This window comes from Parasteatoda tepidariorum, chromosome 3 (assembly GCF_982258835.1).
Source record: "Parasteatoda tepidariorum strain Cologne lab strain chromosome 3, Ptep-v5.0, whole genome shotgun sequence".
Taxonomy (NCBI): Eukaryota; Metazoa; Arthropoda; class Arachnida; order Araneae; family Theridiidae; genus Parasteatoda; species Parasteatoda tepidariorum.
Window position 1 is genome coordinate 13295214 of NC_141757.1, and position 112748 is coordinate 13407961.

The window sequence follows — 112748 nt, forward strand, 5'->3', positions numbered from 1 at the left end:
TCCCCTGAGCCATCACGGTTCAAACCTTATTAATTATAAACTTTAAATTACACAGTATAATATTATTATCTTGCTGACATCCATTTTCGGGTCAATCCAAGGTAACTCAAAAGTGAAAAGCGCTTCAGAACTGCAGTGAGAACGTGCCATAAAAGATTCCTCTATTTATGCTTCTAACTCTAATTGCGCTTCTGTTTTCGTATTTTGTAATCTGACAATCTTACTACGGAAATATTTCAAATCATTCTTAAACGAAGTTCATTTGAATTCGCTACTCACTTTATAGATTTCGTTTTCCGTTTTGTTCTGTATTTTCCTAGCAATTTATTTTTTGTTTTTTGCCTGATATGTTTATTTCGTTTATATAATTTTTACTTAATGTGTTCTACTTTCTTTTCAATTTTTTCTTCGAGTGCTCCTCACACTATTGTATTGATATATTTTGCTTTGGCTATATTGATACAATATTAGAAAGCACTCTTTTTTTGCGGATATATTCGTGTGAGCTGATGAGGAGATTATAGCTTTCATTATTTTGTTTTCATTATTTTGCTTTACTTTTTAAAATATATATATTAATAGTTTTATATACAATATTCAGATTTATTCATGATCCTTTGGTTATTCATTTTAACGATTTTAATATTTTAACTAAACATATTTATCCAAGTGAATTAATTCTTAACAAAAGTAATATTTGAAATTCTACAGCAAATTTTCAAGATTTACCTCTTATTATTAATGAAGATAGGAAAATTACATTTTAACTTTTTGACAAAAGAAATTATTTTAACTTTCCAATTCAAAAGAGAAATAAACTTAGCCAATAAGATTTTTTCTAATATTATTACCAATCAGATTCTTACGTTTTGCCGAAATAATTCAAACTATAAGAAGTTTTTAAGAAAAGCTGATAAATTTAAAACAGATTTAATTAATAGCCATTTTCCTTATTCATTTCTTCAATTTCATTTTAAAAATATTTTAAACCACGTAGAATATTAAACATTTTTTTTATTAAATATCTTTTTTCTGCTTTTAGAATTAGCTCTAATTTATTTATAAGGTAGGAACTAATTATGATATGGTATTCTTAAAGCCACTAGACTGAATAGTTAGGATGTAACCTTTTATGCTGGATTAATTCATTTTTCAAATAAACTTCGAAATAAATTGTAGCTTAATAACTTTAGTTAATTAATTTTAATTGTTCAGTGTGAAAGACAGTTTATTTCTACTGTTATTACTATTTTTTTTATTTATTTATTTTGTAAGTATGGAATGGGCTCTAGTTGATGACCAGCCACTGCCGATGAATGCAGGTAATGCGTGTAGACTTTACTGTTATGATATAATGTATGAATGAAGGATAAGGTCTATGAACGGCTTGCTATCCATGTATGCAGGCTCTGATTTATGAGCAGTCACCCTATAAAAGAAGGAGTGCCAACTAAATGGTTTATTCCAAATTTAATTTGAACTAAAATTTTATAAATTTAACTTCCTAATTAAGTCTGCAATTAAACTTTTTTCAGCAATTTAATTTAACCTTTTAATTAATTTTAAGTCTTTATTTATTAAATTAATTAATTTTCTTCTATTATTAATAAAAAAAATTTCCTATTAAGTGTTTTGTTACTTAAATTTTCCAAAAATGTTTTTATTAACTGGATTTTCTCACAAATGGCAGCCCTGAAATGTAATTTGCTTCATATTTTTTTACCAAATATATTTTTTTAAATTATTTTGTGTAGATTTAAGCTATAAGCAGTACTTTTTATTCTTTCCTTCTTAGCGAATTTTTGTTAACTGTTAAATTAGTATATGTATTTGTAAGGCTTTTTCTACTTTTGCTCCACGTCGGTAAGTTTGTTTTCTGCTTACTTTTATTTCAAACTCATTTTCAACTGGATTTTTATTTTTAGCGATATAGATGCATTATAAAGAGTAATTTTTATCTTAGGAAAATTATATCTTCATTTGGAAATATCGCATTTATATCGTCCTAAGGGAATGCGTCCTGATGGAAACCTTTACGTTTTCCCATTAAAAAGTTTCTCTATTTTATTTTATTTTATTATCCTTCGTTGTGTTTATATATATATATATATATATATATATATATATATATATATATATATATATATATATATATATATATATATATATATATATATATATATATATATATATATATATATGCGCTTTTCTGACAGAAAAAAGTAAAGTTTTGGGTGCATTTAGCTGATACAAAGTCATAACCCTTAAAAATATTGCAGCCATAGAAAATTTGCATAAACCAACTAATGTTATTGAATTACGCCTATTTCTTGGAGTACTAAATTTTTATTAATGGTTTATACACAAAGCAGCAAAAAAATAATTTCCTTTACATAGCATGCTGGGTCCTGGAATGAAAAACAATAAAGCTCAATTAATTTGGACTACCTAAACGAAAGAAGCATTTGAGAATCGCAAGCCGCCATTGTCACGCATTTAGCCCATCCATATCCTAAAGTATCATTAGCATTAAAAACTAATGCCTTCAATTCGATTTAAGGAGCATGTGTTCATCAACGTACAATTAACAGCTGTCAATCTTTAGACTTCTTCTCAAGAACACTCAGTCCAGCCGAATAGAAATATAGCGTATTTGATCACTCTGTTGGCGATTTTCTCAGCTATTAAATATTTTCCCTACACCTTTAGAGGGTAGTGATTTCATGATTTACCCAGATTGAAAACCGCTAATACATACTTTTGTTCACAATCTCTCACCCAGACCAATTAATCAGCTAAATTTCACAGCGCAATTTTCAAGTAACATGCACACCACGTCAGTGACTCAGAAAATATTGCGGCCGATGTCCTTCCTTGCTACAGAATCTTTCTACATAAAATGGTTCAATTATTCTGATATAGCTGATGTTCAAACAAATAATCCTGAATTAAAAGAATCGTTGCATTCTAGTATCAGCTTAAAACTTCAAATGCCAGAGAGAGCAACCTATCTTTATCGTGAGATTTCAACAAATGTTATTCACCCTTACACACCAAAAAAAATCACAGCATTCTGAGCAGCCTGGAGTTAAAGCTACAATTAAATTAGCAATTAGCAAACAAAAACTCCCCTATCTGGTTCCTTTTTTCTCTTGATGGCGATTGGAGCTGCCATAATAGCATTCGGTGTAAAATGTCCCTTTAATGCGGTTCATGTACTTTCACTCGCCGTCAAGGTAGAATGAAAGCCTGATGACCAAAAAGCATTTTCCCGCTAAAAACTCACTCATATTTTTCTCCATTTTTTTCAGCTGTGATCGGGTATGCAATTTTTTTACGTCCAGGGAAACTGATCCCTTAGAAACCGTATTCCTCATTGCACGTGATTCTCGCACCTCCGATCACCGTCAAGAGAAAAATTAGAGCCTGATTGGAACAGGTTTTTACTCTTTTAAGACAGAGGAGATATGAGAATTTCTTGCAGTGAGAATTGACCCTTAAGTAGTGTGTGATTACTTGGCTAAAAACATTTGTATTACAGAAGGTTCACAATTTACGCAAAAACACGCCCTTGCAAAATTAGGAAGAAACTGCATACTTTCGAATTTTCGATACATTTTTTTTTCTTCATACAGCGTGAATGGCTCTTTAACAGAAATGACCCTTTTACCAACCAAACGGTAATAAACTAAAACATTCTACGTAAGTTTTGTGGCAATGGGTTTAACGATTTTCGGGATTGCTAAAATTTATTGCATCACTAATTTTGACGTTTGGAAAGTTGATTAAAGCAGTAAGAAAAGGTATATATGAAGAATTTAATCTTCAGTTATTGAACAGTATTCGAATAGTGCTATGATAAATACGACCAGATTTCATAATTGCATTGTTTATTAAGGGCGAATTCTATCTTAGTTTCGTTCTTAATAGGTCCGCTATAATTAATTCTTAATTTCTAATTTATTTTTATTTCAAGATTAAATGAGTCTTTTTTATAACAAAAATATATCTAACATTCTTAGCTTTTTGGAACATTGCATCAGTGTTAAACATGCTAGTCGATTTGATGCGTTAAACAGTTTGACAACAATTACGCAATAGCAACTCTGTTTACTATAATCGTATGTATGTGGAACTTATTGAACTAATGACAGAAGTCATGTTTTCATGGCCGCCTGTTCACAATAAACAACAATACTTCTAAAACAATACTTTAAAGTATTTATAAATTCAATTTGATTGAAAATATGTTAAATTACACTTGGGGGCCCTGTTTGGGGATAGGTGGATTTAGCTTGTCAATGCAAGCCTGTAAATGTCGGTTAAATATTCGCGATGACATTAAATTTTAAGAAAAACAAAATAAATTTAAAGAAACCTTATCAGGGTACCTTTTATTATAACAATTTAACTTCTTAATTCAATTTATTTAATTTCAATGAAATGAAAAACAAAATTTTAAAAGGAATTTATTGTTCATAAAAAATATCATTTTTACTAGGCCATGATTTTTTTAAGATTTAAATTCAACATTTATGCGTTATTTATGTTTGAAATGATCACAGAAGAAATTGTAGTGGAGACTGTATTTACATTGAATTCAGTTTTAAAGTATTAACTCTTACTTTATTAAAAATGAATGGATACTATAATGTTCAAAATATTTGTCTGAATTTAGTTGGATATCAATATAGAAATTGTTAAAGCTAATCTTATTATATTATTGGATGATATCGAAGGTTTCTACTAAATGTATTTGTTGGCATTAGTCTCTAATAATTAAAGTCTTGTGCTTTAATTATTGTTCATTCCACTAATTTACTAATAGTAAATAAAATTAAAAGTAGCAATGTTTTGCGTGAATCCATTTTAGAAATACACCAACACATTAACTTTTTAAGATAAGTTGATAATTGTGTCTCAATTGCGAATGATTTATAAAAAAAGTCGGGATTTTTAAAAGCAAGTTGTGATAGCCAGTACAAGAAACAACAATTTACTATTAAATATCTAATTACAATTCCTTATTTTTTTTTTATATCTAGTGTAAGTAAAAATAATATATAACACACAAATGATTGAAAACTAAAATAAAGTTTGAAATAAACAAGTTTCTTATATTCTTAAACTTTTTCTTTTGCTTTAAAATTCTTTTGTCTTACTGATTTCAAATTAATTTTAACATAAATTAATTTTTTGTTTCACTGTATTACTATTACTAGGTCCTTGAAGGATGGAGGTAATAAAAAAGCCTTTCGAGTGTCCAAATGAAGATTGTTCGATGGTTAGTGGCAATTGGTTTTACTTTGTTCATTTATAAATTCCTTTTTGATTTTGCTGCCTTATACAAGTTTATTTTGATGTTATTGCAGTATTAATAATTATAATAAATAATAGGTTCGATGGTTAGTGGCAATTGGTTTACTTTGTTCATTTATAAATTCCTTTTTGATTTTGCTGCCTTATACAAGTTTATTTTGATGTTATTGCAGTATTAATAATTATAATAAATAATAGGTTCGATGGTTAGTGGCAATTGGTTTACTTTGTTCATTTATAAATTCCTTTTTGATTTTGCTGCCTTATACAAGTTTATTTTGATGTTATTGCAGTATTAATAATTATAATAAATAATAGGTTCGATGGTTAGTGGCAATTGGTTTACTTTGTTCATTTATAAATTCCTTTTTGATTTTGCTGCCTTATACAAGTTTATTTTGATGTTATTGCAGTATTAATAATTATAATAAATAATAGGTTCGATGGTTAGTGGCAATTGGTTTACTTTGTTCATTTATAAATTCCTTTTTGATTTTGCTGCCTTATACAAGTTTATTTTGATGTTATTGCAGTATTAATAATTATAATATATAATAGTTAATGATATAAAGTATTAACTAAAACAATATTATACAGCAATATTAATAGATTTCAATCTGAAGTTCTAGCCATATTAAATTTGTACCAAATTCTAACATTGCTCTTATAATGTATCTAAATTATAAACGAATATGTTCTAGCTTGCTTGTAATAAAATACTATCTTTTAATAAAAATTGAAAGATTTTTGTTTTTAATTATGTTAACTGTTTTGTGTCATAAAAATTTCTAGTTTTATATATTTGTAGAATTAAAATTTTTCTTTTTTTTTCTTTTCTCCAGAGTTTTACAAATGAAGATCATTTGTCGGTTCACAAGAAAAAGCACATTCTATCTTTATCACTCACACCTACGACTCCTTATAAGACTTTATATGGTAAGTCGTATACATTATATGGTAAGTCATATTCTTTCTGTACATAAATCATTGTTTATCTTAATATTTATTTATTTTATTATTATGGAAAGCTCATTTAAAAAAATTGGAATCATTTTCATGTTTCTTTAAATTTTATTTTAATTCATATATAAATTAAATAACCAGACAATTTAAGACTCATATTTAGTGTTTCTTTAATTGTTTATCATTATTTCTATTTTAATTAATGATCAATCTCAGTTTATGACGGCAGCCAAATATAGTTCAGAAACATACTTAAATACTAAATTGATCATTACAATTTTGTTTTGTCAAGTCAATGAGCAATGTTCCCTAACTTTTAAATATTAAATGATATTGTATGAAGGAAATAATGTTTTTAAAAGTAATACTTCTCTAAATATTTCCAATATTTTTTTCGATTTTTCCCCCTAATTCTGTTCTTAAACTGCTATCTTTCATAAATTTAGTATATGGTTATTTGACTACTTAAAGAGTTCTTTATTTATTAAATTCATAAATTGCACAATAATTTCCTTGTTTGTTAACCAAGCATTATTATGAAATTATTTTTGATGCTGTTTTTTGTTATAGTACTTACACATGCTAATACAGAGATCTGTCCAGGTTAAATTTACTACCGTTTAGCGGTACCCAGGGTTGGGTTTTTGCCGTCAAAAAGTGTTTTTTTTTTACATGACAGTGGTAAAAACCGTGTTTTTACCAGTAAAAACTGTCAAAAACCTACTGTTTTCTTTAATTTATTGCATATAGCGGACAATATATTATTTTCACTTAATTGCCTTTATAAATAAATGTTGTAAACAATTGCCATTGATTTTGCAACTATATACATGTATTCTTATAGAAGGATATACATTCATACAGAAATATTGTAATATACTTATTGAAAATAGTGATACTTAACTTTTATCATTATAGCTTGATTTGCAAAGGATTAAAAATTTTGCACTTCTTAATTGTTAGAAATAAACAAACAAAAAAACTTGGAACTATTAATAAATTCAAGAACTAAAGAGAAGAATTTAAAATTTGGCATTTCTTAAATATTAGAAATAAGCTAAACAAAACTTTCAAAACTTGTAACTACTAACAAACTCTAAGTCAGGAATGACTTGACATTCTTCAGTAATGTAATATGCCAAACAAAATGATGCTTGGAAATGCTGAAAATTTTGTTTAGTATCCTAATATTTTACTTCAAATAATATGATTTGATTAATCATGTTGGGAAAATGCAAAAATCTGTTCTTAAATATCTTTTAGCAACTTTTTTTCTAATTTTATTGCCCAAAAATGAATTAATTTTAAATCATAAGCAGTTAAACTCAAATTAAAATACAGTTTTCTCAAAACTATGGGTTTTTGACATTTTTGACAGAGGGGTTTTTGACATGACGGTAAAAACCATGGTATAAACCGGTAAAAACCGTCATGTGTCAAAAACTTGCCTACCCTGGCGGTACCTTCACAAATTTAACTTTAGGAAAAACGGTAGTTTCACAAAATACTTTTTCCTAAAATTTTATTTTGTATCCCTTAAGAAACGATAAATCCATATTTTTACCATATTTTTGTGTTGATTTTTTAATATAACTTTTATATTTCACAAATTGATGTCTTTCACGAAATGGGTACCTCTCAGAAAAACCTAGACAGACCCCTGTAATAGTACTTACCATCTTGCCCTTCATCAAATTATGATAGAAAGTGCAGCAGTTTCTCTGGTTTTTTTCTTTTGTCTAATCATTGATATTACATGAAGTGAAATAATTGCAGATGCTTTTTAAATAAAATTTTTTTTGTTATTCACATTATTAATTACACATTATTAAGTTTTTTTTTTAAAAGAAATGCTAATTGCTTTTTATTTGCAAATCGAGTAATTATTTGCTAAATTGAAAAGCACTGTGTTATGTGTGTGCATTGCTTAGTTATTTTCTTACTTTTTTTTCTGGCCTTAGCATGAAATATTAGTGATGGTTTTATAATAATTAATAATTTTTTTTTTTTACTTTCATTAACTGAATAATTCCTTATTTTCCATATATTAATATAATTTAGGCCTAGTGCTATAGTTTATTTTTTTTCAAAAAGGTTTAAATGAAATATTTGAATTTGTTTTAAAAACTATTTAAGTAACAAATAGCTTTTTCTTTCTTATTCCCTGTAAGTTGTAAGTCATTCATTAATCAAAGTGAGAATTATTTAAATTTCAGGATAGGTTAACAGCTGGATTTTTTTTTTCTCCACATTTTTATCATGTGTGAATAGTTTATTATTTATTCAGTAAATTCATAACTTTCATCCGTACTGGAAAATTGATTGGAATACTGGTTTTTGTGAATTTCTTTCTATTTCAAATATAATTAAGAGCTCTCCTGGTTTTCATACATTTAAATTATTATCGAAGAATTTCTATTTGAGAATTTTAACAATTCATATTACTTAATTTATTCATCATTTAAGAAAATGGGTATTTACTTTATGACATTTTATTTTTGATAATACTTGCAGAGGAATTTTTGTGGTTTTCACAAGTCTGGTTGCAGAAATGTTTGATATAAGTTCTGTAACTTATATCTAATGAATTACAGCAAGAGCTTATATCTGCAACAAGTCTTTTCTGGGAGTGTTTGGTTTCTGTCTTTACTGGTTTTAAAAATTTTTGGCAATTATTATACATAAATCTGCATAAAATATTTATTTTCTTGTTGCACTCTGCTTATGGTAATTGTTTCCGTAATTATGCTTCTTAACGGAGAAGTTTCAAAATTTTGTTGATCCTCATTTTTACTAATGTTTATTTGTGCTGTAAGTAAATTCAATATTTTGATCAAAATCTTAAACTATGTTTAAAGTTTTCTAATTGCAATTAAAAGTTTAAATCATTTCAACGTTATAAATATCTGAAAAGATAGTACAGTACAGAACACGTTATCCGGAAATCAGAAAACCAAAAAACCGGAAAGAAATTCAATAAATTTTCTCGAAATTTTTTTTTTTTTTAAATTTTTTTTTCCTCATACAATTTTACGATTTTTCTTTCTTTTTTTCAAGATGTTTACCTTACCATCATTTTGGAAATAATCATTAGTGTATTACTTAATCGTTTTTTCTTATTTTTAAGATTATTTCCAATTTTTTTTTTTTTAGTTGGGTTTAACAATAAAAAAAACGGCTTTTTGTAGCGATTCAGAAAACCGGAAAAATCACTTATCCGGAATAGCGATTGTCCCGACTGTTCCGGATAATCGGTTTCCTACTGTAGTAGGTAACTCTTTTTTTCTATGCATTACACAGTAAAACCTTCGAATGACGTCCCTCGCAGGACTGTGACCAGTGTTAAGAGATGGCCGCCACTTGAAGTTGTAACTGAATTGGATGTTTTTTTTTTTTTTTAAATGCATTATCAAACAACAGAAATGTAAAAAAAGAAGTGCATAATTACAAAAAATATGACTCAAGTAACATACCTAATATTTACTATCATTATTATACTTTAACATTATGATCACTTTTTTTTTAAAGATATCGTTGATTCTCATTTTTCAGCAGTGAAGCTAATTTATGGCTTTTTTACTATTTGAACTAACTTTTATTTTGTTCTCCAATGTAAGGAATTTTTGATTGTCGTAATCACTCATATTTCGATTATTCATTTACTAAAGTTTGTATTTAGACATCCTCTCTTCTAGTGTCTAAAATATGAAAGGTAAAAATTGCTCGACAAATACTAGTCAAGCGCATTCACATATTATTTATTTAGTACGCGCACTGGCTATTTCTTTACAGGGTTGGGATTTTGGACCGGACACGAGGATTTTATTGTCTTAAAGTGTCCAAAACCTTGAACTTTGGTAAAAATTCTACAAGTGTTACCATTGCACACATAACAATTTCCTGTATTAATAAATATTTGATTTATTTTTTATACAATATTCTTTAACTTATGAAAGAAAAATAGTATAATATAATAGGAAAAAATTAATAACTTTTGAAGCTACATAACAAAAGTGAATACCTTATCCTTTAAATATAAATAAGGCTGAGAGCTGGAAGCTTTTGCTTTCCTCTATGAAATAGATATCCCATGAAAACAAATTGATAATTTGTAAGCTACAAATTGTTTGTGGTCGCCCCCCTTTTACATGGTGGACGCTAGAGGACCATTCGTCTGGTCAGCAGAAGAGGAGAAAAGGAGTGATAGATTTATGAGGAATTAGAATGTAGAACGCCTTATCTTAACAATTTGTTCTTGTGGAATATAACATTACTTTCAATTTGTTTTTGTGGGATATCTATTTCAATGAGGAAAACAAAAGCTTCTAGCTCTCAACCTAAATGTGCTTTTAATGCTGGTAAATTATGTTTTTGCATAATGATAAATAATGTAATATTAAGAATGATGATAAACTTTTTTAATAAAAGAAAAACTTGTCTTCTTTTTATTTCTTGTTCAAAAATTAAACTTTTATTTTTACAATATTTTTTTTAAATTGTGATATAATTTCAATAAAAGGGTTTTGGACAGGACAGTTTAAACCCCGGTTTAAACAGTGGGTTAATCCATTCTGTCCTGAACATGCCAACTCTGTTTCTAAGAACTGCTTAAATTAAAAGCTGGCCAATGATGATGCAATTACTGCTCATTGTCTATGTTAAAAGATTCCTGAGCCGGCACATTAAAGATGCATGTAAATTGAACTGTCAAAACTATGGTTGACTTCTGTATGAATGAATGCTTAACTATTTAAATTGAACAAGATTCCTGTTATTTTTGCTGACCACCCTATATAGATGCAGCTTATCTATAGAAACTGAACTGCCAGATCTAAAATTTGACTATTTTGTGAATGTTTGCCATTAAAAATTGTGAATGATTTTAAATGGCAATGACCGGCCATCTGTTAAAATAATGCAGACAAGTGTTAAAAATTGGTAAAAGTTGACTAAGATACAAAATTCATACGATTAACGAGTGCTCGTTCAGTAGTAGCTGTTCAGAGGTTCCCCGTAATGTAAACAGAGGATGCGTAGAGTTTTAAAAAAGTGCGTAAAGGTGCTTATTTTTGATTTACATTTTTTAAAAGCCTTTAAAGGTGTTTTCTTTTTAAAATTCGGTGCTTGTAAAAAGTGCTTAATTTTCTATCATTTAAAAAGAGTTTTTTTCTTTGCCCTGTCAATTGTTGTTCTAAATTACAAAAAAAAGCATGATTTTCACAATTTTCTCAGCACTATTTATCAGAACCTAGTTATTCTCTCATGATTATGTAAAGTTTTTGAAAATAGTTTTGAAATGTATTGATTTATAAATTAAGAACTTTTAACGATAGAAATTTTTTTTTTTATATTACTGCACGAATCCTAATTATGATTTTGATTAAAAATATTTTTTGGATGCTTTAAAAATACTTAAAAGGTGCTTATTTTTTGTTGAAAAATCTGACTACGCACCCTGGTAAATCCTATGGAAGCCATTCAGTACCATAATCGTTCTTCAGTAGTTACCATTGCTTAGAGGAGGTCATTAATGGAGGTTTTACTGTATATTGATACATTTTGGTCAAAATATAATTATACATTTTATCACTGATAATAATATGTAATATAATAATATATAATGATAATAATGTATAAATTTTTTTTAAGATCAAACTCCAACACCTACCAGATTCTTGAATGCATTAGATTCAGCTGAATTATTCCAAGATTTCCATGCTGAGAATCCATTTGATGCTACTTTTCGAAGAGCAAATTCCACTGGTTCTGGCACACCTAATTTCAATATCCCTGAGGTAGTTAATTTTATTTGCTCACTTTTTTAGTTCGGGTTGCAAAAAACCCAACCCGGGTTAGTTTTATTGGGCTTTTCTGGATTTTTTATATTTTATTGGGTTTTTTTTTTTCAAAAGAGAGGGCAGGAATAAGTTCCTTATTTTAAAAAAGCTTATTTTAATATTAATAGTTAAGTTTAATTTTATGAATTGACTTAACATATAGGTAATTAAAGCATAATTAATAATTAATACAAATTAATTGGTGCAAAAGTCTGAAAAAAGTTTGTTCTGACATCGCGATAAAAAATTTTCTATGTATTCACATATGTCACGCATTTGAAACTTATTTTAACACGGAATTACATTTAACTTAATATCTAATCTTAAAAAATATATGTGGAATTTTTTTTTTTTTACATAGAAAGGAAATCAAGGGCAATGACTAATCAATGGTCATACAGTCAAATCTATCCAGCAAGGGGACTCTCCAGACTACATATATATTTCAATAAAATAGCTCTTTAGTATAACAGAGGATAAAAAAAAAATCAATTTTAGAAAAACCCAGTAAAACCCATTTTAGGGTGGGTTTTACTGTGTAGGTGGGATTTTTGCAACCCTGCACTTAGCATATTAAACAAAACTATGGATAAAAAAAATATTTATAAAATTTTATCTGCTAATTTTTTCTTTCAAATATTTTTTCCCTCTAATATGTTCTTGAGCTGTGAAGCAAGCATAAATAGATGTGTTCGACTCTTGGAGAGCTCACAATCTTTTCTATTGAGATTGAGCATTTTGAACCAAAGTTCAATTGTTATGTCAGGTCTGCTGAATATTATAAGAATAAAAATCATAAATTATGTCAATATATTTCATGCTTATTCTTTAGCTGTTTTAATAAGTTTACACATAAAATTATTTTCCTTGGATATTTTCAAATTCAGTTTATAAGTAAGTTGAAAATTCAAAGTAAGCCTGAGCCTGCCATTGATCTAAATCTAATTTAAAGTCTATGCCAGGCTGCGTTGAAGTCTCTTTAATTTATTTTAAATACTGAAATTAATTATTATTTTTTAAATGCAGAAGTGTGTGGCTCTGATGAGTACTCCACCAGACCAAAAGTCTGGGACTGTCTGCTGCCATGGTAACAAGTAAGAGCACATTTCTTATAGGGGTGCAATGGAGGAATGAAAGTGTTGATTGGTTTACTCATGCTGACCTATGCAAAGATCAAGACAAAACTATTCAAAGTGACTTTTCCTCGTAACCATGGTAGCCGCCACGACACGAGGCTGGTGTCTGGTGGAGTTCTCCCGAAAGCCGGACTATATAGGGGTTTTGTTTACTTTTAAAATCTAGCTGAATTTATGTATATTTTCTATACGAAATCAAAATTAACTATGCCGAATTTTTTATATATATTTCCTTCCTTTTTAAAATTTAGTTCATAAAATTAGTTAAGAATTTTTTTTCTTCTCATTTCTTATTTTATTCCTTAAAATTAAAATAATAACTGAAGTATGCATAATCATTTGTGTTATCTTTGACATCTTTTGTAAATAGTGATTAAATATTAACCAAATATATTTACATAAAATTTTTATGTACCTACTTTATTTCTCATTACAGTATGTAGTACAATTGATACTTATGGCATTGAAAATTTAAACTGTTTTATTTTTCTACATTAATTTCTCCTGTTTTAAACAGATCTGTTGGAAATAGTGTAGCATTTGTATAACCAGTTCATCTGAGCATTTAATATTTATAGGTTTTAACATGCAAGTGAATAATTGAATTTTGGATATAGTTAATATGGCTTTTCTTTATTTTGCTGAGGAGTATTGTCTCTATGGGGAGGAGGGGGACAGTTATTTTTAGTAATGGCAAGAACAAAAAAAATGTGTTATTAAGATTTCATTGTCAAGATTTAAATAAAAAACAAAATTGATTTAATAGAAACAAAAAAATTTAGGAAATCTCATCTTTCCCCGTTTCATCAAGCTATTCTGAAACTTAACTTTCTATTCTTCTGCGAAAGAACATAACTTAAAAGCCGAAGCGTTGTGAAAAATGTTTTTAGCGGTTCAGATGCAGAATGATAAAAGGTCAATAAGAGCTAGTTCTAATTTAGCTAAAAACTAGAACATAGATTCCAAGTAATCAATTTTATCATTTTACACTAAATATAAAATTTCAAATTTAGTATTATATTACTTTTTCTTTTTAATTGTAAAGCCATCAACAATTATGATTCGTCCATAATTATTAAGATTTCATTGTCAAGATTAAAATAAAAAACAAAATTGATTTAATAAAAACAAAAAAAGAATTAAAGAAATCTGTTTTTATCAAAGCTATTCTGAAACTTTCACTTCTGCTTAAGAACATAAAATAAAAATTTGAAAACCATGAAAAAATTTTTTAGTGGTTCAAATGTAGGATGATTAAAAGTCAATAAGAGCTAGTTCTTATTTAATCAAAAACTAGAACATAGATTCCGAGTAATGGATTTCATCATTTTACATTAAGTATAAAATTTCAGTGTTGTATTTCAAATTTTGTATTATATTACTTTTTCTGTAAAGTCATGTATAATTTTATTAATATTACATATCTATTTAGAATTAAGTTGTATGTACACCTTAAAATAGAACTAATTTGTTTTTCATCATTGCTATATTTCTACGTTATTCTACTATTTATTACTGCTAGCTAGTTCGGAAAGTTGGCAATAGATGAATATCATTATTGCATTTATTTTTTTGTAATAACAGATTAATTTAAGGAATGTTGAAAATTGTTTTATTTTAGTCCTCATCATTAATTGCAAGCCTGCCTGATACTTCTGAAGTTCTAAACACTCCATCAATCACATTACCTTCAGAACCTGCAACACCCATTATTTTAAAGTCAGAATTTTTAAGGAGGCAAAAATCGAAGGATGTCATTCACACTGAAAATGCAGATTCCTTACCTTTCTCTCCAAATGACCAACAGAGCTTAGACCAAACATCAAATGAAGACGCTTCTGCTGCGATCGTAGAAAGTACTTCAATTGTTGCAACAGAATTAAATACAATTTGTGAGGACATTCCTGTTGTTCACAAAGTTGTTGCTACCAAGTCAAGTGTGGTACAAACTCCTGTGATCACATCTGTGTGAGTGCTTTTATTTTATTGAATTTGATCTGAAGAAAAAAGTTTTTTTTTCTTCACCTTGAGTTTCTTTGTTCTAGTATTTTCTTTTAGTAGTTCATCACTTAACCGGTCCTTTACGCCACATCAAAGCTAGCTTTTTTTCCCCACTGAGTTTTATTATTTTAAATAAACGGACGAGGCTCTCCCTCTATAACTTTAGAGGAAGTAAATAATTGTAATATTTACTATTGTAATATTTACTTGAGGAAGTAATAATTTAGAGGAAGTAACTAATTGTAACTTTAGAGGAAATCAAAATTCGAACATTATTCTAAACATCCGAACATTTTCTTAAACACTATTGTAAATTTATTCTAACAGACCTTTATTTTTTTGACAAAATGTTTTTCTCTATGAAACTTTTTTCTGTATGACCTAGTCAAAAATGTTCTCATACTGAAAATAACTTTTATTGTTAGTACTGTTACATGCATGTTTTTATTAAATTGAAATTTAACCGTGGACAATGTTTTTTATGAATTTATAAATTTGGATACAATTTTAATCCCAAAATTTTACAATAGCAAAATTAGTTTTGAATATGTGTTGAAAAATGTATAAAAATGTATGCCATAAATTATTTTTATTTCTAGTGACAATTTTTTAAAATAATTTCTAACTTTACCATATTTTTGTGTTGATTTTTTAATATAATTTTTAATTTTCACAAGTTATGTCTAAATTTTTCGCAAAATTGGTACCTCTTAAAAAACACCTGGACAGACTCCTGATATACCTTTAGTACGTTTTATTCTAATTATCAGATTTTCACATACTAAGAGCCAGTTTTAATGATTCTAAAGCTTTAAATGTGCTAATTATAATTAGTTAGTGCCAACTATTAATTTAGTTAATCAGAAACACAGCATACTTTCTCTGGATAAATATAGTTATTATTATTTTTTTTTTTTTTTTAACCATTGAAATTTGGGTTAGCCTCAATCTGGAAGCTATAATCTCAATAGTTTAGCTCAGAAAGCAGCCTTAAGTTTGAGCATTTTAATTTTCCTCCTTGTATTTTTTCCATCATTATGAAACTTTTTGTGTAAATGGACAGCTTTTTGTGAACAGTTATAAAACTTGTTTATCCAAACATAATTTTAAGCAGAGGATATTTTTTAATATTTTTTTTAAATTTTATTTAATAATGATCAAAAAAGTTTATAATGATGTAAGAATTTGTATGCCAAAAATTTTATCTAAAATAAAAATTTGTTAAAAAAAAGGTATTTTTGTTGAGAGAAAGTATATTTCCACTTGTGATTTTATAATTTGATTATTGGGTGATATAAATTAATAAGCATATTTGAGGTTAAGGCTTTGAAACATTTTTATTGGCACTTAATACTTGAAGATCTGATCATTAGAACATAAGTGAAGATTATTTTTGTTCAAAATTCAATGGAAATATATTCTTCTTAGTGGGAACAATACTGCCTCAAAATCAAGTGCCACATGTGTTCCAACTGCTGTTGTCACCAGACAAGTGACAAATGTTGTACCTGCTCCTACGCAAGTGTCTGTAGTAACTGAAAAACCCAACGAAGTGAAAGTGGTTCAACAACCTCAAGCTGCTGTGGTGCAAGTATGTGTAGTTTTAAAAATCAAGAAACCTGTGGACAATATTTCTTTAACTTATTTTATTTATTTGGCTGCATTGCTATAACTTAATATATTAAAAGTAAAATTATATCAATTCTTTAAACAAAATTTTGACTCGTGTTCGAGAGGAAATATATGCTTAGTTTTGTAGACAACTTCTGATATGATTAGATTAAAAAAAAGTTGCTACATCTAGGTATAAAACATGTTTTAATTTTTTTTTCCCTTCACACATTTACATTTTCTTTTTTTAAATGGCCATTTTTGCCGATATATTTATGCAGTGAATCATAAGTTTATAGATGTTTTGAATTCAAAAATTGAATCTAAAGAAGTTTAAATGGTTGCTAAAGGTGTTTGTTTTCCAAGCAAAATATGTTATAATTTTAAAAAAAGAAATTAATTTTCATTTTTATAAATGTAATCTTTTTAGTGCTTTCATGGATCAGGGAGAATAGGACAAACTTGAAATTGCCTGGGAATTTTATTTTAACTGTAAAAAGTAGGGAATATTCAGGGAAAGTTGCAACTTTTTAAAAAAGAAAAAAAAAAACATGGAAAATTCCTATATGATACCTGGAAAATAACTAATCTTAGAATTGTCAGTAACATTAAGTTATTGAGATTAAAGTTAAAATAATTCTAACATCTATTACAATTATTTTATTAAATTCCACTTTTTAAGGAAACTTTTCCTTGTGTCGATTCTCATTTTATTATGTGTTTTTGATCACAAAATTTAATATTTGACATAACAAATAAGAAGGTAATCAAAGTTTTCTAATGAAAAATTGCATGGTATAGATAAAATATGGATTTTCATAGAAATTTACCTGATATACTTGTTAGGGGATTTTTTTTCTTCTGAAATAGAGTGGGAACCCTGTCTTGTCTTACTCAAAAGAGTTTCTTTGAAAGAATTAATAATGAAAGTAATTCATGTACTTGAGGTAAAATATTTTCTTTATGTAATCCAACATTACTTTATCATTGTCAAATAAAAGAATCTCTATTAAAAATAGATGTTTTAAGAATAAATAGATAAAAATGCATAAAATTTATAAAAATTCTAATGATTCTGCACTCAACTGAAATAAATTAGGAATTAGATGTTTTCTGTTTTCAAAGAGTTAAATTTACTGTATTTCCTGAAAATAACCATTTTTTTAAATTATTATTTTAAGTATGTTTGGCTTAACTTAGTTGCTACTACAAAACAATTTTGGTTCTTTTTTAAAACTTGTATTGAATATGCATAATGTTATATGAAAATGCTAAATCTATACATCAGGAGAATCACCATTTTTTTCTATCCAATTATAAGAAAGCTTATTTTTGCCACAAATGATGTGGTTTTAATTAACTGATTGTTTTTTTTCTAGTCTGTCTGTGTTACACCTATGTTGCAGTTGATGATTAGGCTTCCTGATGGCCAAACCATGCCTGTTCAGTTTCCTGTCATGTCTGCAGCTCCCACCGTTGCTACAGTAACACAGTCTGTTCAACCATCTCAGTCTGTTCAACAGCCTCAAACTGTTCAACAACTGAAGCCTGTCCAACCAGTTCAATCTTCTGCTGCAGAATCTTCAGATTCTGAAATTCCAGCTGCTAATATCTTAACAAAAATGGTCTGTATTTATACTTAATCTATTTATACTTAATCTATTTATACTTAATTGAAATACGATATTCGTTTATCTCTATTCTTAATCAAAATGGTTTATTCTATTTCTATAATTACTATTTTTTAAATAATATTTGTTCAACACGTAATCAAATATTTTAGATCCAATTATAAATTTTATTTTGGAAAATTCTACTTTTTCTATTTAAATGTCACAATGAAATTAAAAATATTAAAATTGTTCATAAAAAAGAATTAATAAGAATATTTTTATGGAATTTTGAAAATTTTTTCCTAAATTAAAAAATATTACTTTTTTTAAAAAAATTATTCCATTTATTTATTGTTTGCCCCCGCTGATTTTGTGAGATATGATGATTAAATTAAGCTCATGATTACTGTGATGATATGTGTGCCTGAAACTGCAAAAAAATGGCAATCAGTTGAAAACAAATTTATAAAAAGAAATTTAACTTAGCAGCGCTCTTTTAGTTTATTAAAAGTGAATGTGGTGAAGATTATTTTAAATATATGTCAATGATGTAATGTAATGCGTTGTGGTAATTACGAATGAATAATTAGTTAGAAAAAATGAATTAAGTTCTTACCATTTCTTACATTTTTACCCACGTATCATCACTGTTTTTGAAAATACAATTAAACTGCTATTGTTCTAAAAAGTTATTGTTCTAAAAGAATTTTACTTATCTATGAATTATTCTGTTCCATTCCAGTTAGCTTCCCTTTTATATGATGAATCTCTTTAAAATATTCTTTTTTAAAAAGGAACTGATTTTCGGAATCATTTATATTTTAATTTTTTAAAGATTAAGTATTTTAATATTTAAATTATTTTCTTTTTGTTTGATGTTTTGAATTATTAATTTTTTTTTAATAATTTGTTTTTATCTCTGTTATTGAGTAAATTATTTCCTTTATTTCTCTGTTTTACTATAATGTCCATAATCTCATATTTATAGTAATTTCTCCTTACGAAATTCTTTATTATTTTTAGTGAATCATAATATATTATTTTCTTTTGAACAACTTATTAGTGTTGAACAGCAATAGGAATTTTTTTGATAGCAAGCGCTAGACAAAACAATTTCCATGACAGTAAAAAATCATGAACTTAGATTTTTTTCTGAATTCGGATGGGTAGGAATGATACAATTATAGGTTTTGTGTGCCTCAAAATTCATGTTTGTATGAAAGCACCAATCATTCTACAAAAAGGCTTGCGTTTGATGAAATACTTGTGGGTCCGCATGTGCATATATAGAGCTGGATTCAGTGGAAATTATTCTTGCACGTTCATGTATAACTGGGCTGCATTTTGCAAAATATTCTCAATTTCCCTCTTCATTTTCCTCCCTCTGAAATCAAACCAAAAAATATCTATCTCTCGATCTTTTTATGGTGGCTAGTGTAATCGAATAAAAGAGTTCTTTGTCAGAAACTAGTTTTATCATGATCATGTAAAGTCTTTGAAAATTATTTTGCATTTTGTTAATGTATAAATTGCTTTATAGGTACTTATTTTGTGTTGAAAGATTTGGCTTGATATATATATACATATATTTGTTTCTTATCATTTTAGAGATTGAAAGACATGCTAAAATTGAACAAGAAATCTCTACCGATTGCAAGGAAGAGTCCTCCAAGCATTGTTAAAACAAAACTTACAGCAATGACAGCCAGTGAACTTATAAATGAATATGGTCTTTCTCCTCCTCCCTCACCCGTGGGTACACAAAAATCTGGACACACAGGGTACTTGACATTTTTCTATCAAGTTTACTATGTTTGTTGTTCCATGTTTATTGGCCAAATTGTGCTGATCCAAAAAGTATTAAAATCTCAAAATTTGTCAAAACACAACTAAAGTTAGCTTTAAACTTGTGCATATTGACTACAAGCGAACTAATTATTTTTTCAATTACTCTATGCGCTGAATCAAGGTGTTAAACTGCGTGCATCATTGACGAGGTATCTCAATGAAGAATCACGATAACTTAAAAAGTACATTTAATAAACCAACAAAATAACATGTTAGCAATTAGATAACAGAAGATTAGCAATAAACATCAAAAAGTCCTTTTATACTTTCTGGATTGTACTAATAAATGAATATTCCTTTTTTATTTTATTTTTAATGTCTCTCTATTTGCAATAGCTCTAAATCACATCTTTCATTTAATCATTGGTGATTCTATTCATCTAGACCCAGAGTGTTTGTCCAAATTCCTGACACCAATCATAAGTGGAGAATTCTGATAGATTTAAATTTCTAATTGTTATTGTAGAAAAGTTATTATTTTTTGATTTAATGTTACAAATTAATTACAACTGTCTGAAATCCCTATGTGTGCAGTATTCTATTGAACGTCTGATTGAATGAACCTGTATTTACAAAGTTTTGTGTCTTTAAATTTTTTTTTTAATATATAATGATTTATATGATGTAGGTAAAAACCCTTATTTAAAAAAAGAAATCCCTATTTCAATAGCCAAAAGCATTATTAGTTTGGGTTAGAAAAATATTAGATTGCTGCATCACATGTGGTTCCAGATTGTCTCAACTAAAGTAAGTTAACAGAATCAAAGAATAGCGTATTTGATGCAAATTTTGATAATGAAACTCTTTTTAAAACTGTTAACTTTTTCTAATGCTGTATATTATTCGGAAACTGTGAAGCAGTATGCAGATGACACAAAATTTTTTCTTCCACAAAATTAAAAAAGATCTTTTTTGATTTACTCAAGTCAACAACCTAGGAAATTGTCACAGAGCGTATATTTAAATATCAAATTAATTACTGCATAATTAATCCATTTTTTTGTTGTTGCTGGAAGATAAGAAAGGTGTACAGTTTTTAATAGGAATATTTTTGAATAGTTGCTTATTAGGGCTTTTAAACAAATTCAGTGGAGACTTTTTAGTTCCTGATATTACGGATAACCATCAATTCAAAATAAAATTTCAGGCCTGATTAATTTGTTGAACCAGAATCCAACTATTCTGTGTGATAGTTACATAAAGTTTTTACTTTGCTATTTTGTTTGATTTTTTTTAACCTTTTGTTGTGGTAAAAAGTCTGACATCAATGTTCCATTTGCTTTTACTCTCAGTTTAATTAAAGGAGACAGATTGTTGATTGCTAAAATTAAGATAAGTGGCTTTTTGGGGCAGTGTTGTATTAATCTTCCATTTCTGCATGATAGAAATCTGTTAATATTTTTAATTAAAATTCTATTATGTTATTGAGCTTGATTTAATTCTGACAAAATGTACACCTTTTCGTTGAAGATGCTTTACCTTAACACACATTGATGGATAGTCTATTATTCTTTCTTTTCGTTGCCAACACCTATTTACCAATAGTCTTTTAATTGGCTATTGGTTGATTAATAAATATAATTTTGAATTAGGGCCAAGGAAATACAATGTTTTGTTCTAATTTTCCTATTATAACAGAAAGTAGGCAATTTTATTTCTTCATACAAAAAGCACCGATTCTCTCGTGTGTCCATCTAAACTGGAACAATTCCAGGGCAAAGGAGAAAGAGCATTCGGTGTGCTGTTAAACTGCTAACAAACAATCCTTCAAAGAGATCTATGAGTTGATCCCAAGGGAGGACACAATTTCATGAATAATTTACTATATTTTTCTTGGGGAAAATATGTAAAAAAAATTACCTAAAATCTAGAATGATACTTCATCAAAATAATAATAAAATAAAAAAAATAATAGTAAGTAAATAAATAATAAATTTAAATAAAACAAATAAAAAAAAATTAAAAGTAAATATTGCTGTAAAAGGCAAAGATTAAATGTTAGTGAAAGATTATTTTTTAAAATTCCATGCATAATTTTAAATTAATATTAATGTAGACTAATTGTAAAAACTTCTGGGGGAAAAATTACTTTTTCTCTATTTTCCCTACAATGCATATTAAAGTTTTCCAGACATTAAATACTACATCTGTTTTATTTTTGGTAAGTTCACAGTAAAATTTTTAATATTTTTTTGTTGAAAAAATTAATTTTAGATAGTTGTGGTTAAATTTTATATAGTTTTAAGTTTTATTTAAAGTATTTTAACATAAGTTTACAATTTAAATTTTTTTTAAATTTTCTTTTTCTTGTGGAAATAGGATTTTTTAAAATACAGAAATATGTAATTATTGTTTAATAATTATTTCCCCTTTTTTATGATGAAAACATTTTTAAAGTATTTTTATTGAAATGAATAAATATTGAACTAAGTTTAAAAAATGTATATTTGTTTAAAATTTTCTGTAATATTTCAATTTTCAGAAGAAAGCGTCGAGATACAATTGATGATGTAGATGAAAAACGTAAAAGATCTCTTGAACGAAACAGGTACAGTTACAAATTATTTATTTATTTTTTAATTATTTATTTTTGCTTACTTATTTCTGACAATTTTTGTTTGTTCACTTTAGAGCTGCTGCAACTAGATGCAGAGAAAAGAGAAAACAATGGATAACAGCTTTAGAAAGGAAAGCAGAAGAACTTTCAGCTACAAATACAAATTTACAAGTATTTATTATTCCTTTGCATACTTTGTCGTTGTCAGACCTCCATTTAACGAAGTCGCTAAATCCCGATAGAAAAGTTCATTATATGGAGAGAAAAATTTAAATACAAAATTACCATTTGAAATATTTATACAATACAAAACATGTTTTGAATTCATATAACCTAGACATAATTAAAATAGCAATTCATATGCCTTTATCGTGTAAATTATTATTTATTATCGAATTGTTTTAAATGATGTTAATCTTTCATCATATGAAGGTTTCGTGATTTCTTCATTATTTCAGTCTTCAAATTCTTCGTCTTCCTCACAATTTATTCCTGTATTGTTTTTATTTTTCACATTGTCCAAGATATCAGATTCAGTAAATATTTCTGTGGTTGCAGCTTCAGAATCAATAAAAAAGAAAATTATTAATTAGTATATAATCATAAATTTCGTGTTTCTCTCTTAGCTGTACCCATATTTTTTTAAGTTCTTCCAAAAGAATATCACCCTCGTCCTCCGCAATTTCCAAAATCTCCGCTCTGACTAAGAAACCAGCTTTGGAAAAACTGTTACGAATAGTATGATCTCTAACATCATAGTTTCATACTTTAGAAATTTCTGTTATGCTTCCTCGTAAATTGATTTTTGGCATTGATTCCTGTATGAAATGTAAACAAAAAGGGAAAGGGATTCTACCGCCTTCTCTAAAAGTTAAGTGGCTGCGAAAATCAATTCAAGATCATTTCCCCCATAAAATACGTTAACAAGTTCGAAATGTTCTGAAATATTTTGGGAAATGGGGAAAGTGAATCTCAAAGAAAAGTTCATTAAATAGAAAATTCACTTCGCTGTTTGGAAGTTATTTTCAGAAGAAAGTTCCAAAATGTTCTTGGTTCCTTTGAAATAAATCGCAAAATTGAGAAATTCACAAAATGGAAGTTCATTAAACTCCAACTGTATTTACTTGATTTGAAATGATATGGTATCATTTAAAATCATTCATTGGGACAGTTCTTAGTTTTATTCATATAAATTTTAAACAAAATATCTCTTGTAAAGGTATATATTAGGTATATATTAATATTAAATATTGGTATGTTTAGTGTTAAACAAACTGTTACCACAAATACTATTGTTTTAGTATCCAATGTTATGAACTTTTTTGCAGCACGAAGTTGCCTCACTAAGGAAAGAGGTTTCAGACTTGAAGACACTTTTACTGTTACACAAAGATTGTCCTGTTACTCAGCAGCAGAAAGCTACAAATTTTGATGTTGATCAGGAAACATGTAAGTTTTGATTGACCAGATTATGTAGTTTAAGTTTATTTTATTATGATCTTTACTTTTGAGACATATTTTATCGTTCTATTTTCAAGATGTTATTGCTCTACTTTTTCTACTCACAAATTACTAAATTTTTCAACGATCCATAATTTTGCTTTTAGTTTCTTTCAAGTGAAACACGGGGGCCACATCCGGCCCGCGAAGCCTATTTTTTGCGGCCCGCAAACTAAAATATATTAGTTGTCCTTTTTTGCGGACAATTTTCGTAAAAAGTAAAAAATCTATGTGGGTTTAAAATATTTTTCGCGTTAATAAAAACCTAATTTCTTCGTTTCTGTGAAATTTATCATACCAACGGTGCAAAAAAAATTATTTCTCAGGTTTTGCACCCAATAAAATATTTATTCAAATACAAAAATAATCGTGTATGATGCTGTTTTTTATTTCATTTTCTTTGTATTTTGTGAATATAATTTAGCATGTGTGTATCAGAAATTTTCTCGAAGAAATTCTCCGATTCAACTTTTTGAAACTACTCATTTTGCACGAAAATATTTACACACACATTTGTAAATTTTAAATTTAAATGTAAATATCTATTCTCTGGTGGTTGCAGCAGACAAACCTCAATTTTGTCAGTGAACATTTTGTGTGCTACTATCTAAGTTTTAATACCAACCTTTTTAAAGTTTTATATCTTAACAGTTAGATATGTGTTGCACATTAATTGTTTAATACATGGGTGCACATTAAAGTTATTGTAGCCCAAATTTTTTAATATGCAATAAAATATTTTTCAAAATCTGCTTCTAATTTTAATTTATAAATAAATACTTTTGTTTTGTACAACTTGATAAAAATCTGACAGTAATATTTTATGTGCCTTCAAACATAAAAGAATCCTACATAAAAGTTTGATTAGGTTGCGGCCCGCCATTTGATTTGTGTTTTTAATTGTGGCCCCCGGCCTCATGTAAGTTGGAAACCCCTGGTCTAGAAGTTTCAAGAAATCATCGATCACAATTATGTCTAAAAATTCTTGTATATTTTATTTAGAAATATTAGAACTAGAATTTATACTTGGCATCTCTTTCATTATTAAATATTTTTTTCTTTAATAATAATTGTGATTAGACATAAAAGTAAACCTATACATAATTATTAATTTAAATTATGCTGCATATAATTTATTTAGAATTTCATGTTTTGAAAATATCAATGATTTAAATTTATGAAGACATAAATTTTTTAAAATGTGTCATTAATGACTTTACTCGAGAAATACAATATACTCACAATTACCCCTGATAACATAAATAATTTGAATATTTTATTTAACTTCTATTTCAATGAAATATTTAAATAATTAATTTTGTTTTAGGTTCTTTGTTATTTAAATTTTATTTAATTAAAATATTTATGCAATTGGTTTTGTTCAAGGGGCTATACTAGTTTTGCTCTAAATTATCTACAGATTTCTAATTCTAGCTGTCTGCAAACTACAGAACTTATCACATTTAAAAATGCTGGAATATATATTGTCTTAAACAAAAAATTTTAAATGTAATATTTATTTGTTTATTAAATTTTAAAAATTAAATTATTAATTAACATATTTTATTAACGTGCATCCTCTTATAATTTACTCTCTCTTCTGTGTGTCTTTAATTACACAGGTTCAAAAGTTGACTAAGTAGGTGATTCCTCTACTGTAGTCTGTAACTTTTATAAAAATAATAATTTGTGTTCATTTATTTTTGAGGAAAACTTTCTTCTTTAATATCGTTAAGAAATACTTTTATTTGCACACACAGGAATGCATTGTAGTTAATGACACATTATAAAAAAAAATTTCTAAAAAAACACAGAAAATTCACATAATTATTATTTTTTTTAATTCTAGTGACTGCTTCCTTGAAAATTAATAAATATTACTTACAAATGGAGTATCATCATAGTAATAATTTTTAAAAATTTTCTTAAATTTATAAATTTTATGTTGAAACATTTTCAAATTCTATAAAATATTTATTACTTATCATAGTAGTTTTTAATATGTTCTGAGTAAGTAACAACAATTTGAAGAGAATTTATTTTGAATGACTGGAGCACTTTTCTTTATATAACATAAAATCATAGAAGTATGACTCTGTTGTCGGCACATTTTTATTGGCCGGAAAATCACGTGGTAAGATCCAGTTTTCCCTCATTCATTTCCATATTGTTTTGGTTGTCATCAGCACAAAATTAACAATAGTCGTAAATTATAGTAAAATTAACAAAAGTCGTGAAGGTATTGTTTTCCTTTAAATATTTTTGTATCCCTAATTTAAACTTATTTTCCAGTACTGCTATTATTAGCGAGAGTATTAAATTATGGTTGTGAACTCATCAAATTTGTTTGAACAATACAATGCTATAAGATATAAATGCTATTTTAAAAAATTATTACTTCGAAAAACCACTTCCGTTCACCAAGAGATCTAATATTTGGATAAAGTAATATTTGAGAGTAATATTTAGACGTGGGAAGTAGAGGCACAAGAGTAAGTAAACAGAATTCCTTTTAGTACATATATGATAAGTGAATAGAAAAATTGTTTTCTGCCAAGAAAAGACAATTATTGCGAAGCAATATTGCAAAGCAATAATCGGGGTTGGTGAGCGGCAGCGAACAGGGGGCTTAGCCCCCTAGTAGAATATATATATATATATATATATATATATATATATATATATATATATATATATATATATATATATATATATATATATATGTATGTATGTATGATGGTAGCAATTGTCACAATTTATATGCATTTCAGTTTTTACTACAAAATAGCCATTTCTCTTTGTACAGATTTTATGCCTGTTGCTTTTTTTCAATTTGATTTGCGTGTGAAGTACTGTAAATTATTATTTGTTACAATTTAGAGAGAAACTTTTGTTTATCGGGGTACTACTATCAATTATTCAGAATTAAAATCCTAACAAAATTTACATTGTTTATTATAAATTCTGATTTATAGTTTTTATTTAATTGGAAAAATTTAACATGTGAAAAATAGATTATCTGGTTTGATTTGTATTTTTATATAACTACGAAAATAATCACAGTAATTTAACTAAACTTACTGCAAAAATACAGCTTTGCGACTGCTAAAAAACATTGCTCAGATCTCTGAGTGCAATGTTTCTCTTAAGCTGTCATATTGGCTTAAAATTGCTGAGTTAAAATGAATATTTTAAATTGCTAGGATAAAAATGTTTTTTTCTGAGATTGTGAAAATTCCCTAGCTCAGTTTATGGACCTTAGATAATAAAAAATATGTTACATACCTGCCAACTTATACGCATTTGGCGTAAAATTTTATTTCTACATTTAAAGTGGTTGTAAAATATATGCTTTCTATATATTCCTTTCAATTATAAACTTAATTTATAATCTTTTTGATCACCACTATTTTTAAAAAAAACTAAGCATACTTATTAATATGTAATATGGCCATGGTAGTCCGCTTAAGCATTTTCAAATTACAGCTTATGTTTCTGCCTAAAATTGTAATTTAAATTCCATTTTACTACCACTGGAGAAAATCATCATTGAAGGTTGGCAGGTATGATGTTAATTTTACCTATTCATATGTTAACCAATTTTTATATCCTCTCAATAGATGCTTCTATTCAGTATGTGACATCTGAGGAATATCAGTGTGTGCCAAATAGTTCAAATGTTTCCCCAATAGAACATGCAGAGTACATGGAAGTTGAAGCTAACTCAGTGCAAAGCAGCAGTGACTTGTCCCTCACATCGGATGGCAGTGAGGTCTCTTTTAAAGAGCGGTAGCATTTGACCTTCACAGTTCATTCAGTTTTTAACTTTTTTCCCTAGTTGTGCAACAAAATATTTTGATATAATTTTATTACCTCTGAAGTGTAATTTTTTTTTTTTACTTGATTTTTTTAAATAGTATTTTGTCATGCAGTAACAAAGAACATAAACTGTTTTTTTTTTAAGGTGCATGGCAGAATAATCTGAACAAGATGTTATTGGGTTACTTATATATTTTTTCTTATTTGAATTTGCTGTTCAATGATACACTGTTTGTAAAGAAGCAGTCTGTGAAACTGTCTAACAAATAATATTTTTTAAAAATTTATTCATTTACAGATATTTTATGTATTATGGAATTCTTAATTACCCTTGAATTAAGTTCCTTAAAAGTGTTAGTTTAAGAAAGTACACCTAGATTTTAAGACACTTTTTCTGTTTTAGTATTTGGCTTCATAAAGTATGAGTCTTCTGTTGATATGCCACGTCCAACTTTTGGCAATTTAATGCAAGTGTATTAGGTTATTTGTTTTTTATTTTCATCTTTTTAGAATATGTGTCCTTGTAATTGTCAACTCTTCAAGGAGGCTATAGTTTATATTTAAACCGATAACAAGATTTCTGCTTGCAATACATTTAGTTTATCATTATATTGACTTCCACTTAATGCAAATGAATTGTTATATATTGTATCATAATGACTTGAAATATGACTGATAGATACGTCTGTTCAAACACTCGTGATTTATTACTATTTATCCCTCCTTATTAGTGCCTACACTCTATGGGCCCTTTTTAGATATTTTTTGTAAAAATGCATCAAATAGCTGTATGAATTATTTTTTAACCTACTTTGTGTTTCCATTGAATCAATAGCTGATAATATTTTTTTTGTTTGTTTTTAAATCCAACTCCAGAAAAGTGTGCTACGTGTTTTTAAATTTTTATTAATTTTAATACCTCTGCATTTTATGTTTAATGATTTTTTAAAATCCAACTCAAAAGGAGCTGGAGATTGTTGTTCTGAATTTGACTAAATATTTTAACGCCTTTCAGTTGAATGTCTTTTAAAAAAAAGATAGTGAACTACAAATTGTAATTTGCAGACTTTTAATTAATTTAGCCAATTTTTTTTAAAAGGCTCAACGTGACTTAACTGTAACAAAGTAGCATATCACATAAGTCTTCGAAATTATTTAGAAGTAGTGGTGAGTAAAAAACCTAAAAATCGGATTTACTAAACCAAGAGCCATTCCAAGAGTTTAAATTTCACGGTTTCAACTAAGTGGGTTTCATATTTTTGAAGCAAATAAAGTTTTACTAACAGTCATACTTTTTTTTCGACAGTTTCAAAACATAATTTTCAAGAAGTGTGTGAAAAATTTCGTGTAGAATCCTAATTACGTGATCGTGCTAATACAAATAGAATTTTTGACATTACAATCATTTTTTTTAAAAGGTTCTACATTAAAAATAAATTCTTGTTTATGTAGGGTTCACTATAAATGTGTTTGGCTGTACTTCATTATTTTCATTTCAAATAAATGATAAGTCTCCAGTTTTTGTAAATCATGTTCTTATACTTTTCATGGTTAAAAAACAGGGTTGGGGTTTTGGACGTCCTAAACTGGTTTTGGACATGACACGTGGGTTTTACTGTTTTTAAACTGCCCTAAACGGACTGAAACTGTCTTAAAGTGTCCTAAAACTTGGACATTGGCAAAAGGTACAAAATTCTATTTGTGTAACCACTGTATGTATAATAATTACATATATTAATACATATTTGATACTTTTCATACAATTTGTTTTAACTTTTGAAGCACCATAATTCATTGAACAACGAAAGTGAATACCTTTTAATATGAATAAACATGCTTTTAATACTAATAAATTAAGTTTTTGCATAAGGATAAATAAATGCAGTATTAAAAGGGATAATAAACTTTTTTAATAAAACAAAAATCTTATCTGTTTCTTGTTCAAAAATTAACCTTTTATATTTCACAATATTTTTTTACAATTATGACATTATATGAATAAAATGGTTTCAGATAGTTTAAGACAGTTTTAGACAAAAAGGGGTTTTGGACAGGACGGTTTTGAACCGTGAATTAATTCTTTCTGTCCTAAACCATGCCAACTCTGTTAAAAAGATATTATTAGAAATAGGAACTTATAGATTGTTTTACTTAATGGCCATAAGGCGATATTTTATATCACAATCAAGTTGTACTTAAACTGCAACTGTAAAAATTGTTAAATTTTGGCCGCATGTTTATAATATGTATAAGAAATGGCTTGTAGTGTTGTTGCTTTTAGCTTGAAATGTTCATACGATGAACTTTTTTTTAATTTTAATCAATCATATTCTTCTCATTTTGTACATTGATCTTCATTAGTAGCATTCATTAAAACACTTAGGAAGTTTTTAAAACACTTTTCAAGTTTTGGCAGCAGCTAAAATAAAAACCTGTACATGATTGTAAATATTGTTGTTCTGTAAATTTCACTTTGTTTACTATTATTTGATATTTATGTAATTGTGTCAGATTGCTGTATGCATTTTCATATTTTCTAATTATTCATGTTGCTTTTTTTCTTGTCTTTTTTTAGAAACTATGATAATATAGATTTTTAAATGTTTTAAATTTGCTATAATATTTTATCATTAAATACTGAAGTAATATTTATTGACATAGTAAGCAACATTTTATTCAAGTGAAAACGAGAATGAATTTATAATGTTTCATTTTGTTTTAACTTATTTTTTGATACACAAGAAATGTAAATAATAGGGTCATGTGATGTATAAACTTGATTAAAAGCTGTACATTTTTGATAAATATTGAAATAAATGTCTGCAAAATTATAATATAGATTATTAAATGTTTTAAATTTACTATAATATTTATCATTAAAGACTGAAGTAATATTTATTTACATAATAAGTAACATTTTATTCAAGTAAAAACAAGTGGAAAATTTCATTTTGAATTTTTAATGTTACATTTTGTTTTAACTTATTCTTCGATACGCAAGAAATGTAAATGATAGTGTCATGTGACATATAAACTAAATTAAAAACTGTACATTTTTGATGAATATTAAAATGCAAAATTAGGTAAAGTGGTTATAATGTTCGACGTACTTTATTTTCAAGTATGATTTGACTTATATATTAATTTGTGATAGTTAGATATCGTATTTAACTAAAGATACATACAAAAATTAACTTATAAAAAACTTGCAGAATTGAAAAAAATTTTAATATTGGACAATCTTTTTTTTAACTCAAATGTTTTTGTTCAAGTTATATTTAAATTACACAGTTTCTAAATTTAAAAAAAGTTTATTCTCAAAGCAGAATTAAACTTGAATATTGTATTCAGATCTAATTCAGCCTCTGATGAAAGAAATTCACCCTTTTCAAAGAATTAACATCTTGAGACAGTAGAAACTTGATCGATCGTTTCTCGAGTGAAAATTTATTATGAATCGTAGATATGGGAAAACGACGAATGTGGGTCAATAGATAATTAATTAATAATTTGAAATTAATGACATATATAAACAATTAATGATTTGAAAATTAATAAAAAAATAATGAATAGACTTGAGAATGTATAAATTTACAATAAGTGTGAAAAATTTTCATGGAAAAAACTATGTACTTACTGCAAATTATTTTTAATGCAAAAGAAAGACTAATGCATTTATTTATTTAAACTACATAGAAATTTTAATTTGAACACATTCTTTTCTTAATGCAAACTATAAATTTTTGGCATTTGTAACAGATTTAAAAAAAAAAAAAAATCATTGTGAATTAAAAAATTTATTGTGAAATTGCAAAATATGTTGTTTCAAATCTTTGCACTGGTTGTGGTTCCCTATCATGCCTTCATTTGTATCATTTGCATTTCTTCAGTTTCTACAACCATTTTGGCAATCAATATCACACCACATGATTCATAATTTTTATTTACTGGTGTAAAAATATCAGATGTTATGCTTGCAGTATTTTTTCACAAGCTGTAACAATTCTAATTTTCTTCAACATTAGCATCATGAGTTGCACTCTTTTTTTTTTTTTCCAAGCCAAATAATTATTTTTATAAATCCCCCCCCCCTCAAATTCCAATTAAATTTGTGATCGATAGATGCGAAAAAAATTTCTAAATTACTAATCTATCTAAACTGGTATTATTAACAGTCTAGAAACACTTAAAATATTTTGACAAGACCGTTAAAATAAGGGAAAACAAAAAATTCAGGAACGATGGATCGAGATTTGACTGTAATTTTTTAAATCAATTTCGTTTTTTATAAAAGATGTAATAACTATTTCTGGAACCAGTTAAGTATGTAAGAGAAACTACAAGCTATTTAACTTTTGTTTTTAAAAATTATATGATGTATTAAGGAGTCAATTATTCAGTAAGAATTATATTTATTTATCAACCAAAGCTGCTCTAAAAATTTTTAACACAGAAAAATATTCTTTTGTAATAAAATAACACAAATTTTTTGTCTATTTTTGTTATTATGACCACTTTACCCAACTCTCATTGTTTAAGAATTCATAAAACATTCTTAAAATAAAATAACAAAATGGTGATTTATCAAAAAGAAAAAAGTTTTGAAATTGTGTGTGATGCGTTCTTTTTAGAACACATTCGGTTCAATTTAAATTCTTATTACATTTTTAAAGGTAATGTAAAATTTAACAATTTCATATAGTAGTTACAAGTCTAGTAAAAGTGTAAAAAGGGTGTATTACAACCTAATTATGCAAATCTGTCCAAAACACATTGAAAAACATATTGAAAATGTGATAAATATTATAAAAATATGATGAAATTTTTCCTAAGCCAATGTAAAAGTATAAGTGTTTCAAATTTTTTAAACTTGTCATTACAAATCTATTAAAATGTTACATGAACAACTGATTTGTAAGAAAACAAATATCAGTAGATCTAAATAAATGTACATACGTAGCTTGTTGGTGCTATTTAGTGTCACAATGTTCCTTACCTTAGTTAAATTGTGTTGCTCAGAATAAAAATGGCTGATCTCAACTAATCTTTAATTTTGTGATAAATGTATGACCGAAGGCATAAAAATAGCTGGTTTTGGCATGTTTTATACTACCATAGTCTGTTATTTGAAATAATAGGTAGTAGTTTTCAAAACATGTTCCGTGCAGGGTATTAGTGTCACCTGGAAAGTCATGGATTTTGGTATTGAACACAATTTGTCATGATTTTAACTATTTTTTTTTAAAAAATCATTGGAAGTCATGGATTTAGGTCACTGAAAAATCTAATTTTTCAAAATGGAATTTAACCTCCTAATTTCACAGTGTTCCGATGTTCAGAATAACTGAAAATTTGTAACAAAAATCCTACTCAGTCATATTTTATTAAAATATAACATGTTTTTATAATGTTCTTTAAAAATTATGGTGTTCTTTCAAAAATGAAAGAAAGAACATCTTTCTAGAGCGAATTTTCTTTTAAACTTCTGTGATTACCAAATTTTTTTTTATTTCATCAATTTAAAATTCTTGCTGAAGTAAGGCAGTCATTGATGAATTTTTTTTTAAATTCGGAAATGGGAACAGAAAAATCAGGAGTATTTCTTTCCTTCTGGATGAACCGGAAAATTATGTTTTGAATATAATTCTGCAGAAAAAAAAGATTATTTGCTTTTGTATTTTTTCAGCTATTTTAGTGCTTCAACTCTTTCTTTACTCTGTTTTTAAAATCTATAAACATGAAGATGCAGAGTATAACAGTTTTGGTTATACCTATCATTTCAATTAATGTTATTATAATGCTTTTTTAAATTAATAATTGTATTTTTGTCCGAGAAAATAGCAACTTCGTTAAGTCATGAAAAAGTCTTGGAATTAGTTATGAAAAGTCATGAATTTGAAAATCTAAAGTGTAGCAGATAAAATTCACTAAAATTCCGAGAGTTGGGCCTTTTTTTTTTTACATAATAATTTTTTTTAAAATTATTTTTGAAATCTGTATTGAAAAAAGTTAATAACGAAATTTTTTCAGTATTTCGATTATTTTTCACCAATTATAATTGCCTGTTAAAAAATTACAGAATTTAAAAAAAAAATATTTATTGTAACGATATATCAAATAAATTATGAAAAAATATGCATTTAGAAAGAAATTACATTTGTATTCTCTATCAAACTTTTCAATTCAAAATAATATTAGTGAATTTAGTAATAAAAAAAAACTAAACACAAAGCTCATTTTTTTTTGGTGTTATTTCAACGAAAACTATCGGTTATTGGCTGGTTTTTATTCATTTTCAGCTTATGCATGCAACAAAAACTTAATTCACAGCTAGACTAGATGCCGCTGCAGTCCTACTAATTTAACTGTCCGACATACTTCACATTGAATATTTTCAAAATAATTTGTAGTCTTATCTTCGATTAACGGCTGAACTATTAATGAATTTTATATATTAAGTCAATGTTCCACTAAAATAAGGTCGATCATGTGGGGTTCCATACCTGAATGTAGCTGATGGGAATGGTTAATTTAGGGGCACCGCCAACTGCTACAATTATATTTTGTTTCTTGGTTATAAACAGATTGTTACATCTAAGTCAACAATTATTCAGGCGAAAGATCTTAAGATGATGTTTTGTATTTACGCAGATGGATTACCCTTTCCATGGATTTCGCATTAGAATAAATCTAATCAATTCACTCGGTTACCTTTTCAACTTCTGCCACAAACTTATTGTTTTAACTAAATTGATTTGTTCATTTACGTCGCACTAGAGCTGCACAATGGGCTATTGGCGACGGTCTGGGAAGCATCCCTGAGAATGATCCTAAGACATGCCATCACAATTTTGATCCTCAGCAGAAGGGATGGCACCCCCGCTTCGGTAGCCCGACGACCTGCGCGCGAAGTCGAGCACTTTACGGTAGAACAGTTTAACGAGGACCCATACCGCACACCCTCGGTCCCTACTGCAGACTGATCCAAGTAATCACCCACTGACCGCAGCCAGTGATGCTTGACTTCGGTGATTTGCTGGGAACCGTATCTTAACGATCAGTCCACTGCGGGACTGTTTTAACTAAAGAAAGAGATTATTTAGCAATAGTGCAAATAAGAATTTTTTTTTTTTTTAAATATTGCTTTGGAGTTTTAAATAGTAATTTTGCGTTTTGAAGAGTGGCCACAGAACAGGGAAAAGTCGAGGAAATTTTATCAATCGGCAAAAATTAGGGAATTTAACTAATATACCCACTAAATCAATGTAAAGAAATCGAATTGAATTTGGGGTACCTCAAAAGTTCAATTTATTTTTTGCTAAAAAATTAAGCCTTGTAATAATTTTTTTTGAAAAATTTTTTTATTTACAACTTTTATGGCAAATATAAATATTTTGTAATATATTATGAATAAAAACAAGGCATAACTTAAAAATTAAAACAAAACGAAAAATCTTGGCCTTATTTTTTTTCTGAGTATTTGATTTTGCATTTTAACTCCACATGTTCACTGAAAACAGTTTTACACAAAATTTATTATAAAACTAAATTTAACTGATTTTCCATTGAGTAATTCTAAAACAGTAACTAAATATTTTTTTACTCAAAATATTGCATTGTAATATCATATTTAATATTCTGGAGAAAGCTAAGAGTCCACCCCCGGCTACTATGCCATTTATGATGATGAAATATGATTGAATAAAACCTGAAAAAAAACACGAATTATGCTGAGATATTTGGATCTTATTAGTTTATTAATGGTCTTATCTAATAAAGAAATAATATGCCACTCTGCTTTAATGATTTATATTCGTTGCTGCGATACGATCAAACTTTTTCATCAAAAGATGGTTATGCATTATAAAAGTGGCCATAGTATATTGTCATACATAGATCTCAAAATTATGTCAGTTTTATTTTGAACTTCTCAATTGGATTTTTTTACCGTTGATGATCAGCCGACCCAAATTTGAGTTTACAACTACCCATGTGCAACTCCGTAGCCTTGTAATCTTGAACCCAATTCAGAAGACAAGGGAACTCTTGGATCAGTTCCCCCAGAGGCATTGATTTGTTATGGGAACTTGGAGGACTTTGTGCCCTACCAATCAGTCTATCTCCGCCTTCTCAATTGGGTTGCTAAACATTGTTTCTTTAACATGATAGAATATATAATGTAATGGCTGTAAATATTTATCTTCATGTAATTTTTTAAAATATTTTTTGCCATTGTTTAACAAAATCACCTTTTCCTAGATGTATATCTATGCAATTATTAGACTATATATATTTCTAAATAAATGTAATGAGAGATTTTTTAGAGTTTCTAAACAAAGATAAAAGAAATCAAAGTTTTTCATCTTCTTATATCTGTGTTGTATGAAATGTGTTTTGTAGTTGTGGTGTTTTATGATCTGATGTTAAGTTTTAATATTATTTTCATATTTTTTTTTGTAAAATATTTGAATAATCTGTTTTAAGCAATAAATTTTTCTATTATGAATTTATCTTTGGGCTTTATTTTTAATAGTAGTACGTTTTTCATGCTTTTGGACTGTTTAAATGTTACGAAATCAGAATACCCCTTAAAATGTTCTAAAATATCCCCTAACAAGTTTCGAAAGCCTGGAAATCTGAACCATTTAAAAAATATCACTTAACCTTTTTCAAATTAATTATTAGACTATTATTTAAAAGTTTTTTACCAATAAGTATCCTTAATGAAGTTTTCAAAACATTAAAAGACCCAGTGTAGAGTAAAACAGGAAACTAACAGAATCAATTGTAAAATGATCTTTTATTGATACATACAAAACATTATCACTAACCATTGCTATCATTGAGCCTGTTTACTAATGAATCACTTAACCAATATAATTAATAAAGATCACTTAACCTTTTTCAAATTATTACTTAATGCGTTCTTTCACTAAGTACTTTAATTGCAGGTTAATTTTCTTACTTATTAAGTGTTTTTTACCCATAAGAATGTCGATCTTCATATATGTAAAGGTACCCCTCTATACAATCTAGTTAACATGCCTCAAATACTAGTGAATTGGAGTTATATTTTTGTAGTGGTAGATAGATACACTAGAGTACTCCCCCACCAGTATTATATTCGTGATAGAATTCGATGAACGGATACCACTAGTCAATTCATTGCTGTTTTGTGAGTAGCCGGGAGAGCTGTATTAAGATAACCGTTCATTTTTTATTGCTGATTGTAAGAGCTGTATTAAGTTAACTGTCGTGGTCGCTCCTATGTTTCCTTTAGCAGTCGAGTGTATACGTTGTACGTTAAGTGCGATCTAGACTGAGAAGCAACAGAGTGAGGAGGACGCATTCACAAGTCAACTTTTCGATGTGAACCATCCATCAAAGTTCGCATCATGTCCGGGTCACCAATGTTGGGAGAGTCACATCGACAATGTCAACCTTCATCTATGGTAAGGTACTCCAACTTAGAATCGAGTTAACATGTGTTATATACTAGTGGATTGGAATTATATTTTCGTAGTGGTAGATACACTACAATAAGTATCCTTAATGAAGTTTCCAAAGCATTAAAAAGGATCTAGTGTAAAGTAAAACAGGAAACTAACGGCATCAATTGTAAAATGATATTTTATTGATACATACAAAACATTATCACTAACCATTGCTATCATCGAGTCTGTTTACTAATGAGTCGTACATCAAACAAATATGAATCACTTTTACGTGAAATTTATTCAAAACATACATCATTACAAAATAAACAAATCATTTTAGTTTCAATATAGAAACTAATGGAGAGAAATGACATGATTCGATTAAAGAAAAAAATATGTGTTTCAATTGGCACAAAATGTGTTTTCTTATACTCGATGCACAATTTCAATGGGCCCTGATGAACGCTGTATTAAACAACAGAAGAAAACCATTCGACAAAATTTTCTGCTACAAAAGTTGAGGTTATATTGCTATATTATGCTCAATTTAATGAGTTAAAATTGTGAGAAGACGATACAAAAATGTCTATTTTATTTGCATCAAGTACAGTTTGTGGCCAAATTATTAGACGCACTGTAAGATTCTATGTAAAATCTTAATTATTAGGTGATACTATACAGCATTATTGTTTTTACGCTACTGAAACCGGTTTGCACTTGTTTACGTTCGTGTATCAATGGGTTAAACTAGACAATTTATAATATAAATTCGACGACTAGATAAATTAGACGATATAAATATAGGATATTTATGACATCAGGTATTATATTAGTATATTGTAATAATTAGATCAAATTATTAGACGCACTGTAGTGTTTTAATAATGACGTGTTTTGTACGAGTTTATATGCAATAATTTTATATTTTAACATACATGTAATGGGTTTTTAATCAGGAGATTTTTTATATACTTCCTCTTGCATTTATTTTTAACGTATTGATTACAATGTTAACCAATTGATACTTGAACATAAACAAGTCCAAACCAGTTTCAGCTGCGTAAAAACAATAATGCGACATAGAATCTTATAGTGCGTCTAATAATTTGGCCAGGGGACTGTATATTGCAGTATTTTAATTCGGTATAATTGATGTGCTTTTAGTACGTTTTGAAACAATACTGTATTAATATAGCTCGGTATAATACGGATAATAGTTAGGCAAAAAGAATATTCCGATGATTTTAAAAACCAATCAGTAGTTTTTGTAAATGGATTCAACTTGTTTGGTTTGTATCAATGAATATAAACCAGTCTTCAGTTAAACTTGATTCAAATATATAAACAGGATGATTAGTTGATATTGATTCAGTTGTAACCAAAATAATAGTTCACTGGGACGAAATGGATTCTAAACTTATTCGATTGAAATGATCAAGTTTCAAAAGAAGGATTTAAGGTGCTGTGGAAACGTGGCAGAAACCATTTGCTTTGATCCTCTCTCGAAGTATTTCATTTCAGAGCACTGAAAACAAAATGTTTCTTAAACTTCAGCTCCGAACTCAAATATTAATTGACACCTCATTAAAGAAGGCAGATTAGTGTCTTTCCTTCCAGAATTTCGTCTTGAACTTTGTCAGTCGATGTTGAAACTTCTGCTTGCACAGATAATACAGAACAGATGAAGGTAACAATGGTGCTCCCTATGGCAAGGTAGAAGGCTAGACCTGGAAAAAAAATTAGAGTTTTTAAGAAAGTGCCTATTTTCGTCTTTTAAATGCCCTTAAAACTGCTTTCTTTTATTGAGTGTTTTTTTAAAAAGTGCTTAATTTTTTCTTATCGAAAATGATATTTTTTTATTTTACCATGTCGATTTTCGCCACGTATTATTAGCGATCGAAATGGGCTACAGGTGGCCGTAGAGCAGAACTCTCTACCTATGGGAATACTTTGCCTGATTTCACCATTAGCGTGTGCAGAGTCATAGAAGAAGGAAATACGTTAGTTTTCGTACGTTGTTTCATTAATATGTTGATTTTCAAATAGAGATTGAAATCTTTAAAGGTAGGAAACTATATGGAACTCAAAACTACGTTAAACATAGTTCTAAAAGAAAGCGTCATGGAAATTTGAAAAAATATTTTTAACAATTAAATACGAAAAATATTAAGAGAAGGAAAAATATCCTAGTACATTCCTATACAACTGAAAAGAGGAGGAGAGGGGGATGACCAAAAGGCATGTAACCGGTCGTCTCCCCAGATGGCGTATTCAAGCGTTGCGATCGCCTATGCAAAAAGTGCTTTTCATATTGTTCTATTCAACGTTTTCACAATTCATTCAACCAGAATCTATGTATTTCGGCGTACCGTCTGTCCATAGCGTATGCAAGCACCAATCATTTTACATGTTTGATGAAATTACTTGGGAGTCTCCTGAACTAGGTTCGGAGAGATTATTGCACTCTCCTGTGCAACTCTGCTGCATTTTTCAAGATATTCTGAATTTCAAGCTTCATTTTCCACCCTCTGATATCGAACCGAATAATGGGTAATACAATGAAGAAAAAGAGTTCTTTATCAGAAACTAGTTATTTTGTCGTGATCATGTATTATTTTGCATTTTGTTTATGTTTATAGGGCTTAAAAAGTATTTAAAAGATGCTTATTTTTTGGTGAAAGATTTGGCTATTCACCCTGTTGAAAATTTGAATTTCTCAGTTTTATGGAAGTTCTGCTTACCTAATGTGCAGTCTCCAGGCCAGAAAGGTTCAGATTTATCACCACAGATCAAATGTACTCTCCTGCTACTCCAGCCAGCTGGATACAGAATCAGACCAAGAATATAAAACAGCCCTACAAATATACAAATCATTAATAAAAGTATTTCGGAACATATAAAAACTTAGGAACAGTATTACTGTTGTCGTTAAAATAATGTTACTTTTTCTACTTTTCCTGCAGAGGAATGACTGATTTCAGTATTAAAAAAATCTTGGAAACAAAAAGTGACACCAACGGTATTTCTATGTATTATAAAAGATATAAAATGTTCATTCCGAAATTTTGGAATTTCGTTACAATCCTAGAAAGCATGCAACCTTGTCGGAATTTTCTTTTTATGATCACGAAAATGTTAAAAATATATTGCAATAAAAGCAAAAATATTGCAGTTTCAAACCTTTTATCCTAAAAGGATTAAAAATTATTTTTTAAAGCTTTTTTTTAAAAAAAGAATTGTCCCTTAGGTCCATAATGACGTCACACTAGCGATAGGATCAAATGGCATCGTCCATTAAAATTTCATGACAAGGTGGATTTTAGCTGAGCATACAAGACGTTGCGAAAATAAACCTGATAATCACCTAGATTTAAGATTATTTTCACCTTGAGACTAACTTTATTAAAGGATTTTTTCTCGCTTTTATTTAATTTATTGCGACTATCAATAAAATATTAATAAAAAGGAAATAAATATCCTTAAGAATGTTTTTGCGTCTGATTTCATAACTTAAATAACACATTAAATAATATTATTTTATAAAAGGTGTGCAACTGCTGGCCCAATTTTGAGTTTACGGCTATCAATGTTCAACTCCGTAGCTTTGAACATAACCCAGAAAACAAGGTAACAATTGGATCAATCCTTGTGACAAACTAGCCTTTTGATTGAACTAACCAACATTGCACCCAAAAGCCTCCCATGGTTTGGTTTACGGTAGAATCCATGATCAACTACTGAGGATATTTTATGACAACACTGAGGTCGTTTGAGCAGAATTCACATTAACCAGTGACTGCTAGGATTCGAATCTGGATCATCTCATCGCGAGGTAAATGCTTCTATCCCCTGAGCCAAAACAGTTCTGAATCAATCATTTTATTTCATGAGGGGGCGTTGAACAGCAGATCCAATTTTGGGTTACGACTGAACGTTCCACAGACAAGGGAACTCCTGGATGAAGTATTGGGAGAAATTAGCCTTAGTGGAGGACTTTTTTGTGGAACTAACCCGCATTTGCGTTACACGGAGAGGAAAAACACGAAAACATCCTACAGTTAACCCGACGGCAAGGGGACTCTAACCCTTGATCCTTCTACCACTGAGGATATTTCACGTCAGCACTGTGGTCTGCTTATCGGCCAGCCATCGCTGGGATTCGAACCTAGTTCACCTCATTAGAAGGCGAACACTCTATTCCATGAGCCATCACGGCTAAAATTATAATAAACTGTTTGACGGAACTAACCGACATTACTTGGAGAAAAAAAACCACGGTTTGGCCGACGATTATGGGATTCCAACCCATGGTCCACCTTCCACTGAGTTTTATGTTCGTCCGGCCATTGCTGGGATTCGAACTTAGTCACTTCATTGGGAGGTGAGCGCTCTATTTCCTAATGGTACTAATGCTGATGCTGGACTTGTACTAAATAACTAGCATTTTTTACATGCATTTTCCCCAATCATTTTTAAACTAAGTTTATTATTACTGCGTTAAGTTCTTATCTAGATCACAAATTATTCAATGGTTTTATTTTCCCCTATCACTTATCGATGTTTTTTTAATGATTACCTGCAATGGCTTGTATGGTGCCTGATATGGTGAAGATGCTCTTCTTCATGATGCTCCTGAAACAGCATCCCATGATGGAGGTGAGGAGTGTGAAGATCATGAGGGAGAGACCGCACCCGAAGAAGATGAGGGAGGCTTTCCAGAAATTTGGAAACTGCTCCGAGGGCATACCGAAACTTGTGACGAAAGGGGCACAGTTGTCTGTGTACATGCGATTGATCTCGTGGATTTTGATACATCGATTATAAATACCTGAAAAACGTTAAATAGATAAATACATAAAAATGTTAAATAAATAAATACATACTTTTTTTAAAAAAAAACTTTTATTAGAAACAAGTTTAAGAGTTATTTGAAAAAAAAAAAATTCTCAGCAACTTCTCCCCATTTGTTTATTTGCTTTGAATTTCTACCACCGAGGGCCTCTAATGAAGATCTGAATTGATGAAAGGTTGAAGTCAGCCTGAAGTTGGCTTCGTAACCACATTCTTCAGAATGCAACCGGAAAAAAGAAAGGAATAAAAAAATTAATGAGAAACTTACATTACGATATGAGTCATAACTTTTGTTACTTAGAAAAAAAAATAGAGATGACGCTTATACGACATAACAACAGTTGTCGCTACGCTAACCGATAGCAATAAAACTTTTGATTTCAAAATAACTTACTTGGTAACAGCAGCGTTGCGTACTGTGAGGATAAAACCAACAGATGCCTGTGCAAATATTTCAGTTGAAATGATTTGAACCATCTGTTGACTAACCTTACAACAAAATTAGAAAAATTAATGAGAATAAAACATCTTGTTTCCGAAGGAGAATGCAGCAAACCGTATGTTTCTTTATCCTCACTATTTTTTTTTTTCTTTCAGAAATTTATTTTTAAATTCATTGGTCATTTTTGGGTAACTATAAGTGTCTAGTAAACTGAAAATGTAGGGGAAGAATCAGTTTTTTCTATTGTTGGAAATTTTAAAGTGTTTTAAAGCGTAATAGTTCGTATTCGCTGCAACCATAATATAATCGTCGGAGAGCTTTTTTATTCTGGACAGTGTTCAAAATGTGAGTGCATTTATTTCGAAATTCATCGTTCATTTTTGGAAAGCAATAAGTGCCCAGTAAACTGGAAATGTAGCCGGAAAAAATCAGTTTCTTCTATTGTTAATTTTTCTTAAAGTGTTTTCGTAATAGTTCCAATTCGCTGCAACCATAATATAATTTTCGGGGAGCTTTTTATTCTGGACAGCGCTCAAAATGCGTGTTTAAGAAAACAGACACAGTTCAATATAAGTATTTAAGAAAACAGACACAGTTCAAATGCGTGTTTAAGAAAACAGACACAGTTCAATATGGCGTGTTTAAGAAAACAGACTCAGTTCAATATGCATTTGTGAAATGCGTGTTTGAGAGTATAGACATAGAACTATTTAAGAAAATGAACACATCATTTGATTTTGTTTTTATATATTCTCTTTTGAAGACTGTTCTTTTTTTAAAGAATAAAACTAATGGAACTTAATAATTGTAACTAATGGAGAAAATATTACCTAGAGATGGTGAATAAATTTCTCTCTCTGCTGTTTCTACTCTAGCCTTCAGTCCCGGCCTCCTCGGAGCTCCTATCAGCCATGTTGGTGTAACTACGGCGGCCAACATGGCTAATGTTGTAGCTATCGTCAAGAGCGTCCATAGAAGTGTCCTTGACGTCACGATGACATAACACATTTCGAACACCCTGTAAAGAATAAAAAAAAAAACTAATGACTAGTGTTTCATATTTAGCATCGATTTTTACATTTCTGAAATAACTTTTAGAAATATTTTTTTAGTACAAGTCGTGAGATATTTTCTTGAATTGTAATATATATATATATATATATATATACAAATAAAAAAATAAAATAATATAAAGAGAAAACTATAAATGGGAAAAAAACCAATAGTCTTCTTCACGACACATCTATTGGTATAATTGAATGCGATATTTCTGAATAAAGAATAATTATCCTAAGATAAAAATTATTCTTTAAATGTGTCGATATCACAGTATATATATATATATATATATATATATATATATATATATATATATATATATATATATATGAACTGTAATAATTGGAGAAGCAATATCATATAATTACGTGCGTAATAAATGCTTAAAAAAACTGCATTTTTTAAAATGAAAACTTCAAAATAAAAAAAAGAAAACAAATGAATCTCAAATCAAGATTAATTTGAGTTGGAATAAGAAAAAAACATTTTATAGCAAGAAATTAACCCGAGATTTTAATAATAAAACTAGATTAAGAAGAAAAGCAGCCCTGAAATTAATTAAAACGCAACGAAAATTCAAAGACAAATATTGTAAAATAGATTAAGGACGCGATGAAAATATAACATTCTAATCAACAAACAAAAGACAAAGAACTTTGCACTTTTAATTAATGAATACTCTATTGTCTTTCTCTAATGAATTCTCATACGAAAGGTTCTTATAACAATGAACTGTTCTCGGAACATGACGGCAGACAACACTTTACTTGTATAATAGAATAAGGGGAAAATTATCATGGAAATTTTTTTTCCTTCTAAAAAGACATCAGTTAATTAATTTTGAAAAAAAGAAAGGGATCAAGCTTGTTTCGAAAAGATTTTAAAATTACCTTTCTACGAGTATATTTATAAATCGTAGGCTCCGTTCTTTTGGGTGTTCAACTTTATGTTACATTTTATTTGGCTGCGCGAAGACAATTAGGCTTAGAAACTTAATTCGAGGTTGTGTGGAATAATGTATAGGGAGTGCAAAGGAATAAATAAAAATAAAAAAACTCTCGCTAAATAGTTCGATAATTATTAACTGTTTTAAACTTTTAAGAAAATGGAAAGCGGTCGTTCTTCAAACCGAAACGCAAATGAAGAATTGAAATTTGGCGTAGTGGAATGGCCATGTTTGTTGATGAACTTCAGACGATTTTTTTTTCTTCAAAATTGCAATTTGTTCGAAAGTCGCTGCAATTTTTAAGTGCTGTTTTGCAGTGGGCATGACGTCCTAGAGACAAAAACAAACGTAATAGTAAAATAAAATAAAAACTTAAAATGAAATTCTATAAATAAAACAAAAATTAAAATAAAATTCGAATAGACTGAAAATAAAGAAGAAAATAATGCTATTTTGCCACACCTAAACCGCTAGTATAATATATAGCAAAATATATAAAATATTTACCTAGTTAAATATTATAGTTTGTCTAAAGTAAGAACTTCCCTAGCCATTCGTCTAGACCCGTGGCGGTGACTATGGTAACGAGATATAACTATTTTAAGTAGGGGTTACTGTTTAGGGCGGTTTTGGATCGGCTCTGCGAAAGAAAGGGAATCTCTTTTTTCGGTTTACTGTGTTACCTCAAGAGTGAAGAAAAGCTACCCTCTCTGAAATGAGATATTCTTGTTTCCATATCAGCAGACGGTCTAAGACTTTGTGGCGGGGGGAGTTCTTACTTTAGACAAACTATACATGACGTTTGCAAGCACTTTTATATTTTTCTCATAGACACCCATTCGTAAATAAGGAACTATGATGCGAATTTTTTGACGATGCAATATAAGAAGTCAGTAAGAAGGCACAGTGTGTCTCCAATTTTTGCCAAACCAAGTTTTTCTTTCTATTAGGTTACTAAAACTTATTATACGTATTACGGAAATAAAAAGATGTAAATGCTCTCCCCTTTGTCTTGTAGACTTTTCGAACTGCAGGAACTTAAATTGTTATTGAATATTCCTAAGTTAGAAGGCAGTAAGAATTTTTTTACAATATTTGTAAGGATATAGTCATTTTTAGAACACTATAATATTGATCAGAAAATTCAAAGAAACTTTAAACGATCGCCTTCTCCCATTCTGAATGAAAATAAACTCTAAAATATCGCCTTCCCCCGTTTCGATTAAAAAGTTACTCTAAAATATTGCCTTCTCCCATTCTGATTGAAACGTACCTCTAAAATATCGAACTGGACCCGAATCAAATCTTCATAATCACTGATTTGAATCAGTGATTATCAAGGTTTCAAGTTGTTGATTCAAATCAACTTATTCGAATTTAGTTTCAAGTTGGCAACTCGAATCATCGAATCAACACTAAACACTCTTTTGAGTTTTATTTTAACACAGGATAGTGTTTTTACTAAACATCGTATTTCAATTATTTTTTTAACAAAATTTTCAATTAATACGTTTTTAAATTAATTTACGATTTTTTTTTCCTTAATGAATGAACACTAGGTATAAATAACATTGCATGAAAAAAAAAACGTACATAACATATACAGAAATTTACTTGTTTGTAGAAACATAGATAAGGATTTGGCTAGCTTGGAATATTTCTGCAAGGGTATAAAAACCCGGACACTTAATCTTGTAAGGGTGGCACAGGGGATTTAGTACACAGTATTTGGTGTGACAGATGACTCCTTAAGTCAGTAGGAGGGGGGAAAGAAGATAGATAAACATAGAGAGTACCCCGAAAAAGATTTCCTAGGAAGTACTCAACTGCCTGATTCCCTTTTGCCCTCGACCCAATCAATCAGTGAATATATAAAAATGACACCCCCTCTTCTAAGAACAGCCTTTCTCTCCGCGAGTACTTCATGTGGAATAAAACAAACAAAAAAAAAGACTCAAGCTATATTTTAAAAAAGCAATTCAAATCTTTCAACAAAAAAAAGTATACCTTTTAAGCAGTCAAACAATATTTTAAAGCACTATATACTTTAACAAAATTCAAAATAATTTTCATGATCATGATAAAATAACTAGTTTCCGGCAAAGAACTCTTTTCTTAATCATGTTAGCCATTATAAAATGATAGAGATTTTTCCATTCGATATCAGAGGGTGAAAAAGGAAGCCTGAAATAGAGAATATCTTGCAAAATGAAGCAGTTGCACATGAGAATGTAATAATTTTACCGAGCCAGCTCAGTAGACGCACATGCGGACTCGCAAGTATTTCATCAAACACGTAAAATGATTGACGCTTTCATACTTTATGAACCAACGGTACACTGAAATAAATTGTGGTTGAATGAATTGTGAAAACGTAGAACAACGTGAAAAGCACGCTTTTGCGACATGGTAAAGCAAAAAAAATCTCGTTTTGGAAAAGGTAAAATTAAGCACTTTTTAAAAACACTCAATGAAAAAAGCACATTTGAGGGCTTTTAAAAATAAAAATTGAAAATAAGCACCTTTAAGTACTTTTTAAAAACGCTACGCACTATGGTGTAATTTGATATTATGTCGAAAATTCAATTTGTCTCAAAGTTCATAAATTAGTTAAATCTATTTAAACGAACAGCTTTGAAAAAAGCAGTCGTTTAAACCTTAATTAAAGATAGTTTAAGTTTTTATTTTTTGATTATTTCATTTTAAAAATTAATTGAAAATCCCCATTAATATTTATAAATAACCTACTAAGACGTAAGGTTTATAAATGCTACATTTTTAGTATAACCATCTTTCAGAAAAAGTTTATGAGTTTTCAGCTATGCTAGAATTTAAAATTGTTATATAGTTACTAACGTTTTTGAACAAATATATACACATGTTTTGAATAATTGATTTGTCATATTAGGTGCAGGGCAAAAATAAAATAATTACTATAGGCCAGTTATAGCACATTTAACAGTGGTTACTTCAACAAAAATTAATTTTAAACAAATAAAAAAATACTCTTGATGATAATAACAGAAGAGATTTTTTTAAAATCATTTCTCACAATTTGGTAAACATTTCTATTAAGAAATATTTTAAGAAACAAGTCTGAAATAAAGTTATTTCCTGAATATTTTAACACATTTATAATCCATATTTATTTTAATGAAAATAACAATAATAAGTACATGGAGTATTTTCGACCAAAAAATATATATAGTTATTCAACCTGTGTTAATTTTGCAATATAATAGTAGATAAATTTTTGTTATAGTAGATATTAGATTAAATTTTAGAATTTTTTTTTCTTTTTTGAAGATATATATGTTACCTGCAAAGTTTGAAATCCAGCATTCCATAGAATGCCTAGGTATTGTATATAATACCGGATGTTTTTAGGCAAGGTATGAAATATGATACATATTTTCCCTAGGCATTGTATATAATACCTAGGCGTTGTATAGAATGACTACTACTATTTAGGCAAAATATGAAGAAAAAAAATATCCTGGTGAGGTTATTATGTAAGTAAATGATGCGCATTTCTCAAAAATAAAAATGTTATTCCCCCCCCCCCCAAAAAAATGAAAGTTGTACAAAACATAATTTATGCCTTCCTTATTAAGGGAAACAAAATTTTCATATATAAAAAAAATAAGAAATTAACCCACTTGTTGCAACATAGCAGGCTTGAATAACATTTTGAATTGCATTTCATTACATTACGAAACGAATCGGAGATGTATTTATACTTCGCCAATTTCTCATTTGACATGAAAATGAAAAAAAAAAAATGAAAGTTGTACAAAACATAATTTATGCCTTTCTTATTAAGGGAAACAAAATTTTCATACATAAAAAAAAAAAGAAAGTAACCCACTTGTTGCAACATAGCAGGCTTGAATAACATTTTGAATTGCATTTCATTACATTACGGACGAATCGGAGATGTATTTATACTTCGCCAATTTCTCATTTGACATGAAAATGAAAAAAAAATGAAAGTTGTACAAAACATAATTTATGCCTTTCTTATTAAGGGAAACAAAATTTTCATACATAAAAAAAAAAAGAAATTAACCCACTTGTTGCAACATAGCAGGCTTGAATGACATCTTGAATTGCATTTCATTACATTACGAAACGAATCGGAGATGTATTTTATACTTCGCAGGTTTCTCATTTGACATTCTATAGAATGCCGAGGTAATGTGGGAAATATAAATCGCTTCATGCATTGCCGTCTAGTTTTAGACATTATATACAATGCCTAGGCATTCTGTAGAATGCCGGATTTCAAACTTCGTCGGTAACATTAGATAAAACAAAGCTTTGTTCATTAAAAGAAATATTGCCACCATGAAGAAAAAGTGTTTCCTCAATCACCATAAAAGTTAGCAGCTCTGTTGTAATAATAATGCATCAAAAATTAAGTATAGTTTTGTGAAAATTCATGCGATGGTGCAGATTTGGAAAAGTTTTTTGAAAAATGTTTATTTCAAAGCTAGATCTAGTTTAGAACAATTTATTGGGACAAGTCGAGAGCAGCAATCAACACAGCTGAGCGATTTAAATTTAGGTAAACTCTAACGCAGAACTGCCAACTCAGTAGTTCTAGTTTTCAACGATATTTAAAGTGGTAGTCAGATAAAAATTAAGTAAGCAGAAGTTTTCATAATTTCGTTATCTCTTTTTCGTCATTTTATGCATATCCATTAATTATTTATAAATAGTGGTGGTCGAAATCCTTTGACATCAAATGTAAAAACAGGAACTCTACTGACACATTAAATAATTTATTTCATAACCAGTGTTGAACAGTCAAACCATTTCTGGGTTTACGTCTGTCATTGTCGAACTGCATTGCCTTGTAATTTTGAACCCAATCCAGAAGACAAGGGGACTCCTGGATCGACATTGATAATGAAATAGTTTGGCTACCGATTTTTTTCTTTTTACCCCTATTGTTCCCAACTTGATTGACAAATATCATTAGAATTAATTTATTTCAGTTAGCTCCTCATTCGAAATAAGTAAATGAACGGCGATAAAATTTTAAATTTACAAAACATGATATCAAAGTAAGTTCTTAAAGAAAAATAACATGAGATTATACAATCCTGTTATTTGAAAGCTTTAAAATGGTGTGTGGAAAAAAAAAATTTAAATTTAAAGGAAGAAAAAAAACTTGATGCACAAGATTACATGCTTCTGTTTGATTTGTATTAAAATTTGAAATAAAAGAAAAAGGGTAATTTTTTTTTTCATTCCAGAAAATGAACTAAATTCTATAGAATTGAATGTTTCTTACTAAACATTTGAACAATTCAAACATTTGAATAATTCAAAGTGTAGAAAGAAAGAAAAAAAAAATATTAGTCTATTGAAATGGGAAAGAAAAAAATCGATAAACTTCGTAATCAACACAAAAAAATGGAGATTTTATTTATTTATTTAACTTTTTTTCAACGATTTCATTTATGTAACTTTTATTTTCACTATAAAATTTAACAAAAGAAACGTTGCTAAACCACACAAACTTGTTTGAAAACAATGCTATTCATCTAAATACCAAAAAAAAAAAAAAAAAAAAAAAAAAAAATTTTCTTCAGAATTAAAAATTGAGGTTAATATTAGAACTGAAGACGATAAGAATAAGGTCACAAACTTGCTCTTCTAGGAAGTTTTGGAAGAATATTAAAATAACTTATCAAGTAGTTTACTCTAAGAGTACTCAAAATTCTGAGAAGGGTTTGACAATTTGTTATTATTTCTCTTTTCTCTCCCTACTTTTATTTATTATTTATTTTTCGAAAGTGAAGAATAGCACACGTATTGATGAGTTGAATTTAAAAAAAATATTTATTTTATTTAAACGGGAAAGTTTTAAATTTTTTTTTCACTAAGAATTTAGAATGAAAGTAAGAATGCCACAGTTTCGCTAAAACAGAAGAGTTGGCAACTACGAAATCTTTTTATTAAGACCTAGAAGCAGAAAGAAAAAAATCTAGTATAAAAAATCAACTTGCATTCATCCTTTGAATTACTAAGGATATTTTGAAAACTTGTTAACACGTTGAAAGCCATGTTAATTTTACATGGCTTGCCCGTCTGGCCGCACGGTAAATAACTGCAAACTAGATTTGCAAATATTAGACAGATTTTGCTAGTTTTTTAAAAGGTTTAGCGTGACATATATGAAAAAAGTGGTGAATTATATAAGCCTACAAATTGTTTAGAAATAGTGGTGGATAAAAATATATTCAATTGAATTTATCAAACCAAGAATCACAATTAATAAACTACCACTTGAAAATATTTATTCGCTGTCCGGAGAAAGTTGGCATCTCTGTGTATATAAATAAAACTATTTTTGTGCGTTCTAAATTGCATTCATTTCTTCAAAACATTTTAGTGTCCCGCAGTAGACTGATCGTTAAGACACGGTTCTCAGCAGATCACCGAAGTCAAGCATCACTGGCAGCGGTCAGTGTGCGGGTGGGTGACCACTTGGATCAGTCTGGGTAGGGACCGAGGGTGTGCGGTATTGGTTCTCGTTAAACTGTGCTACCGTAAAGTGCTCGACTTCGCGTGCAGGTCGTTGGGCTACCGAAGCAGGGGTGCCATCCCCTCTGCAGAGGATCAAAATTTTGATGGCATGTCTTTGGATCATCCTCAGGGATGTTTCCCAGACCATCGCCAATAGCCCATTGTGCAGCTCTAGTGCGTAAATGAACTACAACAAAACCATTTTAGTAACGTTAATAATAAGAAACAAAAAATTTACTCAAATTAAGTGTGTTCTAGTAATCTTGGCTTCGCCGGCCACCGGTGCCCTCGTGGCGCTACGAACAAACTCGGTTCCGGCCACCGGTGACCCCTATGGCATTCAGCGCGTTAAATTGAACTGATTTTTGGAAGTCCGTTCAGCCTATATAACTTATCTAATTTATGTCATGGTCTTTCTTAAACCCAGCACCTACTTTTACTGAGACTCATCAGTTTTCTATGCATCTAAGGAAAATTTATACAAAAAATTATCTACACGATTATGTTGCACCACTTTAAACAGCAACATGGCTTTCGGGAGCATTTTGACACAACCAAGAAGCTTCTCAGAGGAGACGACAGCAGTGACCACCATAATAAATAAAATTTAGTACCACCACCTCAAGGAAGCATCCTTGGTCTCATAATATTTGTTTCTTTCATCTGTGGTCAGAGAGGATTGTAATAGCATCATTTTATATTAGGCTGAAGTTACTGAAATCGTTGTGAAATCAAAACCCTCAACTTTGCCCTCGTGAAACTCTAAGACGAACTGAATGAAATCGAATCATAGTGCATAAGACTGGATATTTCAAACAAACGAACGAAAATCGCAACTTCAAATAATTCAGTATAAAAGAAAAACCATTCTCCCAAAAAAAAAAATCAAGTTATTCTCATAAACGAAACTATCCCCATTGTCGAAAGTGCGAAATCTTGGTCAAGCTTATAAACAGAAAATTGAATTGAAAAGATCTCATGTCAAATCAGTCATCAATAAAGCCCAACCAGCCAGCCATTAAATGCAAATTATCCTTCCAATACCCTAGCATGGAATTCAGACTTACTTTACAGTTGACTGACACTTCCTATTTCTAGCGTATGAATCTCCAGCCTAGTGCAGCATTTGTTCACCACTCCTTGAGGAACTTTTGATGGGAATAAAGATGTCAGAATAAAATTCTCCGAAAAATTATTACGAGCAAGATGGTTCATCCATTCGAAATAATAATATAGATCGTGGTCCCAACATTGATTACTTGAATCATCATATTGCAAAGACTATTTTTTTTTTTTATTTCTTCTTTTTTAACTATCGTTGAACAGCTGACCCACTTTTGAGTTTACGACTACCAATGATCAACTCCGTAGCCTTGTAATTTTGAACCCAATCTAGAAGACAAGGGAACTCCTAAATCAAGTATAGGGAGAAATTTGCCTTACCGGAGGACTTTTTGGTTTAACTAACCCGCACTTGCGCTTCTTTGAGAGGAAGACAAAACCTCCTACGGCTAAGTCTGACGGCAAGAGGACTCGAATCCACGATCCGTTTACCATTGAGGATATTGTACCTCAGCAGTTTGGTCGATACGAATCGGTTGCGGAATTCGTATCGACCAACCAAAGTTGAGATTCGAAACCAGGGCTCTTCGAGCTGAGCGCTTTTTTCCCCGAGCCACTATGATCCCCCTGCAGTTGAAAATTCTTTAAATAAGCCTTAAAGTGTGATGCTGCATAATGAAATGAAATTTTCAGATTTGAAGATTTAAAAGGTGACATTTAGCTCGGGTCAATGGCTGCTCTCTTTTGTAGCGATGCATCTTTGTCCAGATTACAAAAGATTTAATGTTTATGCTACAATTTATAAACCATTTGCTAGAAAGTACTACTTCAATATCACTATCTACAAGGACATAAAGACTATCAGGCAGCCGGATAAATATTCATTATGTTGATGATGACTAGGGCAGATGAGAGCCTTCCTAACCGAAACTCTTAGTTCCTTAAATAATCGGTATTCAACTTTGTCGATTAGTGAAACAAAAATTAATCCAATCAGAAGACACATTAGAAAGAAACGAGGAGACTAAAAAATTGAAACTAAATTCAGTGGCACGACGGCCCAAGGAGGCATTGTAGCCCAACAAGTATCCATCCCATTTTTTTTTTTTTTTTTTTTTTTTTTTTTTACCTTGGGGACTCGGATACTGGTGGAGCTATTTCGGAGTAGTATAATTAGGATAAATTTGGGTCAATTAACAGATCCTTCACCAAATTATTTTATTGTAAAAACACATCATTCACAAAATGTTTTATTTTAAAAATGAAACCTTCACAGTAGTTTTTATTTTAAAAAGGAACAACAGAAAAGTTTAACATAACAAGGGGTCTCCTTAGTAAAATTCGGGTCGGTTAACGGACCCCTCATAAATTATTTTATCGTGAAAATGAATATTTCAAAAACGCAACCTTCACAATAGTTTTTATATAAAAAATGAACAACAAAAGGGTTGAACAAAACGGTCTACTTAAAGTAAATTTGGATCAGTTAGCGAACCCTTCACAAATGATTTTATCATAAGAACGAACCTTTTACGGAATATTTAGAAAAAAAAAAACAAAAAAAACGAACCTCGGACCCAACATAATAGTTTTTATTAAAAAAAAAAAAAAAAGAATCCTTCACAAAATTTATCATTTGAAAGCTGAAATCGAAGACGTCATCAATTTATAATTCTAAAATTATAACTTCTAAAAAGGCATGTTTTTTTAAAAAAAGAAAAAAAATCACAACAAAAAGACCTTAGCAGAAATAACCACATTCTACGCAATGTTTGATTCAAAAAATATAACTGTTTTTTCCCCCCACAAATTCACAAAAACAGGATCCAGTTTTCACAAATTTACAAAATTAAAAGAGTAGATTTCTCACAATTTCATAAAAATAGAACTTTTCACAAAAAGAAAAACTGAATTGAACCCGCTGATATTTAACTCAGTTTCGGAAGAAGAAAAAAGTTAGTAACCACGTTATTTCCCAAAACCACTGATCTGTGGTACTCGAATAAAAGTATCCAAAAAAAGACTTCATATTCAATGCAAGAAGGAATAACAAGAGCAATAAATTTTTTTTCCAACGCCAAGCTTGATGATGGAAGGTCTTAGCAGTAAAAAATATAATTGCCAACACACTTCCTTTTTCGCCAATAAAAAAAAAGATTTTCAATGTTGCTCACAGTAATAAAAACGATATTATCATGCTTCACTGTACACAGAATGCCCTACTAAAGCACCGAGGGGGAGATTCTCTTCACCCTTTGATGAGGGGTAATATACCCCTAGGGGGTTTGAATGGGAAATCTATTCCATTCTGTATAACAAAGAAAACGAGAGTTTATTGCTTCAATTAAGCGCAATCGCTGAGCAAGGTAATATGGTGATTTCAGTATGCCACGAATAGCGGTGAACCATATGGTATATCGAAAAAAAAAACGTGAATTTAGGTTAAGTATTCAAAAGCATGGGAGTTATGAGTTCGGGGTGATATTATATACCTATGTATTTACTATAGATTTAAAAAAAAAAATCCAATCTAGGGTGATTGCATTGCACTAGGTTGAAAATCTACAGATGAAAAATTTCTTTTGCATTTTATGTCATTGAAAAATCTACACTTACAAATTTCTAAAAGAAATATATTAAAATTAGCTTTTAAAATTTTATACAATCTAGAAATTAAAAAATAAAGAACTCCCACATAAACCAAGCTGTTGGCAAAAGGCATCATGAATGTTAAGGTTCCATAATTTTTTAGACCCACGGCATGATGTTAGCAATGTGCTCGGTAATGTGCGATGACATCCTGTATTTCCTAGACCCGATGGTATACATCAATCTGAAGATGTGTGAGCTTCAAGTCGCTATAGGGGACAGAACCTTGGACCTTCACAATGGCAGCTTAATACTGTGCCACTTATGGCTCACAATTCACAAATTAGGTCTAAAAATATTTTGTTACTCAAAAAATTACTTTGTTTTGTCTTATTAAACATTGGAATTGAGAAAGAAATATTACAGGAAATCATATTTAATAAATAAAAACGTGATGGCAAAATATAAAATCTACTTCAACTTTTGCCTTTATGGAGGTTTTCTTGATGGAATTAACCCGCATTTGCGGTACATGGAGAGGAAAAATCGCGAAAACCTCCCACGGTTAGCCTGACGGCAAAGGGACTCTAACCCATGATCCGTCTACCACTGAGGATATTTTTACGTCAGCACTGTGGTCGGTGCAAATTGGAGGAGAAATTCGTATCGACCAGCCATCTCTGGGATTCGAACACGGTTCACCTCATTGGAAGGCGAACGCTCTATCCCCTGAGCCACCACGATTCCCATAATTATTTTAGTCGAAAAGTGTTAGCTGAGGCAGCAATGCATTTGTACGTCAAAATTTTCCTATTTATCGATATGTAATAATTTCTGTCGCTAAGGTCACCAACACCCGAATCTTTACAACCAGGGTTTGAAAACATCTGGATAAGAAAATATTCATATTAAGAGGAAAAATTATACTTTATTTTGTTTGCAGTTGTTGGAATATTTTAATATTACGAAGTAAATATTTCTAGATCTAAAATCTGGGGATTTAAATTATTGAGTTTAAAGTGAAAGTTATTTCTAAGGTATTATCTGATTCTTTATTACAAAATTGATAGGCTACTTCTTGATATTAAAAATTGATACTTCCAGGCGCGTACGTACTCAGATAGTGTAACAGAGCGTGCAGCATCACTATTTGATGATAGGTCATATTTTTTATAAATGTAAATGGTCGTATCGACAAGTATAATTCGAATAAATTAACATTAGTATTCATAGTATATGTGTGAAAAATTGGTTAATATAAACCAACCAGTTGGTTATTTTTAAAAAAAATCTATAATGGTAGTTAGCAAAAGATATTTTTCAAGCTAATACACGATGGATGGGATAGGGGGCGCTGAGCGGCCAAGGCGCCTAGCTCATAAAACAAGATCAAGATATTTTTCACTCAGTTAAACTGTTAACTTTCTGTCTATCATTAAATAGGAGTACTTTTCATACCAATCAGAAAGAGCCGCGATGGCTTAGGGGATTGAGCGCTCGCCTTCCAATGAGGTGACCCGAGGTTCGACTCCGGCGATAACTGATCGATACGAATTCCGCATCCGGCTTGCACCAACCGCAGAGCTGATGTGAAATATCCTCAGTGGTAGACGGATCATGGGTTAGAGTCCCCTTGCTGTCGGGCTAACCGTGGGAGGTTCTCGTGGTCTTCCTCTCCATGTAACGCAAATGCGGGTTAGTTCCATCAGAAAGTTCTCCACGAAGGCGAATTTCTCCTAATACTTGATCCAGGAGCTCCCTTGTTTTATGGATTGGGTTCAAAAGTACAAGGCTACGGAGTTGAACATTAGTAGTCGTAAACCCATGAAATTGGGTCGGCTGTTCAACGACGGTAATAAAAAAAAATAAAAAATACCAATCAGAAAAAAAAATCAAGAGTTAATTTGTACAATTGAATTCATGATCACTTTGAGCGACGTGCGAACGGACCGAGGGTGTGCGATTTCTATCCTCGTTAAACTGTTCTAAAAAAAAGTTAAGTGCTCGACATCGCGTGCAGGGAGAAAGAAAGAAAAAAATAATTTTCCCCTGCATTTATGTAAGTTTAAAAAAAAGCGTGTTTTTACTGAAAACATGTAGTCAACCACAAAAAACCATGTTTTTTTTCTTTTCTATCTTCTAATTTAGATTTTATTATAATTACACGGTTGTTTTTAAAATTAAAAGTATTTTAGGAGGAAAAAAAAATATTTTTTTCTTTATTTGGGCAAGAAGACATTGTCCAATATGAAATATATGTAATTTAGGTATATTGCCAGGGGTCTGTTTAGAAGAAATTTGGGTCCGTTAACGGACCCTTCACAAAATATCTTTTCATAAAAACGGACCCTTCACAAAATATTTTAACTTAAAAACGGACCCTTCACAAAATATTTTAACTTAAAAACGGACCCTTTACAAAATGATTTTTCTTTTAATCGGACCCTTCACAAATTTGTTTATCTTCATTATTATTTTGTTAATCGAATAAACCCTTTCCAGGGCAGAAAACAAGAAAGATGGATGTAAACGCATTAAGTTTTGTCTTCGGCAGACGATTCTTCCATTATTCGTCCGAAATTAATATTCTGCGTTCAGCAGTATAGGCTAAAGATCAAATATTTGTATGTTGCCTCTATATGTGAGTAATTTTTTCAAAATTTCACGAAAAACGGACCTTTCACAAAATGTCTGGACAGACCCCTGATTGCAAATATCGTACTACATCGCAAAATAACGATATTTTCTGACAATATATCACGATACTAAAAATTCCGATATCGCCCGCACTAATTTTATCTCAATAAAAGCAGCGATTTTGCAGCATTTTTTAAATTTTTTTTATGTTTTATCGTTTACTCCTCGTTTTGGAGAAATCGTAAATTCATTTTATTTGCACGGCTTTTCAAGAAAGCTCTAAAGAGGCCGACTCGAAACTTCATGTTAAGAAAAATATAGAACAAAACACTGCTTTTTTTTAGTTTTAGACAAGTCTAGGATATTTTATGGCATTCTTTTTAAAAAAATTTTGGAAAAATAGCAAATATAGGAAGAAAACCAAACTAAATTGAAAATGATTGATACCATCATTGCATACTTTTAGGTCAGCAAAGATGCCAAAAGCGACTAAAAAGTTGTAAAAGTTGTGATTAATAAAAAGCAAACATTTATTAAAAAGAGATTAAATTAGCATCTTTTTCCAGCATATTATTTTCAGTTTACTATTAAAGATGACTACAAAACCTTTTTCGCTTTAAATATTAAATAATTTACAATGTATGACATAGTGGTAGTTAGGAATGAATAATTAAATGTATACATTACATAAATAAAAAATGATTCGAGTTTTTACCATTTCTTATATTTTTAGTCACCTATGGCATCTCTATATAATCTGTCGCGCCAACTACAATCGCCAAGGTGCCAAGTAAATTTTAAACTTGCAATTAAACAAAAAAACAAAACAAAACAAAAAAAAATTTAGATGTTTGCCCGGGGTTGGCTACGAGTTATACCATTCCAATACAGGGTGCGTAGCGAGATGTTTCAACAAAAATAAGCACCTTTTAAGTACTTTTTCAAGCACTCAAAAAATATTTTTACAACTTTCCAAAAAAAACAACAACTCATAATTAGGATCTGTGCAGCATTGAAACATTTTTTTTCTCCATCGTTTAAAGTTCTTATTTATAAACATAAAATCAAAAAAATTCAAAAAAATTTTCAAAAACTTTACATAATCATGATAAAATAACCAGTTTTTGATTAATATTGCGGAGAAAAATGGGAAATTCATGCATTTTTCGTAATTTAGAACGACAATCGACACGGCAAAGAAAAAAAACTCTTTTTAAAAGATAGAAAATTAAGCGCATTTTACAGACCCCGAATAAAAAAAGCACCTTTAAGGGCTTTTAAAAAACGTAAATCAAAAATAAGCTAATAAGCACTTTCCAAAAACACTACGCACCCTGCCATATTATAATAAAGTTTTTAAGAAATTGCACTTTTAGATTTGGATACAACTTGGTTTCAATAAATGTATGAAATTAAATAGGAATGGAATGACAATCATATTAGCACTAAATATAAATAAATAAATAAAAAACTTTAGAAGTATTACGTATGTCCGTACAAAATTGCACTTTTAGATTCGGATGAAACTTTTTTGAAATAAATGTATGAAATTAAATAGGAATGGAATGAAAATTATACTGTCACTAATAATAAATTAATAAATAAAAACTTTAAAATACTTTAAAAATTATATCGATAGTTCAACAGGTATTTGATTGATGAAAAATGTAGTTTTAACAATATACCTTTTATCAAATCCGATTGAAACAGTTATTCCTTAACGATTTCTATTTATGATAAAATCCAAGCTCACACAACACGATTAATTATTATCCATTGAATGATAACATATTGATGAAAATGATAACACAAAACACACTAGTCAACTCACTCTTCCTTCTCTAGCATGAGAATGGACGAACTTTCCCGCCCGGCAATCACCGCGTGTAGGCGTTGTCACGTGATCCAGAAGGGGGGGGTTATGGGTTCGAAAAAAGGGGGGTGAGCAGTGCACAGAAATCCATCGCTCAAAAACTCATCTATTCTACGAAGTAAACGAGGGTGAGTCGGACCAAAAAGTCACTCTGACTTCCCCAAAACCCCATCTGCGAAGCTATCACGTAAACCCTGAAATTATTTACAGGGGAGGTCAAATATAGAGGGGCTGAAATGGGTATCACATAATTCTCCTCCCTAATTCCCATGTTATGGGCGCTGGGGCTGAGTTATTTTGGTGAGGTAATCTCCATTTTTGGAATGGGTCCTTAGACTATTAGTCAACCCATTAAAAAAAAAGAAAAAAAAAGACGTTTGATAAAGTTTGTCTTTGAATCGTGATTAATGCTACAAAATATATCATTTAAAAATTTTAATAAATACATAGAACAATAGAATAAATAAATGAATAAGAAAGTTAGATCATAGCTTTAAAATAATATTTATATATACGTGTACATATTTTCATGGGTCCTTAGACTATTAGGCTAAGATTAAAAAACACATTAGATGATAATGTTTGTTTTTACATCACGCATAGCTGCTCAAAATATCTTTAGTTAAAAATTTTAATCAGATAAATCAATCGAATGAGCTACACTGTAGAGATAGTATCCTTTATATATATTTGTAAAGAGCATTTTGTGGTAATTATTTGTAAGGATTATCACGCATTAAAAAAATCATATTATATTACTATGATTGTCTTCATATTGCGCGCAATTCTACGAAATATAAGTATCTTTATTTGAAATATCTTAACTAACATAGTAAATAACTTAATAGGAAAAATATAGTGAAAATATAGTACAAAACAATACAAAATTTTAGATTTTGGATTTTTTTTCTTCTTCAAAATAACTTTAGTAAATTTTAACTAGCACTTTAGACAATTGAATAAGTACTAATAATTGTAAATATCTTCATTACATTTGCAAAATGCATATTTTTGTGAGTATAAACATATTGCTAGCTTCACTGACAATTCAGCTACTCATTCAAAAGCATATTAGATTATTGTATTTTATTTTCAAACCGTGAACAACTCCATAAAATAAGAATTTAATAACAATTTAAAAAAAAAAATTTCAAAATAAAAGATTTTTATCTAAAATTTTTTAACAAGTACTTTATTCAAATTAATGATTAAGTGCATAGTGAAAGTATTTACATTTGACCAGGAAAATCTTTATTTGTGTGCATGTGCACATAAGTAAGGATTCGATTAAATTTTAATGAAAAGTAATATCGTAGAATTCATTGCGAAAATAAAATCCAAAAAAGAAAAAGAAATCAGTTCTTAGAATCAGTAAAGTTAAACAAAATTTCTTCTAGATAAAACAAATTTTTATTTTTTTTTCCTTAAAAAAAAGTATAGTAAACACTGTTAGTAAGGAAATTGCAATATAATAAAAACTTAAATACTAAAATTCTCTAAATTGCAATATAATAAGTACTTAAATACTAAAATTCTCTAAATTGCAATGTAATTAGTACTTAAATACTAAAACTCTCTAAATTGCAATGTAATTAGTACTTAAATACTAAAATTCTCTAAAAATTACTGTCCCATAGGATTTTCTTTTCAGGGATCGTAAGAATCCAGCAAATATCTCAATAGTACGTTGTTTTTCCAGGGCGCGTAGCCAAATAATTGAAAAAAAATAAGCACCTTTTAAGCACTTTTCAAGCACTCAAAAAAAATTTAAGTACTTAAAAAAATCATAATTAGGCAGGGTTGATAAGTTTCGATAATTGACACTTTTATCTTGTTTTAACCGTCATGTAAAAAAAAAAAAAAAAAAAAAAAAAAAAAAAAAAATTGGCATTGTTTTTGACAATTGACAAAAATCATGAAATTTTGAATCATGTAAAACGAATGGCGTTTTCATACGCTACGGACTGGCAATACGCCGAAATAGATTGGGGTTGAATTAATTATGAAAACGTTGAATAGAACAATGAGAAGTGTGACTTTTTGCATAATTCGAAGCGAAAATCGACATAGTAAAGGAAAAATCTCTTTTTGAAAAAGGGAAAATGTAGCACTTTTAAAAAACACCCAATGAAAAAAAGCACCTTCAAGGGCTTTTAAAAAACGAAAATAAGCACCTTTAAAAAACTCTAAGCACCCTGTTTTCTAAAACAATGATAATTCAATGACAACTTGTATACGAACAATATTTTAAACAATGAGCTTCATATGGTATAATATTAAAATAAATGGCTACTTTTACAAAAGCAACACAATATCACTCATAATACTTCATCTATAAATATCGAAAAAATAAAAGCGTTAAGAACACTGGGGCGTACGTAAATTTTACGAGTTGCCTTCTAGCAAGAAACAGGAAAATTCAATTATCGTTTACACTTTGTTGTGGGTTAACACCCCATACATCGTTATTCAAACAGTAGAAAACGCCTGTTTTCCGATTCTCACCGTGCTTAAATAAAACGGAAAAAACATTTTAAACGAAAAGAACCAGAACAAAAAATTGAAATCGATGACACCACTTTTCCTGCGGCCTCAGGGAATTTCGTATGGAGTCGTAAATGACTGGAAAAATATTAAAATTTATTGTAGAATTGGGAATTAAAAATCTAATCTACACTTTGCATTGAGGAATTTTGTGTTTTGATAAGATATATCTATAATAGGTGGGGTAGAAACTAACACGCCAGAGGTGAAAAGATATTGATTATTTCGTGGAGACGAACCAGACGTGGATTTTTTTCAGAATCCTTTGGATAGGTTTTTTTTTTCTTTTCATCTTAGTGGTTTGAATATATCGATGAAGAATTTTATCCGATAGGTTGTTTTTTCAAACGAACACAACTTTTTTACAATTTTAGATACTTTTTTTTTCTCCAATGCCTACCTGGAGAATGACCTAGGTTTCCCAAACTTATGACTTTTGTGTACCCTTTCTAAATTTTTCGTAACGCTGTGTACCACTAATAAAAAAATGAATGTATTTTTTTTTAAAAATATGATTATTTAGAATGAAGAATAAAGTTAAAAATCACAACTGGCTATTGACACCACTAATTATTAACTGCTAACTCTGTAAAAAATAGTCAATAGAAAAAAACGTAATCCTAAATTTTCATGGCTAGCTTTGTTTTTAAATAAAATTTTTTGAAATTTTCGTTTGTTGCAAGATATTTCGCATAAGAACACTTACCCTAGCAAAACTGTACCCGTACACCTGGGGGTACGCGTACCACACTTTAGGAAACACTGAAGGTCATACAGGCATCTGAAGGGCAGTTATTAACCACTCTTTCAGGGGCACTATATTAGATGGGCCAACGCTGCTCCCACAGTAAGGACAGATAGTACAGAGAATGAAAGAACATCCATGCCTTGACCGGGATTCGAACCCAGAACCTTTCTGATGCAAGGCCAGTTCCCTAACCCCTACACAGGCCGGACGGCAATTTTAGGTACTTCGTTTCCACAACGAACAGAAATTAGCAAGGCAGAGGTTGCATACTTTCAGAAAAGTCAAAGTTACTGGTAAAGAAGAACCTTTCATTTTTATCCTTTTTTCTAGGAAAGAAAGAAAGAATCCGAAACTACTACTAACAGATACAAGTAGATACAATAATAGCTGTAAAATATTGAGAGTACAAATTAGTTAGATCCGTTTTTAAGAGATGCCTCTGCTGTTATGAATGCTTCATAGCGACAGCTGGTTTTTGGTGGTTTCAGAGAGGTTAGACATCTGTCCTTAATATTCAGTTTATATCGCTTTGAGTTTCATACAAAAACCCTGTTTTTTACTTTGTTGAGTATGTCAAATTTTGTGGTAACGAAGCACCATTTGCGGGAGGTTTTATGTTTCTGCTTTAATTGGAAGAAAGGTGCAGCTGAAGCGCGTAGGGAATGGTTTCGACGTTTCAAGAATGTAAAATGAAGAATGCTGAATAGTTTCGTATACTATGAGTTGCTACAACTTGGTGATTCCATTACGGGCGATCGGTATAGGCTACAATTGATTCGTTTGAGCCGCGCATTACGAGAAAAACGGCCGGAATACGAGCAAAGACTTGACAAAGTTATTCTTCTGTCTAATAACGGCCAGCCTGATGTTTCAAAAGTCGTAAAAAATTGTTTGGAAACGCTCAAGCGGGATATTTCACCGCGCCCACTGTATTCGCTGGACATTGCTCCTTCTGATTACTTGTTGTTCAGAGGGATACAGCACGATTTGGCAGGTCACCAGTTCACTTCTTTCGCAGAAATCGAAAATTGGCTCCCAACTTGGATCGCCTCAAAAGACGAGACATTTTTTCGAGATGGAATTCGAAAATTGCCTGAGAGGTGGGAAAAAGTAGTAGCCAGAGATGGACAATACTTTGATTAATCTGTTCTTTCATTTTGTTCTGAAATAAATGCATTTTTGATCACAAAAAAAAAGGACCGAACTAATTTGAACACCCAATATTTACAGAGATATTTCTTGCCGGAAAATAATGTCTAGCACTCTCAAAAAATGATATGACTTTGCTAACAGCTCTTTTTCTTTTTTTCCTAGGTACGAAATGCTTTTTGCAAGAGTTTTTCACGTGACCGCAAGCCAATATTCTTAGTGTTTTCTTTTATTATTATTAAGTGCTTAGTTAAAAACCGATGCCAAGAATTATTACCTTTCGCGTCAAACATCTAATCATAGCAGCCAGATTTCAGATTTTTGTAAAAGGGTTTTTCAATGGTAATAAAATAATTGTATTATTGTATAATTAATCACTCGAATACATCATATTGAGATTGTCAGCTCTTTTATAAATTCATTAGAATTTTTCCTACGTAGTGGTGCATAAATTATTTTACATCAAGTTAATTTTATTTAAAAAAAATTAATATTTAAATATAAAACTTTCTAACACTAGAAACAAGATTTCCGCAAAACGTGACATTTGGTGGCTGTGGTATTGTATTAAAAATTTTTTTTTTAATAATAAACAAATACTTTTATAAAAAAGGGCCCACAAATGTCATTTCAATCGACAATTAAAATCAACGTCGATGTCGGGTGATTTAAACCCAACGATTAAAATTTGAGGTATCTGTAGAGGTGAAAGTTGTAATCAGAACGAGTTGGAAAAATTGCCCCAATAAAAAATTCGGATATGGAATACCTATCTACTTAGAAAATCACCAGTTGATCATCAGTTTTAAGTTAGATCACAGCACTAAAAAAAGAGGGCAATTCGATAATTTAGAGAAGATATTTTGCTGTTGGCTCGTCCGAATGCAATTTTAAGTTGAAAAATAAAGATTATTTTCAATGTCATGGTGTCCAATGGTTACTCATAATCGAGGAAAACGACCTTCCATGGTTAGCCCGACGGCAAGAGGATTTTAACCCATGATCCGTCTACCTCTTAAAATATTTTTATGTCAGCGCTGTGACATCAGCTATTTTTACGTCAGCGCTGTGACATCAGCACTGCTAGCCGGGAGCAGAGTTCATATTAACCAGCCATCGCTGGGATTCGAACCTGGGTCACTCCATTGGGAGGCGGACGCTCTATCCTTTGAGCCACCGCAGCTGTATCTAACATATTAAAGATTGTTCAGATAGTGCTATTTACCCGACGCTATATTTAACTATTTATTTGATATTGCAACACGTACACGATTGGCAACTATCAAAAATATCAGTCATTTAATTCAAAAACTTTTCTTCACAAGACACATAAAAAAAAGAGTAAATAATATAAAAATGCAATGGCGATTATGATTTTAATAAAAAATATAATATCCGGCCACATGCTATCCGGCCTCATTCATCCCTTAGTCTCAGCTGATAAAATGGAAGATAAACTTAATCTTATATCTTCTCTTTTTTAAATATCACCCTATATAAAGTGAGCGCTATCATCTTTCATGGCAATGTGTAACAATACGTCGGATAAATAAATACATAATGTCTTAAAATGTTTGTTCAATCTTTATATACAAAGGCCTTCAAATAGCTTGTGGATCTGGCAGCAATCGATGGACAAGGCTCGTGGTACTACATCCATTATCCAGCACCATCTTTAAAGCATACAGACATCAAACCTTTTATGATATGAAAAGAAAAACATTTGTGGCTTGATACTTTCCACTGTAAGTGCTGCAGTTCCCGAGACCTCGGGAGGGAAAAAAGAACACTTTATTTTTCGAACATCTGAAGACCCTGGACTGTAAACAATGGCTCTATTGCACTTGAAAACGATTTCCTGTCGGTGCGAGAAAGTCATTTTTTTTTCTCCGGTCTAAATGGAAGGCGATTTCGAGCAAGATTTATTGTTCCTTGAAAAGAAAACAAAGTGGGACAAGCTGCAACACGTTTTAAACGGAAATTATTTAAAATATTGGGAACATAATATTTTTCGAAGTTTTAGGCCGGGTTATATTAAAATGAAAAATTTGTATTTTATTTGGTTTGTAACAACCGGAATATTTTAATTACTCACAGTACTGGCCCCAAATTATTAGACGCACTATAAGATGCTACTCAAAATCTTAATTATGAGGTGATACTATACAGCTTTTTTGTTTTTAAGTGACTGAAACCTCTATGCACTTGTTTACATTCGTGTATCAATTGGTTAAATCACTGAAAAGCCGAAATTCTTCCTTTGCAAACCCAACTCATGCTTAGTTTATAAATAGTAGTAATCGGGATAAATTGTTTTTAAAGTCTCTTAATTATATCCATTTTAATTTGAGAATAAAATAATTATGCATAAGGTTTGGTAGGATTGCGGAAATTCCCAAGCAGAGTTGAAGAGAATGTTGTTTTTCCATTTCCGCTAAGTAAGCCCTGGATCATTTTCTTTTTTGTGATAAAAAAAAGAAATCAATGACTTACACAGAGTTTCAATACAAAATAAACTTCATAAGCTATGATTCAAAACATACGAAACAATTGTTGCTGAACCTTACTAATTTAAAAGATAATGGAAAAAATTCCATGGGATATTAGAAACTCTTTATTTCTCAGTTCCTTTACCATTATGTTCTATCTTTAATAATTGCCCGAAATAGAAGAATCGCATGTCATCGAGAATTAGCACTTATTTGTGGCAGTGACAGAAATACTGCTACTTTCCCGGAATAATAATGGGGGGGGGGGGAATGGTAATAAAATATTTCATTGCTTTTCATTTTTCCGGAGAGGTAAACTTTTCATGTCTATTACTATTTATTATAGAAGTCATGATATTACACGCTTTCTTTCAAAATTTATTGATCTTCTTATTTTTTGTGAAAGTAAAGACAAAAAAGCTTTTAATTTTCGCATAATGAATCAAATTAATGTTTAAAAGTACAACTTGACATTTAGGGTGGCAGGTATTTTATCACGGTGCGTATAGTCAAATGTTTAAAAAAAATAAGTACCTTTAAGTACTTTTTAAGCACTCAAAAATATTTTTAAGCACTATATACAATAAAAAAATGCGAAACAATTTTCAGAGACTTCACATGATCATGATAAAATAACCAGTTTCTGACAACAACAACAAAAAAACTCTTTTCTTGATTATACGAGGGTCACTCTGAAATTTTTGAGATACAACTAGGTTTTTAAAGTTACACTTACAAAATTTCAGGTGTGTTCAAAGTAGTCTCCTCCAGCATCAATGCACTTTAGTAGTTGAATTTCCCACAGATTAAATGCCTCAAGCCATTCATTTCTTGGAATGGATGAAAAAAAATGCATTTATAGCCACATCAATCTCTTCTTCTGAATGAAAACGACGACCACGTAAGTTCCTTTTTAGATTACAGAAGAACCAAAAGTCACACATGGCTAGATCAGGTGAATACGGCGGATGTTCTATCACTTTAATTTGTTTTTGTTTAAGAAACTCAACTGTTAATCCGGCTGTATGCGAAGATGCATTGCATGGTGAAACCTTAGTCCCCTAACATTCACTTCTTGTAGAATTTCTGGAAGACATTTAGTGGTATACCAGTTTGCTGTTAATATCTTCCGTCCTTCCAACTTGATGGCTTTGACCAGTCCCGTACTTCTGAAGAAAGTGGCATACATCACTTTTTTCAGTGCGCGTTGTCTTCTCACCATTGTCGGCGTGGGATCATCTTCAAAGATCCATACTTTGCTTTCCTGACGCACGTTGAAAGGTAAAAAAACGATAGGTACGTTTCATCACCCGTTACAATTTTAGAAATAATGCGGTGACCACCATCATTTAGCAATTTAAGAGTTTCTTTACTGATTCTGACACACTCCTCTTTTTGGTGCTCAGTTAGATGATGGGGAACCACTTTTTTCATATGTAATTCTACAAACTACTTTTTTCATATGTAATTCTTCACGAATAATTTTGTGTATGCCTGCTGATCCTAAGTTAAGTTCCTTCTGTATAATTTGATAGGTATAGCGATTATCATTCTTTAACATTTTTCGTATGGCAGACAAATTATCCAGGATTACTGCCGACAGCTGCCTTCCTGTGTATTCTTCATCCTGAAGAAAATTGCGACCTCTGCTAAATTCTTTCAACCATCTGAATACAGTAGCACAAGCTGGAGATTCATCACCAAATACTAATTGCAACCGTTGAACGCATTTTTCTTGATTTAATCCTGCTTTAAAATCGTAGAAAATCATAGCGCGAAAATGTTCTTGCGTCAACTCCATTTTCTCTTCTGTTTAAAATTTATTCTACGCTTAACAAGTCGAAGTAAGTCAGTAAAAAATCGTCTGCTGTGTTAAAATACTTTATATTTTTAAATTAAACCGTTATTTTTATTTTCTAAATTCTCGTCTGCGCGTATCTCAAAAATTTCAGAGTAACCCTCGTATTAGCCATTATCAAAAAATCAAGAAGAAAGAAGAAAAAAAAAACACGAAGAAAATTAAGTTTATACATATAATAAGCTTATTATGTTTATTTATTGATTAGCCGCCTAAGGCGGCCAGCTGTCCGCCACGCTAAAGGTTCTCACAAATAAAGTTTTTTAAAACATAGCAGGAAAGCGATTATCATATCAAAGCGAAGCGTTCTATTTACGTATCGAATATGTCTCCACATTTTTAATACAAAAGTTAAACTTTTCTCCACTTTGATAAATGTAAACTAATGCGAACCTTACAATTAAATTATTAATTCCTTCGTATATTATTGGTTTAAGTTGTCGAAAGTTAATATTTCAATTGTAAGGTTCGCATTAGCATAGATTTATAAGAGTGGAGAAAAGTATATGCATTTTTTAATAGTTTTTTGAATATACTCTTTGAAGCATAGATTTTCTTACAAAATGACTGATAACTAAAAAACTAATCCAAATTTTTGAAAAGAAAAAATATACTTCTTCATTATGTCAAAACACAATTATGTGCCGAGTTTCGTGCCTGGGCGAGGCTTCTGGGGCGATATATTGTGATTACAGACAGACAAACAGACACACACACAGCCGCGTTTATTATTATGTATAGATGTAAATACACTTTTGAATCTATTTACATGCATATCCATTTCAGTTTGTTTTGTGAAGTACAAAACAAAATGGAGTAAATTTGCTTTCACGTCAAATTATCAAAATAAAATTAAAAAAAATTTTTTTTTAATGTTTCAGAACTAGAAAGAAATTTACAACAGTTTTTTTTTTTTTCTTTCCGAAAGAAAAAAAAAGTTTAAGTCATTCCTAAATTTTTGGATCTTTCGGAACATTTATTAATTGAGCCAGTAAGCTGCAAAAAAAATTGGTAGTAAGATTTTGAGGAAGAAGATACCTAAAAAGGTGTAAATTTGTTTTTACGATAAATTCAAAGGGGAAAAAAAAAGAAATTTTCAAATAATTTTTTTTTCTCCTTCTTTCCACAAAAAAGAGCAAAGCGTCATGTAGTCTAGTGTTGTCCCCTCAGAGGAAGAAATAGAGGGGACCATTTCAAGGTGACTGTCTAGAACGCAGCTGATCTTGTTTGTGTCAGAGTTGGCCGTTGATTACAGTAATCGATTACAACTGTAATTGATTACAGATAATTACAGCTATGTAATCAATTACTTGTAATCACGATTACAAGTAATCAATTACTTGTAATCATGATTACAACTTTCAAAAAATTTTGATTACAGCTGTAATCATGATTACAATTTTGATTACAGTAATCAATTACTTGTAATCACGATTACAAGTAATCAATTACTTGTAATCGTGATTACAACTTTCAAAAAATTTTGATTACAGCTGTAATCATGATTACAATTTTGATTACAGTAATCAATTACTTGTAATCATGATTACAAGTAATTGCGATTACAAGTAATCACAACAAAAACGATTACAAGTAATTATGATTACAAGTAATCAAAATATATGATTACATGTAATCATGATTACATGTAATTTGATTACATGTAATTGTGATTACTTGTAATCAAACTATACGATTACAAGTTATTACGATTGTATACTATAGTCAAACTTTTTATGTAAGTATTCATGTGTTTACATATTTTTATGTACATAGAATGTACGCACGCATGAACGTACAATTTGCGATTCCTATACATACAATGTATGCACAAACGTTGTTTGTACGTACAATATTCATAATTATATTGTAATATACCTAATGCAATGCGCATATGCTTAGTACATATAATTATGCATTTATGATACATGTACGCATGTATGTTAGTTTGTACAAAAAGGCAATGTTTTGTATCTTTGTATACATAGACAATGTATGTATGAACGTATATGAAAATAATGTTTATGCGTTTGCATGCTTTTATGTACTTAAATGCATATATTGTATAAATTTACGATAATAGCACGTATATACAATGTATGTTTGTATATAAAATTGTACGTATTTGCGTACAATATGTAAAAATGTTATTTAATGGTACAATATATGCACATAGTTGCGTAAGTAAAATGCGTACATGTATACATGCATATTTATATGTACATCGATATATGTGCACGCAAAGTATGTACTTATGTACAACTTACGTATGTACTTGTATAACTACATACTTTGTTAATACTTATGCGCATGTAATGCATGGATGTACAAAAAAATAGTTATATGCACAATGTATGCATGTTCATACAACGTATACATGTACATAATTACAAGTAATGTACAAATACGTGCGTACATTTAAATATATGTAATTACAATATACACATACATTGTGCATACATTAAAAAAATTTATATGAGTTAAGTTATTAAAATTTTTTTTAAATTATTCTAAGGTATATGAAACTCGACCTCATATTTTTTAGAAAGCAAACGATAATTTTATTTGGAATTTCTAAATATTAATTCCACACATAAAATTTACCGTTTTTCTTACCATTTAAAAAATTTCTATGAATCATGCATTATGTTATTAAAAAAATAAATCTGTATTTTCAAACATTTCATGAAAATACCTGAAAATAATTTTTTATTCAGAGAATTTCAAAATGATATAGAACAATTAAAGCTGAAAACTAAATTTAAATATCGTTTGATTTTGTCATTTAACTTGCTTGAGTCATTAAAAGTTAACTTACATGCATTTTATTTATTGCATTGTACACATATTTAGATATAAATATGATGTACATATGTATACGTGTAATGTATGTACGCATGTACAATGTATGTACATACATTCATGTATTGTACGTGCATATATAGTACATATGGATATGCATACATGGAACATACGTGTATTGTACATGTGTGGATACATTCATTGTACATATATACATTGCACCATATGCATAGATAGAGATAGCATGCATGTACACATGTAAAATTTGTACGAAAGAATTATGCCCAATATATTTATGCACATACGTACTGTATATGTACACACATATGTACATTATATGAACATTATATGTTCATTTCATCATATGTACATTATATGAATATACATCTATACGCTATATGTATATACATCTGTACGCTATATGTATATACATCTGTACAATATATGCATCTCAAATGTGTGTATGTACGTACGTTATGCATGTCGAATGCATGTATGAATATATGTGAAATATAAATACTCCCAATGTACGTACAACAGTTCACAAATGTATTATGGATATTTGGATACCTACATTGAGCATGAACATATTATGTACATGTACATAAATACACTGGACATGCATATCATGTACATGTATACATACATATATTGTACATCCTACAGATATACCTATATTGTACATGCATACATATATTGTACTGTTCATAAATAAATTGCACATACATGCATGGGACATACATTGTACAGACAATGTATGTATGTTCGTACAAACACAAGTACTTGTATATACATGCGTGCATGAACATAGATATACATTTTACATACACAAATATTTGCATAAAATGCATATATTCATTGTGTATAAATGTACATGCCTACATTGTTTGCACATACATACGTAATTATTATCTATATACATACGTACATATATTTTATACCTACAATATAAGTGTATGTACATGTGTGTGATGCTAAAATGTCTGAACATATGCACTAGATAAAATCATATGTACATACATTTCAGTTACATTCATTTGTACGTATACAAATACGTACAAAATGCAGTACATGTTAATACATGCAAAATGTATCATTATAAAATACATTCTACTATCTACTGTAAAATATAATCATTTATAAGAATACAATAGTCTTGTAATCGTGTAATTAGATTACATGTAATCATAATTACTTGTAATCAAATTACATGTAATCAAATTACATGTAATCATATATTTTGATTACTTGTAATCATAATTACTTGTAATCGTTTTTGTTGTGATTACTTGTAATCGCAATTACTTGGAATCATGATTACAAGTAATTAATTACTGTAATCAAAATTGTAATCATGATTACAGCTGTAATCAAAATTTTTTGAAAATTGTAATCATGATTACAAGTAATTGATTACTGTAATCGACTATGTAATCATGATTACAGCTGTAATCAAACTTTGTAATCACGATTACAAGTAATTGATTACTGTAATCAATATTGTAATCATGATTACAGCTGTAATCAAAATTTTTGAAAATTGTAATCATGATTACAAGTAATTGATTACTGTAATCAAAAAATGTAATCGATTACATTTTTGGCCAACTCTGGTTTGTGTGGAATGCATCGATCGACCGGCAGACTATTAAATGATGTTTTGAGAGGGTGAGCAACAAGCAGTCCATGACCTCCTCCCTTCCAGTCATGGGGAGGACAATTTGAAGAAGTGTTATGATTTGATCAGGGGTGGACTTAGGGGAGGGGGGAGGATGAGATATCAGTCACTGCACATTCCACGCCATGCACTTTCTCAACCTAATAACTTGTCCTTACATTGGGAAATCTAGATTACGATCCATCCCTATGGATAGGAACAGAATCATGTTAAGAGCTCTCGGAGGTGTATTTAATGATGTGGGGAGGTATTATGTAAATGAAGCGACGTCATGAGAAGCTAAGTAGATGATTGATTAAGCACAAACTTTAGCTAATGGACTATGGATGGAAGCTTTAATTTCTTTGAATAACTTATCATCAGTGTTTAGGACAATGATTAATGATGGTAATATTTGTGAGATATTTATATAAAAGTGTAAAACTGCTAGAAAGAAATTTTAAAAAAAAATTATAAACATATTCATGTTAACATTACTGCCAACATTTGCACTTTGCGAGAAAGGTTTTTTTCAGTGGGAATAAAGTGTAGTGATTAATGATGGTAATATTTATGCGATATTTATATCAAATTGTAAAACTGCTAGAAAGAAATATATTAAAAAAAAAAAAATTATAAGCATATTCATGTTAACATTGCTGCCAACATTTGCACTTTTCGAGAAACGTTTTTTCAGTGGTAATAAATTGCAATCAAGTGTAGTGATTAATGATGGTAATATTTATACGATATTTATATCAAAGTGTAAAACTGCTAGAAATAAATAAAAATAAATTATAAACATATTCATGTTAATTTTAGTGCCAACATTTGCACTTTTCGAGAAACGCTTTTTCAGTGGTAATAAAATTAGAATGACACCAAGGGTACAAGCTGTGACCCCCAAACGTAAGAAATCACAACGTGAAAACGTAATTTTATTTTCTAAACAACATTTTTTTCTTAATTACAGTACGTTATTCACCATTCTTAGTAGAAAAATTCTAGAAAACTAGGACTACATAAATTGTCGAGTAACGCAACTGCTTTAAATATAGTAAACAATGTTATGTTTACTAAATTTAATGCTGTAACGTTACTAGAAAAGTTTATGGAATCCCAGTTTCCTTGATATTTTCTAGTAATACTACAATTATTATTACTATAAATTGCAGTCTAGTGGACAAATTATTTTAAATTTTACTTTACTAGATCAAGAATGAAATAAAGCAGAAGTTTTGTATCAGCTTGAAATATAAAAACAAAATTTCCCTGAAAAACTTGTTAAATTGGTAGTAATGATATTTTTAACAGATTTATTTCAGACAGATTGGGATAGTACTTTCGACAACGCGTCAAAATCTCAGTTATTTGCTATAGCACTTTAAACAACAAATAAAAACCATCATCACCCATTTTTGATATTGATTTTTGACAGCGAAAGTCATATTTCAGGTCTTTCATTTTTAGTTTATGCATATATTAAACTAGTCTTGGTGCCGCTCCAGACCTGTAAATTCAACTTTTCGACATAACACCCGATTGGAAGACTGGTATTGATTGACCGATAAGATGGAAAAATTTAATACTTCATACATTTACTAAATATTCTTAATCTAATTAATAGTCAATTTTTGATTAATATATTCACATATGCTAATGAGATTTATTCATTAAGTACAATTTAATATTGTACTCTTAATCATGATTTTTTAAATATTTACTATTCAATTTTTGAATATTAAGTGCCCTCACTTCTTTGCTACGTAGGGAGTCATAGGAAGGAGGTGAAAATTCATTGCATGATGCGATACGTTAAGGTCATATGTTTTTATCTTCTATGTTTATCTTCTATGTTTCAATCTTCATATGTTTTTATCTAAGGTTATATGTTTTTAATTTCAAAGGAGCAGATAAGTGTATGTGTATATATATACTCACCTCCAAAGAGCTCAGTTATTCTCCAATAAAGGAATAAAGTTTTAATAAAATAATGTATTTCATTAAATCTGATGAGCTTTGTTGACAATATGTAAGCATACAGCTGAATAATTTTAGTACATTGAAAAATAGTTACTTAAGATAAACTTACAATTTCTAATTTCTAGAAAATGAATAATGATTTGTATCTAAAATATAAGCTTAACTGAATAATTTTACTTTAGTGGAAAATAATTATTTAAAATAAACTTTTAATTAATAATTCCAGAATAAATTAACTATTCAAGTATCAATTCTAAAATAATATTTAAAATGTTTCGATAAAATAATGACACTCTGTAAGTAATAACTAAACTCAACCTGAATATTTATTTATTATATTTATCATAATATTTATTTATCATAATTTATTTATTTATTATTTATTTAATAAGTTCATATTGAAATATTTATTATTTATTTATTATATTATATTACCGTAGAAAAATATTAAACATAAATGTTTCATTTTGACTATTAACTATTCAAGTATCAATTCTAGAATAATATCAAAAATGTGTCGACAAAATAATGGCACTCTGTGAGTAATAACTAAACTCAACCTGAATATTTATTTATTATTTATTTAATAATTTAATAATTAAATACTTTTTATTTATAATATTTATTTATATTGTATTATTCGTAGAAAAATATTAAAATAAATGTTTCATTTCGAGATTTACATTTTTTTACATTTACATTTTCGACATTTACTTGTTAAATTCTTTTATAAAAAAAAATATATGCAAAGAATATTTTAAAAAAAATCTAACCTTTTCATTTAATATATTTAAAGAGGGACACTTTAATTTGATGACTAATTATGATTTTTCTAATAAGCAAAAAAAGTGGGACATTTCAATTAAAAGTCAATATAAATAAATAAAAAAAAAAAATTCTTAAAACGAGCTTGTCTTCCTTATCCCTAAGCAAATAATTCACAAAATAAATCAATGATTTCTCTGTGAAAAGATAACGGGAGAAAAAATATGCGAGAAATTGAATTTTCGTTGAAGTGTTCGTGAAATTCAATATATTCTTAAATTTTTTTTCCTAACAGGAAGAGATTTTTGCAGTTTTTTTCCTTCTATTATCCTATTTAAAATTCTCCAGAGAAAATAAAGATTTTCCAAGAATTCATTATTTTTCCTCCCGAGTCTTTCCAAATGAAAATTAAAATATTCTTACCTTTATTCATTCAACCATAAAAGAATAATAATAATGACTTTAAAAAAAATGTTTGTCGTAGTTATGAAAAACGTAAATCATCTTTCATTAAATAAAAAGAAAGAAAAGATAAGGAAATAAAGAAAATAAGAAAAAAATTATATTTTATTAAGATGTAAACAAAAAGAAAAATACTTGAATGCAATGATAAAAGGCATTTTTTTCTTTTAATTTCCGTTTTCCTTTCAAAAAAAAAAGGAAAGTAAATCAATATGAGAAGCCGTCTCAGTTTTTCAGTGATAAATAATGAAGGAAGAAAAAAGTGTTTTGATCAGAAAAATAAATATAACTTCTGAATTTTTTTTTCCAAAATAAAAATGATCATTAAATATTAAAATAAAAATAAATATAAATGACATCTCTAGTTTCATTAAAATTCCTCTTAAAAAAGGAGAAAAAAATATTAACACTTTCAATCTTATGAAGTTTTTTGTTAACTTTAATTTTTATTAAAATCTATATATATATTTCTCTTACACGGCACCAAAAAAAAAAGCCTCATTACAACTCCCCGAATGGCAACGTTAGAAAATCGACCAATGATTGCTGCTAAAAATGTCACATTGCAAATGTCACATGAGGTGGCTCAACATATAGCGCTTTTAAAAACGGAAACAATATTCAGAGTGAGCATTATCAGGTTGTTCAATTCAGATTCATGCCCTAAAAACATGATAATATTTAATTTAAACTGGCTCAACATATAGCGCTTTTAGAAACGGAAAAAATAACCAGAGTGAGGATTATCAGGTTGTTCAATTCAGATTCATGCCCTAAAAACATGATAATATTTAAATTAAACTCAATTAGGAATTAATTAGGCTGGCCTTCTCCATGACTATAAATAAGTCACAAGATCAGATTTTTGAGAAAACAAGTTTAGTATTGACTAAACAAGTTTTTAGTCATTGACAACTTTATGTTGGCCTGTCAAGAGTTAAGTCATTTGACAGCCTTTCAGTAATTGCTCCAAGATGCCAAATCTATAATTGTGTTTCGCTTAGTGTTAATTTCTTAGAGCTTTGCGGAAAAAAATGTTTTTTGGAAAAAATTTAATTGAAACTTCTATTGGCAGTAGGCAAGGGGAACTGCCAAAATCAAAACTCCCCGATTAGAAATGCAGCATGGCGACCTCCACGTGGTATTTCTTGGGTAATGCTAACAACCATGCATTTTAATTTATTGTATGTAAAACATCCTTATTTTGTTCTAAAATGTTATGTACTTTATCACAAATGTTAATTAATATAGAAATTGATTTCAATAATGCTGATCACCAAAAAATATTTCATTTGGCGATAAAACAAATTTTTGTCTTCTTGAAAATGAAAGACTTTTTGAGGGCTATTATCTCACAAGAAAAAGTTAGGATTTAAAGTTTATATTTTCAAATAATAAATTTTTTTTCTAAAACTTTCAGAATTTCTAGCATTAACTAATTTATTATACACATTTAGTTGAATTTAGGTGAATAACTGCAATATTTGATAATTTATTTTGCTAATATGTTTCTCATTTAGCTAATGTTTTGATTTTTTCACCATGTACAATCTAAATAGCTAATATACTTTTTTAAAAGCCAATAAGAACATTGGTAGAATTCTTTTACATAAGTACAATACTACGTCTTTGATGATGATATACTATGTCTTTGTGCTAGAACATTGTGTTCATTGGCGAGCGAGCGCAGCGAGCCATGGTTCACGGCGTGAACCACATAGGATTGCGTAGCAATTCTCGGGGGTTGGCGAGCGTTAGCGAGCAGGGGGCGGAGCCTCCTAGTTGTTTTTATTTATAACATTTCATCTATATTATATAACACGCTAATACGTACGTATGTATCAATAAAACCGATAATATTTCTTTTCTCGCGCTGGCAACAGTTTTCATTTTTAACTGATAGGCTTCGGCGCGCAAGAGCACGTAGTGAGCATCATATGGCTAATCCATGTTATATAAAACGCTAATACGTTTTAATTGATAGGCTTCGGGGCGCAAGAGCACGTAGTGAGCATCATATGTCTAATCGGGTGAATTCTCACCGAATTATCAAAAAAATTCTCACAAAATTATATTCCTCGAAGCCGATGCTTTACATCCGGCGTTCAGTACTATTTCATATTGTTTTACAGCACATGCCTTTAGCCCTCTGGTGGAAAAGACTTTAAAACAAAACTTACAACAGTTACTTTTCTCAACAACTGAAATTTAGAATAGTGTGATTAAGAAAAATATGTGAACTGTTTGCAATTTCAAATTAATATTGAAATGCGCAGGTTTAGAATTTTCTACAGTGAAAAGTTTTCGGAACTTCAGTGTTCAAAAAAGTATACAAAAGCTAGACGTTAAGAACGTATCCAATGAGCGAGCAAAGCGAGCATCGGATTGCGAAGCAATCCGAAATGACCTGCGAAAGCAGTTCCGGGGGTTGGCGAGCGCCAGCGAGCAGGGGGCGAAGCCTCCTAGTTTATATTAAGAGTTTGATTTTTTATTAACATTTAACTGAATTATTATTGTTTTTCGTTTACTAAGGTTTTGTTATAGTTCAATTCAATGATGTTGTACAATATAGAAAAAATTATTGGTGCAACAATGTTCTTTTTTAGATTGTAAAGCGATGTTTTCATAGGGGAAAAATGGCTTCGAAATCTTTGATTTGTAATCCATTTCTGGCGAAAAAGAAGTGAAATATTTTTAGCGAAAAAGAAAAAGTCACAACCGGAAAAAATTTAAAAAGAGGCAGAAAAAGATTGAACAAAAAAAAAAAAAAAAAAAAAAAAGAAAATGGTTTTACTAATATCGACTTACTCTAAAACATATTTTTAAATTAATATAAATATATCTAGATGTTAAAATTGGACAATTTAATTCCCAAAATTAAAGAGAAATTGAAATCAGTAAAATTTCCGGCAGTCGCAAGAAATATATATCATCACCTTTTACAGGGTGCGTAGTCAAATCTTTCAACAAAAAATAAGCACCTTTTAAGTCCTTTTTAAGCACTCAAAAAATATTGTTAAGCACTATATACATTAACAAAATGCAAAATAATTTTCAAAGACTTTACACGATCATGGTAAAATAACTAGTTTCTGACAAAGAACTCTTTTCTTGATTATATCAGCCATTATAAAATGCTTGAGAGATTTTTTAGAACGATATCAGAAGTTGGAAAATGAAGCCTGAAATTAAGAATATCTTGCAAAATGCCGCAGAGTTGCACATGAGAAGGCAATAATCTCACCGAACCCAGCTCAGTAGACACAGCAAATACTGACTTGCAAGTATTTCACCAAACATGTAAAATGTTTGGCGCTTTCATACGCTATGGACCGACGGTACGCCGAAATGGATTGTGAAATCGTTGAATAGAACAATGTGAAAAGCACGTGGCGAAAATCGTGGCATAATACGTGACGAAAATCGACATGGGAACGAGAAAAAAAAAATCTCATTTTTGAAAAGGGAAATTGAAGCCCTTTTTAAAAACACCCAATGAAAAAAGCACCTTTAAGGGCTTTTAAATAACCAAAATCGAAAATAAGCACCTTTAAGCACCTTTCAAAATTTTTCCAGTTGTGACAAACCTGGAAAATTTGTGTTTTAGTTGTTGTTTCTAATACTACTTACCAATAATAGCAAGTCTGTTTGGTGAAACCAAGACAAATTAAGGCAGAAGATGCGTTTTTTGTTTTTCCGTTTGGCCATCTATGGCCAAGAGTATGACTTCAGACACTCAAGCTCCACTGCCCGTTTATGGACCGGCCCATTCCTTCATCCACAAATCGTAATTTTGACCTGAACCAGAGAACGATCAATCTCAATTCAATGCCCCCAGACGTATGATTTGTAATGTTAACATGGAAGGCTTTATGACCCTACAGATTTAACATGCACCAGTCACCATTTTCTACACTGGGGAGTCTTCGTCCGGCGGGAATCGAACTCACTATCTCTTGGACACGGGCACAATGCCCTACCAACCGGACTAACCCGGCACTCGGAACATATGTAATTAAAGTATGACTTAATCGTCATAAGATTTTCTAAACTTGAAATAATAGCTAGTAAAAACTATTAATTGTATTTTTTCACAAATTTGCTACGGTTTTTATTACAATTCCAATAAATTATGAAAACTGTAAATGACGCCATTATTGAGAGGAAATGCATAATAAATTGAAATGAAACAGAGCATGATTAATTTAAAAAAAAAAAAAAAAAAAAAAAAAAAAAAAAAAAACGCTTTGTATGGGAATTTATTGGCGACAATAGTGACTATAATTCGTCCTCCAGAAGGAAGAACCTCTAAGAAGGAAATTATGAAGTGTCTTCAAAAAGAATAAAAACACATTCTTTTTCTAGATAGGGAACACAAAAAAAAAAAAAAAAAAAGATAACTAATGTGGTGACTCAAGTCTTTAATTGAAATGGACCGTTATTTTCAAGGTGGACTGAGGTTATTTCCCTTTTAGGAATCATATCTGTTTTATTTTTTCTGGCAATTATTTTATATCCTTTCCTTCTTGTCGCCAAATAATGTTAAAATGAATATTAAATAAAAAACAAACTAACAGGAAATTGATTATATAAGACGATAGAGAGAGAGAGAGAGAAAAAGAGGATTTATTTATTTTATAGTGATATGATGAACTTTGGTAAATATTTAATGTTTTTAAAGAGAAATAAAGTTAGAAATCTTATCAATTTTATGATTCTAATTAATGATGGCTTAATATCCAGTATTTCTTCATTTTTTTCTGTTTATTCAAGTCAAGTGTTTTTTGTTTGAGGGGGGGGGAACCTTGCCAAGCTCATATTTATTAAACATTTAATGTTTTAGGAAATGTTTTGATGTAACATTTGAATAAATAAATGATACTAACTATCAATATGTCTATGAAATCCGATTAGTTGAATGCTGATTAGCTTAGTTAGATAAATGGTGTTAATTACAGATGAAATTTTTAACTCATTTGTGTACTTCCGCGTTGACTCTGAAGGTTCTATTGTACGGAAGTGACAGATACTTTAGTTGCAAATTAAGAAAAGACCGTTGCGCTACAGGATTTAAGTAATCATCCGCGACTGAATATAGTTCCCATTTTATTTGGTTATCAAATTATACTAATATACTTATAAAATAATATAAAAGCTTTTCAAAGTTAAACACACCAGATAAAAATTTATTCGTCCTATCTTTAACGATTTGTATCATAGAATTATTTAAAAAATGTTATAGTTACGTAGTCTCGCTGGCATCCTAGACTTGGCGACATATTTCGATAAAATGATGAATATTTTTTATTTTAGGAAGAGAAACAACTAAATGACGTCAATTAATTGAATCATGGCGCGTCTTACGCTGGCATGCTCTGAACAAATAAATGTGAAACATAGAATTATAAGTTTTGTTTACACGTAGAAGAAAATCGTTTGCAAGGAACAATAATTATTCTTTTTACTACAGTTCCTTTAATGGGACACCTGCAAGTGACGTGGTGTGGATATCTCGATTCTGATTGGTTGTTGAAACGTGGCGTATGTTTACGTTAGAGACTGCTCTTCCATTCTTTTTCGAGTGAGCCAAGCCCCTTAATTATCAATTACATAAACAAATAATAAATCTAATTTAAGTAAAAGAAGTAGACGGGAAAGAATTATATTTAAACTTATTCAATGTGCGAAACGGCTTTGTATTTAATTAACTTACGTTAGTTAACATTCTAACTTACGTAGAGAAACTTAGCTCAACTTTAATACGCCATTTTGCTGATAAAGATTAACTGTCGCTGACGTAGGTCACAAGTGTCTAAGAAGTCTTCTTCTTGGAGTGCAAATATCCAATTGCGAACAGAAAGGCATAAATTTGTTACGATTGTTAGATACCTTTTTTTTAAAAATTCCCAAGACTTGTTAATTGATTATTGAGTTTTGCTTTTCTCATTTCACACGATTTAAAAAAGCAGGCAAAAAGAAGTCTGTGCAACGTTGTTTCAAGATAAAAAGAATAAAAAAGAAGAAAAAAACGAGAAAAACGAAGGAAATTATAACAAGTTTAATTTACTGAGCATAAGCAGCAAGTATATAGAACTGATAAAATAAGTTAAAAATATAGAGAAAACATGAAAAATAATAAAGATTAATGGGCAGCGAAAAAAAATTAATAAAATAAATTTAAAAAAAAGAGCTCGTATTATATTTTCAGATAAATTACGTTTACTTTTTTGAAACTAATTTTAAAAAGTGGTAAGTAGTATATTTTATTTCCGAATGCACTTAAATTATTTTAAATGTATCATTATTTATACAATGTCAGTACCGATATTATAAAGATGATTTATCTTGCTATTTTAAACTTCAACTTCTTTTAAAAAAACAAAACATTGATGGAAATTGATATAAGCAACAAAAAATAGACTAAACGATTGACAATACGAACACAAATGCGTCGAAGTAAGGGTAGTGAACAAAGAGATCCTGTTGTTAGATGAAGAAAGAGAAGTATCTTTATTTTTTCAGAAGGAAAACAAGTAAGAAAACTGAACAACGCGGCTTCTTTGTCATAAAATAGCTGAGAAAGAGAGAAATGAATTTTTTATACGTAGTTCCTCGGATAACAAGTCATTTTTCTTAAAGATAACTTTTTATCTTTTCGTATTTAATATGAAAGGAGAAAGTATTTATTTAAATTCAAACCACGATTTTTGATTTAAATCTGAAGAACGAACTGTGAAAATTTGATCATGCCCACAAAAACCAGGAGTGTACGTGTTAAGGAGATATTTTAAACAGTGTAGTTTTTAACGCTGACTAAATTTCCTCCACTAAATTTAAAGTTACGTAAGTTTATATTATTTTCCAACACATAAAATATCTCTATAATTAGGCCTTAAAATATCTAATAGTGATAGTAAAATTAGTGATAGTAAACAGGTCAAACTGTGCACACTCGAGATAATTTGAACGGTGTTGTATTTTATGCAGCTATAATTTTCACACTCGAATATAATCAATTGAAAATAACAATGTGAAAGCTAAGAAAAAAAATCGTTTCATTTATATTTATCATTTACATAGGATTATAAACTATAACACTTATTTATTCAAGAATAAAATATTACAGAGATGCCAACTTGCCCCGGACAGCAAATATATATTTTAAAGTGGTAGTCTATCAATTGTGATTCTAGGTTTAATAAATTCAATTTAGTAGATTTTTTATCCACCACTATTTCTAAATAATTCGTAGGCTTATATAATTTACCCTGTTATAGTGCTTATGTCATGCTATGCCTTTTATAAAGCAATCAAAAATAGTCAAATATTTGCAAAATTTATTATTTTGGCGTGTCTGGAGCAGTTGGCATCGCTGAATATAGCCTTTTTCCATAGAACAATAGCGCAATCAAAATTGTTCACGAAAAGAAACGACAATGTTCTAAAGTGGGCCGGGATAGCCTGGTCGGTAGGGCGCTGGGACCATATCCAAGAGGTCGTGGGTTCGATCCTCGCCGGCCGAAGACTCCCCGTGTAGTAAATGGTGACTGATGCACGTTAAATCTGTCGAGTCTCAAAGTCCTCCATGTTCCCACAACAAATCAATACCTCTGGGGGTACTGATCCAGGAGTTTCCTTGTCTTCTGGATTGGTTCAAAATTACAAGGCTACGGAGTTGAACGCAAGTAGTCGTAAACCCATGAAATTGGGTCGGCTGTTCAACGACGGTTATAAAATAAAATAAAATGTTCTAAAGTGTTTTTTTTTTTTGGCCGGTTTTTTTCAAAAAAATCTGTGTGTTAAGGGATTCATATTTAGAGATCTTGTAGCACATAATTTTTATACAAATATATTTCATTTGAAAAGTAATACGTAGTGATTGTTGTTACAGGTGTATTAAATAAACTACAAGTGTACCAACTTATTTTGACCCATTCCCCCTTTCTCATAGCTGCTATAAGCTCCTTCCTTCTTCAAAAGCTTAAAATACACAGACACACAAAGATACATTATTTATTCAAATCTTGGTTATTTAATCACACGTTTCACAAATTAAACAAAAAAGCAAAAATTTAGTATGAAAATGCCTTTATAGTTACTTTTTTTTAAATATATAAAACAAAATTTTTCATACAAGCCTAGCTCTCGGTGGAGAGGGTGATTCTCCGGTAAATAAACTACCTTCCACCCTGAATGTTAAAATGTTTACACTTTTCTAACCGTCGTTGAGTAGCCAACCTTATTTTATGGGTTTACGACAACGAATGTTCAACTCTGTAGCCTTGTAGTTTTGAACCCAATCCAGAAGACAATTGAACTCCTGGATCAAGTATTGGAAAAAATTTGCCTACGCGGAGGACTATCTAATGGAACTAATCCGCATTTACGTTACATGAAGAGGTAAACCACGAAAGTCTCCTACGGTTAACCCGACTGGAAAGGGACTCCAACCCTTGATACGTCTACCACTGAGGATATTTCACGTCAGCACTGAGGTCGGTGCAAGCCGGAGGCGGAATTCGTATCGAGCAATCGCTGGGATTTGAACCCGGTTCACCCCATTGGAAAGCGAAGGCTCTATCCCTCGACCCATCACCGCTTAATGTTTACACTTTATTCGTTATATAATTACTGAGGAAACTGTGGGTTTTATCTTGTTAACTCGTAGCGGTTACACCCTTTTTTTTTTAACTGTACAGGGCTAACAACTACTACGATTTTCGCAAAATATTTTAAAGAATGGTAGACAGTAAAAATCTAAAGATTTCAGAATTTTCGCTCATTTTCCTAACATTTTAAAAAGCCTCCCCATAAGACAAATAAGCATTTCATATTAACTTTTGAATCCTTTACGCCGCGTAGTGCTAGGGAAAATAACTCTAATACATATTTACAAAGCAAAGTATAACACGTATATATAGTATAAACTTAGCTACCACTATAAGAATTTTTCCCCAAAAAATTTAAAAATTGGTAGCCTTGACTCGAAAGCAAAGGGTTCACAAACTACTATTCAAGCGAAATTAATTAATCTTGGATAATATATTTCAACTTCTAATCTATTTCTTTAATTCGCTTTCATTAGTAACTGACTTGAGAAGATAGACTCGCAGACACAAATGGAAACAAACGGTGTTTTGATAACTGTTTCTGCCACTATAATGGATGAGACTACGATGATATTATGGATAAGAGTAGCAGATTAAAGGCAAAAATTCTGCGACTTCTAACATGTTTTTACCTAGAGATCATCTTTTAATCCAAGAAATTCATCTTGCAAAACACCAAGAACTTTTTCAACAGACAAACTTGAAAGATTTTGAACTCAAATTTAACTCCTCATTAGAGATTTCAGGAAAGCTTAACTAAAATTTTATTTCTGATGATGCAAAGGATTCTAAATAGTGGTTAGAAATGTGTCCTTCTTTCAAAAAAATAAAGAGCGGCAATTAAAAAAGTTTACATTCAGCAGTAGATATTAAGTTTGATTAAATAAAGGTAACAGAGGTACCAAGGTCTTGAAAAACCAGTGTTTTCTTAAGGAATTAAAAAATCTGGGAAGCTAAATAAATGGTCGTGACATCGAATCAAAACTTAAGTCTTTGAAATTGTAGGGAATCAAATTTTAATTCAAATCATTTAGCAATGACGAAACATTTCACCGGAGTATGTAGTAAGTTTCTAATTTAAACAAATGAAATCAGATCCAGAAATTATTCACCGTTTCTCAAAATATCGCTTGCAAACATTAAGCGTAATTCATTTAACAGAATTGAGCTTGTTGAGCTTATTGTTCGAATTTATTATAATTAGATTTTTGAGTACCATCTAGAAATGGAATTCCTATTTAAATTTTACTCAGTTAAAATGAATAAGTAGTGGATAATTGTATAAAAATAATTGGATCATTATAGACTAATTGTCAAATTATAGGCTTTAATATGATAGTCGTTTATATTTCCAGAAATATCTTTTCATAATTTACAGATAGAGGAGGCACATTTCTATTATTTATCAAAAATATTTCTTTTAACTTTTGCGTTACACTTTCATATGCAGTTGCTTGACAAAGCACTCGCTTGTAAATTAGCAAATTAAAAAAATAATGTTATTCTGATTGAAAAGTAAATTCTTGATTTTCTTTTATATTGGGGCTTAAGACTACTTTTTCATTAATTCTTTTCAATTTTAGTAGATATAATATTATGAATGAATAAGCTTACTACATATTTAAATAGTCACATTTGAATTGGCTAAAAAACTTCGGTGTAAAGTAGTTACACTGACAATTTAGTGTACACTGATTTCTAATAATTAATAGAAAAGTCAGATATTGTAACAAAAGTCTCCTATTTTGCATTCAAGTTTATAGTATTATCGTAAGCTTTTAAATTTTTTGAGTAAATCATAACAATCTCTTATTGAAAACAGCTTTGCAGGTACGAACTAATCAAACGAATTCAGCTATATTCTCCAACACCCAGTTCCAACTGGTGCAGTGGAACGCCTAGAACAGTGATTCTCAACCACTGTGCCGCGGCACTTTTGTGTGCCGCCAAATTCTTAAAATGTGCCGCCAAATATTAGAAATGATACAATAAAAATTATAATGCTTTTTTTATTATGAGTAAAGTTTAAATTAAAGAAAAATTTATATATATATATACATATATACTTTTTGTAATTTTTCCACGCTTTAGCCACGTGAACATCTTTGTCGGCGATTGTCTTGTCTCTGACAATAATAAAATAAGATGGAAGTGTCTAAATTATATACGACACACAATTTTAAAAAATGTTATAAGAGCTAATCACTAAAGTAAGCTATGCAATTAATAAAGAAATTAACAAAGGATAACTTACAAAAATTAAGCTAACAATTAATAATTAGCAAAAGAACTCGTTAACAAGAAATCACAGAAAAATAACAATTAATGCAAAAAAAACTAACAGTTAATTACTATAGAAAACAAGCTAACAATTAATATCTAGCAAAAAATAAATAACTGTTACTAACTAATAAAAAATTGGTTGAAAGAAATAATTAATCCCTTAATAAATTTGCTTTTGTAGTACGTATTATTTTATTTCACATTCAAAATTATTATTACAAACTATTTAACACAGTATAAAGTAGGTAATTAAACTACTTTAAATCTAATTTTTTTCATTGTGTGCCGTCAAATTTCGAAATCGTTAAAAGTGTGCCGCAACAAAAAAAAGGTTGAGAATCACTGGCCTAGAACATTTATCTTCTTTGAAAGAAATGAAAAATATTTCTACACGTTCCTACATTCCGGTACTGAAATCTGGTGCATTTTTTTTCTCGTTTAAAGCTGAAGTTTAGCTGTATATATCTCTCAAAAAAAGCAATTTATCTGTTCTTTTTTCTATTTAAATGGAAAGAAATAAACGACTTGTATACTTTTTCTTCCCCAAAGAAATAGACGTCAGTAAATAAATTACGCCACGCCAGAATTGCTTGTTTCAACTGATTTATTCTAAAACAGTATTTATTTGTTTTCATTTCTTCTCAGTGGTTTCTGACCAATTTTGTTCCCAAAATAACTTTCATAAGTCAGTTGCGAATTTATAAATTTAAACAATTTTCCAAAAGTTCTTTAAATTAATAAAACGGTTTTTTGTAACAGAAAAGAACAATATATCCCAGATAGCAAAATTAGGTTAATTTTCACTCAGCAAAAACCTTTTAATGTAAACCTAAAAAGGTTTGTTACGCGGTTTACGTGTAAACCTTCTAACCTTAAAACGAGATCTGTGGCAAGCTGCTCTATTTTACGCACATTACCCTCATTCAGAACCTTGGAAAACAACCTTCTACATAAAAACCTTTAATAAAGGTTGAGTCAGGGTTTTCAAGCGTGAAAAAATCCTTCAATAAAGCTAGTCTCAAGGTGAAAATAATCTTATATCTAGGTAATTATCAGGTTTCTTCTCGCAAAGTCTTGTATGCTCAGCTAAAATCCACCTTGTCGTGAAATTTTAATGGACAATGCAATTTGATCCTATCGCTAGTGTGACGTCATCTAAAACGTCATTATGGACATAAGTGACAGTATTTTTTAAAAAAGCTTTAAAAAATAATTTCTATTCCTTTTAGGATGAAGGGTTTGAAACTGCAATATTTTTGCTTTATTGAAAAAAGGTTTTTAGTACAAACATTTTCGTGACAGCAAAAAGAAAATTTCGACACAAAGGTTGTCGTAAGGTTTACATGCTTTCTGGGATAGCTCGAAATATTGTTGTATGCTCAAATATTATTTATTCGAATATAAGTCCAGTGAAAAAAAAGTTTTTACCCGGAATTACTTGTTCTAATGATCCAATTTTCATGATTTAAGAGCCAATTTTAATGTTTCAACGAGTGGACGTCAAGAGTTAATCAGTGAAAAATTAATTAAGTCATAGGCACAAAAAAGCATTTCTCTAAACATAAACATACCTTTTTTTTCTAAATACAGTAGAGCAGTAAGGAACTAATCGAGATCAAAGCCGTTCCGGATAATTGGATAACTTTAAAAAACAGATATGTTTTTTTGTAACTTTCCTTTACACTTTTTCCAGGCTTAGGATTTGCGATTGTAGTCTATTTTAGCAAACATAATATATATATATATATATATATATATATATATATATATATATATATATATATATATATATATATATATATATATATATATATATATATATATATATATATATATATATATATATATGCAATCCCTGGCCAAATTATTAGACGCATTAAAGATTCTATGTAAAATCTCAATTATCAAGTGAAACTATACAGCTTTAGTGTTTCTACACGACTGCAACCGATTTGCACTTGTTTACGTTCGTGTATCAATTGGTTAACATTGAAATGCAATACGTTAAAAATAAATACAAATAGGAAGTATATAAAAACTCTCCTGAATAAAAATCCATTGCACGTATGTTTAAATATAAAAGAATTGCATATAAACTAGTGCAAAACATGTTATTATTAAAAAACTACAGATCGTCTAATAATTGAGTCTAATTATTATAATATACTAATATAATGCTTCATAAATTAAATATTCTATATTTATATAATATATCGTCTAATTTATCCAATCGTCGAATTTATATTATATATAGTCTAATTTAACCAATTGATACACGAACGTAAACAAGTGCAAACCGGTTTCAGTTGCTTAAAAACCATAGAGCTGTATAGTATCACATGGATTTCACATAGAATTTTAGAGTGCGTCTAATATTTTGGCCAGTATATATTGCTACTGCTAGCCACCATTTCATATCGAAAAGTTCAAGTTATTTGTGTTCTAAATCTAATCCCAGAAACCTAAATCATTAATTAATTATAATGAAAGAAAACATTTTTAATTCTCTTAGATAAATAATAAAACTGAAACACTTATCCAAGCACAATTTTATGTTTGTGAAAAAAAAAGAAACTGTCCTATCCCATAAACACAACGCAGGGTGCTAACAGGTTAAATGGGTTGAATTAGCCACCCGTTTAGGAAAAGGATTTTATCACAGATAACAAATGGACGCATAGTTCGAAATTTTGATCGATTAATAACTCCAAAACCTTCGAAAGCTGGGGCTCTAGAATTTCGAAATAGTTCTGAAGGAGTTTCTTAAGAGTTTTAATGATCAATGAAGGGGAAAGTTATGGGGAATGTTTGAAATTCGAGAGAGAGCCGGGGCTTCCTGCAACGGCATTTACGATGTTCTAGTTCGGAAAGGCAATGCACTAGGGATCAGCCCCAGCACCACCCTACTACAAAAGATGTGTTTGAATATGGGAGAGGGAGGGAGGAAAGTATTGATTCGGTTGGCAATGTTTACAGAGAAAAGGGAGGCAGAAGAGGATGCAAGAACAAAAATTGAAACGGGAATATTAGCTATAGATTCGGGAACAACCGGTTTCCGAAATCATAATGATGTTCATTAAAAGCTATGAAAGTACAAAATTGGTTGGGAAGATCCGTGTTAAACCGTTGCAAAAATCAATCTTTCACCAGAACTTCTGTTTCTATGGAAACAAGATGTTTGGGGAACGAAACAATGAAATCTTCACAATAGATGTGGCAATGAAAGCTGTCTTATTAGACAGGATGTATTTCATTCTATAAAAAAGTGTTTTGGTAGGTATAGATAACACAAACATGAATTAGATTCCAGCTGCTGATATGAAAATAAATTCCTAAGTATGATTTTTAAAAAATTCGAATTATATTTTAAGATAAAAAAAATTAATTGAATAAAGTATAAAAGATCGGGATAAATATACGGGTCGGGATGTGGCAATAAAAGCTGTCTTATAAGACAGTAAGTATTTTATTCCATAAAAAAGTGTTTTGGTGGGTATAGATGAATATTTTTAACTTCAGTAGAAGACTGTTTTCTGCCAAGAAACCACAATTATTGAGAAGCAATCACCGGGATTGACGCCCGGTGACTGAGTGGTAGGGCTTCAGGCTCCCGTGCCACAGGTCCTGGGTTCGATCCTCGGGCCGGGCAATGTTTAATCAGCCTTTCATCCCTTCAGTGGGTTGATAAATGAGTACCAAGCATGCTGTCGGCTGACCACCTGACCGGAACATCTCCTGCACCCCAGAGCCCAAGGTCAAGAAAACTGAGATGGGCACAGTAGGCCTTGGCCCTCTATGGGCTGTCGCACCACTGAGTTTAGTTTAGTTAATCATCGGGATTGGTGAGCGGTAGCGATCAAGAGACTTAGCCCCCTAGTAATTAAATAAATTACAGTCGGACCTGTTTATCTCGAATCTCACGGAAAGGCGAAAAATTTGAGATAAAGAGGCTTCGAGTTATATAGGTATTTTAAAAAATAAATTTAAGTAAGAAATTCGATTAAAAGTGCTTTAATTGTTTTTACTAGAATAATACAGGCATTTCTGTAAACCACAAACAGCTATTTACATAAAAAAAAATTTTAGCACTGAAATTAATCCTTTTAAAGATTTTTTTACGTTTAACCTTCTATGTTAATTATGTTGTTTGGGCATTTGTGCTCGATTATTAGAAATTCGAATAACAGAGGTTTTGAGAGAAAAAATTTCGAGATCGACATGGAAAATACATTCATTTTAAATAGTAAATGTTTCTAGAAATTTTGAGATATAGAGGTTTTCGAGATAAACAGGTTTAACTGTATAAATTTGAGACTTATGATCTACACTACATTTTTTGAATTGTTGTTAAAGAGGTATGTGTTTGCATAATGAATCGAATCTCATTTATAGAAATCAGTTCAAAACTTTTGTTGTTCTAAAATGTTCCGTTCATTTTTATTCAGAACTCTCTTTTTAAATTAATTAAATGAAACTTTTAACTATCTTTGATGAATTAAATGCCCATTAATATTCAAAATTATGAATAAACACAATAAATAACATAACATTAGCATGGAAAATATTGTAGTTTTTCTATTTTGATGACTTTAAATACCCCTATGTGTAAAATATTTAGTACCTTTTGCACCAATTATCATGAAATTTATATTATTTCCTAAAATCCGCTGGAACTTTTCCTATCCATGTTGGCAGCTATGATCGATAGAATACTGGAGCTTGTGCATTAAAAAGTACTAAGTTTAGTTATCATAAACTAAAAAATGTAACTGGAAAAAAACCAAAGATAAATTCAATTGATTAATTTGATAAAGTTATGTGTTTTAATAGAAATGTTTGTTTAAGATAGTGCTCCCAACTACCTTGTTTCACTTAGATAAATAAAATTAATGGGATTGTGTTACCACTTTTGCTACTTCAGCACAGTGTTGCCAGAACTTAAGATTAAAAAGTTGCGAACGGGAGTTCCAAAAGTAGCGGATTCGAACATTTTGTAGCCCAAAAAATACGTTATATATATATCGTTTTTTTTTCTTCCTTTAGTTAAGTAAAATTTCAATGCATTGCGCTAACAATTTCGTCAAATTAAATTTTTCCTTTTAACTCAGATTATAGGTCACGTGATTTTTCCAGAAGATAAACGATTAATAATGGTTGGAGTTAAAAGATTTTTCCCCCATCATACTCGCCGTGCATTTTTTTCCATACATTTCTTTGCGATTTCACCAGTCTACGATTTGAAACATAGATATGGAAAGATTCTAGCAAAACAAATCAAGAATCCAAAGCTAAAGCGTTTTCAACAACAAGAAATAAAAATATCATTTTTAAAAAAAGATAAAGAAACTGCAGACTTTTCAGAATCATTTTATTATGGGAAGAGGAAAAAATTAAAAAAAAAAAAAAAATTCTGTAAGAAAAAAAAGTAGCGCATTTTTAAGATTTGTTGCTTTTGAAAAATAATGAGTAGCCCATAAAGTAGCGGGTAGCCCAAATTCGATTTTCAGTAGCTGGGACTTTTAAAAGTAGCCCTATCCGCTACTTGTAGCCCAATCCAGCAACACTGCTTCAGCATTGGAAAAGCGGGACTTCTGAATTATTTCCAGCACGTGAGGGTGCAGGGTGACAATTCGCATCATTCAGCGATAAAAGATAAAAATATGAGCTGTTCATGATTGCTCATTTGGTAAATGCCTTCAGACGTGAATGAAGTGGTAGCTAATTGCTAGTGAAAGACCGAAAAAAAGATGTCTTGTTTCCAAAGTACCTAATGGAGTCAGCAATTTCTACCTCTATTTCATTCCAAATGCACAAATTGCTGCTGGGGAAAAAAAACAAGAGTCTTTGGAACAAAGATAAATGAAGTAAGGGAGGAAAAACATCAACTTTTCTTCAATTTACAAAAAACCATAAATGAAGTTACCGTCCCTACCCTGTCTACAAAAGGGGGGAAAAAACTAGTGTATTTTTTCCTCATTGTCGGGGGTGAATCTCAGCAAACGAATCCAGGCAGCGTCGTCTTGGTGTAAAAAAAGCGCAAGGAACCAATGATTTGTTGTCAACTGAAAACAGAAGATACAATTACAGTTTTTCCCTATGGTAGACAGCAATGCATAAAAAAATTGAAAAAAAAAACGATATCGGAAAGACTTCTTTCTTTCCTTTTTTTATTCAGTGTTGGGGGTGAGGGTGGAAGAACGTTGAAAGACGTTATTCAGGGTGATGACATCAGCGCTCGTTAGTGTCTGTTATCTTGGGTCGGAATGAGACCCACGTGTGCATGGAACCAAAAGACCTTCCCTGGATTAGAACATCGAAAATTCTGTGTAGAAAATAGTAAAAAAGAACATTTGGTAGAGGGTTTTCTCAAGTGAGAATGTGACTCTTTTTCTTTTTCGGCGTTTGGCAACAGCGTGGATTTCTCACGATTAGAAAGCCTTGACTTTGAAAGGACTTTTCTATGTGTCATACGCGGTCATCATGATTTATCTGGAGTTATGATGTGTGGTTAATGAACGAATATATCTCTGTCATCCATCTGGAAAGCTAAGTTCATTAAAGTGGGAAAACTGTGGTGTAATTTTGTAATTGGAGAAATTCTGGGAGAAATCGCATTATATAAAATAAGGGAGTGTTAAAAATAAAAGCTCATTTGTGTTTATATTTCTTTATTAGTTGAGTTTTGTTCAAGTTAATAACCCGGGGACATTGAGGTCGCGTATTTCAGGGCAAAGAATCTGACTCAGATATAATAAATATGCATTTCTGGGTACCGCAAACATTAACAGCTTGAAAATAGCTTTCCTAATATTTTTTTAAACAAAATTAAATTTACAGCTGAAGAGAGAAAACAAAATCCACTTCAGTTACTGGAACTAGCCCCCACTTTTAAATTTAATAAGGACGTAATCTTTAAATTAACGATTAATTTTTTTCTTCTTCTTCTAATGGTGTCCCGCAGTGGACTGATCGTTAAGACACGGTTCCCAGCAGATCACCAAAATCAAGCATCACTGGCTGCGGTCAGTGTGCAGGTGGATGACCACTTAAATCAGTCTGCGTAGGGACCGAGGGTGTGCGGTATGGGTCCTCGTTAAACTGCTCTACCGTAAAGTGCTCAACTTCGCGTGCAGGTCGTCGGGCAACCGAAGCGGGGGTGCCACCCCCTCTGCAAAGGATCAAAATTGTGATGGCATGTCTTCGGATCATCCTCAGGGATGTTCCCCAGACCGTCGCCTATAGCCCATTGTGCTCCCATTGGTCCTCGTTAAACTGTTCTACCGTAAAGTGCTCGACTTCGCGTGCAGGTCGTCGGGCTACCGAAGCGGGTGTGCCACCCCCTCTGCAGAGGATCAAAATTGTGATGGAATGTCTTCGGATCATCCTCAGGGATGCTTCCCAGACCGTCGGTAATAGCCCATTGTGCAGCTCTAGTGAGACGTAAATGAACTACAACAACAACAACATCTTCAAATGGCAGGTATTGAACACTCGTTCTTTTTCTTCGGAAGATGACGGAAGTGTTGTTCATTTAAAGTTACCCGGTGGGCACCTGTGAACCTTAGTCAAGGAGGCGATCAACACTACCCACGACACACTGCCACAGATACCTGTTAATAGGGTGGACCACATTCGCTCATCACACAATAGAGGACAACACAGAGAGAAATACATCCATGCTCTGTGCGGGATTCGAACCTGCAACCTTTGCCTTAGCATTTACTATTTATTAATTACCACTTCTTACATTTTTAGTTGCCTGAGGCATACGTGTCTATCAAAACCTTCAGACCATACTTCCAACTTGAGTATCAATGCGGAAAATTTTCCTTAGCCATAACATTATTTATTATTCAATATCAAAATCTTGCTTTTTCTAAGTTTCCAAAAAATATATTATTACTTGCAATCGACTATTAAATTAAAAAAAAAAAGATGATTTTTATGCTTAAAAGTGTCAGCGAAGAAACTAATTTTTTCGAAGAATCTTTCCACTTTAAATATTATTTTGCTACCACTTAGTAACATCTTTCTCAATGATCGTGTAAGTAGGCAGTCAGTTATGCTTGCGTATAAAATGATAGCACGTTTTAAAATATCATGATCAAACATTTCGACCTTAGATAAGCTGAATAACAGAATAAAATGTTTTATTTTCACCAAAATTAACCTTTTACTTATAACTTTTCATGCGTGAATAGATTAAATAGGTTCAAGCTATCAGGACCATGTGCACAGATCACACAGAAAATACATCAGAAAAGTACAATACACCAGACAGTACATTATACCCGCACAAATAAGCGTACTGTCTTAAGAAAGGTAGTTATTAGCTCGAAGATCGGAATGTTTTTAAAATCACGACTATTTAGAAGCGATGGAAGTTAGAAATTGCTTCATAATGCTTTCATTTGAATTCAAACATTTTAATGGTATAAAAAGTTGACATGTTTCACTCGAAAATAAAGTGCCCATTCAACGCATGAATGAAGAAAACAAAGCAGATTTAAAAAAGAAAAACGCAAAATTGTCAACTGAGAAATTATAAATAACTGTAATCAAGAGAGGCACATCAAAGCAGGTAGCATTTCTTAACGCTGTGAAGGAAAAATAAGAATCTCAAGCAGTTAATTAGGAAATCAACATTCATATGTATCATATATGACTTTGAAGCATCGAGATGAGCTGATGCGATGGAAGATTTTTTACCGCTATCGAAATTAAATTTACTTTATGAAATTAATTATATAAAAAATATGTAGTTTAATTTTATAAGATTTCTTTTAAGAATTCAGACTTTAGAGAATTGAAATAATAGTCGCTTAAATGCAAATGTCATTAAATAATACATTTGCAATAAATTTAAAAACTAAAACGGTAGATAATAGAATTAAATATTCAATTAATTTAAACGTGAATTAGTCACCATAAATGCATTCATACAAAAAAGCAATCTATATACTTGGGCCTTTATGGATTAACGTATGTGACCGGTATTTAAAATTGGTTAGGAATGATTTTTTGAAAAAGAATCAAATCAATCATGCATTTTTTAATTGTTATGTAAGTTATAAAGAATTAATTCTACAGCTAAAACATCCATAAAAAGTATAATCACAAAAAAATAATAACTTACCGGATGATCAGTTTCTAAACAACATTTCCGATGAAGTTTATCATTTACTTTTCACCAAAACACCGGACGCAAAAGTTCAGTCTTTTTTGAAAGAGCTGCTAACACGCGCCGGCCAAAGAAGTAATAAACAAAGTAGTCGCCGGCCGACACTTAACACGCCTGTTAAGGGTTACTAGAATGGCGAACTTTTCATACTCAACGAAAAAAACAAAATTAACGTTAATTTGACCTTTCTACATAAATGATCTGTTTGAATGAGTCAGCAGCAATGTGGTGAAATGTAACTGAGGAATGATGTTTTATAATTTTATGAAGAAATTTTATTTAATTAAAGTGCCTTGTGATTGTTTTTTTGTTTGTTTTAATTTCTTGTCATGAAAATAAATAAAAAGTGGGGAATTCGTTTAAATTTTGCAATGGAATTTGTAATATCTGTATTATTTGTAGCGCTCAAGGCACCTACGGGACTTCGAAAGATTTAACAATGATAAAACAAAAGTCGGACAAGCCTTGATACTTTTCCTGATCCTCCAATTGAGCTCCTGGGACAAACCCATACTCCGGAATTTCTGTTGCTTAAAAAAATATATAAATTCTAGTGACAGGGATGGTACGGACGACTGAAAATGTAAAAAGCTGTTGACGGACGACTGAAAATGTAAAAAGCTCTATCTTTATAGAAAGTGAGAGCGTGGTGGTTCAGGGGATAAAGCTTTCTCCTTCCAATGATTTAATCCGGAATCGAATCCCAGCATTAGCTGGTCGATACGAGTTCCGCGCCAGACTTGCACCAACAACAGCAATGACGTAAAATACCCTCAGCGGTAGACGGATCATGGTCTGTTTTATATCTGCTTTGTTTTCTTCATTCATGTCTGAACGGACGCTTATTTTCGAGTGCTAGAAACAAGTCCCCTCTCCGTCGAACTTACCGTAAGAGGGTTTCGTGGTTTTCCTCCCCACGTAACGGTTATGTGGGTCAGTTGCATCAAAAAGTCCTCCACGAAGACGAATTTTCTCCCAATACTTGATCCAGTAGTTCCCTTGTCTTCTGGATTGGGTTCAAAATTACAAGGCTACGGAGTTGAACATTAGTAGTCACAACCTCAAAATATTGGGTCGGCTGTTCAACGACAGCTATAAAAACACCAAATAGCGAGCAGTGGTACCTCAGGAGATAGGGCATTCTCCGTTCAATGAAGTGAACTGGGTTCCAATCCCAGCTGTCGCTGGGTTCGATACCGGCGATGGCTGGTTGATACGAAATCCGCACCAGGCTCGCACCGGCCAAAGTGCTGACGAAAAATACCCTCAGTGGTACATGAATTATGGGTTACAGACTCCTTGCCATCAGACAAATCGAGGGAGGTTTTAATGGTTTTCCTCTCCATGTAACGAAAATGTGAGAAAGTTACATCAAAAAGTCCTCCATGAAAAGCAAAATTTCTCCCCATAGTTGATCAAGGAGTTCACTTGTCTTTTTGACAAGTGAACTCTGTCGAGTCACAACTTAGTCTTTAACTCTGTCGAGTCACAAAGTCCTTCATGTTCCCATGACAAGTCAATGCCTCTGGAGGTATTGTACCAGAAGTTCCCTTGTCTTCTGGATTGGGTTCAAAATTACAAGGCTACGGAGTTGACCATTAGTAGTTTTAAACCCAAAACTGGGTCGGCTGTTCAACGACGATCATAAAATAAAAAATAAAATTATTGAAAGTGAATGCAAACAATGTTTTTGCTATGAATCTAAATAATTTCCAAAGTCAGAAGGGTCGGGATGGCCTGGTCGGTAGGGCGCTGGTCCCTTGTCCAAGAGTTCGATCCCCGGAAGTCAGAAGACTCCCCGTGTATAAGTGGTGAATGATGCACGTTAAATCCGTCGAGTTTCAAAGTCCTCCATGTTCCCAGAACAAATCATACCTCTGGGGGTACTGATCCAGGACTTTCCTTGTCTTCTTGATTGGGTTTAAAATTACAAGGCTACGGAGTTGAACATTAGTAGTCGTAAACCCAAAATTGGGTCGGCTGCTCAACGACGGTTAAAATAGAGGTCAGAGTAGTAGTTTTGATTGAAAAATTAAATGGATTAAATAAATAAAAATGAATTGAGCTCTTCTAACCGAACAATTGGGAACATTATATTTCCCGGATTGCGGCTATCTCAATTTTAAGGGTTAAGAATACAATGCCATAGAAAATAAGGTATGTTTATTCAGAGAAATTACGTTTTTCTGTCCGATTTCGTCACTTAAAATATTTTATTTTATTTTATCCGTCGTTGAACAGCCGACCCCAATTTTTGGGCTTACGACTACTAATGTTCAACTCCGTAGCTTTGTAATTTTGAACCCAATCCAGAAGACAAGGAAACTCCTGGATCAGTGCCACTATAAGTATTGATTTGTTATGGGAACATGGAGGACTTTGCTACTCGACAGATTAAACGTGCACCAGTTACCATTTACTACACGGGGAGTCTTCGGCCGGCAGGGATCGAACCCACGAAATCTTGGACGTATGCCCAGTGCCCAACCAACCAGGCTATTCCGGCCTCACTTAAAATATTGTCTGCACTAACTTATATGGAAAAAAGCTTAGATGGAGACAAATAAAAAAAAAAATTACTTTAAATATGCGCTAATATTAAACCGCTTTCTTTTATAAATAATAATAATGGCACTTTTTACGTTTTGCAAAATATTGCATCTGCATACACTCTTCAGAGTATGGGTTAAAAATGTCAAGAATTTTGGGTTATTAATTCAACTCTGCATCCATTATTTCATTCCTTCCACTTTTAAGCACATAAGATGCCAACAAAATTCCCAGCTCTCCCCAATATTTAAAGTGGTAGCCTAATAACACTTATTGTAATTTCACCAGCTGTTTAAAACTTCACAACGCAATGATCAGATTATGCACATTCCCTTTAACACGTTTAATGCCATGGGGGTCACCGGTGACCGGCTCTGAGTTTGCTCGCAGCGTCACGGGGGTCACCGGAGACCGGCAAAGCCAAGATTATTCGAAACATATAATTCGAGTAAATTTTTAATGCTTTAAGTTTAAGTTTATATTATTATCGTTACTAAAATGGTTTGAAGAAATTAATGCAATATAGAACACACAAAAATAGTTTTATTTATGTACACAAACAGCGAATAAATATTTTCCCGATAGTAAATATTACTCCTCACAGCGGATAAATATTTTCAAGTGGTTATTAATCGCGATTCTTGATTTAATAAATTCAATTGAGTAGATTTTTATCCGCCACTATTTCTAAACAATTCGTAGGTTTACGTAATTCACCACTTTTTTCAGATATGTCATGCTAAACCATTCAAAAAACTAACAAAATCCGTCAAATTTTCAAATTTTGAAGATATTTACCGTTGTGGCCAGACGGGCAAGCCATATAAAATTAGCGTGGTATTCAACGTGTAAATTGCTTATGTATAGTTAGAGGTCAAATTCATTGTAAAGGAGATTTTAGAAATCGAAAATAAAGCACAAAAATGACTACAATTTTATATATTTTAAATTATAATCTCTAATAAAAATGGCAGAAATTGGCATGTTTGAATTTTCGACTGAATTAATGAATACATATGTAACATGTTAAGAAAACCCGAGATACTAATCACAGAATTAAGGCGAGGCTAGTGACTAAATAAGTATTAAGTTACTTCAGTGAGATGCATTGTTTCTTTGACCTTGTAGTACAAGTGCTGAGCTTATGAAGTGCAGAACAGTGAAATGTGAAACTATAGATCTAGATCTAATTGTTTGCTTGTTTCAGATTTAACAGCATTCAAATGAGAGTTGTTTTTTGTTGTTGTTTATTTTCGGTTTAAATTTGTCTAGGATTTTGTCCAGCGGTGTGCAGAAGGGAAAGGATACCCGAGTGAAAGTTCTGGGTTAGATGCCCTTGAAATAAAAAATGTAATTATTCAAATATACAAATTCACAAAAAAAAAGGGAAAGTTAATTGATAACTTTTAGTTAGCTTTAAACCTTTACGGAACTGTAAGTTCTAGTCAGGCTGCCCGTGGCAGAATTGCAGCGATACGGCGACATTGTCGCAGAACTTTACATGGTTCTTGCAGAAAAATTTTTCTTTTCTCTTTTACAGGAATTTACACATAATATTTGAATCATGCATTTAGAAAATCACTCTTTAACGCCCTCAGTTTACACGGATAGTATCGTAAATCGATGTAATGTTTCGATTGTATTTTCGGCAGTTATTGATATTGATTTTCTCCTGGTTTTTAAATTATCCCAATATATTTCAAACAATATGGAAAATTCGAATCGTGCATTTGAGTATTCATTTTTTAAGGCACTAATTCTATCGAATTTTTGGAAGTTATTACTATTGATTTCTCCATAGTTATTAAATCCGATATTATTTATTACAACAACCTAATCTCGAAACACGCGTTTCATTTTCGAAACACGTAGTCCGATTTACATGATTTTGTCATCGATCTTTTTTTTTTCTCGGTAATTACTACTACGGATTTCATGATATTTAATAATTTTTTCTAATTGTGATGATTATTTACAAAATGCGAAGAAGAATTATTTACGTGTAATGATACAACTTTTGAATCATTACACGTAAATGATTCAAAAGTTGATATGGAATGTTACTTTGTTCCTGCTTCCTCGTCTTCTTTTTTTCGGTAATTACTTCTACGGATTTCATGATATTTAATAATTTTTTCTAATTGTGATGATTATTTACAAAATGCGAAGAAGAATTATTTACGTGTAATGATACAACTTTTGAATCACTACACGTAAATGATTCAAAAGTTGATATGAAGTGTTACTTTGTTCCTGCTTCCTCGTCTTCTTTTTTTCGGTAATTACTACTACGGATTTCATGACATTTAATAATTTTTTCTAATTGTGATGATTATTTACAAAATGCGAAGAAGAATCATTTACGTGTAATGATCCAACTTTTGAATCACTACACGTAAATGATTCAAAAGTTGATATGGAATGTTACTTCGTTCCTGCTTCCTCGTGATGAGGTTTTTAAATAATGTTTTCAAAAATACCAAATATTTGAAATCTCATCTTTAGTTTTTAATTGCTAAACATTTTACAAAACGAGTAATATCTAAAAATTATCTTTTTAAAAAATTTTTTTTTTAATAAAGTGGTTGTTTTAGGTTTTTAAATTTGTAAAATTTTTTCCCTTTACCGATGTTTAGTGATAGCGTAATGATTATTTAGAAGTATCACATTTTCTCGGATGCTTGCAAACTTTCAAAATAACTGTTAGGTACAAGGTAGCGAAAAAATTTTGATTTAAGAGCTCTTATAAACTCTTTACTACACAGAAAATTTTCTAAGTCGCTTTTGTTTGAGTACAACTTTAAACAAAGCGAAATTTAAAATAAATAAATAAATTGATTACGCAAAGTATTTGTGTTATAATAAGTAATTTTCCTAGACACAAGTGACCAATGCTTCTATTTTTTTGGAAAATACAAAAAAAAAAAAAAAAAAAAAAAAAACGCGTTTAATTACTTTCGTATACTACTACTTCATTTTTTAAAAATTATAACATACATATTTACCAGAGCACTTCTTATTAATATAGATTTACAGTCAGAGAAGTTATAGATAACAGGGTGTCTCCAGTTTGGAAACACCCTGTTATCTATAACTTCAATAGAGCAAATACTATTTAAACTGATTCCTGCAAACCAAAGCGCAATTAATAAAGAAAATATATCTAGATGGCCAGCTGAATTCCTAAAATATAAGCGAAATGAAGATTTATAAATTTTCCAATAACCTTTTGAAATATTTGCCTTCTCATATTTATCATTTATTTCTTCTGAATAAAAGGTAGAAAAGAAATGTTTATACCACCAATATTTTATATATTTCGAATAAATACAAGACCTGAGAATCGTCAGTTCAAAAAATATAAATTAACAAATAAAACTTTTTTAAGAAAAGTGAATCTAGACGTCTAATGGCGGGTTTATAAGTTAAAATACTCTTATTCTCAGGGTTCGTACGCATCCGTAAAAAGTTAAAAATTCATAATAATAATACAAAAAAGTGTATTTTATTATGTTTGTAGCCACCCGCAATTTTTTAATAACTCTAATAAAACTTATTTTGATGGATGATTTGAATAGTCCCACCAGGCTATCGAATAGATTTTAATTTTAAAGTTATGGTTAAGAAATTTTAAACTTAAAAATTTGTTTAATAAGCTTAATTTTTTCCAATTAAATCAGTTAAATAAGTTGAATTTTTCCACGTGCGTACGAGCCATGTTATGATTGATAAGAAAACAACTAAAAGAATATAAAGCATAAAATATGCTTCTGTCAATCTTATCAATGAGGAATAGATAAAAGTCATGAAAGACAAAGTTTACAATTTCAAATCATATTACCACATTATTTTCACCCGTTTTAGTAACATAGTTTGCTATTATTATGAACTTGCTTTCTCTTTTTCTTCTTCTTTCTTTTCGTTTCTTTAAGTGTAAGAATAATAAAAAGTAATACAGTAGAAATGTATAATAATAAATTTATTATTCTTTGATAAATTTTTAACACATGAAAATAAATGAAATGTATAATAGCAAGTTTATTATTCTGTGCATAGAATACATGTATAATAATAAATGTATAATGATAATGGATTAGTCCTTGACAAGTTTTTCCTGAATAACACGTTTATTATTCTAGGTATAGATTGTATGTATAATAATAAAAGTGCAAAAAAATTTTTTTTTCTGTGATAAGTTTTTAAGATTCTAGCAAAATAAAGGCGTAATAATTGTATTTTAGAATTTGTAATTATTGTGATTTAATATTCCCAACATTTTAATAGCTCCAAGTAAATACTATATCAAACTATGAAATGTATTTCATATTAGGTGTTTGTATTCTATATTCAAAAATTTTTATTGTTAGTCAGGGAAATCATGCGCTATGCAAGATCCTTTCAAAAATTTGAGTACAATTTAAAATATGTATTAATGCTAAATCTATCAGCATGAAATGTTATTTTTGTAAATTAATTATTTGTTTTTTTTTTGCTTGTAATAATTAGTTTCACCTGCTGCTACAAATATTTCACCTATAGAGTTTTCGGTTTATGATGCTTAAGAAATATCTTATGCATCATAAAACGAATTACAAAAATTTTTGAAAAATGTTAATCAAAAAAACGATTTATATTTTAAAAATTCAGATTAATGAAATTTCTTTTAAAAGCTTAAAAAAGTGCAAGACCTAAAAATTTTTTGAAGGAATTCTTTTTAGTGTTGTTTTTATGAAAATAAATTACGATTTGAAGTTTTTAAAGAAATTTAAGTATTCTTCTGATATTGTTCTGCTGTTTCCTTTTCGGTTAGTTTTATTAATTGAATACAGATGGCGCCAGTAAAATATCATATAATTAATTTTATACACTTTGAAAAATTCTTGGCCACCAGAATTATTGTTTGCCAAGGAAAAAATATTACAAATAGTTTTCATTTATTTATTTAAATTTTATAATGATTCCTTTTAATTTAAGTAGCCGATTGGCAGTAAAACATAGGGGATTTGTTGCTTTTACTGTATGCATCGTCTTTCATAACTTCTAGTAACCTTGTTTCAAATTGAAAATATCAGGTTTTGAAAATGTATAATTCTGAAATAAAGCCCAATAATAAAGAAATTTTTTTCAACTTATTCATGAACAATTTGTACGGTTGCAGCGTATTTTACACAAATTAAATTATTCATGTAGTGACACATGAATGAATTTAATAAATCTATAAATGGATCATAAATTGATAATCGTTCGATGGAGTGTTTACCCTTTAGCAAAAAGTAATTTTCTTTTCTTTACTTTTCATTTTATTATTATTTTTTTCTGTCTATGATTAATTTTTCAATTCTCAATTTGAGCATACACTTACTCAAAGTTGGCTGGCTGAAAATTGATAAAAGTTGTAAGATTTCATAAGATGTATAACCCCCTTTTTTTAGACAAACATTCTCTTTAGAAGACATGCGATGAATAAGGGGAAAAAAAAAGAGAAAATTTTTTATCCGAAAACAATAATGTTCACAAAAAGTAAAATTTTAAAGGATATTTCCGTTTTGTGATCTGTCATGCCAACTACATTATACCCTTCAAGTTGTCCTCTTGTAATTTTCTTTCTTTCTCGCACTTATTCTGCCGCAGACCACGATACGGAAATCTTTCTTTTCTTTTAATTTGACTAGATTCTACTAGGTTTGTTCAATCTTATGGATAATTCTTTTTAAATTGTTGCATGATTTGGAAACTAACATTAGCACATTTAAGCAATAGATGGCAGCACTACCTATTATTTTTTAATTTAAAAACTTTAAGAATTTGCTTTAAGATAAAGTCAAATAAAATGCTTTAAATTCTGTTATATCTCCAATTGTAGAATCCTAGATTTATGTGACTTTCCTCAAAAAAGATTTTTGTCAAAAGCTTAATATTGAAAAGTGAGATTGTTCTTTGATGTTCTGTTGATTGATGAGACTGTTGATTTGATGTACAAAATTTTAGCAGATTGTGACGTACTTTACTGAATAAAAATGTTATGCTGTATGATACTTAAATTAAGATAGGAGAGCTGACAACACAGTATATTTATTAAACATAGATAGTGGCACAATTACAACAAATTTCAACTTACAACGCATTACAACTTGGGTAAATTTTGCACATCAAATCAAAGCTTACTTTTTTGTTTTATAAAAGTAAAGAACAGTCTCGCGTTCCACATGTAAACAATGTCATCGATGCTAATCTGTGAGTGTTTATGCAATTCTACAATTTTTAGCTCGTGACGAGCAAAATTAATTAATAACATATTCATTTAGTGGATTCGTGAAAAATTGAGTATCATCGACCCCAATGATGATTAATTAATTTTGGTAGTAGGTATTGATTTTATTTCCGTCGTCGAAAAGCCGATCCAATTTTATGGGTTTACGACTACAAATGTTCAACTCCCTAGCCGTGCAATTTTGAACTTAATCCAGAAGACAAGGGAACTCCTGGATCGAGCATAGGGAGAAATTTGCCTTCGTGGAAGACTTTTTTGATGGAGCTAACCCGCATTTACGTTACATGGAGAGGAACATCACGAGAACCTCCCACGGTGAGTCTAACGGCAATAGGACTCCAACGCATGATCCGTCAACCACTGAGGATATTTCACGTCAGCACTGTGGTCGGTACAAGCCGGATGCGGAATTCTTATCGTCCGGCCATGATTGGGATTCGAACCCGGGTCACCTCATTGGAAAGCGAAAGCTCTATCCCCTGAGCCATCGTGGCTCAATAGGTACTGATTGAAAAAAAAAAAGGGGGGCTCTGAATTAAAAAGCAAAATCAAAAGAGAAATGGTGCTAATTTGTTTAGAGAAAAAAAATAAATAACTGCACTAGTTTTGATACCAAGGATTCTTAATTAATTTCTTAATAAATTTCTTAATAAATACCATTATATATAAAAAAGTTATGTACTAAAACGCAATCTGAATTAAAAAAAATGGCTTAGAAGAAGCGTGAAGAATCAACATGATGCCAATAATATTTAATTAATTTTGATTATAGATAATAATTAAAATCAAAAATAAAGCGAAATTAATGAAAAAAGCTTCGAATTCGTATAGGAGAAAAGTAAAAAAATCACCGTACTGGTCTTGGCGCCAATATTGCATAATTAATTTTAGCAGTAGGTATTAATTGAAGTAAAAAAAATAGGCTATTTGCAAACAGAAAGAAATTTATGAAGAAATAGAACTATAGTATAGGAAAAACGTAAGAAATTCGTCATGCTATTATTGATGGCTATGAAACTCAATTAATTTTGGTAATGGACATTGCTGTTATTTTGGTAATTGGTGCAGTTTTAATAAGTACCAGAATAGGTACAATTGGTACTGCATCAATACTATACAATTTTAATTTAGGAACTGCGAAAAGAGGTTTTTTACGCCCTCTCGAAAGGGACAAGTACCAGCGAAAATGGCTTGATTGCGAGAAATTATTCTTCGTTTGTCAGAATTCCTTTTAAATATTTTTATTGTTTTTTCTTTTTACTTTCTTGTTGTCTGTACTCTTTTTGAGTTTTATTAGGGGGCTATGTAATTGCATATATATATATATATATATATATATATATATATATATATATATATATATATATACATATTTGCATACACAGTATTAATTGATTCCCTTCATCTTCTATTTAAGCTTCTATTTTCATATTTTGTAACTTACTTGTTACGACAGCATTTTAAATCATTTTTAAAAAATGCCTGTAAGTGTAAGAATTCGCTAATCGTTTTATATAGTTTTATTCTGTATTTTCTTGATTTTTTATTATATTTTTCCACTGATTATCTTTTTCTATTTGATTTTTTTCTTTATTTTTTTATTTTTTGCATTTTAATTTTATTTTGCATTTTTCGATAAATGGGTGCCATTTTCGTTACAATTTTTTTGGTGTTCCTCACACTGGTGTATTGATATGCTTTGCTATTCTATGTTTGCTATATATTTATATTAATGCAATATTAGAAAACACTATTTTTTTTTCGGATACAATCATGTGAGCTGATGAAGCGATTATATCTTTTCCAAACTTTATTTTATTTTCTAATTTTTTTTTAATTTTAAATTTTTTAAATTAGTGAATAATTTTTTAAAAACATTGTTGAATAATTTTTTTCTTTTTTTGGAAATGTTTATATCTTTTCCCTTGTTTTCTCTCTCTCTTCATATATATATGTAGCACTATAAATAAATACAAAGAGGATAAAAAAAGAGAAAAATGAAGAAATTAAGAAAATTAATAAGTTTTATTTGATGCACATAAGCTGCAAGCATATAGAACTCATAAAATAAGTTCAAAAAATAGAGTAAACGCGCAAACATAATAATGAAACGAGAAGAATAAAATTATTAAAATAGAATAAAATTATTAAAATAAAATAAAATTACTAAAGTAAAATAATTAAAAATAATAAAATCATTAAAATAAAATAAAATACAAAAAAATAAGAAATATTGATAACAATTTAATAAAAATCAGTTAAGAAAAAAAAAAAGATATAATCACTTCATCAGCTCACACGATTATATCCGCAATCTTATTGCGAAAATATTTTAAATCATTCTTAAAAGTACCTACCGTACATGAAAGTCGCTTTATAGATTTCGTTTTGTGTTTTGTTCTGTTTTTTACCTGACGTTAATGTGTTCTACTTTGTTTAAATTCTTTTTTTTAGTGCTACCCACACTATTGTATTGATATATTTTGTTTTAGCTATATTGATACAATATTGGAAAGCACTCCTTTTTGCGGATATAATCGCGTGAGCTAAAAGTGATTATATCTTTTCCCCCCTGTTTCTTGTTAAAATTTTATTAATTTTTCAAAATTTTTTTTAATGTTATTTCATTTTATTATAATAATTTTCTTCTGCTCTTTTCATTTTTCTGTAATTTTTTCTCTATTTAATATATATATAATATATATATATATATATATATATATATATATATATATATATATATATATATATATATATATATATATATATATATATATATATATATATATATATATATATATATATATATATATATATATATATATATATATATATATATATATATATATATAATTGTAAATAATTCATTTTTTTGGAAATTTTCAACTTCGTGAAGTTTTCAGAAAAGTAAGGAAGCAACAACAACGCTGCCACTATGATCATTTTATGAGAATATTTTTTTTTCTTGAGGCAAATTCGCATCTACTGTGTATAAACAAAATGTATATATATATATAAACAAAATGACCTATAATAAATGCTAAGCAATATTTAATGTTTGAAAAAAGTTATTGTTAAAATAAAGGTTTTTTAGAAGCAGCATTGTTTCTTTTTAGAGTTTGTGTTTGATTTCCAAATAGAACTCGTCATAATTTGTTTGCCAATCATTACAGCATATGTTTTTTTCATGCTGACAAGAACTTTTGTTTACACGAGTTATAATGACATTTATGCGATCAGCCTATCCGTAATGACTCAGTGACATTTACGAAAAAAGAGTATAGATCTGTGAATGGACTATTGTAAAAGACGAAGAATAGCTCTTAGCTTAAGCAATGGTGATATTATTGAATGATATTACAAAGAGTTTATTTTGCAAGCTCGGAGTTATATCCTATAACAATGAAGGTTGATAATAAAATATAGTTAGCCTATCTATTGATGTTCTTTCTTGCGATCAGGTTTCTGAAAGAACAAGAAAGTGCCAATTTTTCCGGAAAATTTAATTTTTACATTTTAAGTGATAGCAAAATTTATGATTTTCTCTTCCCGAAATGTCCAAAGATTCCTCAAAATTATTATAGTGGTTTATTAATTTTTGCCATAAAATGCATTTTATGATTTTAAAAAGTTAACTTGAAACCTTCATGCTCACCACAATGGTTTGATAACTCGAACATATAGAAAGAATTACGTTATGGAGAGGGTGAAAATTCATTGTATATAAGTGGTTGTTGAACCAGTGGAATTTCCAGTGCTTAACTATTATGAAGGACCATTGGACGTTTTTATTCCATTCTTGGGCTTATCAATTAACTTCAGAGCAACTTTGACCACCACTACTTATAGATAATTTAAGTATACGAAACTAATGTAGAATCGGGGGCCACTTGGTTTGGCTATAATTATATTTCAGTTATGCTGAAATCCCATTTCTGGTTACCATGACATACTTTACAGTCAATTCGTTAAATGACGGGGTTTCTTTGGGGTACAGGAAATTTTGTTAACCGTTATGTGATTGGTTCTTGGTTCGGCTACATATATATTTGTGGTAAAGTCCTAGAATAGCCCACCTCTTGGCGACTTTTTGAATTATATCCAAGTTGGCAATTATTACTGGGATCAACGTTGCTTTTTCATTATTTAAAAAAAAATTTAAATTATTTCAAATTTATTAAAACATTTTTTAATAGAATAAAAAATAACTTACTTTACTCTGATGGCTCACCTTTTTGACTCCGGGTATTCATTTAGGTCATTCATGCGTTTTCGAAATTAAATTTTGATTCATACACCATTCAATCATCGCTCTCTTACCTTTTGCATTCAATGAGGTTAAAAATTAACTCGTCCATTCGCTCGCCATTTTCAACCGGTATCGCACAAAAAAAAAAGAAAAAAAAGAATAAATAAAATAAAAAATTAAATAATAGCAGTCATAAATGACATAACGTTTAAAATGAAATAATTATGATGATTCTAACAGCAAGAGATCAGAAACATAAATGGCGGAAAAATAAACCCTTTTACCTCTTTTCTAACGAAATTCAACTTTCGCGTAGGTATACACATCAAATAACCAATCAGGTTTAAGAATCTTGATGATGAGATCGGACATTCAAAATAATTTTTCCGAAATATCTTCCGTAAAACCTAGTTTGGCGGGATTTCAAAAACTTGCCTGGGGCGATTTAAAAAAATCGCCATCGCCATTCTAGGATCCACCCTATATTCGTTTATTTGCAAATCGCCAAAAATAAGAGGAGTCCCCGATTGTAAACTATTACCAAATATACATATAAGGCTTTACTATCACAAGAGTTGTGGTTTCCAAGTAAATATCCTTAGGGCCCATATTTTTTATATTATTATGATTTTCCGCTGATCAAACAGGACTCTAACTAATCAAACTATACTGAAGAAACAGTTTTCTTATCAAAACACATTTATTTGACACAACAACGACACATCAATAAAGCAAAAATAATTTGAAATACCCGTAACGGATCAGCATTCTCAGTCTGGAATTTTTGAGTCAACAGACAAAAATCGCAACTACTAATTATCCAACATAAAAGAAAAACCATCCTCCCAAAAAAAACCAAGTTGTTCACTTTAAAGATACTATCTCTATCATAAAAAGCGCAAAATATATTCGCCTGGTAGTAAACAGCAAATTCAGTTCGAAATATCAAATCAATTATTAATAAAACACACGAAACCTGCCCCAGACTACAAATCTCAAAAATGGAACTTAAACTCACTCTATAGTACGGCTTTCAAGAGAACTCCTCCAGATACCCGTCTCGCTCCGTGGCGGGTACTATGGTTACAAGGAAAGGTCACTTCGATTAGTGATTGTGGGGTGAATAGTTTTGTCTTAATCTCAGCGTAGGTCTACGTAAGTGAACCAATCGACACCTTCTTTCCTCCGTTTCACCCCCTTTAGAAATGTGCTCTCGCTTCTTATCATAGCAGCAGACAGCCCCAGACTTTCAGTCTGGAGGAGTTCTCCTCAAAGTCACACTGTACATCTTAATGAACCATTTCATCCTGACTTACGTATCTCCGGCCTGGCCTCCTCATCACTCGTAGAGAAACTCAAAAGATGTCGGGAAAAAAAAATCTAGAAAAAAGAAAGCAAGATGGTTTATCCGAAATAAGAACAAGCATCGCGATCTCAAGATTGAGTTTTTAGACCGTCATTTTGCGATGCTTAATTGCATATTTTTTTGAAAAGCCTTAAATTGCGATGCGCAAAATTTAATGAAATTTTTGCTTACGAAAATCCGAATGAAGACATAACAAACCCCAGGTCAATTTTTGCTTATTCTTGCAGCGACGCATCTTTATCTAGAATACAAAATATATTAATTTCTTTTCACTCCAATTTGCATTCCACTTACCAGAATGTACCACCTTAAAGATAAAACTTCAAGATGGATTGGAAAAGGACCGTAAATGGTCTCGGGAGCCCAGATAAAATTTGATGATGATGACGAGTTGTAGCTTGCGTAATGCATGCATACTGTTTTATCGAGGCAACCGAAAACAATTGATCAGACATGCCACTACTGACCTGAATCTACCTACTGATGACAGGACTAGGTAACCATATACTTACGAAAACAACTAGGATCACAATGTGATCGCAAACAGCTTGGCAACAAAGCTTATCTCTGTTTTTCGAAGCTCTGTCACCAAGAAAAATGAAAAAGTAGTAGTTTAAGTATGAAAAGTAGTAGTTACACTTGAAGCAACGCGATGATTTTAAACTATGCATATACTTTTGACGTGAAGAAATATGTAGGCTTTAGAACAGACAAATAACTTAAATATTTTAAAAGTTATTAAACTTTTTGAAAATCGCCAATGTGGCGACATTTTTCGCATGCATTGCATTGTTTTCTATTGAACAGCCATTTCTTTTATTACCACGTTTATATAAACTTGCCTTCGTGTATGTCTGTCCGGGTGGAATTTTGTAATCGATTTTAAACTAACTTCCCGACTAGCTACAAACTTCAAATTTAGCATATAGTTCAGAATTGGATGACAATGCATGAAAATGAAGAAAAAAAAGACATACAAAGTAAAATAAAATTAAAATTTAAGAAATTTTTTTTCGCGATTGTCTCTTGTTGTCGATTCCATTATTTCAAATTAGTATCACATGTCAGGTGAAAAGATTTTCATTGTCGGAGTATTTTTATTGGCTGAAAAATCACGTGGTAGGATCCAGTTTTTCTTCATTCATTTCCAGATCGTTTTGGTTGTCATCTGCATAAAACTAATGAAAGTCGTAAAGGTATTGTTTTTCTATGAAGATTTTTGTATCCCTAATTTAAAATGAAAGTTCTATTATTTTAGTAGTGGTCTTGTAGTAGTCTTGACTACTCTTGACTAAGAAAAATAATCTAAATAAAAATTTATATTTTTTAAAAATCGTGTTTTTTGTAGTGAAGAATAATAATTAAAAAGTAATAATTTTTAAAAAATTTAAAATAAAAATTAAAAATATTATAATTTAAAATAAAAAAATTCAAAATAAAAAGTAATATTTTTCAAAACCACGTTTTTGTAGTGGAGAATAATAATTAAAAAAAAATTGAAAAACGAAAAACGTGGGGCGAATGAAATACATAACAGTACATATACGCATACATATACACATTTTCTTACTCATACACATGCACAGCCACATATACATCCACATACATACGCATATACACAAACATATTCCACATCCACATTCAGATACAATTACAATTACAGATATACATACACATATTCTCAAAAGCACACATACACACACTAATATAACATTACTGTTATGTATTTCATGCGCCCCACGTTTTTCGTTTTCCAAATTTTTTTTTTAATTATTATTCTCCACTACAAAAACGTGGTTTTGAAAAATATTACTTTTTATTTTGAATTTTTTTTTAAAATTAGATTATTTTTCTTTAAATATGAGGTTAATAAACAGAATTGAAAATTTATGTAGTTATATATCTTGAGACTGTTGTAAATCAGTAATTAATTTATTAAACAGAAATAAATGAAGAAATAAACAGAAAAAAATTATTAAACAGAAATAAATCAAAATGCAAAAGTTTCAGCTAATCGCGTAACTCGAGCCAATACGTACCATTACTTTCCCCCCAGAAGTTATTTTCAACCAATAGCGTGATCCGGCCGTTTTGAAATTTAATTGTTCGTGGGGTAACTGGTTACAGTTATAACTTTTCAATATT

General features: G+C 30.1%; 2 protein-coding genes across 8 annotated transcripts; one reads left to right on the forward strand and one right to left on the reverse strand.

Moving 5' to 3' along the window:
* The first annotated feature begins 3675 nt into the window (after positions 1-3675).
* LOC107440184 (cyclic AMP-dependent transcription factor ATF-7) lies at positions 3676-31038 on the forward strand. 4 transcript variants are annotated; one of them, XM_016053036.4, is made up of 12 exons: positions 3676-3803; positions 5223-5284; positions 6162-6255; positions 11932-12077; positions 14877-15223; positions 16685-16847; positions 18247-18492; positions 20089-20261; positions 22811-22876; positions 22960-23056; positions 24214-24334; positions 28006-31038. In XM_016053036.4, the coding sequence occupies exons 2-12, from the start codon at positions 5234-5236 to the stop codon at positions 28176-28178; spliced, it is 1677 nt and encodes a 558-aa protein (XP_015908522.2). In that variant the 5' UTR covers positions 3676-3803; positions 5223-5233; the 3' UTR covers positions 28179-31038. The 4 variants fall into 4 exon arrangements, with proteins under 4 accessions (XP_015908522.2, XP_015908518.2, XP_015908520.2 ...); XM_016053032.4 differs by having other exon boundaries at positions 6162-6276; positions 28006-28656; XM_016053034.5 differs by having other exon boundaries at positions 3798-3930; positions 6162-6276; positions 28006-28656.
* A 6778-nt stretch (positions 31039-37816) lies between these two features.
* LOC107440185 (LHFPL tetraspan subfamily member 2a protein) lies at positions 37817-96378 on the reverse strand. Of its 4 annotated transcripts, none has more exons than XR_015432428.1 (6): positions 96123-96261; positions 43765-43952; positions 42218-42469; positions 40383-40496; positions 38667-39368; positions 37817-38341 (listed from the first exon to the last, which is right to left on the reverse strand). XR_015432428.1 is itself a non-coding variant. In XM_071185709.2 (5 exons), the coding sequence occupies exons 2-5, from the start codon at positions 43940-43942 to the stop codon at positions 39226-39228; spliced, it is 687 nt and encodes a 228-aa protein (XP_071041810.1). In that variant the 5' UTR covers positions 43943-43952; positions 96123-96378; the 3' UTR covers positions 37817-39225. The 4 variants fall into 4 exon arrangements, 2 of the variants coding, with proteins under 2 accessions (XP_071041810.1, XP_071041742.1); XR_015432427.1 differs by lacking the exon at positions 96123-96261 and adding an exon at positions 59450-59822; XM_071185709.2 differs by having other exon boundaries at positions 37817-39368; positions 96123-96378.
* Between the last annotated feature and the right edge of the window lie 16370 nt (positions 96379-112748).

Excerpts from the sequence above, each read along its gene's own strand:
- LOC107440184 (XM_016053032.4), top strand. The coding sequence starts at position 5,234 with ATGGAGGTAATAAAAAAGCCTTTCGAGTGTCCAAATGAAGATTGTTCG. Across the intron at positions 18,493-20,088 it reads CTAATATCTTAACAAAAATG|AGATTGAAAGACATGCTAAA; the intron begins GTCTGTATTTAT and ends TTATCATTTTAG. Across the intron at positions 24,335-28,005 it reads TGATGTTGATCAGGAAACAT|ATGCTTCTATTCAGTATGTG; the intron begins GTAAGTTTTGAT and ends TCCTCTCAATAG.
- LOC107440185 (XM_071185709.2), bottom strand. The coding sequence starts at position 43,942 with ATGTGTTATGTCATCGTGACGTCAAGGACACTTCTATGGACGCTCTTG. Across the intron at positions 42,470-43,764 it reads AATTTATTCACCATCTCTAG|GTATTTATAATCGATGTATC; the intron begins GTAATATTTTCT and ends AACGTTTTTCAG. Across the intron at positions 40,497-42,217 it reads CACCATACAAGCCATTGCAG|GGCTGTTTTATATTCTTGGT; the intron begins GTAATCATTAAA and ends GTATATTTGTAG.